Below are 122,445 nucleotides of genomic sequence, written 5' to 3'. Positions count from 1 at the left end.
TAGAAAGACAAATGAATAGGCAAATTATAACTAATGTGATAATTAACTGCTACAGCAGTAATCTGATTGTCACCCAAAAAGAGGATGAGGCAGGGAGTTCGTGAGAGAGGGGGAGGCATGATCAGGCTGGCAGAAGAGCAGAAGTGGGCTGAGCCCAGTGGGGTGCAGAGGCAGTGTGGCAGGGAGCAGCAGGAGCAGATGCTGGGGCTGTAGTTCCTATGGCAACATAGGAAGGCAAATGCAACAAGTGTGCCAAGGTGGCAGCGTTAGCAGGGGACAGCTCGGTGCATTTCCGTGTCACACTGCTCAGGGTGGGCATGGAGCTGTGCACATCCCTGGGCACCAGGGCAGCAGGGCTCTGCCCTTGCAGAAACCACCACAAGTTACTGGCAGGTTTTGAGGCCCGACCCCCTCACTGATGCTAAATGGTGTCTTTTGCTCTCTTTCTCCAATCCTAGGAATCCCAAAGTGCAGCACAGCGAGAGCTGCTGAGCATCTTGTCAGCAGTGAGGTGTCCGTGTGCCACATGGCGAGGGGGATAGCTCTGCAGGGAACGATGGGAGAGTGAGCATCCCCCCTCCTCATGCCCATGTGCCATGGGGCTGGGGGCTAAATCTCCCATGTTCTGGCTCAGCCTGGCCTGCTGACACATACCTCCAGGCACCTGCAGTGTGTAGGTGCCCTCCAGCACGGCTGCCATAGTGTGAGGCCAGTCTGCCTACAGCAGGCAGGAAAAGCACATGGCTTTCACAGGCTGGGGTCTTATTTTTTACTCATTAATTTTGGCAGAGTTTTTCCTTCTTTTCCTATATTATCTCTTGTAATTAAGCAGCAGTTTGGGTCTGCAGCTACTCCACACCATTGTGCTCATATCCTATGCTAAACAGCTGAGAATGAACACAAAGGCAATTTTTCCTATTGCTCTGACACTCGGACAGAAGGAGCAACCCTGCGGCAAAGATGCCGCTCCTTCTACCCTGCCCCAGCAGGAGATCCATCTCCATCCGGCCCGCCGGAGATCCGTGCGCCCCGCAGCAGCGCTCGGGCTTTCCGCGGGCTCGCAGCTGCATCCAACAGCAGAGGGAGCTCCGGGAGAGGAAGAGGAGCAGGCGAAGCTTGGCAGGAGCAGCCCCAGGAAGGAGGGAGGCGGGCAGGGGTGAAGAGAGGTAACCGCAGGTTGCTCTGCTGCAGCAGGTAGGGAGATTTTAACAGCATGAAGGGATGAGGGAAAAGGGACCTGAGAGCGGGAGTAGTTTGAAAGCAGCCAGCATGGAAACAAAATGACAGGAGAACCTTAGGTATTAAAAACCAAGAACGAGACAAGCAAAAGATACGTCTGGGTGCTTTTTCTAAGATTGAAGGCTTAGGGTAACTTCAGGGTATCTTGTACTAAATAGCTGTAAGGACGAGGAGGGTATCTTAGGTATCTTGTACTAAATAGCTGTAAGGACGAGGAGGGTATCTTAGTTACTTGGAGAATGTTTTCTGTGTATTCAAGTGCTAAGAGGTCTGCCTGTATTTTTTTCCAATGAGAGTGCCCCGTGTTGAACACTGTTGTCATGTCAAATTAATTTCAGAAAGTTTCAGTGACATTTTGAGAAACTCTGGTGCCATGGTTCACACCAGGATGAAAGGAAAGCAGTGAATCTGTCTTTGTGGCACCCACTGGAAGCTGATGGCCATTTCTGCTGGACTTGGGATGACAGCAATACCAGCCAGCCACATCACAGCCCCTACAAAGCCAGATCGTGGCTATGACTCTCTAGCCACAGAGATCAGAGCAAGGAAATAAACACATTGGTCTTTCCATCCCTTGTTCTCTGTGGTCCCGGGTGCAGCACAAGAGCAGGCATGATTCATTCTACAGTCTCTGGGCAACCCAAGGGAAAATCGCCTTCTAATTTCAGTTTCTGATGTCAGAACGTATAATTAACCTGACAAAGCAAAACGTTATTTTAGGTTAAGGCATGATCAGACCTTCTTTCTCCCTCTACCAATTTCTAAATGGTAATAAGTTGAAGGTGTTTGAGCCTGGGGGAGGTATGTGTTTTGTGGTGGCTATACAGTGTTGGCAGTGAATTTGCTGCTCTTATGCCACTAATACATAAAAATATTACCAATGCTTTCTCCAATTAATTTATATTCAAGTTAAATGCAGAGAAATCAAATTATTTGGACATTAGAATAACCTTCTTCCCTGTCATTGCATGTGTGTGCAACACTGCTCCTTTGTATCAGTCTTTGGAACAGTAGATGAAGCAGGTTTTAAAATTAGCATGCTGAATGCCATGGTGGCTGTGTGCATAGGAATACTTAGAATCCTGAAGGTGTGAATCCTGCACAGGAATACTTAGAATCTTGAAGGTGTATAATGTTAGAGTGGACAGTGTGACACTAGACTGACAGTGGATATCTAATTCTAGAAGCTTTAGTGACTGGAATACTTTAGTTCACTGTCATTTTATTTGAAAAAGTATTGGGAAGGGGATTTCAGGGGTGAATTGTTGTTGCTATGTTTTCCCTTGGGTAGAATTGATAGAATAGAGGAATTGATTTTGTTTGATCTATAATATGTACACATGACTAACAGAATGTGCTGCATTTAAAGTAAGAAGATTAATATAGCCCATTTCAAGCAAAATCAACTTCTTTTTGTGTTGGCAAGTCTGGCTTCTGTAGGCTCCCAGGCACAAAAAACTCCCAGCCCTTTTGCAGTTCTTGAGGTGGGAGAAGAGCTCTAGGTATCTCTGGGTCCCTGATTAAAGAGATCTCAATTTTAAAGTGTGAGTTCTATAGTCTCCTTCTGTAGAATGACTGGTGGTATCTTTGCTCCATGGTAAAATAGGAAGGCAGAGAGAAAATGCAGCATGTAAGATATAAATACTACTCCCTTATCCCTTTTTCTTTCCTGCTGTTTTTTGCCTGGTATTCCTCAAATTTGGTAGTTTTTCAGTGTTGGGGTTTTTTTGTTGGTTTTTTTTTCAGTTTTGGGTTTGGGTTTGAGTTTTTTTTGGGGAGAGGGGTTGTTTGTCTGGGTTTTTTTCTGATCTGGTTAGCTGAGTCCTTAATCTTTAGCCATTTGAATGACTGCAGATCAGTCATTTGCAGGCTCAAAGCATTTTGGTCCCTTTCTTTTTCCACCTGCTGCTCAGAAAGCTTTGCCCAGCTGAGCACCTCATTACACCCTTGTGGCTAGGCTATTTTAAAGAAACTTATTCCAAAGGAATAACAAAATCAGCAAGGTCTAACTATTGTATCTGTGTGATTGGGGAAGTAAAGGTTAAGTGCTAGCACAGGTACAGCTCAGCACTCTGAAGATAACTGGCTTGCCATTTCTTTAAAGGCCACCATTGTCCTAGATCCAGGTAGGGCACTTAGGTTTTGTGTCACTCCATTTGCACATGGAGCCACAGCCATTTTACTGAGAAAGCCAATTGAGATCTGAAGGGGAAAGAATGGCTTTCAGGCATGATTTGAAGGAAGAAATAACAGACTGAAATGTCCTGGGGAAAGCAGGGAAATTGTTCCAGAGAACAGGTCTGGACAAAGTGTGACACCTGAAAGCTTCTTTTCTTATCCTGCTAATTCTGATTATGACAGGTTTTTAATTTTTATTTCCTATTCAGTCTCCATGTTTAGCATTTAGCATTTGTGGAAAAGGTGGTGAGCAGAAGAGGCAGAGATCATAGAAGCAGTAAAGTGCAAAATTAAGAAAATAGGAAGAACTAAGTAGATTAAGTGGACTGGCACAGACTAACCCCCCCTCCCAGCCTTCCAGCTCTAAAGATCTGAAGGTACTCAACATCTCAGCAGCAATTCCTGCCTGGGCTCTGAGTGTACAGATCCGTTACCAGCCACTCCATTTGACTGACGCAGGCTCTATCTTGTGCTAGCCAAGCAATGCACAACCATATTCTTGCTTCTGCTAAAATATAGTCCTGTCCTGGTGACCTGCTGGGGAGAAGGGCAGGTTTGCCTGCAGCTCAGTTTATGGCCTTCCTGCCATGCCTCCCATCTCACATGATGCTGCGTTTTGTGACTTCATAGTCCTTTATTGATAAGTACAGAATGAAACAGATTGGCCATCTGTTTGTATATCCATTGGATGAAATTTGAGTACTCATGAAAACTAGGTCTTCTGTGTAATCAGAAGCAGCCAGCATGTGTTCCTGCCATCACTTGAAGAACTTTTCTGAGCTGTAGTGTGATAATACACACTTCTTGCAAAGCCCACCATCATGGCTGCTGCTCTTGTATTTTGTTTCAAAACACAAAGGTACTTACTAAGAATGAGGCCTCAGCCCCCAAATTTTTAGAAAGGGAACTGCACATTGGGTGGCTAAGATATTATCACAGAGGAAGTAAAAAAAACTGGTGAGCACATTGTGGAATTCTGGATGTAAGTAGAAACTGCTGTTTATCTGAAACAGTCATTCACACCTTTTTTCAGCACAAAGTAAACAGTGATTTTTTTGTCCATCAAGGAAGTTCAGAAGTTGGGAGAATCCCAGCCAGAACAGGTTGGCTCACAAGGCCTCCAAGAGTCACTGTGTTTTTAGTACAGAGGCTGTTGTGCCAGGTGTTTGAAGACAAGCATAATAGCAAAGTATCTTCAGAAAAAGTGGTAACATGGGTCTGAATAATTGGTTATAATGGAGTTATATAATGGCAAAGAAAATTGGTTAGCAGGAATTTAAAAAAAATAATTGATGGACTTACAAATGAACTTAGTGGGGATGGGATTTTACAATGCTTTTTATATTGGAAAACCATGTGTTTTTCTTTTCTTCAATCTCTTTGGGGTTGTCAGTAAAAATGTATCTAAAGGAGGATTGTCTGATTATTTGATTAGACTTTCTGAAAGCTTTGGCAATTTGTCCTAGTGGTGGGCCAGACTGGGCTGCAGCAGTCTGGTAGCACAGGATCACAGCCCTTGGGCTTGTCCTTCCCTCTCCTCTCTGGAAGAGCAGAGCCCTTGAGCCCCACACCCCACGGCTGGCTCTCCACAGCCAGCTGTGGGCACATGCAGAGCAGGCCCTTGCCAACATCTGCATAGCTTGGACAATAAACCAGCTGCCAGCACATCACCCAGTCGTGCCTGGAAAGCCAGCCTTGCTGCCAGCATGGCAGGCGCGTGGCACAGGGGTGGCACTAATGGGTGTGGGGGGTGGCAGTGGCAGATTGGGGATGACAAGTCTGACTGCATCCCCAGCCCTGCCTTCCTGCCCATGTGTCCTGGGTGAACACCACAGGCTGGGCTGTTCAGCACTTGGAAACACTCTCTTGAAAATAGGTGGCCAGTAGCCAAGAGAAGTGACTCATATGCATCCTCCTCCTTATTTAAACTGAAGTCTTCCCCTTCATGCTTTGCCCATTCCATGAAGCCAAACTGCCCTGTTTCTGGAGAGGGGAAATTCCCTGTCTGTCTCTCTCTTCTATGTAGCCATCTGCACTTCTTCCTGAGTAACTACTACCTCATCTACTTCTTAATCATAGAATCATAGAATGGTTTGGGTTGGTAGACATCTTTTAAAGGTTATCTTGTCTAATTCACAATATCAAAATTCCCCTTCATCTTAAATTTGCTTGGGAGAAAAATTTGTCAGCCCACTCGAAGCCAGGACTGAAATATTTCCCAGTATGGAATTTTCTCACTGTTTTCTGAGGAACCACTGTCACACTCTATTTTTGACACCATCTCTGATGTTCACCTTCTGCTGGTGTTCCTTTAGCACCTGGCTCCCTTGGACCGAACTTGGACACCTGCTGGACAATGCCATGCAGGTATATATGACATGCACACTATGGCTGTTCGAATGGAAGAAGGAAACAACTGGAAATCATCTCAGAATAAATGGTCAGTTTTCAACCTGGCCAAAACTGTAACTCTATTGGAGGGCTGATATTTTCTGAACATTTTTAATGATATGAGATTGAGGATAACAATAAGGCTGGAAAATATGACATTTGGCTACTCAAGGAATTTGAAAAATTGAAACTAAAATGCAGTTGTAAAACCAAACAGGATTGGTTTATCCTGTGAGGCATATGGCTGCATTGCTATTGCTTGTTAATGTAATCCCTAAACAATATTATTTTATTCAATTGTAAAAGGCCAATGTCAAAACCTTGCAAGTGGAAAAGAGCCATTTTACCCCCACAGCCTCCATTTTTGGGCATATTTTCTATCACCTAGAGTAACAACAGTTGGGGTTTTTATTTTCCCCAAACTGAGCTCTTTTAGATTCATAATTCTCCTCTTTTCTGTCCTGCCTCAGCATATCCTAGGTGGTCAAAGCCAGAAGCAGAAATCTAGAAAGAGCTGCCCAGAAGTACCCAGACTTGCGCCTGGGGAAGACCAAACCTAAAACAGTGCAAGAGGTCTCTACTAGAAAAGCTTGAAAGAGAGAGTGTAGAGAGGTTTAAATTAAAACCCATTTGTGTTACCTTTAAACACATACCAAAGCAAGTGAAAAAAAACCAAAAACAAAACAAAAATCCAAACCAAAACAAAAACCAAACAAGCAACCCAGCATATGTTCTGTAGGAGGTAAGTCCTTCACACTTGTGTTTGCCTTGTCAGAAAGGGAATCTTAATTGGATCTGGATCTGCCCAGTTCCAGGTGTCTTCTCTCTCAGGTCTCCAGAGCCATTTGTTTGTTTTGTTGGTGTGCCTCAGCTTGGCAAAGGATCTTGATTGCTAAGTGAATGTGGATTCAGCCAGCTCTGACCAGCTCTGGCATCTGAAAAAATCCTTTTTTCTTCCGCTTGAATTTCTCTGCCAGCTGCCTTCGAGTCAGGATTTCCCAGCCAGCAGCTCTTGTTATTATCTGTTTTCACTTGCCTTGATGTTTACCAGATTGGACTGCTTTTATCTCTATTAACTCAATGTGGAGCCCCAGTATTACACACCCTATGTGCCTTGGCCACTGGGTCAGGGCAGAAATAAGTAAATAGATAATAAAATCACCTTATTGAGAAAACAGTGAGGTCTAAAATGCTGGCCAAAAATAACAAGTGATGATGATCTCAGGGAAGAAAATAACTGGAAGGCCAAATGAAGGTATTAAAAATCAAAGCTTAAAATAATTGACAGCTCATTAGACTAAATCTGAGCTCTGCTAAAATTCCCTACCAGATGAAAACTCTGGTATGAAAATAGTGCCGAACAGCTGAGAGCAGGACAAGCTGGCCTGATTTTTTCTGGTCTCAGAAGTGAATTGTGGTTTCATTTGTAACCTTAGATGCATCATACAGTCATTTAGACCAGAAGGTCTGGTTAAAACTGCATCTAAAAATATAAAGGGGAAATTCTCAATCTTTAAGGGGCCATAAAGCTAATTTGAACAAGCACAAAAAGATCACTTCCATTTCTTTCAGTTGTTGAAAACATGGGGAGGAAATAAAATATGGAAAAGATGAACTCGTATTTTTTTTTAATGCATTTTTGATCAAGACCAATACGCTTTCAAAGGTAATAGATTACATCTAGTTAAAAAGACCTGCAGGTCTGATCACGTGTCGGCTTGGTGTTCAAGAAATATTTAAGGATATCAGATAAGGATACCGGCTCTTCAGTTAAGGAAGAAAAAAAAACCCAAAAAACTAGTGGTTTTCGGGGTGAGGATCAGGCTTCTTCCTCAGTGTCCTGCATTCAGCCTCTGGAGTCGCAGTGGAGGAATCCGTCCCTGCGATCCCAGCGGTGCCGCCCCCGCCCAAGCTAAAGCTGCCTTCGACTTTTTGGTTCTCTCAAGGGTTCAAGATAGACAAATAAAATAACTTTCCTCTTTCCCCATGATAATATTTTAATAATTAAACCACGCAATTTGAACTTGTCGCTGTTTTATTTGGCTCACGCACTACGTTCCATTTACCTGCGCACCGAGAACACCCCTCGGGCTTTGCCGCCCGGCGCTTGGCTCCTAACGCGCCCCGCGGACACGTCCCAGCGCCGCGGTGCAGCCCAGCGGCCCCGGCCCCGGCCCGCGGGCACCTGAGCGCGGCGGCTGCGCGGGGGGCGAGCGGGCGGGGCCGGCCCAGCCCGGCCCTCACATGCGCGGCGCCGCGGGAGCCATTGGCCGCCGCCCCGCCGGCCCCGCCGCCGGCAGCCGGTGCTGTCCGCACGCCGAGCCATGCGGGTGCGCGCTGCAGGACGCTGCTAGGAGCCGAGCCCGCCCCGCCTGTGCCCGCCCGCATGGCAGCGCCGCGGGACTGACCGCCGCCGAGAAGCTCTGCGCCCCCGCCGCACGCACGGCACGGCTCGGCTCGGCTCGGCTCGGCCGGGCGGCTCTCGGGGTCCGCAGCCCAGAGCCGTCCCTGAGGTGAGGCGAGCGCGGGGCCGGCGGGAGGCGGTCGGGCAGGCGGCGGAGGGGCCGCGGGGAGGGGACGGCATCTTCACCGCACCCCGCCGCTCCGTCCCCGCGCTTTCCGTCGCGTTTCCCTTTATCTTTTTCTGCGTGCAGACCGGCCTGGACCGGTTCGCTGGTGCTGCCGCCAGCGCCGGTGTGCCTCGGCGGCACGGCTGCCGGCGGGACCCCGCGGGCGGCTGCGCCCGTCGCGCTGTTCTCCCGCGGGATGCGCATCCACGCAGGACGTGCCCGCATGGGCGGGGGGGCAGCGGCGGGGCTGGGAGCACGGCGTGGTGCTGGGGAATGCGGCTGCAACCGCCAGCCCCTTTCGAGGCCGGTGGGGTTGGATCCGGCCCCTCTGGGGGCCGCCAGCTGTGCGGCTTTTGTGCGGGGTCAGCTGTGCTTCGTGTTGGAGCACAAGCAGATTAAAGGGGCCCAAGCCAATCAATAAAGCACATCTTCGGGGCAGAACCAGCCCTTGTCAGATAACCATCTCTGTTTTTTTCGAGGCGCGTCTCTTCCCTTCCCCCTGCTCCCCAGTACGTGGCAATACCGACTCCCGCTCCTTTAGGATCCCTGAGCCTGGCATAGCAGCTCCTGTCTTGCAACCTCCATTTCCCCCGTCACAAGTGCTGCCACTGCTCTTAAACAAACACGAATTCAGGCGCAGAAGGCTTGTGACTTTGCCCAGCATCCTTTAGGGGAGCTGGTCTGCGGTCACTGGGGGGGATCCAGGCTCTGCGTTTACAGCACGCCTGCAGCCCGTGGCACTTTCTCCTCTGGACGTTCCCAGTGTGTAAGAGCCATGAGATAGGTTACTCAGACTTGAAAATGGAGGACGGTAGTGGTGGTGGTGTTGTTTGGTGGATAAGTCTTAACAGTACTTCCTGTAATGGTGGTGCTGAAAGTGATGTTTTACTTGACTTAACTGCTGGTGCAGAGAGCACTTTGGGGTGCCTGCTACTTGTAAGCTTTGTCAGTTACAGCTTTAAAAAATCCCCAAACACTACAGGGAAGTATTTGGGTATTTTTCAGCATTGTGTCTGTCACCGTGATAGGAAAGGGTAGTATTTTCTGCATCTAAAACTGAAGGTGGGGAGTGACAATGCTTGTTTGTTTGGGAGAGAGGGCTTTAGGATGCGAGAAATTTGCATGAGCAGGGCTGAGATTTTAAACCCACAGCTCTGAGCTATCAAAAAAACACTCTCATGCCAGATGGGGTAGTGAAGTCCCTTTCTCTTGTGTTTTTGGTTTTTTGTTTGTTTGTTTTTTCTTTTATTTCTGTCTTGTTTGTTGTTTTTGGTGGCGATGTTTTGGTTTTTTCCCCTCACCTCTTCCTGTAGGCAAAGGAAACCATCTTTCTTCAAACTTAGGGTAAGGTTAGTGTCGTTTTATTTGTTCTTGATTGCCATCTTAAATTGATTTACCAAGCCTTACTTGGGGCCAGGATCCTCTTTATTCTTTGTGTCTTACAAATTCTCTATAAACCTTTTATTGTTAGTTGAAACTGATTTATGGGGTCCTGACCTAGGAATTTGCTTCTTTGGCTGTATTTTTTTTTACACAGTTTTCTCCTGTGTCTCTAGACAGGCATTGCCTTTATAGTAAACTCATTTGGTGCTTTGCCTGTATCTTGCTTTGTGTCAAAAACACTTGTCTGTTTGCTGTGTCTGTTTTCTTGCACATAATAGCAGGGAATATTAAATAGATGCTTTCATTTGTAATTGTGATTACTTCAACACAAAAGATTAAAAGTTTACAATGGCTATATGAGGTTATGTGGGGAAGGGAGCAGTGTTAAGCTGTCATTTGTTTTGTAAGATCCAGGTATGCACAATAGATATCTCTACCAGTCTTGACATCCTTGAGGGGATGGTAATCTGTCCGGTGTGTTGAGATCTGGAAAAGGAATTCTAAGTAGCAGTACCAGCAATGAAGAAAGACTGTGTGCTGCAGTCAAAGGAAGGTAATTATTAATAGGAGCCAACGTCTATAATAACAATGCAGAGAGAGTGAAAGCACTTGGATGCTTGCCCTGGAAAAATTAACTAGTGAACATTGTAGTAACACATAGCTGTACACCTGAAATGTAGTTTTTGTATTCCAGTTATTTCTTAGCCCTTTGTGCCTGTTGTCTCCTTCTCTTTTGTAGCAATACATGAGCGGTGGTACAGAGATACCACAGCTCTGTCTCCTGTTTATGGACAGTTTTCTTGACTGCATTCCTGGATAGGGAGTAAAAAAGCTAATGCTGTTAGTGCTGGGCTTGCAATTAGTCCTGCCAGTGACAGGAGAATAAGAGAATAAAGGGTGGTGGCGAAAAGGGTATGTCCGCCCCTGTGGTCAAAAGCACTTGCAGCTATGTGTGTTGTGGCTTGATGCAATTTTATAAGAAGGGACTGTACTGAAGTTTCCTGGGTTGAAGTTGGTTCTTTTAAATTCCCTAGATCTTCCCATTTCTTCTGTGTATAGAGGTCCCCTTCAAAGTCTTTTAAAGGCAGTGGCAGTAAGTGGGTTTTGGATCAGGCCCTGTACACAGTTTCTGACCTGCTGTGTGCTCTCTGATGGCACCAGCGGCTGCGTCAGGTCCTGCTTTTGTGGCGTACTCGAGGGTTGGCTTGGGCTGCTGTGCAGACAGAGTGCTGACTCAGCATCTCAGCCCAGGGTCTCCCTTTGCTTTCTCCTGCACCTGTAACAGCCAGAGGGGAGTTTTGGCACTGATACATGGGCACTGTGATCACTGAGTTACTGTCCTGAGGCTTGAAGCACTTAATCTGTGTGTGGCTGCTGAAGGCTGTTTTGCTGAGAAGTAGCTTGAGTCACAAATGGGGGAACATGAAGGAACTCAGTAAACAAGTTTCTCAACTGGGTGCCAAAAAAAACGGGAGTTCCAGGGTAAGTATTTCACAAAATAATGAACTCTGAAGGTTTTAATTTCCTTTCAAAAAGCAGCCTTCATCTTCCAATTCACAAAGTTGCTGTAGATCCCTAAGTATCATAAAACATGATTAGCAATATTTGTTATATGCAAACGTTACATATAATAATACAGTAACATTAAGTGGAAAGAAAAAAACCTGTAATTTCAGTTTCTGCTATTTAAATTCTTCCATTTCTTGCTAGCATTGAAATAGGGCTGCACAGTTCTCCTTTTGTGTTTTTTTTTTTTGTAGATTTATTTATTTATTTAGTGTCTCTTGGTGGTGGGAAGATTATATCCTAACCAACATGAAAAGAAAAAGCTCTTGCTGTGTTAAGAAAAATGGAATTATTTTTCCCCAGAAACCTTACATTTAGATAAAGACTTGTCTGTGCTTTTGCATAACTGACATTTCAAGCGTTGTTTTAACAAGCAGTGAAAAATCTGTGGACTTCACCAGGCTAAGACTTGTGTCCATGACTAATTTTCCATGTATGTATCATTTCATGAGTCCACATGCATACATGAGGCTCTTTGGGGTCACGTTAGTGCTGCTTAATCCTGGAAGTGTTTATTCTTGGCTGTGATGATGAGCTGCTGTGGGTCCACACAGGGCTGAAATATGAAGAAAGGTGTTAGTGAAATGCAGTTTTCCAGCAGCTACTGGCATTATGTTTTGTGAAAGCAATTGTAATTAGTGTTTCAAGGCTATCCTGTACCTTTAACCTTGAGAACCCTTTGAGCTACGTTCTTTAAGTTTGACTTGCTTGCATTGGGGATGGGTTTGGCTCAAGATCTTTTGGTTGGAGCAAATTGAGTACAATTTTCTTTTAACCATATAACAAAGAATAGATACCAATTGCTTGCCAAACAATTTCTCCCCTCAGAGATTAGAAACAAATTTAGGAAAGAACAAAGCCAGGATTTCTAGTGTTTGACTTTTTGAGAATTATCTTGGTTTTGGCATGTTAAGAAGAAAATGCGTCACAAGTGAAGTTGGCACCTAATACTGTCAGTAATACTAATTTCCACATCATTAATTTTAACTGACACTGCTTCAATCTTTCTCTTACCACAAATTTATTTCATTAAAAGAACTGAAGCTCTTTTAATTTATTTCTATATTCTCTTTACCTGTAGCAAGAAGAGGTTCTTGTCCCCCTTCAGGAAATGGATAGGAAGAGAAGTTAAAAGACATTCATGTAGCAGCTGCCAGAATGTTCAGGGAGATATCCTTGGAAGGAGAAAACTTGTTTTCTTGAAATCAAGCCAGCAAAATGCCACTTTTGCCCAACACTTGGAGACAAGCAGTAGTATGGGAAGTGAGTAAGGCTGCACCAAGGACTCATTTGTTAGAACTGTTTTAAAAGAAATACCTTAGTTTTTCTTCTTCTCCCTCTTCAAGTATAAATCAGGATACAGAACTATATTGTTCATGTAGCCTCAAAAGTAATTTTCCTTCTTTCCACTTGAGCTCTTTCCTCAGAAGTGATTTGTTCCGAGACTGAAGTAATTGCGACATTCAAGACTTAAGAAGCAATCGTGGTGTAAAATACAGCCGCCCTTAGGGAGGAGCAAGGATAGTTGTTGCTCAGATATTTTTTCTTTTTGGAGACCCTTTTTTCTTGAAGGTAACTCTGATTAAGAAGCAGAAAGAAATAACCAGGCTGAAAGCATGTAGCATCCAGCAGTGGGTGAGGATAGCATTTGTGTTTATTCATCATGGTCTTGCTTTGTGTATTGTGTGATCAGTAGAAGAAGAAATAGTCTGATTCTTGTGATCTGCCTTGCTCCTTGTTAGTGTTACAAAAAAAACCAACAAACCTAACCAACCAAAAAAAAAAAAAAAACCCAGATAAAAAAAACCACCACCAAAAAAACCCCTCTGTATATGGTCTTCTTATCAAAAGTTAGGCATCTCAGGTGTTCTGTCTTATGATGATCTACTTTGAAGACCAGAAAATTGCAGTGGAAGTTTTCTCAGACCTAAGGGGTGGGCACTACAGATAATTAAATGCTATTACCTTTTCCTGTCAGGTATCTCCTCAAATTGTTTGTTTGCTGTGCATATAAATTTAAAAAAAAAAAAAAAAAAAAGCATAGTTCTCAAACTGGAGTTCCAAAATCTCTCTATTCATTTGCTCAGGATTTTTCTGTCTGAGTCGTATTTCCTGATGATTTTCCCTGTGTTCTTAGACCAGGGGTGAGGTGGACTAAAGTGTCTGTTGCCATTTTAGATGTCTTACCTGTGAAACTCAGATGGAGCTGGTAAATATGGTGGGACCATCTGCTGGAAACAGTGATGCTCAAGATGAGTCCCCTCCCTGCATTCACTATGTAAAGATACACAGAGAAAGGAAAACTCCATACATGAAGGCTTTTTATAGTCCTTCTGATGAAGCAGTGAGACAGGCCTGTCCTCATGCAACCTAATGGCTACAAAGTCATAGCCAAGATATAGGTTTGTCCTTTTTTCCTCTGTTGAACTTCATTCTTTACAAATCAGCATTGAAATAAGTTTCTTTATAAAAGGTATTCCTGATTGCCCTTGGGTTCTACAGAAGCCAGGGCTGCCACACCTCATGTTTTCAAGTCTGGCCAATGGTACAGATACCAACAAGCCTGTTAAAAATGGGGATTTTTTTGTATGGAAAAAAAATTGAAGCACTTTACTTTTGCTACAGTGATTTTCCAACCTGAGATTACAGCTTTAAGGACAGAACAAGTACAGAACATGGGATGTGTATATGAATATGATGTCTGAGTATTTATCTGTTCTTTATCATTGCAGGATAGGGAGGAAAAGAAGCTTACATGCTTTCAGCTGGTGTGAGAACTTGCATAAAAAATGCTGATGCTCGCAATTACCCCAGTGCAGGCTTACTGAGTCTGTGTGTGAGGGATTGATATATTTTGATCATAAAAAGTTGATTTTTTTCATGTTATGTCAATAAAATGTATGGTTTGTTACCTGTCTCAAATGTACTGATTAAATAACCAAGCTTATACAATGCTGATTCGTTAATCGTTGAAAACAACCTTTCGGTTCAAGAGCTTTCTCTGTGAAAATTAATATTTTATACAGAAGTGTTATGTAATAGACATTTTGTTGCCTTTGCAGTCCTGCACAGAGGAGCATGGTGTTAAGCTGATGTAGTTTGGATTGTTCTGTATAAATTTGTCCACTAAACCAATGCAAATATCAGTGAATAATGAGGAAAAAAAGTTCATATTGCATATTTGTAAATGGTGGTTTGTGTAGAGATCATGGAAAGGGTGGGTAGGAGTTGCTTTGGTCTGACAGTCTCTGCATTAAAACTTGAGGGAGCAGTGTTAGAGGTAGTGCACTGGCTTGCTTTGTTTCCAGGCACCACTGTGGTTACACACGCTTTCCACATGCATTAGCAATTGCCTTCATCAAGGATGCACAGAAGAGCCAGACTTCACGCTTAATCTGACTGGTGTTTAAAAATACAAACTGAGAAGTCCACATACAGGCTTCCTCTCAATGGCTGCCATCCAGAAACTTATGTACTTACTTTCTGACTATTTAAATTAAGAAATAAAGCCTAACCTACCTAGTTTAGCAGAGGAGCTGACAAAAGGGAAATGAAACTTCTCATGCAATTCATTTTTTTTTAAGTAATGTTTGGGTGGTTTATAACCCATACTAAATTTCTTCAAGTTTTTCCCTGTTTGCCTTGATAGTAGAAAGAAAGGGAAAAGGGGCTTGATAGTTTTGCTTCTCTCCTTTCCTGTTCTTCTGACAACAAATCTATTGGCTCTGGAAACAAGGAGGTGGAGGAATGCAGATACATGAAGGCTCGTTGGTTCTGCAGAAATTGTGAGTTTAATCAGTGCTGGTGTCCCAATGAAAAGTGGGTAGGAAAGTGTCTAACAGAAGAGTAATGAAAGAAAAGTGTTCTTAGAAAAAGGAGTAGACTGAGAGAAACAAAATTGTTCTTATAATCATTCAGAAAAGTGAAAAATGCACAGGCTTGGACAAGATTATTTTTCTGGTGTTTAAAACTTGTATTTATTCTATGTTTATTTTTTGTGAAAGTTAATTTAGGATGTACTTAGATTGAAAGGTGAATTTAAGAGTGTCTTTATTAGCATTGATCAATTTAACCCAAGAAACATTTTTAAAGAAAGAAATCACTGAGGCCAGAGTTACAGGAGAACAAAGATAGTAAAGCCTGAAAATAAAAATGTGAGAAACATGTAAAAATACTAAGGAAAATAATAATAGTGAGGCAAAGAAAAGGAGATAAAAAAACTGTGGAGAAAAGTGTGAGTAAATGTAACATAAAATTATAAAGCATGAGGTTATATATAATGTTCTGCAAGTGGAAAGTGTATGAATTCTGTTTGTTTGAGGGTGCCTCATTTCAGAAACAAGGTTTTCATGCTCACAGTGAATGGCCAGGTTTTCCCTGTTTGGAGTCAGCTTGAAAGCAAATTATTTGAAAAAATTAATTGCATGAAATGTAATGGGTACCTGAAGTTTATGGGTTGAATTAGTACAAGCCTGGTTTTGACTAATGGTTTGCACGTGCCTCATTTGTATTTTAAGATTGTAGTCTGTCCATGTGCACAGTGGCCCAGAGCAGCCTGGAAACATCCAGTGTGCAGCTGGTCAGTATGGGGAGCAGAGTGCCCCTTCTCTGCTGTTTCTGCTGAGGGGATGGTGGTCTTCCACACTGTCATAGCTACTGATTTCTGTCACCTCATCCATGTTAAGACTTCCTCAGTGTCTGATTATTTACCTGTTTGCTGTTTGAACTTGTGAAATCTTAGGTCTGGTTTGCTATCTGCTAAAGAGTATAATACCAGAGCTCCCAGCAGCAGCCCCCTCTCGTGTTGCCTGTGGGGCAAACAAAGTTAGCTGCAGCACTGAAGTTTTGCCTGCTTGACCAGCAGAGTTTGATTTGTTGATGTCTTTGCTATATTCCTGCTGTCTGCAGCAGAAGAGAGGAAGTGGGGGGGAGTTTGCACACAGCCTCTGGCTCATGGATGGGGGAAGAGGAGGTGGCCACCAAGGGAAGGGAGGAATTACAGGGAGCTCCCAAATTAAACTGGGTGTTGGGTGTCATGTGAAAAGCTGCAGCAAGGCCCTAGAATGGACAATGAACTCTGCAGGGAGTGGCGGTGGGATCCAGTTGGCTCCCATGTAGCAGGAGCAATGCCTAAGGTGCTTTCCAAGGGGAATGTGGTTTCAAGACCAGCTGGAGCAAATTTGAGCTTGCACTGCTGTTGAAAGGGGAAGTCCTGCCTTCCAGCCCACCCTCTGCTTTGGGCAAGATGCCTTTCCCAGGCACACACCATGGAGAGAGCAGGAATGTTAAGTAGCAGGATGGCCACGAATCAGCTTCAGCTAATTGCAAAACTTACTCAGAGATAGCAACAAAATCTGGTATTTATCTGGTTAGGTTACATGCTACTTTTGACAGTATTTCTACAGTAGGGATCTGTGCTGGGGTTTTTCTTCTCTTTTGATGGCATGACACTTTTCCTGTGTGCTGGTTTGTTGTTTTTCTTATGCAGCAGCAAGGGAGGAAGATGGCATTTTAGCTGAAGAGATTGTCAAATGTCTGCCGTTGTCTGGGTACTTGGAGATATATGCAGAACTGAGAATTATTCAGTTGTGCTGAAATTAAGCCTCTAATGACTGGAACTGCTTACATACTTAATTAGCTGAGGTTGTTGGGTTTTTTTTCCAAGATCTCTACTTCTTCCCCAAAATACTGTGACTTCCCTCTTCCTTTCTTTACAGAATTCATAATGATTTGTTCTAAGTGCATTGTTTGGGTTTTTTTTCACTCTGTTAACAATGATTATTTCCCTGTTAAAAGCTTCAGAAATACTGTTTTCCTTAATGGGAAAGGATGTTTGATCAAGTGACTGTACAAATGGAGGCAGCCACATGTAGGCTACTGTATATAGGATGTGGCATTTGGAGGTTGCACGTGTTATGCCTGAAGTGCCAAGTGCCTGGCTGTGATTCAGATGAAATTGGCACTGGCTGATGCCACCTTCCCAGTGTAAATGTGGTGTCTTTCCCTGTGCTGTAGGGCCCTGAAAGAAAAGTATTGAAGTGAATGAGTGCCAGAGGGGACGAGGTTAAAAGAGAAATGGTGCATGTGGTCCTTATTTAATCCCCTTCAGAGCCACAGTCTCACAAACTGACTGTACCAGTGGGTGTGTATTCTTGTATCAAAGCAGATGTTTCTGTAAGAAAGATGTTGCTTTGTTTTAATAAATTGAGGTTGTCACTTCAGAAGTGGGGGAGGGAGGTGAAGGAAGTAGCATAAAGTGAGAATTTGTCAAATGGGATTTGGAACAAAATCCATGAGAATTTTTGTGGTAAGAACTGCGGGAAGGGATCCTTCACTGGTCTTGGCATTGCCCAAACATCTACTTATGCACCTCTATGATTTATATAAGAATTTCTGCTTTTCCTGCTTTTAGATTGGTTTTTGGTTTGTTGTTGTTTTTTGTTTTGTTTTCTTTTGTTTGTTTTAAACCAAGATTTTTTAAGTGTTTTGTCATTTGTTACCCTTTACATTTCCTCCAGGTATGATCTAATCTGTGTGCTCAGCATATTCTGGGAAGGGGAGGGTGGTGGTGGTGATGGACCTCAGCAGGCTTTCAGATTGTGATTCAGCTCTAGAAGACAAGCTCTCCTGTTCTTCCATGCCTTACCAAGTGTGGTGGTGGTGCTGTTCAGACTCTCCTGGCCCCTTTCCTGAAATGCTGATACATTCTCAAAAAACACAGTCCCGCTACTTTGAAGATGGGAGCTGCCTTTGCCTGCTGTTTTCTGAAATGGTTTGTTGTCTTTGGGGGCGGTGCTGAGGAGGGATTGGAGGGCATGGTGAACTCTGTTTAGGCCCTTCTTACATGGCTCTCTGACCTCGTGAAAAGAAGGGTTACAGAAGCCAAGGTGAATGGCCCCGTGGCTATGAGCATTTTCTGTTAGACCTCAAGTATGATCCAAAGGTCTGTTCTGAAGCCGACTTGCTGTAGACTTTTGGAAATTATCTACTCACAGGTTTTTTGCTCCTTGTATTTAAAAAACTGGAGTCTCTGAAAACTCCAGTTCTGCATAAAAGGATTTGCTTCTCCTGAGACCGCTTGACCACCCCAAGGCCTTTCAAGAAAAAAAGTCTATGAGGCATATTTTATTTGAGGATTTGATAGTATTTTCCCCATCTCCTTATCCTGGGTCTGTACTTCTAAGAAGAAACCTGGAACAGCAGGTTCCTGCTGACCTTTAAAATTATCTCAGCAGAAAGCCTGACAGAGGGCGGATTGTTCCTGTGTGCTTCTGAGTGCCAGGGGGTGCCACCCCTGAAAATGCCTCAGAAAAAAATGGAGGGTGATTTTGGGGGGGGTTTGTTTGAATTTTTTTCTGCAGTGGTTTGGGAGCAGCTCAAGTGGGTGAGTGCACTGCTCTTGGTGCAGACCCTTAGGGCAGAACAGCTCTGCTGCAGGCACTGCTGGGGTGGAGGCAGTGGGCTGGGGGCTGAAGCAGGGAATGCAGCTGGCTGTGGCTGTGGAGCATCCTCTGCTCTGGAGGCTGTCCTTGTACCTGCACTGTGTACCTGGGGCTTGCTGCTGTTGCAGTGAGTGCCTGCTGCACTGGTGTTGGCACCCTGGCACAGTATGCTGTGGTTGGCAGTGCTAGGAACGCCTTGGGCACACAGCAGTGCTGCTTGGGGTGCAGCAAGGACAGCGAGGCAGTGGCAGCCAGCCGGCTGCACACCAAGAGTCCTGTAGAATCCTGCCTGAGGGATTCCTTTTGGATATGGAACAGCATTGGTTTACATAGCAGCTTTCCCCATGTTTGTTGATTGGAGGCAATTACTGTAAAATACTTGATTTATAACAAGGCATACTTAATAAGCAACAAACTAAAATAAATATTCATGAATTACCTGCTGGAGTCTGGCTGTTCTTTTTGCTGAGTTGTTGCTTTCCATCTGTGTGCTCTGCACAGCCCTGAAGCCTCTGAGTCTCTGGAGGTGAAGGCAGCCATACTGACTCTTAGCTGGTGTAAGTTTTGGGCTGAAGAAGGAGGGGGACAATCCCACTTCTTTTCTATGTTGTTCATCCCAGAGGATTGAGGTGTTTTCCTGAGATATTTCCAAGCAGCTCATTTGACTCTAGGTGGTCTGCTTGCCTGGCATTTGGCTGTAATGCAGTAGTTGAAATGTCATCAAAGTGTTTGTGTGGAGCACGTGCACTGTGCAGCTTCCACGTCATTGAGGTCTGGTCTGGCTTTTGTGGTGCTGTAGAGAGGTGATGATGTAGAAATAGCAGTGCTCTTGGTTAAGTTAGGATGAGCCAACATGTTTAAGAAAATATGTGGGAAATGACAAATTGCTCATTTGGGATCTGTGCTCTTTGAGTATAGGACAACTCATTTAGAGTAGTTCCAAAGTTATTAAAACAAGGATGTGCTCACTCTTCCCCAGAGATGAAGCACTGTCAGCAAAAGGATGAGTAACTTTTGTTGTCTGTGTTGCAGAGTGGCATTCCTCTGACCCCCACTACTATGACCGCTTTATTTGGCCAGTTTGATTCACAGCAGTTTGTTTTTATATAGGAGGAGTCTGTGTCGCTTGTCAAAATGAGAGAGTGATCATCAGAGTCTGGCTTGGTATTCCTGCTGCTGGAGCCTTCAGGAGCCAGCGCTCAGCCCAGCTGAAGCCAGAGGAGGAGGGTGGAGAAGCACAGCCTGATCAGGTACTGAGCCAGTAACGGGAAAAGTTGTCTGATTCAGAATTAAGCTATGGATGATGATTAGTTATAAAAGGCTACATTCTTTAGAAGGTCTTGTTAACATGTGTGATGCAATGGAGGCCTAGGAAGTACAGCTACATGTGTGGGCCGGGCATGGATGCATGTTACATGTCTGAGTTCTGTAACAGATCTGAGGTGAGCATAAATGAGTGCAACATGTTTTGTGGGGTATTTGATTTGCACATCTAATGTGCAGTACAGCTCAGTAGTACGTGTTTCCAAATACCATTTTCAGGCTTCATGTAAGTTGTAAAGAATGGGCTAAGGTTACTCTTAACAAATGTTTGAATGTTGAAGAGCAGTTTGATGTCTTGAGGAAAGGCTTTTCCTCAGCTTTATTCTTCGTTCTAGTAGGGAGACTGCAGCACAAGCTTTTGATGAGCAGTATGTTATGTGGGAACTGTAGAGCACAGAGAGGTAGCAGACTGATGGGTTTTAAGACAAAACCAACTGTCAGCTTGCTTGCTATGTTTTCATTTGCTGAGATATCCATAACCATTCCTGGAAAGTGGCATTTATTCTTGCAGTCACATCTTTCAGATTGTCATATTTGAGAAAATTTAGGTTCATCTTGTATGGAGACAGAAGTTCAAGGTTTTGATTTATTGTATTCACTTTGGAGTTTTTGTCTTATGTAATTGTACTTTCCAGTTTATGTGGAACTCCTGCTCTGAGGATCATGTTTTGAAAAGACTTTGCATATTTTTATGTACTATTAGAGATCCTTTAAGAACAAGGCTACTACTTATGTGGGTTTGTACAATGCTTGAGACAGTAGTGGCATGCAATTTACTGTTAGAGGGAGCAGTCTTTGAAGAGGCACAGTGTTTTTTCATCTCAAGTGATGCTTTCTCTCCAGAAATACCAGCCTCTGTTGCTTAGACTGTCTGAATTTATTAGTCACGTTTTTGTATTTTTTTTTCTTTATTAACCCAGGTGGAAGCAGTGAGGGTTTGTTTAAAATCTGTTAAGAAAATTATGCCTAAAGTTCTAGAGGTAATTTCCAGCTGTGATTATATCTTTCCTGGTGTGGTTAAAAGATAGAGACTCTTTTTCTAGCATCCATTGTGAACACTTTTTTTTTTGTCTTGGGAAATAAGAATCAGCATTTATTTGATTCAACAACCAGCTTCCTGCTTCCCAAGGAAGAGATAGTGGCTCATTCGTCTGCAAACATCCCTCCTGTGGAGCGTCTTTGTTGGGGAGTTAGAGGAAAGCTAGCAGTTCCTAGTGAAATAGCTGTGTAGCAGGATGAAGAGGGATTATTGAAGCATTACTAGGAAATTCGTGGCTGTGTGGAAGACCTTCTGTACTCCACAGACAAGCTGACCTAAATTCTGAAGCCAGGCCTTACTGGTTTCTGTGTTGATGTAATGTGGCAGGCTGGATAACCTGCAGCAGATCTGGGGTTTAAAAAAATTAAAAAAAAAAGAAGAGGGAGTACAGAGAGGATTTATATTTGAGTGGAAACACAGGCAGGCAAGTCTTAAAAAGTATACTGAATCTGTCTTAATTTTTTTTTTTCTATCCCACACTTTTGTATTCTTAGTATTGAGTATTCTTTCACATTGCCAGGGTGGGTCTGTATTATAAGGATGCACATTAGGATAAGTGGAGATGTTTACTCCTGGATGGGGGATACATGGATGGTTTTTCTCATAAGAGGCTTTTACAGATGGCTTAGAGTTCTGAGATAGATGTTAAGCAAAGAAATTGTGCTTAGTATCTTATCAGTAGTGAAACAGTTAACACAACTGACACTTGAACTCCTGGGGAGAATAGGGTTAGTATCCACTTAACATAAATGGAATGGCTTATGCTTGAGTTTCTAGGTGATGTTTGTTTCTCAAGATTATACGTTACACAAAACGTGACACAAAAATCCGAACAGAAAACAAAATGCCAGATCTATCTGTCACAGTCCAGTTGGTCAGTCTGACCTGAGTGCAGTGTTTTTGTGCTGTTACTTCTTGTAGTAGTGTTGTGACTTTGCAGTTTAGTTTCTGTTGGTGCAAATGTGGTGTGAGGGCAGTTACTGCTTCCTGCCTTTTTCTGTACACATAAGCTAGACTGATGCAATGCTCTCCTTTGCTTTCACCCTTCCTGCTTGCACACTTTCATCACCTGGTCTCACCATTTCCTTCTCAGGTCTACTGGTATGAGAAGAGTTTTTTTGCTAGTACTGCTTTTACCATGTCCTGTGAAAGGAATGGTTTATGCAGGCAGAAAAAAATTGCAATCACTAGAAGGGCTTTTGCAGTAAGATTTTTGCTGGCATAGTTGGGAAGCAGGAAAAAAATATTGGCTGAAACAGTTCAATGGACAAAATATTAAAGTGTGGCTAGGGGCTTTCCTATGGAAGTGTTCTGGTCTGGTTACTGTGATGGAGTGTGTGTGTATATTTATAATACATTTCTGTCTGGAAACCTCTTTTTGTGGGAGCATAAGCTTTAAGTCTTGAATTATTTTAGAAGAATTTCTGCAGCTGCAGCATCCTGAAGTGCCAGGGGAAATAGTGATATTCTGAAACATTGCTGGCTTATTTTAGATCACATTTCACTTGATGTGCTTTTGATTTGTTTTAAGAACAACTTGTCTGTATAAGCTATTTGTTTACTATACGCACATAATAAGCAGCAATGCTGACCTTCGACTGGAAACCAGAATGACTGCTGGTCCTGCTGTCCCACTGCCAGGAGCAGGTATGGTGAGGGGATTGGAGGGCAAGGGCTGTTTTCCCTTATGTGTGTTTCAAAACCAGAAGCAGTAATTAGAAGCTTATTAATTGACAAATCAATTAAATTGATTGAAATTCCCTCCAAAATGATAAACTGGTTTTTGCTTGCAACAGTGTTTTTTCGTCAAGGCTACCTCAAGGCAGAAGCAATGTTTTCCTTAGTGCAGATATGGATGTCATTTTGAGTAATTTTTTGCAATGAAAAGAACTTTTGTGTATCTCGCTCCAATGTTACAATTTTCATGTTGGTTTAGCTTTTCTTTCTTCCTGTCCTTCCAGGAGAATTTTCAGTGTTATTGTTAGAGACAGAAACTGGGAAATAGCTGGAAAGCAGTCCCACTTCAGTGTTTTTTTCACTGTTTTTGCTCTCATATTTCTTTGCCTAGACAGGAGACTTGTCCATTACTGATAGCAAAAGCCAGTCCCCACAGCCACGGGTCAGTGAGCTGAGCTGCTTCCAGCTTGTCCTTCTGGAGCCTGAACCCAGCCTGGCCGCGGGCGGTGGCACCGACACAGCACTCGGGAGGAAGGAGATGGTGCTGGCAGGGCTTGTCACCAGCTTGCTATAGCAGAGAAAAAGCTGAGCAGGGTCAACATGCAGCACTGCTCTCTTTCAGCCTTCTCTGGAGTAATGTCTTGTTGCATGGTTTTGTGTTCACAGACCCGTTTTGTACTGGCTGTGTATCGTATTCAGTGGGCTGTAGTATTCTTGGCTGTGTGTTTTGACATTGTGATGTTTTGAAATACCTACCTGGTCTCAGTTCTCGACTGGAATCTCAGGATCCTTTTGAATAGATGGGAAGGGATTCTCAATATGTTGCTCCCTCAAGCTTCGTCTGTTGTCTTCGGTAGGTGATGCTGTTTTGAAGAAGGCAGCGCCATCACAGTTCTTGTTCTCTTGGAGGCTGAGTGAACACTGGAGCACTAAATCGGTGTAGTGAGGTGCAGCATCGAAGAGTAAGGTCTGCCTGTCCTTGTCCATAACTGACTTGGTTTCAGGAGAGGTGAAACACTTCCAGCAACTGAGAAACCACAGGAGAGATTGGACTGGGGAAAAGTCCAGCCTGACCTTTCCAACACCAGGTTTTCCTTGTGTACATGGGCCCAACATGTCTCGTAGTGCTGTGTCTGCACATGATGGTAAAGAGGACATACCATAAGATGTTGCTGACATTATTGCCTTGCACCTCAGATAGTAAAGATGGAAGGAATAGAGAGAGAGAGATTTGCAAGGGAAAAAATGAACAAACAGCTCTTTGTTGCTCAATTATTTTGGTGCTTCTGTGGTTTAGCTGTTATATTGTGTTACTCTGTCCACAGCTTTTTATGGGTCTCTTTTAAAAAAAATTGAAATTTGAATAAATAATACATTTCTCTAGTTTTATTTATTATTTCAAGTGCTAGAATATGCTTGCAATTACAACATTCCACTGCCTCTGGTGATCGGATATATAAAATTCTGGCCTTTGTTGCTGAGCAATGAGTTCCCAAACTTTCTGCTTATCTGACTGCATTTCATGAAGTAGGTTTGGTTTTCTTTAGTGTATTACTGGAAACATGGAAAAGTCTTCTATGTGTAATTAGAATTGTTTTGATCAGTAAAGCATCAGTTTCTTTTCCATTCCATTAGCTCTTACATTCTGCAGGAGCTGGGCAAAAAAAGTGATTTTTTTTTTTCTGCTCATAAACTGAATCTTCTACCTTCTGAGGAGTAAAATGTTTGTCCAGGCAGACTGCAAAACAACTTTCGTGGGTACTTCAAGTAATTATTTAAGGAATGTAATTATTGTTAACATTACTGATATTTGAAACATTGGGGGAGAAGCAATTCCATGAAAATAAATTTTTAAGAAAGGAAAATGCTGTACAGCCCCTTCCTCCCTGGCCCCACCATGTGCTGTTTTGAAATTCTGTGGTAGTTAGTTAAGGGGAGCACTACACAGGTTTGGGTTTGGTTTCTTTTTTCCAAACATTACTATGGAGGTAGCATGGTAGTTTAAGGCTTTAGAGGCAAAGCTCAAATGTCACTCTGCTATTTCCCCCCCAGAACCCCAGCAGATTGTTGCTTGTACCAGAGCTGCACTCTGGTGTCTGGTTGTCCAGTTTGCAACTGGATCTGGCAGTCCCACAAGCTTTCCCTTTTTGGCAGGTCGTGTGTGTTGGTGACTTGCTGCCTCCCATGACACCGGGCTGGGATGCTGCTAGTGCTGCTGACAGCTGGGAGCAGCAGACATTGCTGTGCCATGGGTGAGATGGGAAGGACTGGAAATACGGTTTTTCTTGAGATGTAAGAATCTGTGGGCTGTGATAGAACCAGTCACCTTTCAAGTCACCACCTTTTGGATAATGGCTATTGGCTGTTTTTTCCTAAGTTTTTCTGTGCTCTCTAGTCCTTGGGCAGTCACTGATTGGTAATAATTTGCAGTCAAGATCACAACAATACCAGTTTTTCCTTTTCAGCTCAGGGAATGGGATGGGGAGTTGCAGGTAACCTCTGCAGCATCTGGGTGAGTATTTGTGAAGCCAGGGTGGGTGATGATGGAGCTGGGAGGTATCAGAATGGTGAACATGGAACATAAAGCACAACTAATCTTGCAGGAATGTATTGGCCCACTCCTCTGGACTGTGCTGTTCTGGTATGTGTATTTAAATTGAGACAATCTGAAATAACTGGCTGTCAACTTGTTAAAATAATCAGGTTGCCAAGAGCTTTTTCCTTTTGTTAAGCTTAATTTCAGATTTATTGCGTATTTTTTCACCTTTAATGGAACTTACTCAGGGGATGCAAACGTGAGGTTTAGCACAGTAGTTCCACGCTGCAGTTCATTTAAATTTTCTGTTCGTTTCCTTTTGCACTCCTGCTGTCTCAACCAGGGTTCAATATGAAGGTAGCAATGGAGAAACTCTTCCTGTCACAGAAAGGATATGTCTAGGTTGTAGGAGATGGGAAAATGAGAATTGGAGCTCTCATCCATAAACATTAAACAAAGCTTATTTCAAAAGCCTTTTCTGCCTTTGTTAGAATAGTTGGAGGTATGCCAACCTAAAAAGCCCCAAACCTGCTTTAACTCTTACCTTGATCTTCGTGTGTAATATCCTAACAAGGGGCAGAGCTACTTCTGTTTCCCTTGTATGTTGGATAGCACTTTCATACATTGGTGGTGGAACTTGGGTGGGTTTTTGTAGTGCCATTGAGTTTCTTGTGTGGGTTGTTCAAATAGCTGTGCTAGTAGGAAGACAAACACTTGAAACTGAAAAATATGACGAGGCAAGGGCTGTCAAGTATTATGCATCAGTTTTGTACTTTGCATGCTGAGGTCTCGGCCTGCTTGATGTCTCTAGGTACTTCTGCAGTTTAAGTGTTTAGCAGTGATAAACTGCAGCGTCTGGCAGAGGGATTCAGTGTGCAAGGACACCTGAAAAAACAACCTTTAATCCTTTCCTTGAAATGAGCTGGTTTCCAGGTTTCTGTTTTTTCAGAGAGGTTGGACAGGGTGTTTCCATTCATTGTGTGCTGGCACAACATTCAGTGATCAGTGCCTTGTTCTAATAGTTGTCAACAAAATAATATTGATAGAGCTGATTTACTGGATGTTTTTTCCCCTGCATGTGTGCTGCATTCATTCTTTGAATATATTTTTTTTTTCTCAGAAGTAATCAATATACCAGGAAAGCCCCATTCACCAATAACATCTGAAAGCAACAAAAAGAACAGAAGATCAGAAAGCTCCCAAATATCGCTAAACATCAACAACAAAATGAGCTATAATGTGGTAAGGGAGAGAGCTGCTTGTAGCCAAGGGCACTTGCTAAGAGGGAGACAGATTATGAAAGCCCACCATTTATCTTTGATTTTTGAATGAGGGAAAATGTAATTGTGTTCTCTAAATAAAAGCATGGAGTAGTTATGTTACATATTGTTCCTTACAGTATTAAATGGCTTGTTAATATGAATATTGTCACAGCTTGTCACAAAAGGCCTTGGTGTTTATTCTTGGTTTTCTAGATAGTCTGATTACAGATAATGGAACTAGACAAGCTCAAGGGTCATGGCATTTTAGAAAGAGATTCTCTAAAGAATATCTCAAGGACCTTTTAGAGTTAAAGGCATCCCCAAGATAAGCTGTTACTCATCTGAGGCCATGGATACAAGTGTTTCTTGCTTATTAAATGCCCCAAATGTGAGTAGATGTGTGTATGGCTAAAAGGCTCTGTGGATCAGCACTGGCTGAAAACGTTTTCTGAAGTTTGTATGGGTTAAACAGTTTTAATGATGTTTCTTGACACCTTCTCTGCAATGTCATCTACCATGTTAACAGCATATTTAAGAGATGGGCTTGTTTTCATTCTGTACAATCGGAGTGCACATAAGGAATGTGCATCTTGTTTTCATAGCAGTCATAGACCAGTCCTCAGGAGCTGACTCACTGCTATTTTGTAAGCAGGGTTTGCCTTTCTTTTATGCGGTTCTGCATTTTTCCATTCCACAGTCCATGGTAATTTAGATCTTAAGTGTGCGGGTGTTAAAAAGCCTTCTTCCTGGAGTAGATCTTATTCCTGTGTATGTGGTGTGTACTTAGCCTAATTTGATACTAACAAAAGTAATTCTTTATTATTCCACTTTTTTCTAGTTGGGTCTTAATCACGTTATGTTGCAGGGCACTTTCCCTACACCTAACATGATCATTAACAAACAAGTATTAATGATTTGGGGAAATTGTATTTGGTCTGTTAGTTATTGTTACACTATAGCACTAGTAGGGGCTTGTTTTTAAATTTTCCTGCACAATATTTGACTTTCTTGAGTTTCAGATTAATTGTCTTGTTCTACTTGCATTTTAACTGAGCTTTGCTATTGGGATGTCATGGTAGGGTGGGACTGGAAAAAATGGGCTGCTGGAAAGATACAGAAGGAAGCAGTCTATAACTTGAGCATTCAAGTTAGAATTTCTAATGTGTAGCATACCTTGAATAACACTGGATTCCATTACTGACTTCCAAAATCACTTAAACTCACTCTCACACCTTAGTAACACTTTATTCATGGCAAGTCAGATATTTTCCTGTGACTTTTCATTACTTGCTTTTACTTGGCTCAGTTAGATTTTTTTTCCACGCTGGCATCTTTGGAGGAAATAAAGTGCCAGAAGTCTTCAGTGCTGTCAAGATTTTTATATTTTAATGAAAAGCTTTTCTGAAAATAACTGTGCGCTAGTGGGTAAATCAAACTTTGGAAAAAGTTCTGCTACCTTTGTAATTTTTTTTATAGCTTTCTTAGGTAAAAATTGGAAGATCAGATTGTTTTAATTGATGTTTTTGAGAAACTTGTGCGGCTGGAAAACTGACAGTAGTCATGTGAATTTTGTATTACTTCTGCATGAATAAAATCAACAGCAGCATTCTGGGCTGCTACTAGAAGTATTTCCAGAAAAACCATAAAGAAGAGACTAGGAGAGGTAACCCAGCAGAGACTTTTTTTTTGTGTTCCTTGTATTGATAGCTTCAAGGCTGAGCATAATACAAGGGAAAGATATAAATCATTCTTACGGGCAAATGTTGAAGTGATACTGGTTTTCCTGGTAGTAGCTAGGAGGCTACAGAGAAGGGAGAAACAATAAGAAGCTTTTTGTTTCCTGAGTGAAGTTTCACATTTGACACTGGTAAGTGCGAGCCCAATTTGAACGCATTGGGCCACTGGAACAGCAGCACCTTCCCTGGGAGCTGCTGGACTTCAGCCTGGGTGTTCCTGCAGGAAACTCCACCCTCTCAGTCTGTCTCTTACTGGTAGGTTTCCTAAGCCTTGATGTGGTCTTGTTACTGCTGGCAAAAAGTTACATGTGTGGGAGATATGCAAATCTGTTTTAATGTTCTGATATAATTTTAGCATGGGAAAAGAGCAAGCTCTGTACATAGGTATCTCCAACTGAGCTCCAGTCTTGCAGCTCAGTTTATTTAATAGAGCTGTCAAACCTTGAAAAGGGATTTGCATGGATGTGGGATATAGGATCAGGTTCATAATTTTGTAAACTTAAAAAGTAGCTTCTATCAATCCAGAGTTCTCTAAATTCCTTTACAGACAGTAGAAACTGTGTCTGAATGAGGGTAGAAGAGTTGTATAGTTCAATGACGTGATAATTGAGGATTTTTGCTGATGTGAATCCTCTTATTTACAGTGTCACTGGAAGGGTACTGGCTTTGCAATGAATAACTGAGGTGGACTTTCTTTTGCTTCTCTCAGTGTAAAATTCTTAATAGTGTTTTGTCTTGTCTTTTATTTTGTTTTTTGTTTTGTTTTTTGGGTGTTTTTTGTGGGGTTGTTTGTTTTGGGTTTTTTTTTGTAATTTTTCTTTCCAGGTATAATGAGGATTTGATGATCATGTGGGAGAGGAATGAATCTACTAAAATCCTTTCTCATATATACAGGGTTAAGTATTGCACTCAGGAGGGTAATGTTCCAGTGGAATTGCAGTCTCCCCATAACAGTTTAGACTTTGGTAAAGCAAGTGGATGAGTCATTGCAGGGATTTGATGACTGAAAAGATTGATTAATAATTAATTTAAAAGCAAGATGCCCTTTCCTGTGTCCTAGCTTTCAGCCATTCAAAAGATCATCAGATTCCCACATGTAGTTTAACATTTGAGTACTAGGGACGTGTTTGTTTTGATGTCTTTCCCTGAACTGCAAATGTTGCTTTGTCTTTGCTTTTCCTCACACATTATTTATAGAGATATAAATGTCAAATTTGATTCAAGTGTTCTGGTGAGGTTACAGCACTTTGAAGGAGCCAAATGTTCCCATTTGGTGTGCTAGGGTTATACTTGCCTCATGACCTTTTTGAGGTGCACTGGTATACCAGGTGCTTCATGGGTAATGGCATTCCCAGTTTTCAGGAATTCTCACATATGGGTTCTTTGCTTTTCTTCAGTAGATGTTTGTCAGTCAAGGATTTGTATTTCTACAGGTTTGCATTTGAGCTGGGTGTCTAATGGGAAAGCCTGGGTCCAGGGTGCTTTCTGCCTTTATGCTGGGATAGTGGTAAAAGTGAAGAATGCTGCTGACTGCAGTGTGACCCTGAAAGGATGACTCAAAATGAACCATTTGAATTCAGTTACATTAGCATAAATAATGTCTATCTGGGGGGGTGGGTTCAACAGCAGTATTAAGGAGTATTACGGTCAGAGATATGGGGTCAATCAAAACCAATCCATGAAAGGTGTGAAGGAAGCTTTAGCAACCTTTTGGAATCCTTTAAGGTAAATTGATACCCTGTTGAGTGCTCCTGTCTGGGGCAGATCTTTGATACAAGATAGGTCTTGTGACTCTGATATTAGAAGAGGTAATAACCTGTGTTTTATTTTTCTGGTTAATTAAAAGCATGCTATGTGCAATCCTGGGCAGTTTAGGTACTGAATCTTGAATATTTAGTGCGTGGTGAACATAGATCAAGGCATTTGTTTACTGACAGTTTACAAAAAGCCACTCTCCAAACTTTCATTTTTACTTATTTGTAAGAGTGAAAGGTGAATGAAAATGTGTAATAATCTTACCTTGAGCTGTTGCGGTCATTCATAATTTAAACTTGAAGTGCTTCACATTTTCAGTGTAACGATCTCCTTAATCATTAGATTCTGAACTGTGGCTTGACTGTAGTCTTCTGATCAAGCTTCTGTAAAAAGAAAAATGCTGCCAGATATTTGGTACTAAGATGTAGCTTCTGGCACAGGTGTTTGTGACATTGCATGTTGTCAGGTACGTAAAGTACAGCAGCTGGCACCTTGAACTTTGCAAAGCTTCAGTCTTTGAAGATTTGTCTAAATTTTCCAGCCTGCAGGTAATGAAATACTTTGGCCTCCTTTAACTATGAATGTTATTTTATTGTAATCAAAAGTAAAGATTTAGTTGCACTACTTTATAAATGCTGTATAATAGTTACTGCAGAGTTACTATGAGTAGGGATTTTAGCCTTTGCAAGGAGAGCATTGGAGTTATACTTCAGGAAGTTTTGTATAAAGAGGTTATATTTTGGCCTTTGTAATAAAACCACCATTTGCCTGGGCAAAGAATATGGAAGGAGAAAGCTCTCCCTCCCACTACCTCTTTAATTTGTGTTGAAAGCACTGAAGATAGGAAATGTGGAGACGAGATTTTAGCTGCAGGGAAGAATACATAATCTGATTTATAAAACTAGACCTTCTTGAATGCTTGTTTTACTCCAGCAAAACCTCCTTTGGTAAACGTCATGTGCAGGATTGAGTGGGTGTTCACCTGCTGGTTTGCAGGGAGAAGAGGACAGGAAAGCAGCTTGCTCTTGAGGGGTGCTGGGAAGAAGTGGATGATTTCACAGCTTGAAGTATATAAAACTTGCTCTGGTGTCAGAATGGGCAGTGGAATTTGACAAGAAGTGGGAGGGGAGAAGTGTGTGTGTGTGTGACTAGGGTGATACTTTGCGTTCTGGAAGGAAGAAGCAGGGTCTGGAATTCATAGTTTGACATTTTTGAATGTGAGAAAGAAGCCAAAGGAAGCTAGTGGGTGTTTGGACATGACTGATTTGCTCCAGTTTACAAAGTAGGTGTGGACAGCAGAAATCAGAAGGACAGCAAGAAATCACCAGGTTTTGTTTTTGTTTTAACTGAAGGGGCAAAAAACTACCAACGGAATGGTCATCCGAGGCACTCTGACCTGCTCTAGGGCCTGATCTTGGAGCCTGGCAGTGTAGCTGTTTTCAGTTCACAACTTGAGAGCCACTTTCCTCTGGATTCCTGCTGTTGGGAGCATCCTAAGGCAGAGAAGTCCCTAAAGAGAAGTAGTTGCAGTTACATTAGCTTTTTCTCTGGGATCATTGCAGAACCCCTGGGTGGATGAGATAGGGGTCAGAGATGGATCGGTGTTTCCTCCAGACCTTATCAGATTTGCCTGCGGAGAGAGATTGGTGAGTTGAGCAATGGTGCTGTAAGAGGATTCCATGGCAGAGCGGGTGACTCTGGCTACTGGAACTTGCCCTAAGGAGCCAGACTCACCAGGGCAGCTTGCCTGAGGGTCTTGGTGCAGAGCCTGTGCAGTGGGAGTTAACATACACAAAGCGTGCTGCTGCGCAATACTTGCGCATTAACTTTGGCAGCTTTTGTAAGGTGTCTCCTGTTAATTACCTCACTGTTGAATAGGTGAAAAGTAAGATTGGGGTTTCTTTTCTTTTTATTAAGCTGAACTAGAAATAGTCCCTATGGGTTTTGAGGCTTGGCCACAAGAACATTACTTATCATGTGGTGTCACATCAGCTGAAATCCTCAGACAGTAAGGCTGCTGGATTTCCCGACACTTGCCTTTCTCCTAGTCTGTCACAATTCTTCCACCATTCAGACTGGCGTTGCTTGTATGTTTGGGTTACAGGGGTAATAAAGCCTGTGAAACATGACAGTCTGTGAAAAATAAGTCAGTAATGTTCCTTCAGTTTTTCTGCTGGGATAATTTTTCACATGTACATTTGCATTAATAGCAGTTGGCTAGTTAATAAATACAGTGCCCTGTGAAATTAATGGGTTATTAGGGTTGGATGGGTTCCTATGGTGCCCTAAGTGCTGCAGCTTTCACTAGCTAGCTGTGCCTTTGCTTGTGTGCACAGCGGAGTTGTTTACATGTTAGGAATATGCTAGAGGCAAGGAGAAAGGAACAACTTTAATGTGATGCAGCTTAGATGCTCTGTGGGGGAGGCCTCAGAATTGTTCATAACGGGATCAAATGTCAATCAATGTTTTGAGAAGAATAAAGTTACTGTTTATGAGAAAATTAAAGAATAGTATATTACATGCTTTTCCTCCATCTGTTTTTGACCCTGTCTAGGAAAATGTCCCTCTGCTTTTTCAGAACTCTGCAAGGTTCTTTTGAACCCTGTAGGAGTATCAGTGGTGCCTAGAAGCATCTATGCAGACCTCTCCTTTTGGCTCCAGACGCTTCTCTGGGCTGCCTTCAGTAAGGAGACAAGTAATATGCCAGCCAGCTTCTTTCAGCTCTTCCATGAAAATTCCGGTGATCATGCTGCTGAGGATGCTGCTGGAACATTGTGGTTACTATTAAATTTCTTTTACAGGCACGTCTGGGGATTTACTGCTCTATAGAGTAAGAAAACATGTCCTCTGACATCAAGCCATGAACATGAGAAAATGGCTTCTCCCTCATTGCAAGGGAGGAGAGAGAGAGAGAAGTGGAGAAGAAAACAGCTGAAAACCTCCTCCTCTCCCTCCAGAGCTATTTTTTGCCAGTGACAGAGAATGGTGGGATGAGCAAAGCTGATCTATAATCTGCAGCAGGCTGTGGCTCTGATCTGAAGATGTATCCCCAGGAAAAAACAATGAGAGCCTAGCTGTGGGGGAGGGAACATCCAAAGTCGAAGCACTTTTCTGCTAATTCTGCACCTGCAGTTTCTGTTCCAAGCTGCTTTGCATTGTAGGCAGGTGATGCTTAAAATTTGTCAAGAAGGGGCTTTCACATTTTGTCTTAGATTATGTCCCATGTGTCAGCTGTTAGGGCAACAGACTGGGGTTTGGAAGAGCAGCTTGGGGAATGCAGCTTGGGGAGAAAGGGTAGGGATGGGGAGGGAAGGGCTAGAGAAGGATCATGGATAATTGTGTCAGAATAAAAAGCTTTTCAAGCCAAGGCTAGGTGCCTACTAGAAATGCTTCTCTAAAACCTGGCAAATACACAGTCAGGAATTCCATTTACCAGAATTCAAGCTTTTCTGATTGTGTGGCTTCTTGCATTCTTCTTAGAATGGTTTGGTGTTGAACCAGTATCCTGATGTGTTGTGTTGTCTGGGCCTGTCTCTCAAGGGAGATATTTTGGACAGTTACTCCCAAGTAAATTCTGTGTGTCATTCTGGAGTTAAGGGCTTGTCTTCACATGCCATTAAGAAATTATTCAAGTCAGGTGAAGGTGTGAATGTAAAGTGGATTGCTTCTTGTTCTACATCTTTGAGGCAGAATAATTGATAGTCACTGATTCTGGGGAAGAGCATCTGAAGAAGGTCTCAAGCAGTTTAATCAAATCAGTTTTTTAATTTGCATGGTTTTTGTCTTAAGAATTAATCCAAAGTGCCTTATGCAGACAAAGCCTCAAAGTGGATTATATTATATAGGAAGGCTGTTTTTAAGGATTTGGGAGGGTTTATGTGAATGCAGATGTATTACTAGTCAGGAATAGCACTTGAATTTTAAAGTCACCTTGTACTTCCATCTGAATTCATTTTTCAACCTTATGACTCTGCTAACCTTAAGCAGAAATTATGAGAGGATGTGAACTGACTTTAGTCTTTGCAATAGACCTTTGAAATGCTGCTGATGGCGTCCTTAAAGCTGTCACTAACCATGTAATGACTGAAAGTTTCAGTGGAAACTTCTAGTTCACATATTTAATCTTTTATAGTGAATGGAATGCACTTTAGTGGGTAAAGCTGCTGATTTCTTCTGCGATTTTCTAAGCTGATAGAAGGAGAGTGAAGGAAGTTAGAGGAGTACAAGTCCTCTGAGCAGATCTTGGACTTCCACCCCAAACTGAAATTCTTCCCATCCCATACAAAGTTTTTTTTCAGATACATGTATGATCCAGGGACCGTCAGCAAAATCTGGGTAGTAGAAAAAGGCTGAATGTTCTGTTATTGGAGGCATTTGGCAACCTGCATAGTTATGTTTGCCTCAAGCCTGAGAGGAAGGGACTGAGGAATCTGGCACAGGGATTGTGCACTTCAGACTGAACTGTCTGTGCAGACTGGCAGTTTTGAATATTTATTGCCTAATTCAGGGTGAATTTATTGGAGAAGTTATGGGCAGAGCTCTCAATTTTGCATTTTAATGTATTACAACAGTCTTTTTTTCTTCCTTCTTTACTTTTCTTCCTATTTTAATAAAAAGAGGAATGTCTGAACTACTGTAGGTATTTTTCCTTAGTCATTATCAGTTGTGCAAAATAAGTTGCAGTGGCTGATGTACAGCAAGAATACAGATTATTGCCTTTTCAGTTACTGAATTTAGACTTGTGAAACATAGGAAGGAATTTCTAATTTAACTAAATGAATGCAAGTATGTGTTTCAGCAGCCTTATGAGAGATTAGGTGGAAAGGTCCATTATGTATGTTGAACTGCAGAATTCCATCTGTAGGCTGCTACTGCCATGCTTCTAGAACACATAACAGATCACTGTGTGTGGATAGTTAGCATATTATTTAAATAAGGTTGTGAAAATGGAAGGTTCTGAATGTTTTTCTTACTGTTGAGGCAATTATAAAGTCAAATGTTGCAGTTTTTTGCTGAGTACTTTGTTTTATTGCCCTGTGAAAGATCTGGTCCTAGAAACTTAGACTGATTCTGTACTAAGGTTTAATTTACAGGATGGAGTACAGATGCCCTCACCTAGTGCAGATGAGGGATGTTGTATCTACACTCTGAGTGCATGTGCTTTGCACTGCCTTTCTTGGCTGAGGAGCAATACAGTTTGTGAGGCAGCGTGCCCCTGGGATCAGACTGCGGTCAGTTCATTTTACCTTGTTCATCAAACAAGCAGCAGATGGCTGGGCTATGCAGAAGCTGTTAACCCCGGTGAGGGTCAGGCTGATGGTAGTAGTCTGAATTTGTATGTTGTCCAGTCTGGTCTTACCAAGTTGGTGACTTGGTAAATACCTCATCTTTACAAGCAAGGACTAGATTTTGAGATGTTTTTTGGAGATGTCTCAAATGGCTGATCAGCAAATGTACAGGTTTGTTTCCCTTTGTACACTGTTTAATTTTGTTTTGGTTGCCTGTAGAGCACTGAACATCGTGGTGGAATCATGAAGAGATGTTCAGTGCCATGGAAATTTAGGCCACTGCAGGTCAATTCTTGTTTCAGGTCTTCAGCTGAGAAAGCTACTGTGGACTTTGGTATCAAACAGCTAGAAGCTGGTGGTTGCTGTGGGACCATTGAGTATGAACCATTTATGTAAAGGATAGACAAACAGATAACAGCCCTGAAGAAATTATACTTAATGCTTTAAAAGAACATATTTGTCATCACAGGGAACCTGATGTCATTGTAGGAAAAAAAAAAAGTGAATGGAAAACAGATCCCTGTAAGAAGATACTAAATAGTCCAAAAGTTGAAATTCTCGTTTAAAGAAGGAAGACATCTATACTAACTGGTTTCAGGACACATCTAGAAATTTCAAAGAAAATTTTAAAGAAAAAAACGGTAATTACGGGGAATATGGATATATGAGAATGCAAGTTAGAAATTAAGGAAGTAAGAGAATTAACTGAATATTTTCTACAGCTCATCTGTGTTAGCAATAATTCCAGTTACTAGACAGAGATAATAAAGTAGCTCATGGAAAAAAAGTAGAAATATATGTTAATGCTCTTTTGTATTTGGGAAGGTGTAGAATGTGATACCATCAGTGCAATTCCAACAGAGAATTAAGTCTGATTTAATAAATTAAGGTTTCTTCTAGGGATGCCCATATGTAAGTCAGCAGCACTGTGACTTGATTGTTCAAAAGACCTTGATGAAAAGTGTGTAGACATGCAGACTGTTTTTCATAACTGTTGGTATTGAGGGTCTTAAAACCAACTGTGCCAGAACAGACAAGGAAAGAGTGGGAGACTGACTTAATATTCCAGCTAGCTTGACATTAATAGTCACCAAAATACTGGAAAAATTAAAGCAACCAGGACTCTGAGGTGTAGTAAAGCTATGTCTTCAAAGGCATCTGGTGCAAAGGGTTGGAGACAGTTTAACCCATTGTGGTCCTCTGCTACTCCCTAGCTCCTTCCAAGTCCTGTCTCTTGTTCCCTTCCTCAGCAGCAGCAGAGGTAGTCAGTGAGGACTGCTATGCCCTTTGGGAACTCCTGTCCTGACACGTTACTGCTCTGTGATATTGCAAAAGTAAACGAATTAAGAACTGACTAACTGATGTTTAAAAGTTAGTCACTTGTGGTGAATCATTGTCAAATGGGAATGCTTCTAGAAATCTTGTTTTAAGGATTGAGGTGAGGCCAGATTCCATTGAACCTTTTCATCAAGTAGCTAGAGACAAGGATAGGATCTGTACTGGTAGAACTGGCAGGCCGTATCACACTAGGCAGTGTGGTAAACAAGGACAAGGCAGCTTGCACACTGGAATTTGCACAGCCTGGTGAGCTGTATCAAAGGTGCCATTATTATAATCTGAAATATCATGGGGCCTGCGGGTGTTGTACTTCAGTGTAATGACAGAATAGAAGCTTGGGGGTACAGTGAGTCAGTAACTGGACATGACTGCTGTCTTGCAGGGCAGCAAAGGGGTCTGACTTCGGGTGTAGGAGGGGCAGTGGGCAAAGGGAGGTGAATCGTGTACAATTCTGAGATTGCGGGCAGCCTGTTGGAAATGGGAGTGAGTTCACATAAGTCAGAGGAGATATTTGAAGGGTGACTCTTGTTCCACAAGGAGAGCCTGAAAGGTTTGTTCTGTTGCTGGGTTTGTTGTTTCTGAATAGATGAGTGGGGAAGCTCCTTCTGAGGGAGAGAATGCAGGAGACTAAAACACAAACAGAAACAGGCGTGACACAGAACTGATGGCTGGGAGCTGCAGCCAGGCAATTGGAAATAAGTGCATTTGTAGTGATGAGAGAATAGAAGTGCTAGAACAAATAAATAGCAGAGGAAAGTGGTGGATTCCACCCAAAATGTTCCCAGGACTGAAAGATTTTCTGAAAGTGTCCTCTGTGCTAAATACAGGAATTACCGAGAGTAGTGGTATTACTTCAGTAAGTCACAGATAGGATTATACAAACCTGCAAACAGAAAACTTCATGTGTACTGCATAGTTGAGCATCAGCTGGCCTCTCCACTAGAAAGTATATATACATATATAGATATATCTGTATGTGTATATATGTGTTTGTGTATATATACATACATACAGATATATATAGACATACATATACACATTCACATACATACATGTGTGTGTGTGTATTCTTCAGGAGAGGCATATACATGGGTGGTGCCACTTGGCCTCAGATACGTAGCTCCTCTGTTAAATATTTCAAGAGCAGCTGAAGAAACTGGAATCCGCAAGTGGTGACCAAGAGTTTCCTAACCATGCATATGGTTCTTCATGGACTCATGGACTGGGAAACATGAGTGTATTTCCACTCTGCCTATGCTAGGAAGTAATTGCTCTCTGCAGAGCAGACTAAATTGTGTGTAATACCATCTGAACTTCTCTCTCTGGAGCTGACCTTTCTTGCATATAAGCAGTTTTGAAATCTTTGTGCTGCTCTTCTCTTGCAGAGCAGCAGCTTAGATCTTTCTGTTCCTCTTCTTGAAGGTGCATCTAAAGGACTGTTGAGAAAAAGTAGAACGGAATGGAGTAAGGGTGGCAGCAGGCTCACAAGGAATGAGTTTGTTTCCTCAAAAAAATGTGTTTTTTTGGGGGGGGAGGAGGTTGGGTGTGTTTTTTGGTTTTGGTTTTTTTTTTTTTTTTTAATAGTGGAAAGCTAATTTCTGGAACTCACTACTGCATAATACCACTATGGGTAGGAATTGATAGGTATCTAGAAAGGATTAGACACCCAGGAAATGATTTCATTTGGTTTCATATAAATCTATATTCTGTTCTGGGCTTATAAAACAGTTGGCACCAGTGGGGTCTAATGTAGTGGACTGATTATTCTATAGCTGTTTACTAGGAAATTTCTTTTGCTGTATCTGTTTCTAGCTACTTTCACAACAGGAACTGGTGATTCAGAGTTCTGTTTCTAAATTTAATATGAGAAGGAGCGTAATTCAGGCTGAAGGAACACTGAGGGTGTGTGTATGAAGGGGAGGTGGTGATAAAGGGAGAGCACACCCTGTGTGCTAAAATGTGTCATTGTGCCTCTAATTGCAGGGCATGCATGCTGATCTACAAACAGAATATGCATGGATCAGAGTAGCAAACTGCTGTTTGAACACTCAGCTTTTTAGTGATGATACTTGTACAGTATTTCTCTGTTCTATTAAAGAAATTGATCAGCAGGGAAAATCAAGCATCTTTGAGGATTGATACCATCAGAAGTAGAGAGAAATAGAACAAAGAGATTTAAGTTCTGGAAAGAAGAAGGTTTTAGCTGTATTTTTGTCAGACAAAAGTCTTCAATTTCCTTTGTAATTATCTCTTGACACTTGTTTTGGAGAAAGCTTCTCTCTGCTCTTAAATGGAGAGTAACAAATACTGTAATTTTCATTACTTTTTTCTTTTCCCTTTTTTTCCTTCCCAAGGTTACGTGTAGGTGAGACAGGCACACCCACAACTTTATTTGGTGTGACAGTTGCATCTGGCAAATACAAGTGGACAGGAAGTATTGGGCAGATATGGGCATAATGACTGTGTGGGTTGTTTCACTTTTGCTTCCCTTTCATGGTTTTCAAGCCCTGGGATAGCTGCTGAGTATGATACTGCTCACTGAGTTAGCAGTGTATGCCTCAGTGAGCTCCTGAGATGTCACGTGAAGAGCAGAGAGCTCCGCTGTGTTTGTCATGTGTCCACACAGAAACACATATACGTGTTCAGAGAAAACTGGCCAGCTCTGCATGGGTCTTGCAGTTCCCATCTGTTCACTCCCCAAATCTTGGTGGAGAGCAATCTCCAGGATTATAAATAGAGGGGGGAGTCTTAGAACAGAACATGATAAAAATGGTGATGTAGTTAAAGTTTTAAAACTTGAGCAGGTTCAAAAGATGAAGCATTTTAGCATTGCTGTCTTCTGTAGATGGGAATGGTTATTTTGTTGTCACGCCATTTGAGGCCCAGAGATGAGGACTGGTGAGCAGACTTTCTTTGAAGTTCTTTGCAGGGATAAAAGGAGCACATCGGTCCTACCTCTATGGGCTGCCTTTCTAGCTTAATGTAGCACCAGTCTTGCAAAGAATCAAGTAAGGATTATGGACTGTGAACAGAGGAAAGTGTGACGTTGAAGTCATAGATGCTATGAATTGGCTCATAAGAGCTGCATCAAGAAACACAGTAAATTGTGATATTTTGTGGCTTTTGTATGGCTGCCATATTCTTCCCTGCGTGCAGTCATTCCAATACAAGTTAAATTCTTTGTTGTAGAAAAGCTAAATATTTTTGAATGCTGAGTCTAAAACACAGATGATATACTGCAGTAAAAGACTCTCGTGGGATTTTTTTATGAGATGGCTTTTATTTGCTAAATGAGTTTTCAGTAGTTCTTCAGTACATGCTATTGTATTGTTTGTGTGATGTCTTACAGTGTCACTGGTCTGATCTGGACTGTGATGACTGAATAAATTGCATCATTTGCTGACTGTGGAAAGATGGCTTGATCTGTAAGACATATTTGTGTATATGTACATTTTGTAATGTAATTGTAATCATAAATTAAAGATGTTCAGTTAACGCCAAATACGAGCTGTATTCATAACTCTTGCTGTTCTTGTCTACCCACAGGAGTTCCAAGAGTCAGAGGGGATCATAGAGGAAGCTGAAGCTGCTTTTGTACTTGAAGGGGGGCAAAGTAGTGAAATAAATTATGTAGTCCAAGACATCTTGAAAATGGAGACTTTTAAGTGGTCTCTGGGCTTCTACCAAGGAGCATGCTGCTGGCATTTAGGTTTTGTGCATTAGAGGAAATAAAACACTAGAAATCCCTTGGCTTTCATCTACAGAGAAATAACTACAATTTGCTGCTGTGTTTTGGCCATGCTGGGTTTTGGCATGGTTATGGTAATTTATACTTTTATGTCCTGTGGGTTTTCAGTGACTTAAAATTACTAGGAAGAAGTAGTTTGCCCTGAAGTGGTTGGTGAGATGGTGTTACAGTTGGCAGGGAGACTTTAGGAGTTGGAGGATCAGATGCCGTAGAGTGTTGTGCCTTTGACAGTGACAGATGTCACAGAGGAGGACTGGAGAAGACTATAGTAGGTGGCTGAGGTGGTGTGATGTGACAATGATTGTTCCTTGCTGATCCCTGCCTTGGATGATAGAGGTGTAGACCTTGTAGTTAAAAAGCTCAAGTGCAAGTCATACTGGGAGAAGTTGAATATTTTATGTTAATATGATTATTCTTTTGCTCATTGCTAAAAAACTTCCAATTTTGAGTCTGTGTTACAGTGAAGATTTATTGAGATCTCTGTTCAAATTGCAGCTATTCACAAGCAGCAACTCAGAGGCAAGAAATCATTTTATGTAACTTAATTTCAAGCGGTGCCATCATCACATTATTTTTTTTTTGTTAACTGAAGGCAATAAAGATTCTCTAATAAATGAGTCATAATAGCATTATTGCTCTTACTTGTATAACTTGGGATCTTGCAGTCTAATCCTGTTGGCCTTTACCTCCATGACTGTTTTAATTTTTGATGGGGATTTTGTTCCTGTTTTAAACCACTTCATGATTACTCATTTCGTACAGTTAGTTGTTTCTCCTCCCTTTAGGGGTAGAAGTAAAATTCTATTTACAACTTGCTTCTCATAATCTTATAAAGCAAGTATCAGTGAATATGGCCAGCTTCAGCAAGTAAGTGTGCAGAGCACTAAGAAGCACTATACCCAGTTCAACAAAAAACTTGTGGAAAACTTGGCTCCACGCCCAAAGGAAGCGTTTCAGTAACTGGAAAGAAATTGTTTTATTTGTGAATTGTACACCTGCATGGAAATACCAAAGTTTCCTGCTACTTTGTATCTTTCAATGATACATTTGTCCAATCACTTTTCATAGTAGAGTTGCATAGTAAGGAATAATTCCAACACACTGCCAATACCTGATAACTATTTTTAGGATGACTTTACTTTGTGATTACTTCTGAGGTCAAAGTGTTCCTAATACAGAGAGTAAAAGATTATTCCAATTTCTAGCCCATGGCAGAAATGTAAAGGTTCTTCCTTTTCATAACTGGTCAGTCTTGAAGCTCTTCCTTCCTCAAACATTTTGCTGTCTTATACAGTTTGAAATCTGATGCGATTTAACTGAAGTTTTGGGCCATAATCCTTTTGAAACAGGGTGACACACCGTATAATGCAGTAAGGCTTTGATATAGATTAGGGAATCAAACCTTTTATGAACTATAATTATCAAGAGCTAGCAGACTGTAAGCCACTTTTTTTTGTTTGTTTGTGTCAATTTGAAGAAACTGACCAAGATGCAGGAGCTGAAGACAAGAAGGCGCATGGAACATGCAATTCAAGTATTGTGAAAGGTAGCGAGTGGCATGTGAGGCATGGCATGATGAGACAGACAGGGTGCCCCTACAATCAGGAGCAGGATTGCTGCAGTGCTCTGTCTCATACAGAATGCTTTAGCCCAGCAGGAGCTCTGCCACTTGGAACACAGCAAGCAGCACAATAAGCTGTGAGACATATTTTAGGACTAGGCTGCAACAACCATGCTGGCTTATGCGTGGTGAGCAAGGGTCCAACTTTGGTATTGTGATCCAGGGCATCTTCAGAGTGAAGATGGATGTGGCTGTGTCCATATGCAAGAATTCAGAGCTCACAGCAGTAGCACATCACCTGCCTTTTAAAAGTCACCATTTCGGGTTTTACCTGCTAGGTCAGTTGGCACGATGTATGGATGTCCCAAGCTTTGTGAGGGGGGTAGAGAACTGTTCTTCATCTGGCTTCCTAAAGCAAATCTGTTCTTGGGAAATTGAAACCAGTGAAGGATTAAAGGAGTAATTTACTTAAATTTTCATTAATCCTAAGTTGCTTGGTAGTTTTATATCTAAGAAAAAGGGTTTTTCTTTTAGCCTTTGAGGAACTTGAAACTGAGATTAGAATTCCTGTTTAGTCTAAAAGGGGAACAAAAACTATCAATCATAGAGTTCTGGGCCTTGATAAAATTTTTCTTATTAAAAAAAAAAATGTACTTCAGGCATGATTTTTCAGGGAGAACTCTTGGTCAAAGACAGGCTGTTACAAAACTTTATCTTAAATGCATGGTTTCAGTCTGGCCATGACAAATCCTGAACTCTTGACTGATGGCTGATGGGTATGCAGTCATATGTATGTTATTGCTGTACACCCACACGCACAGGCAGTTGTCCAAGTGTGCGATAACAGGAAAATGTAAATAAAGCATCTGGCTTGTTGTCCTAATGTTCTTGAGCAGATCCTTGTGAAAATAATGCCAGTCAGACTTACAAATAGGTCTGCATGGAAGATGACTTGCATTCAGCTGTGACGTGATACAGGTCACTGTGTGGGAAATTGTGGCCATTTTGTGTTTTATTTTGTGTTGAGTCAGCAACCTGAAATGCAAACCAAGAGCTCCAATAATCCTTGCTGTCCCTGGTAGTTGCAGGATGTCTCCAGGCTACCCTGTTCTGAGAGGGATGTTTGCAGGCCACCTGATCACTGTGAGTGCCTGGAGATCTCTGAATGTCTGGGAGGAGAACACTGCAGTTGTTCATTCTCTCACCACCACCACTGCACCAAATCTGGTGTTTTCTGGTGTTTTTACAAGATAAAAACATCATTTGCTCCATCGTTCCTGCTTTGTGTGTAGGCAATGCCTAGTCCATCACACGTGCCTATAGAAATACTGCTGCATGTGATGTTAAGAATTTGCCCTAGAATAAGTTCTGCTCAGGACACCAGGGCAGCCAAGGGGGCTGGATTGCACCTCTTTCTGAAAGCCTTGCATTATGCTTGATGGAAGTCACAGTGAGAGCTAGGATGCTGAAATCATTGATGTACTTGCACAAGCTCAGACTTCCCATTTCCACTTTTTTAAATCTTGGCATGTTGGTGGAAGGGCTAGAAGGTGATTTAGAAGGTAAGGACCCTTCAGTATGGTGTGTCCTGAGCTGGCCTTGCTGGTTATTCATGCTTGCACAGAATCTCCTGGGGACCTGACTGGGGCCTGCTGAAGGATGTGAAAATTACTTACAGCAGCAACAACAAAACCTGATTGTTTTGTTTTCCTCCAGTTAGAAGGCACTTCGCTTTTATTTCTGTAGCAGCTGGGGAGCAGCTATTGTGCTACCCTTAAGTGATGTGAAACTTGCTAAAATGAGTTCAAATGGAGAACACCTGGGATAAGGGGAAGCTGCCCACAGAATAAAAAGCTGCCTCTGCACTGATTTTCTCATGTGGCCATCCAAGTAGATGTTGGCTGTAAAAGACAGACAGTGACATGGTTATATGGGTGCATATGTGTGAAGGTAACTGCCAAAAACTTCATTGCAAGTGTGTGTGTAAGCCTGGAGTAATCATGAAAAAGTCATAAGTGCTGGAGCAGGAGTGGTATTTGTCTGTAAATGGGATTGAATAAGGTGTCTCCTTTCTGTAATTTTATTTTACTTGAAGTGAAGTATACACTCAGCTTCATTATCTATTTAAAAAAAAAAAATTGACTGGAAAGGAAAGCTTCATTGTCCATTTCACTGGAAAGGTAGGTTCCAAGAGCTGTTACATTTAGTGCCATATTTTTGAGATAGTATCATCTTCAAACCAGTAGGAAGAAGTATGGCTAAGTGTATAGGAATGCTGTAATTGTAAAGGGATTTATCTGGACATAATGTTAAGCCTTCTCAAAGATTGCAGTGCATTAAAACATTAAATTTGATTATACTTTAATCAGGCTGTTATCCCACATTTTTTTATCTTTCTTCTGGAAGCCTGAGGGAGTTTGGTTTTTTGCTTTGAATGTTACAGCCACAAACATGCTTATCATTGCCTAACAAATAATCACTTTTAGATTGTGAGCCTTCAAGGGCAAGGGTTGTCTGCCCACTCCCTGCTGGAGGGCCCTTAGCGCAGAGGTTACAATTCCAGCTGGAGCACTTGGGTCAAATCATAATATAAATTTAGCAATAGTAAATATTTAAATTGGAGGTTGTATGGATCTGTTAGTGCTGGTGAACAGCATCAAGCAATATAGTGGAACCTGACCAAACCTCTTTGCAGAGCTGAAAGCTTGCTTGTTAGAGCAGGAATGCTGCAATCTCTGGGAGGACAGCAAGTCTTAGAACATTCTTTCTGTTCTTAGGGCAATGCTTTGAATGGGGTTTTGAGAAAATAAAGCATAAAAAGCAAGGAGGTGATCTGAACTCATCAGCAAAATTTCAAAAGAGCCCCTAAAAATATGTGTTGCATCGCAATTTGTTTTTATGTTAAAAAGAAGTACACACCCTGAACCAAACAATTATGGGACTAGATGGACTAAGCAAATAGCTTATCTCTCACAGAAAGCAGCTTAAGTTTAAAAGAGGAAAAAGAATTATAGTAAACTTAAATAAATCCCTTTGAGGATAAATGCTTCAGCTGCAGGCATTTTTCCTGGCATGAAACCACTGGAGGTTCAGCTATTGGAAGCTTGGCAGGAATGTGGTAACATTAATAACTCATCCTTCCTCTGCTGATCAGAGTTTTTTGTGAGAAGTCGTAGTTGTTATCCGTCTGGCTGGATGTCTGAGGTGCAGAAGATCTCTCTGCTTGATAAAGAGCAGGTAGGGTTGGCAGCAGGCTGTCAGTTGTGTGGTGCCTGCCCTGGGTCGGGGGAGACAAGATGCTGGGGGGTGTCAGGGGCTGCTTGGCTGTCACCTCGAGTAATTTCTGTGACATGGTTTTACAGCTGGACCTTGGCTTGAGTGAGGAAGTATCCCCTTCTCCCTGGGGATAAAAGAAGCTGTGTGACATTTAAGTAGGAACAAAGTTAGACTGTTGTCCCATAAAGAGTGGAGAGACTGGGTATTTGAAAATTGAGTGTGCAGCCTATTTATTGAGCTGAAAACTAGCATTTTATTTTTTTTTACTAAAGTTGCAGAGTGAGTAAAAGGAAGGGTGGACTTTGAGTGTGCTTTTTCGTATCCTTATTCTCAGCTGCATTTAATTCACCTTCCTATTGCTCCTGCCACAGAAAAGATCTTGGCAGAAACAGAGGAACTCTGATGTGTGAGTAGGAGGCTTGTGTTTACATGTAGCTTCTTGTATCACTGGGCACTTTTTTGTGTGTATGCATGTGTGTCATTTGCTTTTGTTATTTTAAATTTTTAATTTAAGTGTGACCTTTCCTAGATTGCTTGTAGGTAATGGATATAATGAAAGTGCTACTGCAGATATTTTAAAATACAGTAGCTTGTATGTGTGCAAATCTTTATTAAACTACTGTTCAACACGTAGCCCAGTGAGAGTCACTGTTTGCAGGATGAAGAGATGAACCAGCTCAGATAGGGAACAATGGAGCCTGTTCTTTAGTTAAAATAACTTTTTGTCTGTTCTTGGCTCTAGATCTGCATGAAGATCCTGTAAATGTTCCAGTTCAAGTTTTCTAACATGTCTGTTAAAAATAAAAGAAAGGAGAAAATATTCATTGATAATCATTTACTTCTACTGCTTGGTAAATCTGCTTCCATATGGATGGGAATGCAGTTTAGAAATTAACTATAACAAGACTTTAGTACCATGAGTTAAGGTGGAGAGTTCATTTTGCCCTGAAGAGGGGCTATTAAAATCTACAGCAAAATGAATTTCAGCGACACATTTCCTTCTCTTTGGTAGGCACTCCTCCTTATTCTTTAGGTACATTTAGGGTGTGTAGTTAGAACTGCTAATATATTCTCTAATAAGATTTATCTTTATGTTCTGTGGCTTAAAATCACCAAACTATCAGCTTCATGTATGCCAGATTCAATTTCTTACCACTTTGAAGTTGCCCCAGTTTCAGGTGAATTTGGAAGAAGGAGACAGAGAAACTGGCAGTGTGTGTGGCTGTGCATCAGAGGAGTATTTTTCAGAGGAATTGTATGAGTTGCTGAGTGCTGTCTTGTATCTGAGACAAAGCAATTTCATCTAACAAGCTTTGTAGCCATATGGACTTATTTATGTAAAAGCAATTTTGAATAACTTGGTTATAAACCGTTTTTCACTGTTCAATTTTTCAGGTTTCTAAACTAAAAAGGAAATAAAAGTTGGTTATATTTTATTTTTACTTTTTTTTCTTTTCCAATACTTCTAATTTATTTTAAATTTATTTTTAATTGTATTTCTGGGTTGTTTTTAGTGATAAAAAGCAGCCTCTGGGGACAAGAGTTACCAGATGTGCTTTTATTTTGGTGCAGCTTGCTTTTGCAACTTGATAAATTCCCAAAGTGCTCTGGTTAGTAGAAGTGCCAGATGTTTACTGTGTGTTCCTCTACTTCTGATAGTGGCCATGAAAACACTGCAGAAACCTCACGGCCTCAAAGAGCAGCAGATTTAGAAATGGCAAAAGGATTAAATATTTACACTTGAGTGCAAGCAGCTGTTAATTTATTGTGTGGTGTAACTTCTAATTGCATTGTACATCCATGCCAGTGCATGTTAAATCTACTTCAGTGGCTTTCAGTTGTGTCTGCACTTGTGTAAAAGTGCTTGGTGTTAAACTGGGAGTCCTGCACGCACAAATTGGGCTGTCTTTTCAAGATTACTGGTCTGGCTGTTTTGGGAATTCTGTGAAATGAGATACAAAGTGTCTGCTCACTGTTTTTTCTCTCTGGCTGGGTGAAACAGAAAATGCTGTTGCAAATTTGGTTACTCAGCCTTGGTGGTGTGATCGCTGGGGTTGTGCTGCCTCAGATAAAAGAAGGATGAATTGGCAGGGCATAAATCAGAGCGGTTGTAGCTGCCGTGTCAGGATGGGAGCGCATGTGCCAGGGTTCATCCAAGGCATGGTCATTGCCTTTGTGTGCCAGGTCCTTGCCACTCTGCTGTAGGATTTCTGTTCTGGCAACTGTGCCCATGAAATGCCTGTGCTTTCATGGACTGTTGCTTACAGATATGAAAAGCATCTTAAGTTGAGTATTTACCCTGCTGGTGTCTCAGTAGCCACCTGTATTGGTTTCTTGCATGTTGCCTTGCTAGGTAGTTTGTTTTGTAACTGTAAAATCACATGTGGTTAACTGACTTCAACCAGAACATGTCTAATCCTGAGCTCTTTACCAGATATAGAGACCCTCTGAAGAGGGATGCTCAAGGACCACTCTCTCCAGTCTTGTTTGCTTCTGCCATCTCTTCTCTCCTGCCCTTCATGATCTCGGACCCTGCTAACCTGTGAGAAGTAAGGATGGAGCAGTAGCTTGTATGTGTGCAAATCTTTATAAAACTTCTGTTCAACATGTAACCCTGTTCAGTTCAACATGTAAGCTGAACATCCAGCTTAGGGTCTCCCTGAACTTTCTGAAATATACTGGGCACCTGCTCTGCACTCTGAAGCCTGGGGATAAATGTCAACAAAACCTCAAGCTTGCACTTTTGGTCAAAGCAGCTCTTTTATAAGAGCATTCTGCATTAGGCAAAGTGAGAAGTTGTTCATTTTCTGTGCTCTGTAGGCAGAATTTGCAAGCAGCAAATACAGAGTTAATAGTGTTAATAATTTTTGGGTTTTTTGGGGGGACTTTAATTGTGTTAATAATCTTTGAGTGCTTTGGGGAACTACTCAGAAATATAAAAATGGGTTCCTGTTCTGAAAGTCATCTTTAAACAGACCTCTCTGGTCATTTACAGCAAGGCAAGAATGAGGTAGAATTTGAGAGTTTATTGTTAGGGAAATAATGGCTGCTAATACTGCTTTTTAAATATCACATTGATTACAAAACCATTTGTGTAGGAGTGGTGTATGGCACTAGACCTTCAAAGAACTGGTAAACAAGGAAGATTCAATGTAAACACTAAAATAGCAGCATCCAAAAGTAGGTTAGAGTGTTACACAACCTGAAAAAGCCCAGCTTTGAAGGGCAGCATTTTTTAAGATTTAAAAAAAAAAGAAAAAAAGTGGTTTTTTATAGATTTAATTTTTGTAAATGGTACTAATTTGACATTGATTATGTAAAGAATCTTATTTTTGTCTCCAGCTTCCTGAAGCCTAATATTTCTTTATGCAGTCTAAGAGAAATAAGATTTTGATAATTTCTTGTTTTGCAAGTTACTGTCAATGAGGTTCATGTTGTTCATAAAGGTGATGCTGCCTTAACTAGAGAATGTATTTGCAGACTGTATCAGAGATTATATATATTATGTATATAAAGATATAGATATATATAAAGAGAGATACTATATATCCACTTCAAGGGAAAGTCCAAAATTAGGGCTGTGCAGTTTGGCCAGTGGGATGGGGGAACTGGGGAGATGGGTTAGATATGGGGAGTTTTCTTTAGTTGCTTTTGTTTCTCAAATAATGAGTGTACAAGTCATGTTAATTATCTCTTCTTGATCATTTAAGTGTGTTATCAGACAAGAGCATCATATGTTTCCATATGTATTTATCTAACAAGATTTAATTGAAAGCTATTGTGGAACTCTTGTTCCTTAGCTAAAACGTTTTTTCTATAGGAGATATCCTTTCAGCTTTGTGTTCACTGCTTTTCCTTATCCAGTCATCATCCATTACAGCCATACAAAATAAGCCAAGCTAGATCTTGCAGATTGCTTTCAAATGGGTAGATTTGGTTGCTGTCAGATGTTGAGGGAAGAAACAGTAAGTGGGAATTCTTGTCATTCTAATCGGGTGGAAAGAAATAATGGAAATCCTTTTCTGTGCAGCTTTTTATGTTAAATCTGTTTTTGATTTTCCAGAGATAAAAGCACTGCTCAGGAAGTATGTGATAACATAAGCCCCATCCTGGTGTTAATGTTCTGCAGTGCCTTCCATTGCTGAAGTAGCACCAGAATGTTTCCTATAGTAGAGAAGTACTATAAAAACACCCATGTTATATTTTCCTGTGGAATGTGTCCTGGACTTTTCAGGCAGTAGAGACGGTCAGTGCATAAATGTGCACTTAGATGAATTTTGGGGGTTTGTTTGCAGGATTGTTGAGAGGAGGAGATGTAGTTGCAGTTGTACCTACAGCTGGTTTTGTAGCTTGAGTGGGCTCAGGTAGAGTAAAGCACATTAATCTCTTGTGAAATAAAGCAGCAGAGAGCTAAGTCCTCTTAGCTGACATACTAGAAGCTGCAAACCAGGCTAGGGATAATTGTAATATTCCCACCTACTTCAGCAGGGCGATTGCCCTCCACTACTCCATTGCAAAGTGTACTGGTGGTTAAACCTTCAGTTTGTTTTAAACTTCTCATCTCAGAAACTGAATAACCAATGGAGGTATGGATATGTCTGTATGCTCAGAATACCTAAACTGATTTGTAGACTTCCCTGTACGTCTTTGTGCATTATTTCATAAGGGTTCTGGGACTCCTTATACTTGGTTCTGTGGAGAAGAGGAGGGGGGAAAAAAAGGATAATGCCGTCTTTTTGACTGTTGCAGATTGTCCATGGAACAATTAATATTGGCAGGGTCCTGGCTAGTAGGAATCTCATAATCCATTCTTATCACATTAAGGTCTAATAGTCTCCTTTAATAGGATATTGTAGAAGTAGAAATGGTTGGTGGAAAGAGACAACAAAATATACAGTGAAAATAAATTTAAACTTACGGTCACTTGCTCAAAAACAAGCTAGCAAAGCCTTTTAGTTATGGGAAAACTTTTCTTCTCCCTAATTTCCTGTGGGAAGGGAGAAAACAATTTTGTATATGGTAGCACTTTTTCTTTTCAGCTAGAAATGTTGAGTTTTTTTAGGAAGTTCTTTACCAGATGCAGTAACAAGGCAAATTCAAGAATCTTTTTGTTTCCTGAAACAAAGTGAACTTGTTTGGGGTCTTGGGAACCTGAGAGTAAATGAGTGTATCATGTGCTACAATTCTCGTTTTATTTGTTTGTTCTGACTTTGAATTTGCTTTAACTTTAAATATGCTTTTAAGACAGGAGGGCCAGTGAGTTACAGGACAGATAGTTTTTATCTGTAAGTACAGGAAGAAGTAGGATGTAAATAAACATTAGTGACATACCAGTCTGCTGCTTCCTTTTCTGCTAACTTCTGTATTTAAGCTAGAACAGTTTCTTAGGAAATATCCCAAATATGTCCATTTTGTATTTTAGCATTGATAGTCTGAAATGTGTCAGAAATTCATCAGACTAATCACATTCTGACCTCTTTCTATTACAGCTTTCCTTCAGGACAAATGAAATTATTATAATTGTTAAGAATGATTTATTAAATCAGTTGCTACCCTTGCTGTTTTAATGTGGGCCTATAGCAATTATATTGTCATTGTTAATATTTTTCTCTTTATATTCCAGTTTCACTGTAACTTGTATAACTGCAAATTAAACAAAGTAGGTTTAATTTTAGAGCTCCAAATCACACTACTGCACTACTTTCAGAACTTCAGGTTTTTCCATCTAAACTCCTAGAAGGCTGAAGATTTAGACTATTTAGGCTAAATATTTTCTGTTTGTTTCAGGAGAAAGAATACACCCAGTAGATATCTAGGACTGATAGATGGAGCTTAAAGAAGTTGACACTATCCTAGAATGTCATCCATGTTACAGAACTGGAGACAGAGGGTTTGGGAGGAAAAAAGGTTATTTGTTAAAATTAAAGCCTTAATGTAGCTGTGCAGCCCTAAGGATCATATTGCTGTAGGCTTGAATTAAAATATGTTCTTATTAAATCTAAACAAAAATGGGTTATTTAAAAAAGGAGTCAATCCTGACATTCCATATTGGGAATGAGAAACTTTTGCTTCAAGAACCTCACTTTTCTAGTGTGGATCTTGGCTATGTCAAAACCCCATGTTCTGCTGAGCCTCAAGGTCCGTTTGGTGCCTTGTAAGCCCTGAAAACAGCTGAAAGAAGTGCATGTTTTCACCATGAGAAACCAGTTATTTTAATATTTCAGCTGCACAGGACTTTCTTCTTCAGTTTGACCTATCTGCTCACAGATGTCTTGTGCATTGGCATTGTGAGTAGAGCATGCCACCACTGGTTTTGAGGAGAGACCACCTGTGGCAGGGTGTTGCAGGATCTGCCTACCAGACACAGACTGGCATTTGCATCTTTCTTTTTTTTTATTTTTCCCTTACTTCTGTGTTATCACTGTAACTTACAATGAAACTCAAAGCCAAATTTGTCACTCTTAAAAGGAGTTGAAAATTAGCAGTGAAAATAGTATCCAACTCCACTAAGGAATGTTCCAGACAGTAGGTTTTAAAACATGCGAATAGTTTAAATTCAAGTGGAATAAAGAAAATCCAACCCATTACAATACTGTACAGACCCGTTGTTCCGAGTGCCTCTTAATTGTTTGATTTCTAAGTGTGTGCAAAAATATAATAAAAGTTCTGTGGTTATTAGTTTAGTAAAATCAAACACCAGTACGTATTAGGATGGATTTAAGAGAGAAAATAACAAATTGGCAGAATGTGTCTTACACTGTGTGTAGGTTTACAGTTTTTTGTTTAAGACTCAGAACATTAAACATTTTGGACATGTAAGGAGGCAAATCCGTTTTCAGCTCTTGGAATTGATTTTTGCTAACTAGAAAAAGGTCTGTCTTTTATGAGACAGTGTTAGTAATGCCACAGAGGAGTTTTTTGTGTTTTATAACTTCTAATCTCTGCCAGAACAGGAGCTCTTCTCTGAGTATTGGTAACTTGAAAGAGAAGATGTGTTCAGAACACTGAATGTGTACTTCTTGGTGTAAAGCTCCTGTTACACCATGCTGTCTACAGCCTCACAAAGAGGATTACTCAGGCTCTGTTTTGTCTTCTAACCTTTTTGGGAATGATTTTGTGTGTGCAAGACAGAGTTCTGGTAGAGGTGATTTTTAACTTTAGCTTTTATTGCTGTTCTTTCTAAGTCTTCAGCTGGAACCACTTTGTGCTCCATCATTTCTTTTCTCTTATTTCAGTTGTTTAGAGCAGTCATGTCTGCAGCGCCTGGGTTTCCATGCCTTATCCACGTGTTCTCATGGCTGAAGCAAAAAAATCACCTTCTTTCTGTGAAAGGAATTCTGGAGGCCATGCCCCAAACCGCAGTGAAGTAACTTCCCACATAATTAGCTAGTGCAAAGTTGAGAGAAAGGCTGGCCCCAGAGGAACAAGCAGTAGCAGCTATACCCGTGTTTGTTCCAGCAGTGATCTGTTCCTCCTTCCCACCCTGCTCTCCCTGCACTGTGCATGGCTGCGGGAGCCGGGGCACGGCTGCGCCCAGGACTTGTCCTCGCTCTGCCTTTGGCTTTGTGTTCTCCTGCTGAACTCACCTGCTGGGTGAGAAGTCTCTGTGGCAGCCAGGGTGGGTGGGACCACGGTGAAAACAGCTTAGAGATGGAGAGTATGCCTTCCAGAGAGCTTCCTAGAAAGAAAAAAAAAAATCCATTTCAGGGGGAAAAAATCACTTTTACTGTTGCTTTGTGGTTCTCCTGTTCTGGGCAGGTGACAGGCAGTGGGGCCTTAGGAGGGTCCTTTTATATCAATCTGTTCACAGTAGCACAAATGGCTAATGCTGTTCATTTGCACACTGTTGTTGTTTAAATGTCAAAGGTAGCAATTCTAGAGCAAGCTGTCATGCTGTCACTTGGTGTAGGTAAAGCACTGGGAGACATTAAGGACGGGAGTTCGTAGCTAACTTCCCAGGAAGGCACTGCAGGCTTTGATAGCTGGGGTGTGTTACTGCTCGGTGTCCTTCAACACCTTGTTCAGCAGCTGCAGCCCTGGGGAGGTGTGTGCGGGCAGGCTCAGGAACCTCTCAAGAAGGAGGTCCTTTTGGAGCTGGAAGGACTGTAAGACCTCAAAAACTTCTAATGAGGGAGAAGCATTTGACACTCATTTGCCGACTGGAAAATAAAGAAAGTGAGAACTGGAAGCTCTTTTGGCTGATTCCCTGAGAAACTCAGCCCTAACTTTTAAGTTTTGGCAGCGGTGCCAAGAGCAGCAAGATGAGTGCTTGTGCACAGCTGTGACAGTGCTGCAGTGAGATAAAGTCCTTTCCTCTCTGGCTGCCTGCGCCAGATCCCAGGCTTGGTATGCAAGACTGGGTAAAAGCTTCTGGGAGGAGTGTGGGAGGGCAGGGGCTGGGTATCTCCCTGTGTTGGAGGAGACACTTTGATGGTGAGCTCTGTGGTAGTGGAGACAAGTGCTGGCCTTTCCCACAGACCGAGGTGTGGGAGCTGCTTGCACTGGTGTGGGAAAGGAGGAGTGCTAGTGCGTGACTTTGACCATAGAGGCAATTGCTGGTATTTGAATTCTGTGTGTAGAAATATCTTTTACCTAGAAATAGTTAAATTATGCTGTACATATGTTGCCTGTGACACTGGCCTTTAGGGTGTGTAAGGTACAAGTCTGTATGAACTGTTATACTGCAAGTTAAAAATAATATATCTATTGCATCTTGTTACTGCCTGCTTGGATCTCCTTGGGCTCTGCTGAGCTATTCTTCTCCCAAGCAAAGGATGATAGATTCTCTGGGTACATACTGTCACCTTCCCAGCTGCATGTGTGCACACAAGCTAGATATTTTTCTCAAGAAATGGCAAATTTGGGTCACATATTCAGCACTCAAAATTATTATTTTGCCACGTCATGTTTGCACAGGAAGCTTTTTTTTTTTTTAAAGCTGAAAAGTTGATTCCTCCATATTTTGTCAAAACAAAAAGCAGGTTACTTAAAGCTGCAGAGAGGTTTGGATTCTCACGTGGTCAGTTTGCTGCTTTGTCTCACGTGCATGTGTTTAAGATAAAGTGAAAGCCTTTTAGTTAGCTCCTGTCCTACCTATACTAACCAGCTTCCTGTGATCACTAGGAAGTGATGATAATCTGAAAAAAATTTTTCCCCATTATATTAAGAAAGAGTTTTAAAGTTTGTTCTTGGTTAGCTGGGTTAAGTCAGTTGGGGAAAAAAATGCATACAGTACCAATATTTGGTCCAGTCATAGAATACATAGTTTGGATTGGAAGGTTCCTAAAAAATCTAGTTCCAACACTCCTGCCATGGGCAGAGATGCCACTCACTAGATCAGGTTGCTCAGGGCCCCATCCAACTGCTTTTTACTTTAAAACATCCAAGTATATAAAAAAGATTGTGCCAAATGTTCACATAGTAGCTGCAAGGCTTTCACTTTTGCAGTGATACTTAAAAGGGAAAGGAACCAATCAATCTGGTAAGACACATGGATGCTCAGTAGGAAGGAGTGGAAGACACTGTGTTGTGCAGTTGAAAAGAAATGAGAGACCTTGTTGACAGCATAACGAGACCTAAAATGTGCTGTCCTAGTCATAAGCAGAGTGCAAAGCACTTAGAAAAATGCTGTTTTATTTAAATGCAAGGTTCTATAAAATATTGTTATGACTGGATTTTATGTGCTCAGAATCAAACAATCATTTTTACAAAATTGGGTTTTGTGCTGTGTAGTCTATTGTTGATCTTCCTTTTATTAATATATATCAGCTACAGTACTATACCTTTCAGACATTTCACAGAGCAGGCTTTGGTGCTGTGAAGTGGCAAAGATATGTAAACATGATCTAACATGAAGTGAGAAGCCTTCTGTTTTGCTAAAATACTGCATTGTTTTGGTCATATCCTTTGGAAAAACTGTTAAGTGGAATGATGGACAATATGTGACAGGCAACAAAACGTAAGAAAATGCGAAACCTTCTGAGGATGTGTGTGTCATGCTGGGATTGTTTTTAAATGGTAAAATTAATGTCCTCAGTCACCAGTACTGATTTTGTCTTTGTTCTCTTGTAGGAATGTTTACCCTTGCAGAAGTTGCATCGCTCAGTGACATCCAGCCAACTTACCGTATCTTGAAACCATGGTGGGATGTATTTATGGATTATCTCGCTGTTGTTATGTTAATGGTTGCCATTTTTGCTGGAACCATGCAGCTGACAAAAGACCAGGTGGTCTGCTTGCCAGTTTTGCAGTCTACTGTAAATTCAAAAGTGCAGCCTGATACAGCAGGGAAGGCTGACTTTACCACTGTTGAAACAACCACTGGTCAAGAAGAAGCATCAATGAGAACTGTTGCCTTTGGAAGTACCCCTACTGTAGCACCTGACATTCTTCTGAGCAGAGCTACCTCTTCTCAGTATCAACCCACTGAATCAGACCAGGAGCTGAAGAAGGAGCAGAAAGATTCCTCAGGCCGTAAAACAAACTTGGATTTTCAGCAGTACGTATTTATTAACCAGATGTGCTATCATTTGGCTCTTCCTTGGTACTCAAAGTATTTTCCCTATCTTGTTCTCATCCATACCATCATTTTAATAGTCAGTAGTAATTTTTGGTTCAAGTATCCCAAGACTTGCTCAAAAATTGAGCATTTTGTGTCTATATTGGGGAAGTGCTTTGAGTCTCCTTGGACTACAAAAGCATTGTCTGAAACGGCATGTGAGGACTCTGAGAACAAGCAGAGGTTAACTGGGGCCCAGTCCCTGCCCAAGTATGTTTCCACTAGCAGTGATGAAGGAAGCCCAAGTGCTAGCACTCCCATGATAACCAAATCTGGCTTCAAATTTTCAGCTGACAAGCCGATGATAGAGATTCCCAGTGTCACGATTTTAGATAAGAAAGATGGAGAACAAGCCAAGGCGCTGTTTGAGAAAGTCCGTAAGTTCCGGGCTCACGTGGAAGACAGTGATCTGATTTATAAGCTCTATGTTGGCCAGACTGTCATCAAGACTGTCAAGTTCATATTTATTCTCTGCTATACCGCAAACTTTGTCAACACTATCAGTTTTGAACACATCTGCAACCCGAAAGTGGAACACCTGATTGGGTACACACAGTTTGAATGTACACACAATATGGCTTATATGTTGAAGAAGCTGCTTATCAGCTATATTTCCCTCATTTGTGTCTATGGTTTCATCTGCCTCTACACGCTTTTCTGGCTGTTCCGAATACCTTTAAAAGAATACTCTTTTGAAAAGGTCAGAGAAGAGAGTAGCTTCAGCGATATCCCTGATGTCAAAAATGATTTTGCATTTCTCTTGCACATGGTAGACCAGTATGACCAGCTGTATTCTAAGCGATTTGGTGTCTTTTTGTCAGAGGTAAGCGAGAACAAACTGCGCGGGATTAGTTTAAACCATGAATGGACTTACGAAAAGCTTCGGCAGCACGTCTCCCGCAATGCCCAGGACAAGCAGGAGCTGCATCTCTTCATGCTGTCGGGAGTCCCCGATGCAGTGTTTGATCTGACAGATCTGGATGTGTTGAAACTGGAGCTGATTCCTGAGGCAAAAATTACAGCCAAAATATCCCAGATGACAAATCTTCAGGAGCTTCATCTGTACCACTGCCCTGCGAAGGTCGAGCAGACTGCCTTCAGCTTCCTCCGGGACCACTTGAGATGCCTTCATGTGAAATTCACAGATGTTGCAGAAATTCCTGCGTGGGTGTATTTGCTCAAAACCCTCCGTGAATTGTATTTGATAGGCAACTTGAACTCTGAAAATAATAAAATGATAGGGCTTGAATCTCTTAGAGAGTTGAGACACCTTAAAATTCTCCATGTGAAGAGCAATTTGACCAAAATTCCCCCCAATATCACAGATGTAGCACCACATCTGACAAAACTAGTCATTCATAATGATGGCACTAAGCTTGTGGTACTCAATAGCCTTAAGAAAATGACAAATGTTGCGGAGTTGGAACTGCAGAACTGTGAACTGGAGAGAATTCCCCATGCCATCTTCAGTCTCTCTAACTTACAGGAACTAGATTTAAAGTCAAATAGCATACGCACAATTGAAGAAATCATCAGTTTCCAGCATTTAAAAAGATTGACTTGTTTAAAGCTGTGGCACAATAAAATAGTCAGCATTCCTTCATCAATTACCCACATAAAGAATTTGGAGTCTCTTTATCTCTCCAATAACAAACTTGAAACCTTACCTGCCGCGGTGTTCAGTTTACAGAAACTTAGGTGTTTGGATGTAAGCTACAACTCAATTGCGGTGATTCCAGTGGAAATAGGTTTGCTTCAAAATCTTCAGCATTTTCACATCACAGGAAACAAAGTCGATGTTTTGCCAAAACAGTTGTTTAAATGTGTTAAATTGAGGACTTTGAGTCTGGGACAAAACTGTATTACCTCAATCCCAGATAAAGTAAGTCAGCTGTTGCAGCTGACTTACCTGGAACTGAAGGGAAACTGCTTGGACCGTCTGCCAGCTACGCTGGGGCAGTGTCAGCTTCTCAGGAAAAGTGGGCTCATAGTGGAAGATCACCTCTTTGACACTTTACCCTCAGAAGTTAAAGAGGTGTTGAATCAAGACACAGGCATTCCCTTTGCTAATGGGATTTAGACTGAGGTGAAATGCTCTGGTAGCTGACTTCCAAATGGCAAATGCTAAAGAGTATGGCAATTGTGAGATCATGTGTTTTAGAAAGCAGAATTCCTTGGAAGGCAGAATTCCTAGCAGGATTAGAAGAAGTGCAACTGAGTGTTCAATGTTTGCAGTGTTTCAAAAGTTCATTTCCAAAATTTTTGAGAGGATAAAGAACCTTAATAATCTCAATTATTTTTTCCTTAAATAGTTTGTAACTTGGATGCTGCCGCTTTTGAATGTTTACAAATTTGCTTGCCTGCTTAAAGTAAATGATTAAATTGATGACCTTTTCTTACTATGCAAGTTATTCCTTAAGGTCTGGTTTTACTTTAGTGCATTAAGGGGAGGCAAACCAAGGCTAGATGTTGTATGTGGTATGGGCCTAACAGCACTTGAAACACACGTTGAATTGTGTTGTTAGTGTTTAGCTATCCTTGGCAAATGAAACCAGTTTGGCTGTGATTTGAACTGCACCAGAACCACCATTTTCCTGCATTAGGGTATGTGGTTTCCTAGAATCATTTAGGTTGGCAAAGACCTTTAAGATCATCAAGTCTAACCATTAACCTAACACTGCCAGGTCCACCATGTCCCTAATCACCATTTCTGTGCTTTTGTTGAATGCCTGTGGGGATGGCGATTCCACCACTTCCCTGGGCAACCTATTCCAATGTTTGACCACCCTTTCAGTGAAAAATTTTTCCAAATGATCTAAACCTTTCCTAGAACAACTTGTGTCTTCTCGTGCTATTACTTGTTACCTGGGAGAAAAGACTGACCCCCACCTCACTACACCATCCTTTCAGGTAGTTGTAGGGAGTGCTGAGGGTCCCTCCTGAGCCTCATTTTCTCCAGGCTCAACACCCCCAGCCAGACCTAACAGAATTTGTGTTCCAGACCCTTCACCAGCTCCACTGCCCTTCTCTGGACACTCTGCAGTACTTCAGTGTTTTGCATCAGGCCAAGTGTGTTTGCCTTCATTCTTCTCAAGGCCTCTTGTTTTTGGGTGAGATTCATTCTGTGGTCTGGTGTGCTAGTCCTTCACATGGGCAAAGGCTGGTCACCTTCCTGCAGCTGGTCTCCCCTCAGCCTCCATAATGCTCCTCTGTCCCATGCAGCAGTGGGTGGCAAAAGGGAGAATATTGCCACGTGGCTTTCAAGTTGCAGTTTTGATGTTTGACCTCGTTTGGAAGCCATTAAACACCAAGTGACTTTAGTGCTCATGTTTTGCTCTTCTGAGTTTTTATCTGGAAAACTCAAGGCATTTTAAGAGTTGGTGATTGTTCTGTTTCACAGTCCTTGCTTAGGATGTGGGGCGTAATCTCCATTTACTAGACTAATGACAGACATAAGATCTTTCACTCAACTGTCATTAAGCTTTATCACCTATTGTGCTGTCTTCCACACGTGGACTTTACCATACCCCAGCCCAATTGATCTGATGTCTTTGAACGCTTACTCACTGGGAGAAATCCTAACTGTGTGCCAGATAAGTCATCCAATAAAGAAAAAAGCAGACAGCAGTGAGTTTGGGATTTTTTTGGTTGGGTTTTTTTTTGTTTTGTTCTGCGTTTTGGTTTTTTTTGGTTGGCCTTTTTGGTGGTGGTTTTTTTAACTGAGTTTGCATTGCCAGAACCGTTAGAGAAATATAATCCATTAAAATCTGCAAAATCATCAGTTGTAAATCTCAGTCATTTACATTCCATGTGTGCAGAAAAGAAGTACTATGCTGGGAGATGATTGCATGATTACTCATGGTTTAAACACAATTCCCTATTGTAGTGTGGTCAGGACTGAACTAGTCTGTAGTTCAAGGGACTGTTCTTCTCACACAGAAGTCCTCATGCACAGTGATTTCTACTGTAACTTCACCAGAGCTGCCCTGACTTACACCACTATTAATGAGCAGATAGTTTAGGCCTAGAGGCATTGAGCAGGCAGGAACATTTTAAATACTGCTCTTAGAAGTCTTGCACATTTTATTGTTAATAATTTACTGTTAGTCATGCTGGGAGGACTGTTCTCAGCTGTAGGTAGCAGTCTCTGAATACATACCTGCACCATATGTTTATGTATCTCAGAAGACCAGTTTATGAATAGTGGTTTTCCTATTTCTCATGGGGATACAGTCTGTTTTCCACTTGCCAGCAGGTAGTAAACTTGGGATGTTGATAGTTTTGCAACACCAAGTCACAGGTTAGGCAGAGTATATGGAGTTACTGATCTGTTCTCCACTGGGAAACTTAGTGCTAATCCTCAGATTCTTTTTTTTTAAGTAGAAGTTAAGGCTGCAGCGGACTTTTCTTTTTTTAAGAAACTCTTTCATTTGTTTATTTTTTGCACATAGATCACTTTAAAATTGCTGGACTATTGACTCTTTAGAAAAACTGTGGACTATACTATTGGTGTATGCTTTGTACTTGCTGTTGAGTGTCATTTCAGTTTCCAAGAAATTGTGTGTAGGAGGGAGGAAGAGTTGGAGGATGACAAAATTATTAAAATATTTAGAAAAATAGTTCTATTTTTTATCTTTTTTCCCCTTTTTTAATAGCAGAGTCGCACAGAATGTGGCTGTGTATTGATCTAGTTTTTAAAAGGTGTTTTTGGTGTTTCTGATTCTCCTGCTGGCCCTACTGATGTTCAAAAAATAAATCCATGTCCACTTAATGAGTATGGTATACATAATGTAGACCACTGTTTTGAGTAGTTAGTAGCCAACTGTACCTTTTTAGACAATTTCCTCCAAAATAAGTGTATGTTAAAATTAATTTCAGGCTTCTAATGCTTGCTTAGCATAAACTCCGTTCTTGTTTTTAGATCTTTCTAAGAGTGGGGAGGAATTTCCCAGCATCCCCATGTCACCTCCCCCCCAGTCCTTCCTCCTCTTTGTGACTGTTTATAATGTTCCTGTTTCCTGCGTGTCAACTGACACCGTTTTGCTTTAAAGTCTTGGAAGTTCATCTCTTTTCCATGTAAGGCATGTGAAATATATTTTGCATTTCTATTTGATTTAATAAATAAGATGTTTATATCTTCCTCTCATCTTTTTTTTTTAATGGGTGAAAAGTGTGTTTGCATAGTAAAAGCTCTGATTTCAAGTACCTCATGCTGAACTTGTTCTGTGGTGCCTGTACTCTAAGAGGGAAGATCTTTGAGTTGCTGCTCCCAGTAAACCCTGTAGGTATGTTTCTATCTAGAACACAGTACTTCAGAAAAAGTTTTCTTTTTATTTTTTTTTCATGTACACAATCTAAATGACCTACCACTGTTTTAATTTGGTTAATTGAATTCTGCAGAACACATGTATGGCCCTGGAAGAAAGACCTGTGTTTGTTCAAATGAGAGGAAGCAGGAAATTGCCCATTCTGTTTGCTTCTGCCACTGTAACTTGTTTTGGTAAAGATCCTTCAGTTTTCCAATAAATTGACCTTTTGGAAACAGCTTCCAATGATGCAAACTGAACTATGGCATTTCTGAGCAGCTATCAAGGCACTTGGTTAAAGGGACGATGCTGGCACTTGTGAAAGGCTCTCGGCTGCTACATAAATGGCTTTGCAGTCCTGAGCTGCCCTCTCTGGTAGCGAAGCAGGATGCCCAGGCACTGTACATCATGTCTGAGTATGGGGGTTGTTCTGCTTTGTGGACTGCATTTTTAATAAAAATATTACAGAAATAGCTGTATATTGTGTTTCCATAGATGTGCAGAGAAATTAGTGGTGTATGGTTACATGAAGGCAGTAGATTAGATTGTGATTCCTTTACTTAAAGCCAAATTAAAGCAGGTACTTCTACAGCTGTGGTGTTGACTATCATTCTCATTTTGTGCAGGAGCAGATTCTGGCTTTCAGGCTTCTCAGTTCTCAAGACAGGGAGTTGAGTAGGAAACCTGACAGTCCCACGTGTAACTTCTGCAGCTTGTAAACATGAAAAATGGGGCTTCTGTTGAGTCTTTGCGACCCTGTGAGGATGCTAACCGTGAGAACAAAAGTCTTGGATTTGCTCAGAGATCTTAGTATTGATAGCAGAACCATGGGGCACGGTGGGCAGAGGGGAGCAGAGCCATGGGGCACGGTGGGCAGAGGGGAGCAGAGCCATGGGGCACGGTGGGCAGAGGGGAGCAGAGCCATGGGGCACGGTGGGCAGAGGGGAGCAGAGCCATGGGGCACGGTGGGCAGAGGGGAGCAGAGCCATGGGGCACGGTGGGCAGAGGGGAGCAGAGCCATGGGGCACGGTGGGCAGAGGGGAGCAGAGCCATGGGGCACGGTGGGCAGAGGGGAGCAGAGCCATGGGGCACGGTGGGCAGAGGGGAGCAGAGCCATGGGGCATGGTGGGCAGAGGGGAGCTTATCTGGGCACCCAGTGTGATGGGATTGTTTTCTATGCAACAACCAGCCTCAAAGTCACTATGGACCATGGCACTGCTTTTCAGTCCAAAGCAAGGAGGGAGGCTAAGCCTGTGACTTGAGACCTACTTGAAGGTTTGGTACGGCCTTCTCCTCACCTGGAGTAAAGGATATTGAAAACACTTATATTTCCAGTCTATAAACTCTGGTTTCTTTAAAGGAGGTAAAATGCCTGAATGATCGTGAAAAATGCAAATAATGCAGAAATTATGTCATGTAGAAAGATTCAAGAGGCAGAGGCAGTCTCATAATTAGCTGCATGGCAGAGCCCTGTCAGTGTGTTTCTAATGCAAATCATCATCAGTCTGGGCAGGACTAGAAGATACCTCAGGATGTCTTTAAGCCTGCCACTCTGCCTCATGCAGAAATAAGGTTCCCTAATTCATTCCTACCAGATGTTTGTCAATATTAGAATGGATTAGACAGCAATGGAAATTTCAGCCTCTCTAGGCAAGATGTTTACTTAATCATCTGTGTTGAAGAAACACAGCAAGACAACTGCTAATGCTCTGTTTAAGGCAAAGCAAATGGTTAGAAATACATTGACCTATTTGCTTGCAGAAGTACAGACAAACAGACTGCTGTGTGGATGTGTTGCATCCCGAGCAGCTTGGGAGGACTGAAGTTTAGGATTCCTTTGAACAAAGCCCTGAGGGACAGCTTGCATCAGTTCAGTTACAGGTACAGCACCGACAGTTGTGTTCTCCAGTGACAGCAGGACCAGCCACGGTGCAGTGTGTCCATGACTGCTCTGTCTTGTCTTAGGCTGGAGACTGATATCCTTGCCCTTGCAAAGCCTGGTGGTTTGTTTCTTCAGAAAGACATTTTATGAAGGCAATTAAACATTACTTGAGCAAGTTTGTTGTAGGAACACGCAAGTTGATCCTTAAGATTACCAAAATTGAAATACTTGAGACAAATTCTGTAGTGATTTTGACCCTGGCATTAATCCCTTGCCTCTCTCTGTGAATTGATAAAATTACTGCACAAACTAATGATTGGTTTACAGCGTTACCCAAATGGTTGGCATTTCAGCACTACAGAAGAGTTCCCAATTCAGGCTGTGTGCTTAGACAGCGTGTTCAGCACTTAAACCAAAGGCATCAAACAGTGAGGTTGCAAAACTCTGTGGGTTTATGCTGTGACCAATTTCCCAGGACAGCAAATCATTCCCCATGCTGCTCAAGGGAGGGTACGTTGTGTCACTGAGTATAGTTGTTTCTGTAGCAAAGATGAGGCTTTAGAATTAAGCTCAGAAACAGATTTTCCAAGCTGATTACAAACACGCACTCATTCCACGATAAAAGTCATGAGAGATGTCATTTCTGGCTGAGATGCTGAAAATAGTTACTGTAACTGAGCCCGGCATGGGTGCAGAAGTGTCAGCTCTGTAATGCTGCACATCAACACAATACAACTCAAGTGAGGATCTTTAAAACCACACACCCTGGAGTTTGGCCAGGCTGCATCTTTCTCCCTTCCCTGAAGAGAACAGCCCCTAAGCCCTTTTGCAATTACTATTGCTGGGACCTTTGTTCTTTCTTGCCTCCAACAGCACATTGCCCCTTGATGCTGGAGGTAACACAGGGTTATTGGTTAAATGATGACTGTTTGGGAAGAAAGCCATCTTCTAAATTAACACCACAGTTGCTTGCAGGAAGTCCTCCAGCACAGAGCAGGTCTGTTCCCATAAAATGAACATGCTGTGCCCATAAACAATAAAATTTCAAGTTAGGACTGGGTTATGTAGGCCATTAGAATAAATGCACTAACATGTTGCTGTTCTGCTAACCAGATCTGGGTAATTTTGTTGCTTCACATGGTTTATAAAAATGGATTTTAAAAGCATTTTCCCTAACACCACGCTGCAGCAACTCGAGCCAGCATTGCTGGGGCAATGGGGCTGTGGCAGGCAGGCTTACCCCAGAGGGTGCTGCTGGAGGTGCTCTGGCAAAGCTGAGGTGGGAGAAAGTCTGGATGTTGTGGCTGTTGCCAGCATCCCATGGAAGGTCCGCTCTTCTGGGCAAGCCAGATTTATCTCACTCCTCCTGAGGCATCTGTGGGAGATGCCATACAGAAAGAGCGTGCCTTTAATCACAAAATAAAGGGAATACTGTTGAATGAAACATGATGTTTCTGCAAGGTAGGGATTGTGATAACAGGAGGAAATGCGGAATGAGTGGGAAGAAAAGGGAATAAATGGTCTGCGAGGAGGTAGAGCCTCCAGCTCTAGCTTGAGATTTCAGAAGTTTTAGAAAGATAGCGTAAAATCTGGAATGCAAGTTACAGGTTCTCCTGCCTAGAGCCAAGTTCTAATTCTCAGGGCATTGTGCCTTTTGTTTCTTGACATCTGTCCCCTCTGTGTCTCAGAGCAGGGCCTTAGGATGCCTGTGCAGCTGGCTGCTTACATGCTCTCCTTCCCGTCCTGCTCTGCAAGTACCCATGATAAGCTCATCTTGGCACTTATCCCAGCAGGGCCCAACCAGGAGCTGCACCCCTGCCCTGCTGCGTGCTCGGCAGCGCCCTGCAGGGAAACCCTGGCTCTGTCAAGGGCCAGAGTCTAATCTGGGAGCTGCAGCTTCCCCCCGTGAAGGGATTGTCCCTCCTCTGGCTGGCAGGCGATACCCGGGTGGGGTAGAGCTCTGCCAGCACAGCAGGGCTTGAAGCTCACCCCCGGCTCCAGGGCTGCTGCCTGGAAGTGCTGTGGCAGGCGGGGTCCTGTCTGCTCCCAGCTCACACAGCTGTGGGGAGCCACGTTCTTCCTGCAGACCTCCAAGGAAAGGGTTGCCATAACATCCTTAAATTGCAATTTCCATAGGCATCACCATGGCTTCTGCAGTTTTGTGTCTCAAGAGCCTCCTACATCTTTGTTGGAAATTGGGTTGTGTGTTTCTAACCCTGTTGAAAGAGGATACAGAGAACACCTGATGATTGTCACAGCCTCTTCTGCAGTGAGTGCTTGTCCTCCACCCTTCCTTTTTTTCTCTGCCCTGGGTGAAACCTCTTCCTTCAGCTTTTCTCTCATTTGGGTGTGGTTCGTAACTCCTGTTTCTCTCCATTCAATCCTTTCAGTTTACCAAGTTTGATAAAAGTAGTGGTGTCTGTAATGGGATGTGGGAGGAGGGCTGAGGCCTCCCAGTGTAGAGCCCTGGCCCTGATGATGGACACACAGCCAGGAGGAGACTCCCCAGTGTCGTGCGATGTCTGGTTTGCCCAGCCCTTCATCTGGCCACACGACTTCCTGGTGCCCTCCACAGAAAAGGAATTCAGAGGCCATTTTGCAAAGTGCCTTTGGTCTGGTGGCTGGTCAGGGAGTGGCAGGATGTTGCACAGGGTCTGCTGCCCTTGTTTGCTGTTTGGTTTCTCTGATGTCCAGGGAATACATCTGAAGGCGGTGGTTGGTCTCCGAGCCCTCCAGACTATTACCTATCATGAGAATTCTATTGTGGAGTTCTTCCCACACCTTAGCTGCAAGAATGTCCTTGGATGTAAAATGCTGGCAAGTGGAGACTCTGAGTATGTACACGTCTAGGACTGTAATGCACAGTGGAGCTGGAAACCAGGTGCCTTTCAGAGCCTCAGGTTTTAAGCTGAAATGTGAAATGTGCTTAACAAAGACAAGTGGTTTGTAAATTGCTCACTGTCAGTATTGGTTTGTGTATTTGTGACCTAAGAAAAAGCCAGCATGATCTGACCCAGGAGAATGAGATAGGTTCCTAACTGTCTTTGTACTAAAATCCAGTTAAGTAAATTGGCTTTAAAACTGAGTGTGTGTGTGGTGGCGCTGTCCCGGCGAGTCAGCACTCGTGTGGATGAATAATAATACTTGGGAATGTTCCTCAAACCTTCAGAGCTATTTATGGCTGAGTGCATGTTCCTCTCACCGGAGACTTCAGCTTTCACCCAGAGCAGAGTTTTCCCCAGGTGCTGCTGATCTGAAACCCCAGTGATTCAGTGTCATGTCTACAAGACAGAGGTCAGCTCCAGGAGTCCACATAGGCATTGCACAAAGGAGCTTTAGGTGTCCTCTCTCACGGACCTCCTCTTCTATCAGTTTAGGACCAGTAAAGCTGACAGGCTGCAGTTTTGAACTAGAACTCTGCAGAAGTGGTCTTAATTAAAACATTTTTCTGAAGTAATTAAAAGACTGTAAAATAATCATGTAGACAGCAGCTACAGCATGGTTTGAAACCTGCCTTTCTCCTCCCTGCCAGGAAGTCAAGTGAATCTTGGCCACATCTGTCCCAGAACAGCAGGTATGCTCCCAGACAGGGTGTCCCCAAAGGAGTTGCCCCACAGAAGAATTACACCCACTGTGAAAGGTAATTTCACAGGAAGGCAGGCATGGTTACTGCCCTGTGTACAGGTCCTTGTGCCTGTGGAGCTTTGTTTGTATTTGTTCCTGCACTGATCCTCCTTAGCAACATCTTTAATTCTGAATACATTTGTTTAATTAAATGCTTTTAACATTCTTTACAGGGCTTCTAATTGCTGAGCGCCCCAGAGGAGCTTGCAGCAGACAGCATGGGTTGTGAAACGCTGAACAGCCTTGTTGGGGCTCTGAGGGTCCAAAAATGAGCATTTTAGCTTTACATTCTGCTGCTCTCTCTGGCTCACCAGACTAAGGAGGGGCTACTAATGGAGGAGACCTCAGATGTAGCATCACTGTGGTTTTGTTAGGCAGCAATCAGTGCTCCTGACAGCCTGAAGGGCTCCTGCTATTATTAGCAAAATGGTGGTGGTGTGATTAGCTCTGTGCAAGACTTCAGTTCAAAGAAGCTTAAAGGATGAGCAGACAGATGCAAACTGGACTAGGCACTGGATATTATAAAACTACGTCAGTCCTGTGTGATGTGGAAAAAAGTGTGTAACTACTGATTCTCCACTTGTTATCCTGCTGGCCACAGCATTTCCAGTGCTTAACAGCTAATGGACCTCAGTGTGAGCTGCTGCTTCTCAGGGTATGAGAGCAGGTGGAGTGCCTGGGATGGATTTACCGTGCTGTGATGTGTAGTGCGGCTGGGCCATTTACAAGGAGTTGGGTTAAAAATGCCCTGAACCCCAAGATCATTGGTCCCACTGCCTGCAGGGCTGTCTCTTCCTGTCAGTAACTGTGAATGCCACATTTTGGGGAAGTAAAACAACTCTAAACACGCATTTTAGTACAAAAGAATTTTGCTGTGGTGCTGTTTAGGAGGTTTACTGCTGTGAAATGCCTTGCTACAGGATATTGGGGATGATACGAGTTTTCTTAGTCTCAAGAGGATGCAAAGGAAGTTCACGGGAGAGAACTCCAGGAAAGATTACCTGAGGTAATGGAAATAGATGGAAACTACCTCTGATGTGGCATGGCCCTGGCTTTTGCCCTGATTTCCCTATGATCTGCAGCACCTCCTTTGCAGGGAGGTTCTTCCACAAAATGCCCTGGTGGAGAGCATCTTCCCATCAGGAGGCACCACAACTACAATGTGCTCACACTGCAGAGCACACAGGATGGCTGATAGCCTCAGGCATGGCTTCAATTCGTCCATCATGACACCTTTATTACAGGCTGCTTGGGATAACTTTCTGTGATAGGAAAGCTAAATTCTCTGTCCTTCTCTGTCTCGTTTTTGTCCATCCTTCAGAGCACATACTTATTTTGCTTTTTCCAAACCACCCAGAGCTGTCATCTGGGCACACAGGCACCACCTGCTCAAAGGGGAGAAGCTTTACTCCTTGGTGTAAGCCACAGCCTTTGATTGATACTTCTTTGATTGTGTCAAACAGACCCAAACAATGATCTGTGCTCCCTGTTTGGAGGCTCCTCCCTGGCAGGACCCTTCTCCTCCCTGCTGCTTGCAGGACGCTCCCTCATTTGCTGGTTCCTGAGGGATCTGAGCTTGTACAGCCTTCCAGGACTGGCTCCAGCATGGGCTCCTGTGCAGGAGACAAGGGTGGGACTTCAGTCACTGCTGGCAGAGGATTTGAGTCCTAATTCTGCTCACAGAGGGAGAGAAGGGACTGCCAGATATCCCCATCCTCCCTGATTTGTACTAAAGACAGGCATGTCCCTCTTGTCTGACACATGGGGAGGAAGGGATGGATGACTGGCTTTTGCTGATTTTGTCTCTCCAGAGCACTGTCCACAAAAGGGCCCAGATGGGGCTCCTCCACCTCACCTGCATGCTGGGGGTTGCTGAGGGGTGTGCTAATTTTGGGGCAGAATGAGCCAATTGTTTTGGAGCTCTTTTGAACTTACAAATGCAAAGTTTTTTTCAGAATGAGCAGACAGAGACTCTTACTGTCTCCTGGAGCAGTCACAACATTTGGAGATGCAGCTCTTGTTTCCTTCTATGAGGTTTTGCACAAAGGCAGTGGCTAAGTGGCTGTCAAAGACCAGGGGGATGGAAATTTCCTGTTTCTAATGTTGCAGGGTTGAAGTGAGGCACAGCTTGTGAGATTAATGCAATGATTATGAGGAGTTTGGAACTGGTCCTAACACATCACAGAAAGAAATGTAATCCTGCAGTTCAATGTGCTGACTGTTCACAGGGCTGTTCTGCCTCTTCACCACTCACCTCCTGAAGCTATGTCACACAAAACATGCGGTTAAATGAGCTCCAGTGAAACAATCCTCTAAAAAAACTGGGTTGCTTCTCAGAGCGTCATCACTAACAGGGGTAGGGGTGAACTGTTCCAGCTCTAACCCCTCTTAAAGGACGTTTTATCAAAATGTTTGTTCTGAGTTCCTTTGGCTTCACATTCAAAGTTAATTGAAACTTTTTTTTTTCAGTTGCCTCTTTTGAAAACTGCAGACTTGAGCCATTGTGCATGGTAGCTCTGATTTCAACCTGCTAAAAGTTTGACAACAATGTGTGCAGTTTTTATTTTCTCTTCCCTGGGGGTTTTGTTTTGGTTTCTTCTTTTTTGCTGCCAATTTGGAACAGTAAAAATTCTGGCTAAATTCTTCCTCCCTAAGAAAATCTAGTGCAAAACTTCTCATCTGAAGGAACCGTTCTACTGTATTGCCCTATTAGTATGTGGGGAACATCTTCTTCCTGAAAGGGTTTTATTGTACCTTTATGCTAACTTTATCAGAAAAAACCCACTCTCTAAAATTCAGGGCTGTTTTGGAGATGCTGCCATCCTTCACTAACAAATTTGCTGTTTTATTGAAACCACAGAATTGTGGGGAACATTTCTGTGCCAGGCCTTCTCAGTGGGCTGTTGTGCTCAGCTAAATACTCAGTGCTGCAAGGGTTGTACAACCCAGTCCTTCAGCTTCTGTAATTATCTTTTTACAAGCTCTAGGATCAGGACTCATACCTGCAATGTTTTTACTTTGGTGCAGTTCTCTTAAGTAGTAAAGCGTTGTGTATGGTGTGTTTATTGGGCAAGCACCATGCCTTCAAACTCCTGCAAGTGAAACTGCCTTTGTTTTATTGATTTTTACTGCTCCAAGCTTACCAAGAGAAAATACAAACAGCGTATAGAATGTGGATCTTCAGATACCATTTGGGGATAAATATTTACAAAGACACAAGTAACAGGTAAAGAAACATGACTTGCTACAGGTAAAGAAACATGCTTGTGGCTGAAAAGAAAAGTCCAGTCTTTATGTTGTCACCCTATTTTTGCTGATCTGGCTCAGCCAGGGAAAGAGCAGTGAGCACCTGGCTGCTCAGCCCTGCCCTGGCACCCAGATCCAGAACTTCAGAGGGAGCTGAGAAGGCAGGTCACTCCCTCGCTCTGCTCTGTGTGTTTTGCTGAAGAGGAGAGCCAGATGGTGACATTCATTCCAGTGGAACAGAGCAGTGGACACTAGCCTGCTGGGAAAAGATCCAAGACCATCAATTTGTTTTCATTTCCCATGAATGGCGAGCGTATCGATTTAATCCAAGAGCTAGAATTGACAATGCCACGTCCAAGGTTGCTGATATATAGCTTTGCTTTTCTTGTGACTCAGAGCATCTGGGAAATAGCTTTAAATGAATAGCTTGTATGTCTTCTTTCAGGAGGCTACTGGTGAAAGTTCATGGAGAGACAGTTGCTCTGGAACAGCCCACATTGGGCTGGAGGAATCCTGGGCAGACTGGGAACTACCTTGGTTGCAGTCAGCTTACAAATTTCTTTAATTTGCTGAAGTAATCAGACCTGACAAGGCTATAGGACTTCATGAACAACTTTAATTTTATTTTTTGCTATTCTTACCAAGATCCTCAGGCAAAGAAGACACAGAGTTTTAATTGAAAACCCCACATCCTATAGTTGATCTCCTAAGTGTCTCACTTTTAACAGCAGGTTGGTTTGGTTTTTGTGTTTTAAAGAAATACATGGAGATGTCTGACCTTTTCACTTGAGCTGAACTTGCATGATAAGGCAGGGTAGGATCACAGCACAGCTGCAGTGCTGCTGCCTTCTGCTGGTTTGACCAGCAGTGGCATGGATGTCAGCAAAGAGTCTTGAGACTTTCTACTTCAAATGTCTGCAAAAAACTCTTCTACTGTTGCTGGCACACCCCTGACAGTGCACACAGGAACCCCACCTTCACTGGCTAGTAGGTGGCTCTGATTTCCCATGCTTCTGGTGCCAAGGAATTTTGCAATTTTTTTGTGTAACTTGGATGGAAAGTGATATTTCGGTGTTTTTTCTGTTATTGCTGCTTTTGCTCTGCTTCCCCTGGTATATATCTTGGAGACTTTATACATCTTAATGAAATTATGCAAAGGGAGGTGGTGCTCAGAGGAAAGAAGAAAGTGGAAAAAATTATATAAGCTTCCAGAAATAACACAGAAACCATTTTTTTCTGTAATGCTGAAAGCCTGTTCTAGATGAGTAATTTAAAAGTGTTTTTTAGTAATACACTGAAAAGATAATGTAACTGTATGGGTGTCTGCTAGGGGTGCCCTCTGGAACAGGATTCCACCTCCAGAAGCACTGCCACCAGAGAATTTTGCTGGTACAGCCAGGGGTTTTCCAAAGGACAGACACTGGGATGGCCCCTTTCAAATGCCATCTGATGAATCACACTTTTCTGAGGTGGTTGTGGAGCAGTCTTTGGTTCTGCATACAAATTCCACTGAACAAGCGCAATGCAGGAAAAAATCCTTGAATGTAATAGAAGGATAAAGCTACAGCCAGTCAAGCCTGCATCGGCTCCTGGGGCAGCCAACTCCCACCTGGACTCTGACCCACATGGAGCCTGAACTGGCCTTTGCTTGTGGGCGTGAGCTGAGCAACCAGCGTGCTTGGGGCCAATGTGTATATACATTTCCAACAGGCTGGCATTTTGTGTGCAGGAATGCTGCAGGAAGCAAGGCAAGCCCATTGCTTCGTGAAGCACTGATCCTGGTGTTCTGGGTCTTTGAGCCTAACTTTATGTTAGATGTATATGTTTGCATTTGATTATTGCCTCTCATATATAAACAGATATCCCTCACGCTCTAGCTCTCTATTAGTTTGCCTGTAGTTGCTGGAGTCATAACTGTGAAGGGAGAAAGAAAAAGGAATAGAGATGTATCTCAGCCACAGGTTAGATCTGGTTCAGAGCCCATAACGAAACCAGTTCACCAGTGCCCATATCTGGAGACAGCTGAGCTGGGTGGGAATCATTGACAGGAGTGGGGAGTGTATGTATTTTATTTTTTTGTTTTGTTTTGTTTTGTTTGAATCCTGATTTGACCTTTCTGTCACAGAATGCTTAACATACACCACTTATAAGGTTATAACACAAATCTTCACAGTTCCCTCCCAAAGCTACTAAAATACTTCTGGGATTTGTGCAAGGGAATCTCAGCAGTGAAGGGGGTGAATCCATTAACCTAGCAGTACATGTTCCTTGGCAGCAAAAACAGGTGAGAAAAGCTGCCTTTAAATCCCCATCACCACAATACTCACTCCTGCCCAGTCTCATAAATTCCCTTCAGGAGTGCTGATGCAGCTATTTGTGTGACTGTACATAAACTGGATGAAAGAATGAGATTTTTAAAAACCCTCAAAAAGGGGGAAGTTGTGCACCTGTGCAGAAAAACCATGTTGTGCACCCATATTAAGATCTATAGTTGTGGTTAGATGAGGTTATCTGCACTTAAAGTGTTTCTGGATTGGGACCACAGATGATGAATCTCACTGGAACCACATGCCCAACAAATATATGACCCTGGAGCACAGAGCTGAGTGAAATCCATGTTTCACAAGGATTTTTGAGAGACAGCCAGCACTGTTTTCAAAGTCCTCTCAAATATTGTGGAGGAAATGTTGACAGATACTGCAATACTCATACTGATGAATATGCTTAGGCTCTGTAGAGCATCTCTACATTCATGCCAGAGCAACAAGTGCAGTGCAAGAGGAGGAAGGAAAAGCTGCTAATGAGGAGATGCTTTCTATTATTTTCTGGATGGGCTGCTTTGCCCTCAGCAGAAGAAGCTGTCTCCTGGCAGGCAGAGCTACACTGCAGAGTGGAGCAGGAAGAGTTACCAGGGCACAAGTCATTTTCAGACCATAAGGAGAAGTTTCTTTCCCAGGGAAGAGCTGGGGGCATGTGAGACCTCCATCAGTGCCAAGGCACTCATATCCATGACACCCTGAGAGCTGCTGCCCTGGCTGCTGACGTGTGGAGGGTGGCACAGCAGCCACCTTTTGCAGTGAATAAACCTATCCTGTCTCCAGACCAAGGCTCCAAAGTGAGTTTACCAGCACAATTATTGAGCTAACAGAGTGTGTAATCATCAGACATTTCACAGAAACCACAATATTTGTATGTGAGGCTCCTCACTGTAGATTAATTCAAAGCAAAACAAATGGGAAGCACAGAGAATCATTATTTTCAGCGTTAGATTTTCATGTTGCACTACATACAAAAATCTGATTCAGAAACGTGCAGCATATGTAAGTTTTATGAGCCTTGAACAATAAAGGGTTTGCTAAAACTTCTATCATCCTTGAAGTGCATGGGAAGTAAGCATGAATGCAGTGTGAGGAAGAAGCTGTTTTCTTCTCTTACACTTTTTAAAAGGGTTTGCATATGTACCTTGTTTTCATAAAACTATGCAGCAGTTCCATATAAAATTCCAGTAACCTGGAAATAAACTTTAAAACATGAAAGTTTGACTGTGTTCCATGATGTACATATTGTATCATAAACCCAGCAAAAATACAGGGCAATTCCCCCTTCCTGCACTATAGGAAAAAATCCTTCTAGGTTCTTTAGTAATACTCACCAGCACAACACAATTTAAGAGAAAAAATGCTGAGCACTCTCATGGCATGAAGTATTGGGCCATGTGGAAATTGTTCCTGGCATGAACTACTTTGGAAACACAGAAAAAAAATATGTGAAATGTTATGTCAAATCATATGCTGACATTCTGGTGATTCTATCACAAGTCTTGTAACTGTGTTTTCTGTACACCTCTGCAGTCTGACTCAAGAGAGCATGAAAACTTGAGCTTTAAGTAACAATAAAAACTATAAATTAAAAATGAGGGAAAAAAAGCTCAGTGACACTGAAAATAATAAAACTCAACAGCAAAAGCTAAGAAAGTGGCCTGCAAGTGTAAATATAAATCACATTCAACTTTTTTTTTTTTTTTTTTTTCTCTCCCCCTCTTTTTTAATGTATTTTTAAAGTCTCTGTGACTTCGTGGCAGTTTTGAGGCAGGAAGCATAGGCACGTTGGCAGTCTTGTACCTCTGTGAACTGTTCCTGCAGGAAAACCACATCCAAGCCTACTGCAGCATGAGAGAAAAGGAACTGGGTTTGTGCTCTTTCTGATACAGAATTAACTGTACAGAAGGGCTGAAAAATACTGGCAATGAATATGTATGTTTGTGTTAGTTTATTGTCTTGTTTGGCTTTTTCTCTTTTTAAGGAAAGAGAAAGTTAGGAAGGGGTATGGCACAGGCATCTCTAGCATGGGAGCAAATGGGCACATAATAAGCAACTGAAAGAAAGAAATGCTCCAGGACATAAGTGGGCTGACTGAGAGGGAAAGAGCAATGACAGCTGCTGTTCTGTCCCTGCTTAGGGCACCTACGCAGCTCTGACTTGCTCAGTGTGGAGGCTATAGGGCAAACAGCCCAAACAGAGTCCCACATACCTCTTGCAGCACTTTTCTGCATGATTAGATAATAACTAGAGCTGGACTCCAAGGAGTGTAAAGTAAAAGTAAGTTGTAGATATAAAAGGCAATAAGCATAATTGCTTATTTTTTTGTATTTGCATTCAAGAAAAGTAAAGCACTACACTAATAATTTGACAATTACTAGAACATTGTTCTGCAAAGATCCTTTCTCCTCTAAGACTGTGTCATAAGAAGCTGATACCCTTTCTCTATTCCCAACTAACCAGCTGTTGGCAGGCGTGCCAAAGAACCAAACCAAAACCTGAGATGGGTTTTGTTACCCCAACTTCAGTGTTCTACTGTGGCTCAGGAGTTCCAGCAATGACTGACTCTGGCAAATACCCACTGCTGCTGGTGGGATACTAATGAGGCTGCAGCAGGACCATCAGTGTGCAAGCTCCAGCAGGTCTGTGTTACAGCACATTTAAAGGTTTCTAGTCTTTCCTCTAAAGGAGCTACATAAAGAAGTTTGTTAAGTTTGGTTGATTTTTAATTCTAAGTGGTTTTTTCGCCTGGAGGGAAGTATAACATGATTAGTTTCTGCATTAGGATGTTTCCACTCCCTCCTGATGAATTTTAGGGCAGCTTTTTTGCTTGTGTCCTCAATATATACATTCAGAGAGCATATTTGAGCTTTGGAAATCCATATTATGGCTTTGATTTATGCTGTGATGACAGACATAAGAGCCCTGAAATCAGCGTGGCTCTGGATGGTTACCATGGTTCTTCTGTGAAGCTGGAAGGATCTGCTTCTATGTTAGTATGTAAGAAGAAAAAGAAGAAACAAAGGGGATTAGATTTCATGTTCTAGAAAGAATAAATGTAATTTTCATGTTCCTGCCCTACTCCCCATCATCCTAAAATGCTAAGAAGGCTAATTCCTGAAAATGTCAAGTGTCAGTAGACATCCATGTTAAAGATTTTTTTTAATATATATATATATACATACACACATACACATACATACATACACACATGCATACATACATACATACATACATATATATATATATTTATACACATACACAGATATATATAGCCCTCCTGTGAACAGTGCTTTAATGGCACTGGAGAGGGATGCTATTGGAGAGGTGTACTCGTGTGGGAACAGGGTTAATAGACAACTTTCATCAAAGACCAGAAGAACCCTCTCCCTTATTTTCAGTGAGAAATCAACTCCACTGCAATTAAACTGTGTTAGTGTTAGGCCTTCACAATTGTTGGTACCTGGTTGCTAACCAGTCTTAGCAGCAATTGATAGTTACTTGACAGAATTTCTTCAGGTTTTAGACAATGCTTTAAAAGAAAGGGCAGAGGAAAACACAGCACTTGGGAAGAGGAGGAGAGGGTCTGGGTAATCACAGTACTGAACTGCAGACCTGTATTTCACAGTAACTGTGCTGCTGTTTGTTCTTGGAAAAAATCACTTATTGTTCTCTTATCCTTTACTGCTCTGAAGAATCGACAAGAAAAAAAACCCTGAGAAAACAAATCCAAGAAAGTAGTAGAACATGAATACAAGAGCAGAATGTGATTGCACAGGGAGATTCTACACTGAACTGAAACATTCATGTTTTGATCATTGAGAACAAATGAAGTACAATGCTGGTCTGTTCCCCTTCCCTTCTTATGTCTCCATTTTGTTTTACTTTGCTTAGCTTAGATTTTTTTTTCCTTTTTGGAGTCCTGCAGGGAGGAAAGAAGGAGCCTTTGTTTTAAAAAGTCTGAAACCAACAGTGGTCCATTGATCATAATTAAGTCTAAAATAATACGCTTTCGCTGACCTGTTTGTATTGAATCCAAAAAATTGTATGTTATACTTCCTGTAGTCTTGATGTGCCCCCAGATCCAGTTTCTTCTCATTGAGCTTCTGGTTCTGGGGCAGTAAGCCCAAATAAACCTCAGCGTTTTCAGGGCTGTACTTTCTCTTCTGTATGAAACCAAATTTTTCATAATCAGGTCTTCTCTTTGTCACATAGCCTCATTTCTTTGACAGATGCCTGCCTCCATAACAACCACGTATGTTGTCAATAACTTCTTCAGACTATGAAAGAACACACAGGTCAGCAGTAGTTTCCACAGGAACATTGGGGAGGCTCCATACAAATTTTAAGTAATCTTGTCATGGTGTGCATGGGCCCAATTCAGAGCCTCCTGAAGTCCATAAGAAACTGCTGATTTCAACAATCACTCATCTCTTCAGGGGCTGCTTCTGACTTTTTGAATTCAGATTTTTAACATGACAAACTATAGAGGCTTAACACCATGACTCTTGGTAGTCTAGTATACTCTAATGAGTAAATTTTGCTGATGATTAGTCACACAATAGATCTGCTTTAGGAGAACAGTGGAGAGATTCACAAAAATATGTATTTTGGCTTAAATTGCCTATGAATGAGGAGTGTTAAGTGCCGTTGACCTTCTTCTGCCCATTCTCGGTCTTTAGAGACCCCCAACATGCATGCAGGCAGCATGCATAGCCTGATCCTGCTTCTAAGTATACGTGGCATAAGGAAAAATCCTTCAAGGGTCTCCTAGCACTTGTCTCCCAGACTGCTCATGGGACTCACCAATCCACCTGGCTTGGAGTTCATTATCATCTACCATGCATGGACACAGAACAGAGGACATGATCAATCACATGAAAAATAGATAAAAACAGAATTTGAAAAGAAGATCAGACAGACAATGGCAATTAGCCATGGGGCTCAGTCACACAAGCATACTGACCAGCAGCCTGCTTCCCTGCAAATAGTCCTCTTTATTCCCCGTTATCAATGCACCTCAATCTTTTTAGTTTTCCCTGGTCTACCATTGGTTACCCCTTCCTTGTCTGTGGCCTTTTGCCTAAACATCTCATAATAATACTTATGATTTTAATAGTCTCCTGTTCTGAGTTTCCCTCTCAGACACTTCACTATAAATCCTGCTCTCCTTGAAACATTAGTCCTCTTCGGCTGTGATAGGGAAGAAGTGTGCTAATGTCTTTACAAACAATTCGATGAGTGTTTACACCTTTGAAATAGGTCTTAATGTCTCTATTAACTTCAAGCAGCAGGATTGCTACAGAGCCCGGAGGGCTTGGCTTCTGAAACAGACAAGTGGGTCTGCACAAGCTTGACTTCGTGAAGTTCGCTGTAAAATGACAGGTTCAAAGGGGGATGTGTGGTAGGCGGTTTGGGAAGGCTGTACCTTCCTGGTACCTCAGCAATGGGGAAAGGAAGAGGGCAACATGCGGCCGGGACTTTAGGCTCCAAGAGAGAAAACCTGCGGCCATGTGCGGCAGTGGACTCTCTCCCTTTATTCGAATAAAGTAGGACTCCTCTGTCTCCATTAAGGACACTGGCTTTTCGTAGCGTGACTTTCCATACAGTTGCATAGCCAACCAGAGACTTTCAGTTGTTGAGTCTCTCAATAGGTTTTGTGCCAGGGAAACAGCTAAAGCATTCACCTTTGATAGATTTACGGGAAATTGATTCAGATGAATCAGGTTTCCTGAATTTTTGTGTTTATTTTGAATAACGATTAGCTGCACTGATCACAAATCTATCTATTCTGCGTGATTTCTTCCCTTCAGAGTTCGAGGGCAGCGGGATGCTGGTCCATGTGCCTGCTCACAAGCACGAATCCGCAGACCACGCTGGACCATTACTGCACAAAAGCCTGCAGAAAAGAGGTTGCTGTGTTGCAAACACGAGATGTACAGCCCTGGACATTCAGGAAAACGTCTACTGCATGAATCTCCCGTTCAGTGCAAGAAACTTTGTCTGGTCTGCACGTGTAGAGGGATGGGAGCACAGACAGGTCTGTGTGGGGGGTATTTGCACCTTGGAGCCATCGCAGAGCCGGAGGCAGGGCTGCCCCTGGCGGGGGCTGCCCACGGTGTCAGCCGTGCCCCCGGCGCCGGGCACATGAGCTCGCCTCTGCTGCCCCCCGCAGCCCGGCCGGCGGAACTGTGCCCGCCCCGGCGCAGGCTCGAGATGAACCAACCTCATCTGGGGCTCTTCACCCCGCTCACTCACATCATGCTTGCCGGCAATGGAGCTTTTATTACTTTGCGGATGGCGAGAAAGTGTTACACCAATCCGAGACTGAAGGAAGCCCCGATTCCCCGGCAAAATCAAACCCCATGAGAGAGTGGCTCTGCCCACTTACACAGCTTGAAAGATCACCCACAGCCTGTCCTCATTTTACCAGGTTTTCTGTACCAGATCTGCTCATCTCATTTTTTATTTTTTTTTCCCTTTTCTTTTTTACCCCTCTCTTTTTGTTTCTTTCAGGCTTGTATAAAACATTAAGCGACTCTAGGGAGTGGCATACTCCTTGTGATCTTCGCATAGGTCATTGAGGATTTTTTGTATGATTATATGCCTGGGCGAAGTCTGTTTCTTGAAATCTTTTGGCTGCATAGAGGAGCACAGTGTTACCTTACAAATAACCTCAAATGAAATCTGTGTTTAACATCAGCCATTTTGAGTGCTTCAGTATAGCCTGTTAAGAGATACAAAATACTTTGTCTGGGGACCGCAGAATCACTGAATCATAGAATGTTAAGGGGTTGGAAAGGATCTTGAAGATCATCTAGTCCTAACCCTACTCTCCCTCCCCCACCCCAGGGGCTGGAACACGTCCCACTAGACCAGGTTGCCCATGGTCTTATCCACCCTGGCCTTGAACACTGCCAGGGGTGGTGTCAGCTAAACTGAGCATCCACAGCTTCTCTGGGTAACCTGCTCCAGTGTCTCATAACCCATGCAGTAAAGAATTTCTTCCTCAGCTAAACTGGTGTTGTTAGGTCCATCCCAAAGGGGAACATCACAGAGGGCATTTCTTAAACAAACCGTTTATTTCGTAAAGCCACTTGGTTTGCGTAACACAGCAGCAGCCCACACTGGGAACTGGCAGGGTCCATGGACAGGGCATCTCATGCCCAGGGCTGTGCAGCTGCAGGGACGCCACCGAGGCCTCAGTCCCGCCAGGCACTGCCTGACTTGAGGGCAGCCTGTTCTGAGCTACTTCACCAGGGCCCGCTGGGCCTGTGTGGGAGGGCGGGTGATGGTGTGGATCTTTCGCCACTCCTCGTCCCGCAGCGATGTCAAGTATGACGGGGCCCGACGCCAGCACACAAAATGGCGGCTGCCAGGCCTCAAAATGGCCGCCGCGCAGCCTCCCTCGTGACCCGGCCTAGCCAGGCCCTGTGCGCGGCGCTTTGCGCGGCGGGCCCGGGCCCGCGCTCCCTGCGGGCCGGCCCGGTCACGTGACGCGCCGCCCGAGCCAATCGCCGCGCGCCGTGGCAGTGCGTGCAGCGCGCGCGTCCCGCCTCGCCTCGTTGTGGTGGAAGGCGCCATTGGGAGCCGCCGGAGCCGCCGCCACCTTCCCGCCAGCAGCGCCCGCCGCCGCCGCCATGGACTACGGGGAAGGTGAGGGCGCGCCCCCGCTGCAGGGGCAGGGCCCGGCCGCCGCCACCACCGCTGCCGCCGTGGGGCCCCGGCCGTCTATCAAAATGGCAGCGGCCGCTTTGTTACGCGCAGGACGAAGCCCCCCTCACCCACGTCCTCGTCCTCCTCCCCCGCCGCCACTGCCGGGCTGGGGGAGCTGCGGCGGCCGCCGGCGGCGGGAGGGCTGCGCGGGAGGAGGGCCCTCCCCGGGGGCGGTGCGGGCGGGCGGGGGGCGCGGGCGCGGGCGGCGCTCTGCGGGGCGAGGCGCCCTGGGGGCGCGGGGCGAGCGGGGGGCGAGGGGGCGGCGGCGGGCGGGGGGCGCGGGCAGAGCCGGGGGGAGCTCGGGGCGAGCTCTTTGAGGGGGTCGTGTCAGGAGCCTGGAGATCCGACAGGAGAGAGAGCCGCCTCTTGTTGCGGCTCCCTGTCTCTCCCCTCCAGCTCTTGCTAAGCACTAAGTCATTCTCACTGACCCATCCTCTCCAGCTGAAGACAGAGATTGGAGATTCCCAGATACCCCCATGCATTGTGGTGTGAACATGCCCAGTGGGTCAGTCTCAGGTATGAGCTATAAATACGTCTAACCTGTAAAAAGAGTTGGGGCTGAACAATCAGTGTTAACAAAAACAAAAAAAAAAAAAAGGAAACGGGTTTTTAAAAGTGTGTAACATGGTTTGAGTGCTCATGTTGTTCTGGAGGAGTTGTAATTGTCTGGGAGTGAGACTTGATTTTCATCTTGGGCATGTCAACATGAACTCCTGCACGTTCCAAATGAAAAATTGTGAGATAAAGGAGTGGGGATGGGGGGTGGGGTAAATATACAGACTTTTCTTAAGATTATGCTTTTTTTACATAAGCCAGTATATTCTTACAGAGTACTGTATTTGATTCTTACTACTTCTGTTGAAAAGAAAGGCTATTTTCCTTTCTTGTAGAAACCAGGACCTGTAACTGTTTGGTTTTGTTTACTTTTCCCCCCCACCCCTAAAGTTTACTTTAACTAACAGTTTGGGAAGAAGTATAGAAAAAAAAAAGTAAAGTCAACACCAGAAGCTACCTCTTGTTTTTGCACTGTTAAAAATACCATGTAGGTTAAAAAAAAAAGTATACTTTGGTAAGATAATTAAAGTTACGAGTTTAGAAAAGACTCAAGAAATGTTTTGACATCTCTTGCCAGCATGCAAGCAAGTGTTAAAAGGATCTTAATATAAAAACTTTACTGATACTGTAACCAAGCGTCATTTACAGATCCTGTCAGATATGTCCTTGCTTTTGAATCTCTTGACACTCTTGCTGGCTGTTACCTGGAAATAACACATTGAATTACAGATGCATCTTTGATTGCAATATAATAATTTTTGTGACACATTTCTTGAGTCTTAATAGCTTTTTTTTTTCCAGTTATATTATTTTGCATTTATCTTTCCACATAGTATAATTAATAAATAAGTAGTAAATAAATAAATTAAAGATACTGTCCTGTGTTTTCATCTTCTGTATTGATTCCTAATTAAATGTCCATTTGATTTTTAGAATGAAAGGTTATTCTTATCTTATTGGAATACTCACTGTGACTGTTAACCAGAACCTCCTTTTCTGAGATGTGATGACCCAAATATTAAAGTGAATCCAGGCTCATTGTAGGGGAAGTAACTAATCAAATGTGTATTGTACAATTAGAGTGTTCTTTTAATGTACCTCTGTAATAATAGTTTTCATTGTGTTAATTAAGCTATTATTAGTAGTTATTAAAGAAAGTTTAGTTTTGATGTATGCAGCTTGAAACTTTTGCCATGGCTGTTTATGTGTTGTGTGTACATGAGCAAGGCATGCATAAAAACTGTTTTACCCAGGTTCTGTACAGGGCTGTGTAGGGGGGTTTAGAAGACAGGCAACAGAGAGTAGATTTTGGGAATTCTCATCTTTTCCTAGTTTTCATTTGAGCTCTTGGCAAGGTTCTTCCTGTTGGAAACTTTTAGCCAGTGGGAAGCGCTTTCAGTTGTATGTCTGATGACTCATTGTACCATTGTCCCTTCCCGACTGCTCAGTTTGAGCCCAGAGTTGACATGCCCTTCAGAATAAATTGTTAGTATTATTAGCAGGAATATTATTAAATATTCATGTTAATAATTACTGCAACTATTGTCCTTTTAATCTGGAAGGGGAAATGGCCTAATGATGAGGTTGTGATCCTAACAACCTAGGCATGGTGCTATGAAAATGTAATGTGCCTGGAAAATACTGCTTCCTGTTGCACATTGGACCCTTAAGCTTCTGGTAGTCAAAATTTAGCTTCTTTAATTTATTGTTTCTTTTGCAAGATCTTTCTCATTTCTTGTTTTCTTTGCCTTTTCATCTGCTTCACATGGAGCACGCTGTTTTAAATGGTTTCTTGTCTTTATGCTGTGAATATAATTTAAATGTTCTCTGCTCTAAAGGTTTTTCTTTTACATGGAGTTCTGTGTACCAAGAGATTGTGAGTCTTATCTCCTGTTTGTTTACTTTGTAATTCTTTTCCTTTGGAAAATTAATTTTTTCTTTACTGGCTTTTGAGATTTATTTTGCAGCTATTTTAAACTAATCCACCAAATAAGGTGTGGGGTTTTTTTTTTGTTTGTTTTGGTTTGCTTTTGTTGTTTTTGTTGTTTTGGGGTTTTTTGTTGTTTATTTTGTTTTTTTTTTATTTAATCTGAAGAAATAATATACATTAACATTTTGATTTGTAAATTAAACTTTTGTTTTACTATCCCATTCTTTTTTATTTTAGAGGTAATGTATTTTTTGCACCTTTGATGTACCTCTTCTTCCCTCTTTTCAATACAAGTAGACAAACACGATCTAGAAATAAAAACCCAGATAGTTCTTTGTAAGTTCTTCTATTTCCCTACTTAAGTTCAGTGGCTCATTCATCCACAGGGTATTTATGTAAGAAGCTGCAGATGCCAAAACCTGATTTATTCTGTTAATAAATGCTTTGTTTCAGATGCTTTGATAATGCCTTCATCTCAGGGATTCAGTCTCTCATTTTTAAGCTTTAAGAGAAAATAGGGACCAGTTTTTTAATTTCTTTTTAATTCTGTAGTTTTCATAGATACATAGATATTATATTTCTTCAAAGGTTTCTTTGATGAGCAGTTACTGTTTAAACTTAAATGAATACTCTGCTGTATTTTTGATTTGAGACACTGGAATACAATTCCTCGTGTTTTTTCTCTTAGCATGTGAAACAATTTCACATTTAGTCTGCACAGACAGGCAACTTCTCTGTATTTCTGCTGGTGGTGACAGTGATTATTAACCAGTTACTACACTGAAGTCCTTTTTATTTTCACTTATCTGAAAGTATATTTACTGTTGTCTTATATGTTTCCCCCTTTTTAGGATAAAGCCTGTCTGGAGAACATACTTTCAGAGTAAAGTTTAATATCTGAAGAAATACTGTACCTGTTAATTTGAATGCAGTTTCTTTGTCAAGCTCTGGGCCTGGAGTATAAAATGTAGAAATCTTTGGTAAAGTTTGCAGCTGATGACTGAAAGAGGAGGACAGTGGTTGAAATGATAGGTTAACTGCTCAGCTGTGTGGAACAGTTAATGAAATAGTTGGAAGGAGATCATAAGGTTACCTTCAGTAGATCAGGTCAAAAGTTCTAACTTACCAATATCTTGTCACTCTGGAGGCATGGAACAAGTAGTACAAGTACTCATTTAGTGTATTTGTATGCCTTTACTGGTTTGCAGCTTGAAGACTTCGCCAGCCACAGTCTGTGTTTGACATGCTTTGAATTCCTTGTCACTTGATTTATCCAATCTCTGTCTAAAATCCCTGTTAATTTTAGTAACTTATTACTTGTAACTCAAGATTTGTGTCTGTTTTGTGAAAAGTGATGTGGATCCTTCTTTAGCTTGTTATTTGTAAATTCCATTTGCTCCCTCCAGTTTATTGCAGTAAATCATTCAAGTGATCATCCCTCTTCATGTCCTTGTACCTTTTGTATCCCGTGTTAATCATTTTCTAATGTGAGTATATTATAATGTAGGTAAATACAGAGCAGTGAGTCTGGGAAAGGGATGAGTAAGTTGTTCACTGTTAGGGAAGGGATGATGGTGATGTCCTGAAGGCAGGGATTTGAGGATTTAGGGACTGGCATAGCTCTATAGCAAGACTGCTGATGTTATATAACATGAACTGAGTGAGGAGTGTAGAGCGAGTGTGGATGTCAGAAGTTGTCCTGTGATTGTAAATCATATTTTTGTGTTTGTTTTCATGCTAAAAGTTTTAGACTAAAAATATATTTTAAATTGATGCTTCTTAAACCATTTTATGGAAGAGTTTTTTGCACATGAAAGTTTTCGTGTTTTTCCAATACTGAACTGCTGGCATATGCATAACTCTGGTCCTTACTTTCTGTGCTGTAAAAGAATTGCATTGTAGTGTCAGGGATCTTGACAGTATGTTGTGTTCTTCCTTGTTGGGTAACTTGATTCAGTTCTCAACTCCTAACCTCGCTGATTTCATGCTGTCTTAGGGCCTGTACATAATAGGGAGCAGGTGAAACTAATGTAAATTATTGGGTGCTTTCAGGTCAGGTATGTCAGTTTTCAGAATGCCGGTGTCTTTTGATTGGTTATTCTGTATTGAAAAACCTAACAACCTAGATCTGAGATTAGATGATGCCATGGTCAATCTTAATTTCTGTGAAACTGAGTTTATTTTTTTGACTGTCTTCCTTTTTTCTTGGTCTGCATCTTTATGTATACAATCTTGAGGGTAATGTACTGGATTAAGTGGCAGATCATTCAGAAACACCAGAGAGGTACATTAGATGCTTTTATTAGAAGCCTCGTCCTTTTCTTTTTGCAGTAACTCTTTGCAATTTAAGTTGATGATGGGTGGTGCTGTGTTATCAGTATTTTGAGAAGGTTTTGTTCTTGCTTTGGTTTTTGAATCTTTGTTGTATGTTCAGAATGTGAAAAGGTACGGTGTGACTTCTCTGTTGAAAGTTTTCTTTCTTTACCCGGAAGTAGCATCTTTAATTTTTCTGGAAATACCTATGATGATTAGAATAAAAATCAGCAGTAGGTCTTCATGTGTTGGAGTCTCTGTTTGGGCATGCTGAGAATATCTGTAAAAGTGATACAGTCAACTTAGTATCATTTGTAGAATTCTCATTGCTGACAGATACAAGAAAGTAACTTACAGTGACTTGGTGCTAACAAGAACTAGGTACAAATGGGATATAATTTATGTACGTATTTTCAGCACTACAGTTGTTTTCATGAAATGGTATGCACAGAGAGTTACTGTATTTCTTTAAATAGGACACCTTCTTATGACTTCAAAGAGAGCTAATTGTCCTGGAAAAGTCAGTGGTTTACATGTGGAGATACTGAAATGTATAAAGTACTCTCTCTTGTCAGAGTAAACAGCTACTTGGTTTTATTTTTATCCTTCCTGTCTTCATTGTGTATTCCTTCTCTGTGTTATTTTTTCTGTGAATCTTGACTTGCCAGGTTTTCTTGGTATTACCCAAAACTTGGTGTTGGTTGGGAAGCAGTTTTGGTCTCCAAAAATGCCAGTGAAGTGCAAACTGTGTATGTTACAGGAAGACAGTGGATCATACTTGTTATGCAGATCTGCAGCATTATTTTTGTGCTTTGAATTTGGGTGATTATTTACCCAGAATTTTTGCATAGACCTTCCAGTGCTGAGGAGGAAGTTGGTTCTTTTGCCAGACTTCATTACAAGGTACTGAGATGTCATGAAGTGACATCAGTTCGGCTGTGAAATACCGGCATCTTAGTGGGCTGCAGCTCAGTGCTGATTTGGGTGGATTTTTGTTTGTGCTAGATGGCAGAAAGTTCTTTTGTTTGACTGTGGCCTATATACAGAGCCTGTACTGCTGCATGACAGCTTGTAACCTTGACCCACGGTCTCTCAATGTGAGTGGTTTCTTGGGGCATTGGATAGAGAGAGCAGATGCCTGTGAGCTCTTTGTATTATTAAAGGGTTGGAAGTGGTCTTAATTCTCTACAACTGCAGACATATTCTACATCAGGTATCTTGATTTAATTCTCTTTATTTAATTTGATTCCAACTGATGGAACAATAATACTAAGTTGCCTACTATTGGAAAAATTAGGAACTTTATTACAGGCAAGAGGTTGTCAGATGATGACAAAGACACGTGGCTTCTCTAAGCACAGTGTCAAAATTGGTTTGCAACTGTCAATTTTCTATTTTGTTTGTAAGCACTGTGGCATAGAGTAAGCCTTTTACTTAAGAATCTAAACTAGATTGCTTAATAAGAATTCTCACTTGCTTTCTTTATAAACATTTTTCTGCTCTTTTTTTAGACATGGACCGGGATTATGGGCATGGAGGCTATGGTGGCCCACGATCCATGGACTCTTACCTTAACCAATCCTATGGGATGGAGAGTCATGGAGGTGGAGGCGGAGGAGGTGGTGGTGGTGGTAACAGGTAAAATAATCCTTCAGTTGTCCCAAGAATTGATCAAATCCAATTTAAGTTTAAATCATTCTTCTAACTTAAGTGTTCCTGAGGCATGTTGTTATGATTTTGTATGAACACTTTGGTTCTGAGTCTTCATGTTTGATAAATACCGGCAAATATTAAACTGTAAGTGCTAGATTCTTGTAATAATCAGCATTTTTGTGGAAAACTTAGACAGCGAAACAGTGCGTCTGAATGAAAACAGCAAAAGTTTTGTTTTTCAGTATTGTTTAGCAATTTGTAGCTGATTGGCCTGATACACCATTTCTGTCATAGCAGACTAGACCTAATTGGTTTACTGTCTTAGACTGAATCTATCAACATTCCGTTTTCAAGGAACATTTAGGGTATGTGTTCTTTGGTTTGAATGTGCAGTGCTCAAGTGATCTTGGTATCGAATCTGAAAGTCATGTCCAGATTATTTCATTGGAAGGTACTGATTATAATTGAAACTGTGTGCATGTTCTGGGCTACTTTGTAAGATGGATTGGTTTAAAACTAAAAATTCTGATGCAGTGGTCTTAAAGTTGTGTATTTAATGCTAGGATGCTATTTGCTCTTTCAGATAAAAACAATAGGGAGCAGCTGATTTGATTTAGATCTTAATATTGTATTCAAAGAAGCATGCTTTTCAGAGTAGTGATTCTATCTTGAAGGAGATAAAATGTGAAGAAAACTTAGATAATCTGATGGTTTTCTTGTGTGCGCCCTTGAATTTTTGTCTGGCTGTTGCCAGATTACTGTGTGGTTCCTGTCTGTAGTCACTGTGGTGCCACTGGGGAAGGACAATACTAAACAGGGAGGCTGGAGAAGCGTTGTGTCTTGCTGCTCGGTTCTATTAAGCATTTTAGTTAAGTACAACTTGTTTAATAATGAACAATTAATATTGATTGCAAAGTCTAAGCAGAGTTTCAGGAATGAGCTGTACCTACCATATAGTAATCTGCATATGATGGAGGTTGAATGTCTACTTGAACACCAAAATGTCTCTTGCTATGTAACCTAATATTATGCATGGACTTTTTCTAGTGTCATTTTCTGTGTATCTTTGAGTCTTCTGAGATGAATAGATTTTAAAACGAAGGCATTCAGTTTACTGTAGATACAGTTAGTAAGTTGAGTCTCCTGGTAGGTTGTATTGTATCAGTTAAGGGATTGTCTTTCCCAGCTGCTCAATCACCCTGTTATAGCCCTGCAGGGACACTAATGTGTTTCCCTTCCGAGTAGTTACAAATATTAATTTCTAGCCTGACACTGCCCATGTTCCAGGCAAAGCAAACTCTTGATAAATAGCTGAAGATTTTAGCTCCTTGTTGCTTTACTCTGAAATTCCAAGGACTCCTTTTGTGTCCGCTGTGCATGCTTTGGGGAGACTTTGAAAATCTTGATTTGCTAGACCTAATGGTCTGCAAGTGAAAGCTGGATACACTGAAGACCATGAACTATTTTGATTGTGAGACTGAATTTTACAGGGAATAAAAATTTCCGGAAAGAACAAATTTGAAAGGAAGAGCATGTGTATTTTTCCTTTAAAATGAGAACTGTAGGGTTCTTGGAACTCACAACTATACCACTAAAAGAAACCAAAAGATTATTTTTTTTCCTCAGTTCAGAACTAAGCCGCCTCTTAACTGCTGTTTAACTGTTAGACTGTGAGGGTATGATTTTAAAGAAAGGCGAGTTTGACTAGGCTTTGAATGTCTGCAGGTGATAATTTTTGTGAGACTAGGGCTGGGCTCCAATAATGTTTTAGTAAATAAATGTTGCTGAAAATTTAAGTAAACAAAGTTCAGGTATACTGAACTTTAGAATTGTTTGTAGCAAAAATGGCTCAGATAGCTTTCTGTCTGGTCATAGTGTGAATTGCCCAGCCCTAATCAAGATTAAACAATAACACAACTGTACAGATCAGTATAGTAATAAATTGATTTAGTTGATAAATGTCAACTGATAACTTGTCTTTTGAAATGTATAACATTAGTAAGCTTACTTTTTTTTCTCCTCACTGTGCAACTTTTCCAGGTTTGGACCTTATGAGTCTTACGACTCCGGGTCTTCTCTGGGTGGGCGAGATCTGTACAGATCTGGCTATGGTTATAATGAACCCGAACAAAGCCGCTTCGGAGGTAGTTATGGTGGTCGATTTGACAACTCCTACCGGAATAGCCTTGACTCTTTCGGAGGTAGAAACCAGGGCGGGTCTAGCTGGGAAGCACCTTACTCCCGTTCAAAATTGAGGCCTGGGTTTATGGAGGACAGAGGAAGAGAGAGTTACTCTTCCTACAGCAGTTTTTCTTCACCCCATATGAAGCCTGCACCTGTAGGCTCTCGGGGGAGAGGAACGCCTGCTTATCCTGAAAGTGGATTTGGAAGCAGAAACTATGATGCTTTTGGAGGACCATCAACAGGCAGAGGCCGAGGCCGAGGAGTAAGTACAGAATCTTTTCAGATTCTTTTCACTAGACACTCTTTTAAACCCTTTCAAGACCACTGCTTTAAAATGAATGCACTGTTCAGTACAGTGTGGGGTTTTGTCCAAGCAAACTATCATGGTTGACAATGTTGTTTATCCTTTTGAAGCTGTCTTCAAGTAGAACCCAGTCCCTCTTTCTGCTGAAAGTAATGAGTAATAGATTAGTTGATAAGGTTTGTTAAATCTCTCCTTTTGTTTGAAAGGTGAAGATAAAAGTAGTAGGTTTGGTCTAAAAGGGATTAAAAGGACTTTCATTTTTCCTTGTAAACACTAGCATCTCTGCTGCTGGTGGGGAAATTTTTAAATATTGTAAAAGTTGAATTCGAAGTCTTTTGAAGTTTTGAGTAGTTTAAAGGTGCAATGTATAAGCAAAAAATAAAACCCAGGTTGTGAATACCAGAGCAGATTTTGGTTCGTGTAAAGGGAAAAGTTCAGCTAATTCTTTATGTTGAGTACATGTTTTATCAAACATCAAGTCTTCTTTTAAACTTAATTCTTACTCTGACTTGTTTACTGGAAGGGTGATGGGGAGGAAATGACAAAAGTGAGTTGTTAGCAGTTACAGTGATTCTTTCTCAGAATTAAAGCGTGGTTAAAGGGGCATCATCAACTTGAAATCAGGTCCTTTCACTGAATTGAAATTAATTTCCACACAGTGTGCCTAGTCCTCTTGTATTTGTTTTGAAGACTTAAGTTCTAAGTGTTTCTCAGTGGATTCCTTTCCAGTATAAGATGTAAAAAGTATGATTAACTGTATGCAAAATAGTAAATTGCAGTTTGAGGAAGTAATGCTTGATGTTAAGTGAGCTAAGAGAAAAAAAATACAGCAGAGAGAATAAAAAAAAACCCCAAACCAGACAGAAATACTAACTTTAAGTTGATGGTGTCCCTTTGTCTTGGTTTTATAATCCCAGTTTTGATTTTTTTTTTTTAAGCACGAAATATTCAGTGAACACCTTCCTGCCTGTGCCTCTAGGTGTAACTTACCTTTTAAAATTCCTGAACGTGCTGTATTTCTTTGGGAAGTGATTCTTTAATTTTAAACTGTACAGCTTGTAGCTTGAAGTGTAGAGGAAGATTATTTTTTACTGGTCTTTTATATGCTTAACTTGTGTGGTGATTTTGTTCCAGAAAGTCTACTTTGCAGCATTCTTGAGTTTTGAAGTTGCCATATTCAACTTTTAGCTCAGATTTGCACATGGCTGTTAGCTAGCATGTAGCATGGTATGAGAAAAAGATTCTAATCTTCATTTCTCTGCTTGTGAAGCTGAAAATGTTACATTCTTAAGCCTTTATGCCATCCTTTCAGAACTCATTTAGATCTGAAAGCTTCGTGCATAGTTACAACTGAGTTGTTTTTTAATTTGCTTTTGAAATTTACTCTTTTGGTCTTTTATGTAATAAAGGAGAATGTAAAGGCTAGACTACTTACCATAAGTAAAATGCATTGCACCTTTAATAGGTAGATTGTCTGTTTAAAAAAAACCAAACTTGAAATTATCGAGTGTGTACTTCATGTGAAATTTGTGTCTGATGTACATGCTAGGCAGTCTGTAGCTATCTCAACTAAATAAATTAACATGGAGGTCTTGCGCATGGACTTCTGAGTATGGAAAGTGCCTGTTTTGGTACATTCAGTCATTTAAAATCTGCTTTAAAAAAGTATACTTTTTATAAGTGTTGAAGTTATTTTTATGTTCTTTTGACAGTGTAATATTAATTCTCTTCTCATGGAAAGACATATTTCTGCTTATCCAAGTCACTCATCCAGTCTGTGGGCTCTCTTCTGCCCTTTATTAATCAAGGAATTAAGTTAATATTAAGAAGTTTGTTAGCACTTTTGAAAATATTCCAGCTACCTAAATTCCCCTCTTCAGATTACTTACCTATTCTGTGTCTTCAGAGAGGTAACTTCCATATACAAGTGTCCACAAATGACTGTACATAATTTCAGAAATAGAGGAAAGGTTTAGTCTTTCAGTGCAATTTCATTCCTATCACTGCATTGTTTTTGTATCACTTTCTCCAGGCCCAACTTAAAAAAAATCTGTTTTTATTGAATTCAGTGGAAAGATAGATAAAAGATGGAATGGGCTTCCTTTGATTAATCAGTATTCCACACTGGACAACCTTCTTTACTCAGTTTTCAGATCACTCCTATATCATTTTTCATGAGATGCAAAACAAGGAAGCTTTTTTCTTTTTTTTTTTTTGATGTTGAAAAATGAGTTCTTAAGCTCTTTTTTTTTTTCCAGAGAGAAATGGAATTCATTATCTAGAGAATCTGAAGAGAGGAGCCAAGATGTTAGGCTGAGATATGATAGATATGTTCATTGCCTGGACAATGGTTCTGAATAAGCAGAAACACAGTTTCAACATATAAGTATTCGTTCTACTGGACAAACACCCACAAAGCCATTGCACAAATGAACGTCAGACCAGGAGCTTAAGTTTCCTCCTGCATTTTGCTCTGGAAGACAGATTTTAGTTAAGGTCACAGTCATATTGTACCAAGTAGTTGTTTAATTGACATTGCTTTCATATACTAATACGTTCCTCTTAATTTTGCAAATTTTCAGCATATGGGAGACTTTGGTGGAATGCAGAGACCTGGAATTGTCGTTGACTATCATAACAAACCCAGTCCTGCAGCAGTTGCTGCAAGGGGAATAAAAAGAAAAATGATACCACAGCCATATAACAAACCTGGTGGGACATTCATCAAGAAACCCAAAATGACAAAGCCTATTCTGAAGCTGAGCCAGAAAAAATCACCTAGTAAGTAGCAAGTGTCAAAATTCTTAGGTTAAAATTACTGATTTTTTTTATTTATTAGAAATTACATAGTTTTAATATTCAGAAAGAGGGTTGTATGTGCTGTTTTGTAATTCTTCATTTTCTACCTTTCAAGTAGTCCACAGTGGATTTTAGGAATTTACATGTCTAACTTTCCTACTGCAAAGGTAATTTGGTAAATGATACTGAATATTTTATGTGTTTGGATATGTATCATTGAAGACTTATCTCATTGAGACTTCATGATGCTACTTCCTGGAGGCAAATTTTTACCATTAAAAATAATGTCAGAGCTCAGGTTGTCTGAAGAGACAATGCCTAACAAATACTAAAATATGCTCTTGCATGAGCCTGAGCCCTGCTGTCCAAATTCTTCTGTAAAGAAGTCCAAATTCTATAAAAAGTAGTGCATCAGCTGCAATGCAGTTAAAATAAAGATGTAAGGCGTGGGTGAAGAGGAGAAGGGAGAGGAGGGAAACCGCAAAAATGGCAAAAACTGTTACAGGATAATTTATGAGAGGCAGAAAGAGATTGCTCCCACTTGTAAATGAAATGCTGTAATGACAAGAAGAACTGTAAATGAGATAAACTATAAATGCAAACTGTAAATTGTATTGGTGATGCTTGGTTTCTTTAACTTCCAGAAAGATATTCTACAACTCTTATATAAAATTTTTATATTGCAGTCAAGTTGGAGGAAAAAGTCACTAGTGAAGTTTGAATAAATTACTAGCTTTAAGGGAATGTAAACTAGATTATTATATATTGTGAACAGTGTGTACAGAAGTCAGATTTTAGTTTTTATGTTTGTGATTTCCCATTAATTTCAATCTACAGTGTTTTATGTAGTTTGGTTTCAGATCACCTGTGAAAATTGTTTAAAGTTGCTGTAGCTCATAGCTTGCAAGGCAAATGCACAGACTTGGCAGAGACTTTGAGACATAAATTCTGGTTTTGAGTTTGTTATTCTGGTTACATTACTGTGTATTACATAACGGTTCTCTCAACTCTGACTTAGAGTACTGTACAAATTCCAGGAACTGGCTGTATAGAGCATAACCCTCTGCCTTTTGTATAGGGAACTTTGTCGGTGGTCTTGCCAGCTTTGTTGTGATGAAAAGGGTTTCTAAAATGCACATCCAAGTTCTTCCAGTACTTTTGTACATTCTCCTTTCTAAGCTATGTTCAGACAGAGCACTTCTCATTTATTATCTCATCCCCCTCACTGATTTCCACAATCCAAAGACCAACACATAATATTGGTTACTTTAGGAAGTGAAATAGAGAGTGCCTACAAGAGTGCAGCCTGTCCTGTGGCTCTGAGATTAAGGGGAAGAAAATGTTGAGTAGTTTAACACAGTTTCTGAAACTCGAACTGAAAGACCTAAGCAGTATCTTGTAGTTGAAAACTGAGAAGTGGGTGACAACTAACAGAAACTTTGATGCAGTTCGTATTGTATGAATTAAAATATATCTCAGAATTATATTGTCCTTTCAACCTTGAAATTCTTGTCTTGGAATTAGACAGTGGTTAATTGCTTCTAAAAGTGTTTAGTTTATATTTCTAAGGGTAACTGACTTTACATTTAAGTGTTACTAAACTATGATAAATTGTAAATGTAGACAATCTTCCCTGCATAACAAGTTTGATTTTTTTTTTCCTAAATATTTTACTGTCTTAAAATGAATTGTCAGTGACAGCACTTTTGCATTGTTTCTCATTTTATGTTAATAGACATGAAGACATCTTACCAGGAGTCTACTGTAGAGGTAAAGATTCCCAGAACTGGAAATTGTTTTAATTCTTTGAGAAGTTTGCATAGTATACCTTAAGACAAATAATTCTTAAGCTGGAGTTATCAAATTGAACATTAAACTAGATAAGTTTTTCTGAACATGATTTTGGGTTTTTTCTCACTTTATCTAAAACTGTCTTATTTTGGTGGCAGTTGATTTTGAGTGAAAGTAGCTTGTGCAGATAGCCTGGAAAGTGAATTTTAAGGTGTATTTGTAGACCCTACCTGTTCTTGTAATGCACAAGGGAGCTCTCTTATGAACACTTCTCATGTTGCCACAGGTAGACAGCTTGAGCTCATGCAGCTATGACCTTGGGTGGGTACAAAGGAGATCACTAAACAGAAGTGAGGAGGAATGGCTAAGACATTAAGACACATCAAGGAGAGAGGGTAAATAAAAAAAGGGTTAGTGTTAAAAGGTGTTCTCTGATAGGGTAGGAAGATCAGTCCCTTCCTTCAGATCAGTTACAGCACTATGTAAGAATGTTACTGGTAAGCTAAGCATGTGTGTGTATATATATCCTGGTTTAATGTTGCAAGACTGGAATGTCATTTCCCTTCTTATTGAAAGAGAGTATTAACACCTTCTCAACTAAGTCTGGATTGGAGGTCAAAATATTTATATAGAAAACAATTTTGATTGTGAAAATAATTTACTAAGTCTTCAAGGCATTATGAAGAAATGCAGAGCTAGAAGTGTTTGTACACCGAGTTCAACAAGATACTAAATTCACTTTCATTGTCATATTTAAAAAATAGCAAGTAACAGATCATTGGAAATAATGTATATTATGCTGCCTTTCTGGATTTAGAATGGCTTTTTTAATTTATGGATTTGACTTTATTAGGAAATTGAAGTTGATACAAGCGGCGCAGTTGTTATATATGAAGACTTTACAAGAGATGCTTATGATCTTGGATATCAGACTTTTGGAGGTAAGTCAATTTGCTTTGTCAGGTAAGGTATTACAGGTATTCTATTTGTGAGACTTCGAGAGAATACATTTTATAAGCCTGTATTTATGACCTCTAATAATTACTTGGTAGCATGGCTGCCTTTTTTTTTGTTTAAAGTCTTAAAAATTCAGGCTGTGGATATATGGTTGTTTGTAACATCCATCCATTACTTGGTTGGTTTTTTCATGCTTACTGTGTCTCTGCTCACTGATCATTTCAATATGTTGTTTGCCTTCTGTTTTCTTTTATTTTTGTAAAAAAAAATTGTGGTCTTCTATACTTGCTACCATTCCATTGCTTGAATGTTGTTCATCCCACTGGTTCCTCACCCATATCCTATTATTTATCCCACTAGCTGATCAACCTCACCATTAAACTCTAGGTGAGTCACTTTATTAAAAGTGGATTCAGTTGTCTTGGAGAGCTGCTGTCAGGAATGGGGGGTCTGTTTCATGTACAGTCTTAATGAGACAGGTTTATTATTAGTTTACAGAAAGTCAGTTCAAGCGTGTAGTAACTGTAGTGATTCCAGATACACAGAAAAAGAAATCCAGTGATAAGGCTGAAATTAGTCCCCCTTTCCTTGCATGCTGCCCTATTGCATATGGCATGGTCTCATTTGATGGCAAGGAACACTGGAAATTTGCAACCAAATGAGTGTTTCTTTCCTTGAAGTAATAGCAAATATTTTGAGTTTATTTTTAAGTTGTGTGGGTTTTTTCTTGTTTTAAAGGTTTGCATAAGTGCACTGAAGGAAATAGGGAGTTTTTAGTTTGTATATATTCAGGTCTCCATTCCCCAGCTTCTAACAGGACAGGCTCTTCAATTTGTGAGCTTGAGGGTCAAAGTAGAAGCCATTTCACGTCACAGAATATCATACCAGATGATTTTTACAGCAGTAAAACAAGTGATCCTTTGCGTATTTCCAGGGTTGGTGGTAGTGCACTAAATGAAATTTAAATCCTGAGATCAGTATGGGAATTGCCTCTGGGTAGGTAGGTGTTTTTTTGTTACGTTTTTAAAAAATAGTTTCATGGACAGGATTTTTTTTTCCTTTCTGGATCACAGTAAACTCTTTTCTACAAAATTAGAAACCTTGGGATAATCAGGAGCTGTTAGTCATGAAGATGGTTTTCAGTATTCAGTGACACTTCTTGATCCCCAGAGTGTTTTGCAGTCTTGTGTTTGTGCATGATGCTGTTGTATGTTCCTTTCTGTTGGTGTTTGGATGTAGATTTCCTGGAGCCTGACCTCTCTTCTGAGGTTGAACTGTAAAAGAAAATAAAGCAATCCTCTTTTTTTCTGGTCTAAAACTACCCGCTGAATAATATCCTAATTGTTTCCCTTTGTCCATAGACTACTAAAGCAGACAGAGGAAAGACAAACATAAGTGCACTTACGCAAAAAGTCAGTGTCCTTGGAAGTCTTAAGTGTTGTAGAACTAAATTCTGTTCATTTAGTCATTCACACTTTTACTTACATGCCAGATAGTAGTTTAATCAAGTTCTTCTCTGAAGGTTTGGTTGGGTTTTTTGTTGTGTGGTGAATCTGTCTGTCCTTGTCTCTTCCCTGCTGCCATTAACTGGTTTATTTCTTTGGCTGAAAGTCTTTGGGGTATTTTTCTGTGAAACCAAGTGAAGTCTAGTGGGGAAAAATAATAAAGGTGTTGAATTTCAGCTAGGATACCATACCTTGAAGCAACATTGTCTTGTCTCCTTTGCTTTCTGTTTTGGGAGCTGCCTTCTCAGTAGAAGAGACAGCCTTTAGATAGTTTCCTTTTATATAAGGGGACTGTAGCAGTGGTGCTCTAAAAACATAGGTGGGTTTTAAACAGTGTGTTTTTCCCCATGCATTTCCAGTTCCCTTTTTCTGGTCACTTACTTGAACAGTCCTTTAATAACTAGGTGCAACAGGGAAGGAATGCTTTAACACTGAATTTCTTCTGTGTCTGTAAACTAGAGTGTAAACCCTTAGCTACTAAGTTGAAAACAGGTATTTAAATTGGTTGTTTTTAGACGAGGAAAAGAAAGCAAAACTTTAAGAACATTTAAGAAAGCCATCGAACCACATTGATACGTCGAACATATTGATACTACATTTTGAAGTGTTTGTGGAGGAGGCAGGGAAGACAGGTACTTTTGCTGGTGTTTGTTGTTTTGGATTTGGTTTTTAATCCTTCAATTGTATGTTAAGATGGCAAAGGAGAAGTTAAAAGTGAGGAAGAAGAAAAGCGGCGGATTGAGGCCAGAAGAGAGAAGCAAAGGCGTAGAAGGGAAAAAAACAGTGAAAAATATGGCGATGGATACAGGTTTGTGCTGTAACTTCTGTGTTGTGTACAGTGTTTTTCTTGCCCTTAATGCCTCTCTAAGAACACGTTTTTTCCCTTTGGACTGATTATAGGAAAATAAAATGCAGGAAAGAAAGGAGGGAAAAAACCCACCTACTTCCACACCCCTCTCTGCTCCTCAGCAAAAGCCCAAAGCTAACACAAATAAAAAAAAAACCTCAGGCTAAAACCTGGCACCCAAATTTAGTGGCTTAGAAGACTGGGTGTTACATTGGACCACTGTTGTATCAGAAAATCCACAATTTACTAACCCCTTCTCCCCCACAAGTGCATCAGTGCACACTTGAGAAGCAGATTAGAATGGTACTGCATTTGAAGTATATGCTCCTGTTGATTTAAAGAGCTGTCAGAAATTTATTTTATTCCAGTTTTGTGTGTGTGTGTATGTATATATATATATATTTATATCTGTGGTCAACTGTTTTGTAGCAAAAATAAGTACATGGGTTTGTAACTTTCTTAGTGTTGCCCAGTGGCTGCACTGTACAAAACTGTTCAATGTCAATGCAGTATTTGATCCTGGCTAGTGATTTTTCTTCATTATACTGAGGAGAGTCTATTTCCTTATAAAAATTGTATAGCTTTTGTGTGGAAAATGAGCTTTAAATTAATTCTTCTGATTACTTGCTATTAGGAGTTCATGGCCTGGCTGAGCTATGATTCTGAGCCTACAAGGTGTACTACAAAAGGCGACAGGAAGGAGAGAGCTGCAATAGATGAACTCACAGAATAATGTAGCTTTTAAATGCTTGGCTTCTGATTTCAGCAGTTTTTGTCTCCTGAACAGATAACTTGTTACTCTGACAGTGGCCTGATATGTATTTAATTCTTGTAACACTTATCCTTTATAATGGAAAAACTTTAGGGTTTTTTTTTTTCATTCCTTTTTCACTTAGGCTTCTTCAAAGAATGCTTTTCCTGTTCCCTTTCTGATTAGGTTTGTCAAGTGTCATAGTTTTGAGGAGTTTTAATAGTAATATTTAACGTATTTCTCTTGACAGAATGGCATTTACTTGCTCATTTTGCAAGTTTCGAACATTTGAAGAAAAAGAAATTGAGTCACATCTGGAGAGTGCAGCTCACCAGGAAACATTGGATCATATTCAGAAGCAAACCAAATTTGACAAAGTAGTGATGGAATTTCTTCATGTAAGACAGCTGTTTTTAATCTGTATAATACTTTTACATGAGAATATAGTTAAAATTTACCATTTCTTTTCAAAATATGCTTAACTTACTGTTAATCCTTTTGTAGATAACTCTTGGTGCAGCGCATACTACTAAAAGTTGAAGCAAATTCAGTCTCTAAAATGAAAGTAGTGCCTTGAGAAGTAATAGAAATTTTTTACAGCATGTTATATATAAATATGTATTAATATCTATTAATATATGATATAAATTATCTGATAGCAAGATATTATTACAACAGATAATACATAATTACAATTATACTGTAGTATAATAATTAATGTAATTACATTTATATAACACTGTATTGATACATATTATATATTATATTTATATATGTTGTTATATGAATATATTAATATAGTATATTATATATTATAATTATATATTCAATGTATAAGGTATATTGAATTTTAAAAATCTGGGTTAATATTGGAATGTAAACATTGTACATCATAGGTATTTACAATTTTTTCCCTCTATAGGAGTGTATGGTGAATAAATTCAAGAAGACAGCAATGCGTAAGCAGCAGACAAGTAACCAAACTGAAAATTCCCAAGCTACTGAAAAAGATATAATGGAAGGTGAATAATGTGGAGCTCTCCTGGTCTTTTTCTCCTTTCATTCTTCTTTGAATTTGATAAAATGGATAAAATCTGTTAGTTTTTACATCTTTTCTGTATCTGGTTGAGATTCCTTGCTTTGTTTCTGATACAGTGTGGAATGTAAGCACAGCAGGAGATAGCAAACCTTGTTTGTTTGCTATCCATGTAGCCTTGTCAGAAGGTGAGAACATCATGCTGGTACTTGATAAACAATTCTGTGGGCTTTGCTGGAGTCTCATTCAGTGTAAGGCATGAGGAGTGACAACAGGTGAATGCACCTGATGGAGAGATGGAGAGTGTAATAAAGCAGTGAGGTGATAGTGGCTAAATACAATGACAAGGAGTTGGAAAAGTGTAAATAGGAGAGTTGCTGTGGTTTAGAGGGACAGTGACAAAAGGAGGAGGTTTGAGTGTTTTTTTGTTACTTGCATCTCAGCCTGGAATTTTTTTCCCCTTGGCTGCCCTATAGGCAACTTTTTGGAGCATTTCATGTGTCCCTGCCTTGCTGTGCCTTTTTCTCCCATTCTATGCTTGAAGGATTTCAGAATATGGGCTGCAGCCAGTGGAGACATCTTTGAGTAACTTTATTTTAGGCAATAACTCTATTTCAGTATTACCTTAATTTGAACTTAAATACTAAAAGCTACTTAAAAATTGATATAGGCAAGATTTTAACATTCCCGCATATTCTTTTGTGCTTCCCTTAAGTACTGGAGGGCCTGTTTTCCTTTGTGATGAGAATGTTCTGTTACCAGGCTAATATTTAAAATATCAAGAGGAGTCGGATTCATGTGCTTCTCCCTGATGGTGAAGGAGGGCAGGGAAGTAAATTAGTTTTTATAAGGGTTAAAGTAAGTGCAATTACTTTGGTCAAGCGTTGTTTGCTGTATCAAATCATATAATATAATACATAATATATAATATTATATATAATATATGATATAAAAAGATAAAATATCAAAATTAAGGCTATAGGTTATTGTTGATTGAAAATAAATGCCATTCTTGTACTTTGCCTGGATCTCATGTGTAGTTTATGAAGAGGTGAAGTTGGAGTATTGAAGTGAAAAACTTCTTCTTCCAATATTGCCCTCAGGTAGCCTAATTTTGATGCCTGAATTTAGGTGAATATTCCTCAGTGGGTCAGTTAGACATGTTTAACAACTGAGAGCTATTAATTTTTGGGTAAAAAACTAACAAGCTGCTTTTCCAGTTGCCTGAAGTAATGCATTTTATGATAATGGTTTGTTGCATCTTCTTTGGCAGGGGTTACAGCTGATGACCACATGATGAAAGTTGAGACTGTTCACTGCAGTGCTTGCAGTGTCTATGTTCCTGCATTGCACAGTTCTGTTCAGCAACACTTAAAATCTCCTGATCACACAAAAGGAAAACAAGTAAGATATGACATATTATTAAAAAAAAGGGCAAGCATAATCTAATAGTAGGTGAAAAGTGTTAGACCTCTTGGTGCAAGTAATTTTATAGCTCTTGTTGAAGTGTCTTGTTCTCTAGAAAGCTGTCATGTCCTTACTGCACTTTGTAAGTTTAACACCTCAGGAAGTAGCCAGCACTTAAGCACCCCAGCTAATGAAATATTGGTGTGCTTAATAGCTGCCAGTAGAAAATCATGAGAAAGTTACTAGAAATTACTTCTTCACTTGATGAGAATTTGCTTTACAGAGTCTAAGTATTGGAAACATTTTGTTGTTCAGATTGAAAAACAAAACACATGTGTTTCTAGCAAGATAAACATACTGTGTCTTTCTTGGTGATTGTCTTTTTAATTTGAAGACAACAGAGAGCAGTTTAGAATTAGCAGTCATGTTGTATTTGCCCCTGTTAAAATTTATAAACTTTAAAACTTTATGGCTGGTAGAAGGGTTGAAAGAGTAGCATGAGCAGGACAGTAAGCAAGATAGCCAAAGTTATGTTTTGTTTATATGTGAGCTTCTTTGATTGTGGAATGTTGTAGAATGTTTTGAATTGGAAGGGACCCTGAAAACGAGCAGGATCATCTTCAATAATATGTTAGGGTGTGATTGAGAAGCCTGAATGTTGTCTGTAGATTAGAACAGATACCTGGTTGCAGTCCATTATATAAGCAAGATACATCTTCTGATCAAGCTAAAGCGGCAAGCTATAAACACTACTACACCTAATTGGTTAGGTTTATGTGGTTTGGACTTAAGTACTAAGAACAAGCAGTTCATCCTGTAATATGTTCATTCTTTTATTTAAAGAAACTGATTGTGAATTCAAATTCATGTGACTTGTAATAGGAACATGAGAAGTATTCACTGTTAAATTTGTTTCCTAGGCCTACAGAGAACAAATAAAAAGGGAGAGTGTTCTTACTGCCACCAGCATCTTGAATAATCCTATAGTCAAGGCACGATATGAGCTGTATGTGAAGGTAAGATGCAAATGGAAAAAAAATAATTGTTTGCCATTTTCTCCATGTTGACAGAGTTTAACCTCAATGCTCTGTCTTTTAGATAGCTCACAGATTGAATATACTTTGAATGTATTTTGCCAGTCAAAAATCATTGTCTCAAATGAATTTGCAGCAAAAATTACCACCTTCAGATTCACCAGCTTTTGGGTGTCATTTAAAGCTTGTATCTAGGCAGTTTTTAATTGGATACTCTAAAAAACTCAAAACAAACTTCAGGCAAATATCAGCAGTGTCCTTAACTGCGTATGCAATGTTAACTGCAGAGCACAAAACAAAGTTACTCCATCTGTACATTTAGAAGCAAAAGCTTCTTGTGTGGGTTTGAAATATAGTGTGCATATTACTCAGCTACTTTTTATTCTATAGAATTTTTAGGGTTCATGACAAAAACTTAGAGTAGTTGATGAGATTAGAGAATTTAAAAGGCAATGGCAGCCTGTGTTGTAGATATGTGGCCTGAGAAACGGGTGAATTCATTTTAGCAAAATGGAGGTGTTTTTTCTGCTGGGCCACTTACTTTGCGAAATGACTCTGTAATACTGTTGTTAGCTATGTCTGGATTACTTTTAATTGGTTTATCATTGTGCCTGTGCCATAACAGTAAGATCCTTTCAGACAAAGCAGTATTGTCTTTTGGAAATAGGGCAAGGTACGAGCCAGTGCCCAAGTTAATTGTGATTTAAAATGTCAAATTAGTCGTGTCCTGAGAAGTTAAGTATGGATGGGTGTGTGAATCAGTTTCAGACAACTGTTGTATACCTGTTAAGGAAAGGTTGCGAATGGCCAGCTACCAGAGCCTGCAATACCTGCCAGAATTTCCGGCCACCTCTTCCCAGTTCCTTATGCCTGGTATGCCTTGTCCAGTAGAGCCCCCTAGCGGGAGATGGGTAAAAAGGAGAATGGAAATTTGCCTTTCATCCCTTCAAAAACTGAGGAAAAATTTTGACAATTGCAAGATTGTCTTCACAAGGAGACTGCTGACGTTTTCAGAATGACTGAAATGTCTGGTATATTCTGTGGGAGACTGAACTTAATACACTTTCACCAGGATCTGCTCAGTGAGATCTGTCTGGTTCCTGCAAATCCCTTTCATCCTTATTCAAATGTATAATGAACTGCAGACTGAAGTAATTCAGTTTTCTTATACAGCCTGTGCTGGAGCAGAGCACTCATGCATTTGGGACCTGCAGTGTTCCAGATAGGGGGAAATCTTCGTTATAACGTGGTCTCAGTTCTGCTTTCTTTGGGTTAAATCTAAATCTGAATTTAAAATTTCTCTTGATTTTTAGAAGAATACTGAAACCATGATTTTGTTTCATGGCATTTGCTGAATATTTTTATCAGACTAATTTTTCAGTAGCTATGTGGAAGATTCTACCTGAGAAATGTAACTGATGTGGGCAAAAATGACAAGGGGCCAAGCATAAAATTTTTTTTTTTTTTTGTATCTTCTTTTAAAAAATACTCTTAAAATCCTAGTCCTGGTGCAGTTGGTGGTTGGTATCATATGTTCAGATCAGACTTGTTTTATCAGACGTAGGAACATGAAATGAGCTTTAGCCAAGAAACTCTTAATAGTTCATGTCGATATTATTCATTGATTATTCACAGTTCTTATGAAGAGGGAAAGGGAAAGACTGATGTATGTTGTGCTGAACAATTGTATGAAATGGAGAAAATATGAACCCAAAATGCCATTGTGTTTAAAGTACTGAGAAAACTGATAATTTTTCTAGGTCAACAATGGAATGAATTTCAGGGTACTCAATGTAATAAATTTTAGAATTCTTCATTTTTTAAGGAGTGCGCCTTTTTTCATAGAATTATTCAGAGTGAATGAAGACTGTAAATAAGGAAAAGCAGAGCAAAACTCTTCTGTTCCAATTTGGTTTTAACTGGGGAGAAAAAGGAAGCATCTGTAGTTCTTAATGAAAACATGTTGAAACTTTAGCATGTAATTTTAATTTCTCGAGTGTTGAAGTGAAATCTGTGTTTAGCATACTTTGCTTTATTTCAGTGCCATTTCCACTTTCATTGAAGGAGTTTATTTGGATCCCAGTTTCCCATGTGCATAAAGATGTGGTGTTGCTAGTTTTAAGTCCAACTCATTCTGATTTTCTTTCAAAAAACCCACAACTATTAAAAAGCAGTATAAAATAATGTAGCATTTCTTAGTGGCTGCCCCTTTCATTGACTGAAATTATGAGTATGATTTTATATTTGAAGTCAATATCAAAGTGATTGTTTTCAATCTTGTACTTCAGGGTGAAAATCCTTTTGAAATTAATGATCAGGCTCAGGAGCAGCAAACTGAGGAAGAAGACAAAGCTGAGGAGCCAGCTGAGGGTGAAGAAGAGGAGGAAGAAGAGGAGGAAGAAACTGAAGAACAAACTGACTTCACTTTAGACCACACTGAAGATAACTAAGTGCAAGAAAATAAAAATACATTAGTGGGGGCAAACCAGCCTTTTATTTCTGCTCTGAAGTGGCTCAGACTTTTTAATAGTCTCAAATGGATCTGAAGATTCCCCACCATATGCATGCATTCCATTCCATGGAGAACTTGTTTATATAATTCCTCTGTGTTTCTGATTTTGTTTAAAATGAAATTAAGACTATTTTAGTTGAGCTTTTTATAGAAAACTGACTGTTAAAGCTGATCAAAACATTGTGTTGTATATTTTTTTAAGCATCCTATTTTTTTGGTGTGTGTACTGAAAGTTGGATCTGGTCTAATCAGTTGAAAAGGAAGGTGGATCTTTGGGGTAAATATTTTAAAAGCTTTATGCTGTAAGCTTATAAATATTTACCTCAGTACAGGATGAATAACTTCAAAAATTGTGCTGTTGAGTGTGGCTGTTTGGGGGGACTGCATTGCACTCTGTATAATAGAGTATGTGTTTATAATATGCCTTGTAGCTTTTTGTGATAAGATGTACCAGTTTGTAGCAATAAAATACTTTAAAAATATTACTGTTTAAAGTGTCTTTAGTTTAAGTGTTTCAAAAATTTCCCCATGCTGACTACTAAACTGGTTTCAAATTAAATCTTGATTGATACTGTCATTGAAATTGTAGTTGCATCTTAAGCGACTCATTTATTTCTGAGTTTTGGTGTATTGGGTCTCTATCCACCAGGACAGGTAAGTACCTGAGCCCTCATAGTGTGCCTGGGTGAAGTGTCCTTTCTGCGTGTTCACGTGGGGTGTACCCTGGTCTATTTTAGAAATTGCAAGTAGTACACCTGTGGTTTTTCTGTAGTTCCTACTGCTGTAGCTTTTGACTAACGAGAACTGAAAATGTCTGTTTTGACTGTTTCTAAGTGCAGTGAGGTAACTCGCAGCTTTTTTTGCTAAATAAGGTAACTTGAGACAAGTAACTACAATCTGGTGGTTATAGGGCCTTTTTTTTTTTTTTTTTCAAAATCTCATAATAAATGTGATGTTGCACATTTCTTTTGGAGAGTCCTTGTGGTAATATGTAGTCATCGCTGTGTAGAGATGGTAAATACTTAAAATACTTATATAAATACCTATAACCTTACCTGCAAACTAATTTGCTTTTTCAGTGATGTGTTTTTGAACGGAGGAAGGTGTGCAAGTTTTGTGGAGGAATGCTTTATTCAGATATTAGGCCACCTGAAATCCTAATAGCAGTCAACTCTGAAGAATGCTGTGTATTGCAGTCATTTAGCTGTTGCCTTTGTGTAGTTTGGAGAGTAGAAAATATGACAACATGGTGAGGAAAGAGAGAGGAAACTGAGTTTGGTGTCGACCTCTTGTTTATGGCTTTACAGTTTTATTTTTTATTTAAAAAATCGGCATAATGTAAACCAGACTGATGTACCTGTAAGTATCAGCTTGGAACCAGAAGTTAGCATGGGTTGGTTGGAAGATATGTTAAGCCTGCAGCTGTTCTACATCTCTAAATTCTCGTATTCTCCATGTTGAGGCTAGGATCAAGATTGATATTTGCATTGCTTTTAGGGTGTAATCTCCCCTTCTGCCTTACAAACTGGTCATTCAACTATTTGTGTTCTACTCGTAGGTTTCTTGCCTTACAAGAGAAAGATGCGTCTTATCTCTTCCCAAACACTTTAACAGGAACTGTATCAGTGTTCTAGGAACTGGGTGAGAGTTTTAGCATGAGAATTTGAGTAGTTAAGAGAATTGAGATGCTGCCCAGATTTCTGCAAGTGGTGAGTTTGTATATGGCTACTTTATTGGAGAGAATTAAGTTGCTTGTACTCAGCTAAGATAAGCCCTTCCACTTAGGATCTCAATGCTTTATTTCCATTGCTGCACTGATTTCATCCATGGTGACTTCAGAATCTTTGAATTCAAAGCAGTCACGATTTGACTTGATACCTAAAATACATAATTTGCTACTTATACTAACATTTCTCAACTGTAAAGTGTGTTAAGTGATACCTTAAACTTAGATGACAGATTTGAGGAAGTGGGGGGACAACTGCTAATTGTAATAGACAAAATTATCCCATAGGCTTAGGAGGAACTTCAGATGGAATCCTTGGGTCCCTTTTATAGCTGATGTTTCATTAAATCAATTTTCCTAGATCAGTGACGTGTGGAAATAACTTCAGAGGGACTGAGGTTGGCACATTCCAGGTGACACCATTGGTAAGACACACACACGGAGACTCAGTCCAAACAGAGTGGAGATTGCATTTATTTGTTTCAGAATCTCAGAAATTAAGACCATGGCTTTAGGCAGTTGTGGAGAATGATGCCTCCTGATTTACACATCCCTGTTCAGAGACCTTTGTATTTCTTTTACATTCACCAGCAATGTGCTCTCAACTGCTGACTGTTCATAAGTTTTGATTGCAGTAGGGTATGCCTTTCCCTATTTTTAAAAACCTTGAAATGTTGACTATTGTGATTGATACAGTTTATAAAAAGACAAAAAAATGGGGAGCGTTTTTGTATCCCCCATCCTGAAAAACCACTTCAGATGAAAGATCAGTGAAAGACTGGACTTGAAATGTAGTTGATGTTTCATAATCATACAAATGATAACTGGTGACTAACGGTGTTTCCTTGGAGAGTCAGTTGCTTAAGGAAAAGCAGTTGGAGTTAAGGCAGATAGGTCCTGTTCTAAAATTAATATTGAGGATTTTCAATAATTGAAAAAAATTTTGGAGATGGTAAAGCACCATAAGGTGAAAAGTATTTCAGAGTGTTTAAAAGTATCTTGTGGGAATCAAGGCTGTCCTACATGATAGGCAAGATCTCGAATCCTCTTTCAGTGCATGAGCTGTAGAGTCTTGAGTGGAATCAACAGAGGATGTTTGGTGCCTCTTACCTGAGTAGTTGATATGGAATGTTTCAGGTGATGATTTACATTGCACAAGAGTAGCAAGGTTTTGACTTGCACAATGATACTAATGCTAATTTTTTTTTTCTGCTGGAAACATCCTGGTATGTTTTTAATCTTTCATAGAACTGAATTGTGTTCTTGATTTATAGTGCTGAAGAATAAATACTTCTCTCACATTCTAAATACCTCAGGAGCTAGAACTTCAATCTTTTTGCTCTCAGAAATGTTGATAAATACTATATGGAGTTTTGTTTGTGGTTTTGTTTTGTTTAGGGTTGAACTTGCAAGGTAGCCAGTAGAGTAGTAAGAAATATGGGCACTAATCCTTGCAATTTACACACAGGGAATAATTGCCATATATGCAAGCTCTTATGTGTGTTACAGCCCAAATGCACTAGTGTTTTAAATACAATTATTTTTTGCTACAGTGTCAATGCAGGATGATTGCAATCATACTTGTGTAATACTTGGCTTGTTTTCATGCTGTGTGAAGGACTGAAATTTTGAAACAAGCCTGTAGATCTCTTGCTTTGGCTTTTCCTGTTTTTCTGGTTTTCTTACAGTTAGGAATGTGAAAGATAATGGAGACTTACCATCTTCATTCCTATTTACCTTGGACATCTTCCTTGTGGACTTTAGGACATGTGTTCCAAACAGTTGCTGTGTTTGTAGAGTGAAATCAGTTTTCAGCTTGCTGAATAGTGGCTTTACATTTTCTTGCTGTTGTCTGTGAGACTTCTACAAAAAAAAAATTCTTTTCTTTAAATGTATTTTTCAGGTTCTAGAATGTCTTCTCTTTCTAAGTAGCCCTGAAATAGAGGATCCAGAGCCTTTCTTCAGTTGGTTATCCTTCTACTAAATGAAGTCCTCACCCACTCAGAGTTAAGATTGTAGGGAGAAACTTTATTGTAAGGAATGCCCCTAGCAAGCAGGGAGTTGGATCTCTCCTAGCCTTGGTAAATCCCACATCCTCTTGAGTCAAAAGCCTGCAGTGAAGCCCCTTAAATCGTGCGAGAGGATTAGAATGTTACGCCAAGTTTGTTTGCAGTGAAGTTTGTTCTAAGAGTAAATATGAGTAACTTGTATCTGTGTAATTTTTTAAAGTTAATTTCTAAAATTGTGTCAAGTTTTTAGGCTTACAATAGTGCACTTCTCTTTAAAGTTAAGTCTTGCACCTCAACTCAAACAGATTTGTCTGGTTTAAAGTACAGTTAGCTGATGAATAATAAGCCTTTCTGTATAAATAATAAGGTGTATAGACTGAAGTCCAACATCTAATACAAAAGAGCTTCTAATCTTACTCTCCAAATCTAAGCTCTCCTCATCCCATTCTTTGGTACTTCAAAGCTTATGCCAACGGGGAAAGGAGTAAATACCCAGAGGGTAAATTTGAGCATCAAAATCTGCTGAGACAAAAACAAAAGGGAAGACTTCTTAAGACTGCACAACCCCTTACTATCCTGTGATTCTGATTTAAAACAAAGTCCTTTCTGTATGCAGAAGTGTGGTTGAGGGTTTTTTATGGTTTTGGTTTTGTTTTTTTGTGTTTTTTTCATGATTTGAAGATTACCAAGTGTTAAAGGAGAACAAGGAATAAGTAACGTGCTTCCCTTTCCAGTCCCCTGCAGGTGAAACATTTGGGTATTTGCAGCAAATGTGCCTGTTATTTTTATGGACACTTACCATCTTCATTCCTGTTTACCCTGGACATCTTCCTTGTGGAATCTAGAACACGTGTTCCAAACTGTTGCCGTGTTTGCAGAGTTCTTTATATACTCAAAGCTGTGAATGCAATGTTGGGAGTTTTGGTGGGTATCAAAAAAGCGAAGGATGGATAACATGGTGGCAGGAGCAGTGCATGTACTGTGAATAAGAACAACCTACTGTGTATATACGTGAATATTTGTCAAAGAGTTTGAAGAGCAGAACAGAATGGATTTAGGAGAAGAGTCACAAGTGTTAACGTGCCCCATGTAAAAAAGAACATCTTGTTTATTGTACAGTCCTTTTCAATCTTCTCACTTCAGATAGGTCATAAGATAAATATCCCTCATCGCCAGCTAGTAACATGGTTGTCCACATCCTTTTGTTTTATTTTCTTGTCAGTAAGGTTGCTGCATCATTAACCATCACTCCTTAAAGTTCCTTCAAATATACCTGTAAATCTTTTCACTCCAAAACACATTGGAGCCTGTTTGAATGTCTTAGAACATAGCTAAGATAAGCTAATTAGGTACTACACGTGTGGGAGTAGACAATTAACAATTGCCTTACCATCAGAATTGGGGTGAAGCAGTGCTGAATGCCTTAAAATACTACTCCTTAGAGTTTCTTATCTGGGCCTGCTCTCCATAGGTATTATGAGATACTAGAGTCATTGGGATGGAGTAATGTCTATGGCCTGTCCCTCTTCTTGCCCTGCAGACATCTGCCGAGTGTCTGGATTTTGTATTTCTCCCTGACTTCCTGTCAAACAATGTGAGCATTTTGAGTCAGGCCAGGTTGTGCAGTGTTGTAGCATTTCCTAAGAGAAAGACTTTGCGGGATCTCAAGGGTATCCCAGTTCTGAATCTGACTGACTTAACACCCTCTTGGTAAAACACAAGTGCTCTGTGAAATTGGAATATACAAAGGACGGTGCCTTCCTGCTTTTGTATCCAGTCCCTCAACACTGCATTATAAATGCCTTTCAAGGGGGGGGGGTTTATTTCTGCAGCTGAAATTTGCACCTTTTGAAATATAAAAATTTCTATGTATTTATATATAAATGCTTCTATAAATATATTAGCAACAAAAGGAGGGATAAGGAGACTCCATCATACTATTGGATGCAGGAGGAAACAATGACAAATGATGAGGAAAAGGCTGAGGTACTTAATGCCTTCTTTACCTCAGTCTAATAGTAAGATCAGTTATTGTCTGGGTAGGCAGCCTCCCGAGCTGGAAGACAGGGATAGGCAGCAGGATGAAGCCCCCTAATCCAAGGGTCAATGGTGGGTAAAGGATCAGCAAGATCTACCAAAGGCTCTTGAGGGAAGTGGCAGAAGTGCTTATCACTACTTCCCAACTGCTGACCAGCAGCCCTGGCTAACAGGGAGGTCTGAGATGGCTGGAAGTTTGGTGTCACATTTGCCAACTACAAGGCAAAAGGAGGATCTGAGGAACTACAGGCCTGGCAGCCTGTCCTCAGTGCCAGGGAACGTTATGGAGTCGCTCTTGAGTGCAATCATGCACCACGTGCAGGACAACCAAGGGATCTGCACCAGCCAACAGGGGTTTAGGAAATGCAGGTCCTGCTTGGCCAACCTGGTGTCCTGTGGCAAAGTGACCTGCTTAGTGAATGAGGGAAAGACTTCAGAACCTGTCTAAACTTCAGTAAGGCCTTTGACACTGTCTCCCACACCATTTTTTTTGAGAAAAATCTGGCTGTTTGTGACTTGATTCACTCCTTGCTGGGTGAAAACTGGCTGGATGGCTGGGCCCAGAAGGTGGTGGTGAATGGAGTTAAATCCAGTTGGAATCTGGTCACAAGTGGTGTTCCCCAGTACTGGAGGCCAGGGTGTATTGGGACCAGTTCTATTTAATATCGTTATTGATGATCTGGATGAGGGGATTGAGTACACCCTCATTTTGCAGACTTTCTGCCAAACTAAGCAGGGGTGTTTCTCCTGGAGGATAGGCAGGCTCTGCAGAGGAATCTCAACAGGCTCTGTGCTGAGGCCAATGGTATGAGGTTCAGCAGCACAAAGTGCCAGATCCTGCCCTCGGGTCACAATGACCTCATGCAGTACTATAGGCCTGGGGAAGGTGGGTGGAAGATGCCCACAGGAAAAGGAGCTGGGGGTGCTGGGTGCCAGTGGCTGGACATGAGCCAGTGTGTGTCCAGGTGGCCAAGAAGGCCAGTGGCATCCTGGCCTGTGTTAGCAATGTTGTGGCCAGCAGGAGCAGGGCAATGGTTAGCCCTGGTGAAGCTGCACATGGAATACTGTGTCCAGTCCTGGGCCCCTCACTACAAAGAGGACATTGAGGTGCTGCAGCATGTCCAGAGAAGGGCAACAGGTCTGGTGAAGGGTCTGGAGCACAAGTCGTACCAGGTGCAGAGGGAGCTGGGGATGTTTGGGGTAAAGGAGGCTCGAGGGGAACCCTATCACTATCAACAGCTACCTGAATGGAGGTTGTAATGAGAGGTGGGGTCAGTCTCTTCTCCCATGTCACAAGCAGTAGGACAACCAAGAGAAGATAGCCTCAAAATGCATCAGGGAAAGTTTAAATTGGATATTAGGGAAAATTTTGTCAAAAGGGCTTATCAACCTTTGGAACAGGCTGCCCAGGGAGGTGGCTAAGTCACCATCACTGGAGGTGTTTAGAAGACGTGTAGATGAGGCACTTAGGGTCACGGTTTAGTGGTGCACTTGGCAGTGTTAGGCTAAGGGCTGAACTCGATGATCTGAACAGTCTTTTCCAACCTAAATGATTTTATGGTTCTGTGACTGTCAGTAGTGTGATGGCAAATATGTCATAAGTGGTTTTTGTGTGCAGCAATTATAATTTAAAGAATATCCCTCATTCCATCTATTGCTTGGCAGACGGTAAAACCTTGTGCAGTGCACAGCAGTCCTAGTGCTGGAGTTCTCAGCCCACTGTGTACCAAGGGGTTAATTTGTTTCCATCACTGGGGATTTGAATTCCTTGTCTGTGCTGAGGTCACTGTCACTGTTAAATGACAGATGTCTTTCTGAAAATCCCTTGCATCTTTCCATGTGTTGTAAAGTTCAGTGACTGCAATAACAGGGTGTTGTTCTTTAATAACTGTTAAATTTATTCTTTAGAGAATTTACAAAGATGTCCTATTGCTCTGGGAAAGCTCCCTTGATGCCGAACTCTGCATTTTCTTTTTGCATAATGCCTACAGATTTAGAGCCACTGTACTCCCAGTTGTATAGCTTCTGTATCCCTTGTTCAGTGCTGCTGAAATACTCGTAAATCTCCTTTCTTCTAGTGGCTTTGTGCAGCAGCTGGGGTATGACAATAAGGTCCCTGATCTATAATTCCAGACAGCCCCGGAGGGTGAACAGATCGACCAATCCTCATCCCCAACGTAAGCCCAGGGAACTCACTGTCCCTGGGAGGTAGTTGTCTAATGCTTTCTATTTGTATTCTGCATGAAACTCTTCTTGATGCTGGACTGTTGTTCACTTAGAGAATTACCCAGTGCACAGTATATAAACTCCCACTAGAGATTGAATGCATGTAAATAAAGCATGCCTTAAGTCTAGCATAATGTAACTTTAAGTGAGAAGAAATAGACTCTATCTAAGCACCTTGTAAAGCTGCATTCACTGCTAAGATCTGCACAATGCAGTCACAATCTGCATTTCTATGTCACATGGATAAGAGGTAAGGAGGACAGCTGTATAGGTTTTCTAATTCCAAGGATTTCCTGGCTTTTTATTGATTTGATGAGAATACAACACTGGCTTTTTAAAATAACATCTGTTTTTAAATACTCTTGTGGAATAGCAACATTTATGTTGTAACAAAGAGACATAGTTTGAAAAATGTGATTGATTGACCTTTATGCTACACACAGCTCATGAAAATGTTACTTTATACTCTGTTTTCACACCACCTAAAAGCCTGGCAGGCATTTCAGAGTACAGACAGAAGATGATCCCTGCCCTATAGCTGTTGCTATCTCCTTGTAATCTCTAGCTATATTCACTTCAGCTGTACGATTTTTGCAACTTTCATGTCTGTGTAGCAGCATTGACATGTATTTTAACTATAAATTATTTAGAACATATCTGCTTGAAAGCTAGTACTCATTTACTGCTAAACCTCCATCATCTGCTTAAACATTGAGATTAATGAAGTGTAAAAGGCTATTTTTAAGTGTGAGGTGTTATGCACATGCTATGAGTCTTTGATTGCACTTGGTTTACCCAAGCAGCTTTAATGCTGACAAAATTGTCAAACTAATTTTATTTTCTGCAACAGCTTTAAAGGAGATTAAACTGCTTCAGTTTAGTGATTTGCTATTTGCCAGGAAAATATATTCAGTATATGGAAAGTAGTCACATTTTGATAGAAGTAGTGTGCCCCCTGCATCAAGGCCAATGGCAGCCACACAGGCAGGGCAGCACCCAGCCTGCTTTAGTAAGGTTGGGTGTTGGATACCTCTTCAGCACTACTCTTACAAAAATGATGGTTCTGCTGATGCCACAGAAGTACAATTCCATAAATGCTCTGTGAAAGCTAATCTCTAAAGAAATGATGGAATCTTCTGTTATGTTCTGGGTTTCATCAGTAATTTCACATTAGTTTCTTGTGCATATTTTTAAGAACTGGTAGTGTTCTCTGTAATTCTTACAGAAAGGTGATGAGCCACTGGTCTGCTAGAAGGTGTAAGAATAGCTTGCTTACAGAGGACAAACCATGCAAGTCATATTTGACTTGTATTTCAGTCCCATTGTAAGATAGCTTTACGTTTATGGTCTTTAGCCTGTCCTTTCTCAGATGGGAATTCAGGAAGGCTGAGAAAAAAAAATCCTATTTAAAGCATTATTTCAAAGGATTCAGTTTCCCAAGTTAAATATCAAAGCGTATAAATTCATCCCTAATAAACTTGGATTTGGACTGAGGTAAAGATTATTAAACTGCAGTAGCCTTTTTGCATTAGGGTGGTTTTTGTTTTCAGATGATCTAAACAAAGGATATCTCAAGCTCTGAAAGTAAATGTAAAATAATCACTGTCTCTGTAGTTGTAGTTAATTGCAGCAAAATTTATTTGGGACAAAGTCTTGTGACTGTAAGAACGTTTAAAACATAAAACACTGTTCTGAGCACTCAAAGTTCCATGCCAGAGCACAGTGGTTTCCTAATTACTTTTGTGTAAGAGCTAAGCCATGTGCTTGTTGGGGAGAAAGACATTATTGGTTACAATATTTGTGTAACATGTGATCTAATTAACATTGTCTTGGTTAGCTAAAATGAACTTCACATCAACATTAATTTTGTTTTATCCTTGCTGCTTTCAGGAGCTTTGTTTTATCTGGAGATTCATGACAATAGGATTTTTTTGACATTATATATGGCCAAAATAGGGAAAGACCTTTATTGAAGAGAACTAGCTTGCTTCCATTTCACAGAGTTTTCAAACAATCACCTTATCATTTTGTTTCTTGCCAAAAATGCTCACAGACTTTGTTAAACTTCTTTAACAGAGTTTGAAGCATTTTTCTTTGATTGAGTGGTTTTCGAGAAATTACAAGCATTTCAGAATGTTTAAAGCATGAAAGATAACAGCACGGGACATTTTAAATGCAGCAGGATTTTTTGGTGAAAGTTTTATTCTTACAAAAAGACATTATTTCAAGCAAAAAGCCCTCAACTTCCTGCCTTACAGAAGTTGTGGGTCTTGGAATGTGAATTTTGCTTGATGTTTTTCTAGATGCTGTAGCCTTCTTTTCATCCATATAATACATACTTATTTAATTTCTATGGAAGTAAGCTGATAGAACATGTCAAAATCAGAGGCAGATAAATCCCATATATTTGTTAGGATATAATCTATGTTTGCTCTTTTGCTCTCTTCTAAGTGTCCTTTGCACGATCCAGAATCTTTCATGTCTCAAGCCTGTGGAGGGTGCCATAATGTGCCAGGGAACCCTGTTGTGCTAATTGCTCTTTCTACATATTAGCTGTGTCAAATCTTATTTCTTAGGTTGATTTCTTAGGTCATTGTTGTAAATCAAGACTGATTTACTTTCTCTTCTGACTCTGTACATTCCTTCTTCTTGTATCACATTTCCTTTTCCAGTCATGGTCTCTAATTTGTCATCAAAGTGGTAAGGATATTTTATACAGACTGATTTCTTCTTCTTTATTCCACAGTTGTTCTATCACTATTTTTGCCAGCCTGAATCAATGATAAATATTGCTGGAAGTGTAAGTATGGACAGACAGGCAAGTATTAATCTTTGAAAGAATGTAAAAAAGGAGTTGTCCATTTTCTGATATTTTTGTTTACTATACATTTATAGTAGAAACTATATTTAAATCCAGATGCAATTTGTAGCACTGAACACAAGCTCAGATAGATCTAACTTCAGTGCACCTTTTGTATTTCAAAACTAAAGTGTCTGAGATTTTAAGTAACTGAAATAAGGCACACAAAATGCAGGACAAGAATGCAATATTTTCTTTAATTTAATTTCAGACCCCTACTCACTTCCTGTAAGAGGTTTTTAATTGTTTAATTCCTGAGAATCGTATTTTCTTTCCAGAGAAAGTTTGGCCATAATTTTTTTCGCCCAGCAAGTTATTGAGGAATACTTTTTTCTAACTTAAGAAAAATAATCCCTATTATAAATGGTTGTTTTTTATTTTTCCTAAGTTTAAATTGAGGCTTATTTTTTTAAAAATCCTTTTGGACTTTTTTGGCAGACTGTCATAAGCTCATAAAGGTAAGGCTTTTTTAACATTCCAGTAACAGTGTACAAATGCAGAATATTTGTTTTGCTAATGATATTCCCTAGCAATAATATATTTCTAGTTTTGTTGCACTTGCATGATGGAGTACAGTTGTGATGATGCTGCTTTAAAACCCTTAACTGTCCTCATAAAACTTCTTGCATTTGTTGCTTTCCTCTGAGTGGGCCAGAAAACATAAATCTTCACAGGAGAATAGGCTTCAGGTTGCTGCAGTTCTATCAGTGGAGATAAACTATGTTCTTAAAGTTGTATGGGTTAGGTCTTTACATTGACCTCTCAATTTGAAGAGCTATTATAGGTTGGGAAAGGATTGCTTTGAAGAAGTTTTGTTGTGCACCTTCTAGCTCTTTATTTGTTTGACTGCTGTTTGGGAGCACTGGTGGTTAACAAAACAAGACCGAAAAAAAAAAACCCAAACAAAACACAAAAAATGTTCTTTAATATGGTAGTATCACAGTGAAGCATTGCTTTAGATGTAACTGAATAAGAGTCAAGCAAGAATTCTCTGCTTGTGTTTAGCTCTTCCAGAGACTTCTGATGTTTTGTGGGAATTCATTTTGTAATGATTAATCTTCTCATTTGGATAAGGAAATTATAAAAGCGAATAAAGCAGCTGAAAATATTTTGAGATTCTCAGTGAGAAAGTCTACCACAGAATCACATATTTTGTTGCTACCATGACTAAATAACCCCAGGACTTCTGTGTTTTCTTCTTGAAGAAGACTCTTTCATTTAATTCCTTTTTCATGAGTAAAATTTAATTCCTTTTTCATGTGCTGGCTCAGTGTTTCAGTCCTTGAATTTCCAAAGTGGCTCTCCATGGTTTCCATTCAAACGCTTGTTATTTCTTGCATTTGAAGCTCATCAGGTTTTCAGGTCCTGTTGAAAGAAATGGGTGGTTTTTGTTTGTTTTTTTTTTCTGGGAAGTTCACAAAAAAGGAGTCGTTGTTCTTTAAAACAAGCTCAGGATTAAAAAGAAACCCCAACAAAGTCGGAATTGCTGAATCTGTCTGGCTATCTGTCTTTAGACTTTATAATGGAGCCCACTGGTGTAGTTTCTGTGCAGCAGTGTGGTTAATAAAATGAGATCCCAAGTGAACTTGGAGGCTTGTTATCCTCTGCGGTGGTAGACAGCAGAGCCTGGTGTAATCCTGAGATGATCAGTGTTGATTTGTTAGCTTTGTCAGGGAGTGGAACCTAGACCAAGACTGAGAAAAGGCCTTTTTGCCCCTTCTCACTCACTGGATAGTGTGTGCTCTTCTTACATCTTTACAAGCTTTGCAGAGCAGGAGCTCTCTCAGAAGTTTTGCCATTAATCCTAACAAAAAGTAACTTTTACTCACCATCCCAATTTTTGGATTTTAGTAAGAATCAGATCTGAAGGGTTGCTTATATGACTGGAATAAAACATGTTGGAACAATCATTAGTGGGGTCTCACTCTGTTTGAAGAAGAGCTTTTCTCTGGAGTAAATCAAGACCATGTCTAAAAAAAGGTGTGCTCACTTTGTTTTGCTTCTTACTGGATTTCAAAGAGTAGAACTAACAAGGAGGTTGTAGGCTGTGTGTTTATACTCAGTAGATGCAAATGCTTCATTACATTTTAAGGTTAATGAGTTACTCTGGATGTTTGATCTGGTGTGCTGTAGTGTGCATGGTACATATACAAGTAGCATGAGTCATCTGTCTTAGTTTAGGACTTCATAAAAATACAGTGCACAATCATTATATTCCATGTACACCTACTTTTGGCTGATGCCTTCAGTTAACAAAAGGTGAGGAGATGGGGTAGAAGGTGTCGCCTTAATTTTGTATCAGCAATAGTTGGTTTATTCCTATTTGGTTTGAACAATCCTGATATTAAGAACATGGTCTCAGTCTCCTGATTTCACAGAACCAACTGGGGACATTGGAAGTATTCACTGGAAGCCCTTAGTACTCTTCAGTGAGAGAGGAGGATGGAGAAAAAATGGCATTCAAAGAGGAGGTTTTTTTTACCTTTGATGTTTTAATTAAGGGGGTAGTAAGAGAGAGCAATGAACAAACTGCAGGTTTAAAAAGGAGGGGTAAAACTGTTGCCATCTGAATTAACAGTGTCTGAGCATAGTAATCATTGATCACATTTAGCACAAATAAAACTTCAATTTCTCATGGAAAGAAGAGAGTAATGAAGAGATTTTCTTCTTCTGTTTCAGTGATTTCAGTCATAGATGTTCAGCACTTTTTAGTGCAACAGAAAGAAAATCTGCAGAGCAGACTGATTCCTGCTTTCTTGTCCAGGTCTTGCCTTTTGTAACATCAAAACAAACCCAGAAGTTTTGATGAATATAGCTAGCAAAAAGAAAGGGGCTGTGAGAGAAAGCAGAGGTAGAAACATTGCTGTTGTCTTTCGTGCACTGAAATGGAGTGTCTTTGCCCTGTGGGAAACCATGCTGGTAGCCTTGGTAATGATGACTAAATGAGTAATTTTGGGACAGTGTCTTACAGTTGAATATAATTAAAAGCATTTAGTGATCATTCCTCCAACGGCACTTCTCATGTTTAATCATGAACTGGTTGGTTGGTGGGTTTTTATCATGTTTCCTGAATAGTTTTAGAGAATTCATACAGCATTTACAGCATGACAGGCCAGTCAGTCTCATCTCTGTGCCTGGCAGAATCATGCAGCAGATCCTCCTAAAACTTCTGCAAAGGCCTGTGGAAAATCAGGTGATTGGTAACAGCGCACATGGCTCTGCTAAGGGAAAATCATACCTGACAAATCTTGAGCCTTCTACATGGAGAGTTAGTGCTGGTGGATGAAGAAAGTACAACTGATGTCATCTACCTGGATTTGTGCAAAGCATTTGACACTACCCTAACATGAGATCCTCGTCTCTAACTGGGCAGGCACAGATTTGAGGGATGAACTACCTGGTGGACAGGGAATTGGCTGAACAGCCACACTCAAAGAGTTGTGGTCAACAGCTCTATGTCCAAGTGGAATCCAGTAAGCAGTAACTGGTGGTGACCTCAGGGCTCAGCATTGGGACTGGCTCTGTTTCCCAGCTTTGTTGGTGATATGGACAGCAGGATCAAGAGCACCCTCGTCAGTGACAATGACACTGAGCTGTGTGGTGTGGTGACATGCTGGAGGCAAGGGATGCCACCCAGAGGAACAGTGACAGGCTGGAGAGCTGGGTCCGTGTGAACCTGGTGAAGTTCAGCAAGGCCAAGAGCAAGGTCCTGCTCCTGGCTCGGGGCAATGCCAAGCGCTAACACAGCCGGGCAGAGAATGGATTGAGAGCAGCCCTGAGGATGACTTGGGGGTTTTGGTTGACAAGGTGCTCAGCATGAGGCAGCAATGTGCACTCACAGCTCAGAAAGCCAACCCCATCCTAGACTGCAGCTGAAGCAGCGTGGCCAGCAGGTGGATGGGGGTGATTCTCCTTTGAATTCTCCTTCTGCTCTCATGAGACAATAAAGAGAGTGTCCAGCTCTGAGGCCCCAGCATAAGAAAGATGTGGACCTGTTGGAATGACTCCAGTTGAGGGAAACAAAAAAGATCAGAGGGCTAGAGCACTTCTGTGAAAACAGGCTGAGAGAATTGGAGTTCATCAGACTGGAAAATAGATGGGGAGAGCTTAGAGCCCCTTCCAGTACCTGAAGGGGCTCCAAGAGAGCTGGAGAGGGACTTTTCACAAAGAAAACAGTGATAGAACAAGGGGGAATGGCTTTAAACTGAAAAAGGGTAGGTTTAGATTGGATTAGAAAGAAATTCTTTGTTGTGTGGGTGAGGCACTGGAACAGCTGTCCAGGGAAGCCTGGCTAGGTCTTTGAGCAGCCTGTTCTACTGGAAGGTGTCTCTGCCCATGGCTGGGGGGTTGGAGCTATATGATCTTAGCCTCCCTCGCTGGAGATACTAAAGAACCATCTGAATGCAATCCTGTGCAGTGTGCTCTAGGAAGTCTGCTTGAGAGGGGAGGTTGGACCAGATGACACCATTGGTCCTTCTAACCTTACCCACTTGGTGATTTTGAGTCTGTCATCTTCAAGGTCCTTTCCAACCCAAAACATGCTATGGTTCTACTTCCTCTGTACTTCCTTAAACTCAGTCAATGGGGACAATAATTGTGATTTTCATTTTCTGCTTGGTCAAAACAGATTGTGTAAATATAGCTGAATTCTGACCTCTCTTTAGAGTTCTGTGAAGTCTGGGATTTTGGACCCACTTCTGATTTTTCTGTCTTCTCACACAATCTGGGAATTGAAAGGTAGAGGGCAGCAAAGTTCTATTTTTTTAAGTACAGTTCAAACTGGTTTTTATCAAGATAAATGATGATACTGTCAGTTTGATGCATTGGTTACTCTTCTGATTCAAAATAAGTACAAAAATTGCAATTGAAAATATTTACTAAAATACATATAAATGTAAAAGTGCCTTGCTGTGGTATGCCTTAACTGGTTTTGAAATAGCTACAATAAAGGAAGAAAAAAATAATTTGCAAGACCAATTAAGGGCTGGCTTTTTGACATCATAGTGAGAAACTTGTGCTGGTTTGTGCCAAAATCTATAATTAAAGCCTGCATGCTGAATTTTATAACTGGAAACCAAATGACATCACCCACAGATATTTCCCACTTCATTTAAGAAAAAAAAAAAAAGAAAGGGAATCTTGCATGCAGCTCTGGATTGATTTTTGGATAAATGCCCTATCTTTGCCTCATTTATCTCACAATGTGAAATTATTCATATTACTCAGTGGTGACACTCAATTCTCCTGTGAGTCCTTAAGTGTAGTTATGAAACGATGGCATTGAGCATGAAATCAGTTACTCCTCCAGCATCAGTGTGTGAGCTGTAAACATTTCACAAGAGGAACAGAAAAAGCATTAAAGTAAAACTACAAGTGTAAGTGGAAGCTACTTCTCATGAATTCACCCAAAAGGGACTACCCCATGCATTACTTCAGCCATTAATAATGAATGCTGATCATTAATACAGAAAGTATAATTTACTTTTTAAGTGCATTGGAACATACATATAATATTTTAGAGCAATTATGATGTTGTGCTCTTTGTCTAGTACTGCTGCCTGGTACTAGTTCCTGCCTGTTTCTGTGTAGTGAGTATTCACTGAGGTTGAGCTCAAAGCCCTGGATTGATAACAAGATCAGGGTGAGAAGCTGGCAACATGCTTTACTGTTTGAAATACATCTGTGGAAAGAAAACACAAGCAAGCAAAACCCCAAACCTCTATTCAAATATTGTGACTCATTTTCAGAGTTAATTTTCATGTCACATAGATTCTCTGAAGACAGGGAGCTGCACAGCTGTGTAAGGACTTAGAGTGGCTCACCAGGTACAAAGTGTTCAGATTTTGTGGAGTCTGATTGAAGCTGTCTGGTTAGGGGTAGTTCCTCAGTCTTGTCCTCTTTGCTTTCTGGATGCATACTTGAAACCTATGCATTCAGCCATGTGCAAGTTAGCAATTAATGTGACTTCTTTGAGCATAATGGATTAATTAATGTAGGGAAGAAATTTGCAAAATGGAAAAATTAAGTCTGAGTTTGAAAGGTGTAAACAAAAAGATTGTGTTTGTACTTTAATTGCGTGTTTCAGAGATGGAAAGTATTTTGCATATTTAAATTGTGAGACAATATAATGCCACTCAAATCGCTTTTATTATTTTTGTGGGGTTTCTGTCAAAGTAGTACAATTGTTTTAAACATATTGCATTAATTTCATCTCATGTGCTGGGACTTTCACTGCTGCCAACAGGTGCCCTCTTTGAATGCCAAGAGCACAATTTGGCATTCGCATTCTTAGTCTTACTGTTCTTGAGAGTTTGCATCATGTTTTGTTTTCCCTCTCTGTTCATTCATCAGTTCCTGGGGAACTAGTACTGCTCTTAAGGTACCTTTTTGAAGGACATCGTATTAGATTTTCCTTGCCCTTCCTTTGTATATAATTCCTCCTGAATCTCTCCCAGACAAAATCTTGAAGCACCTGTTCTGGCTGAATCTGTGACCCCAAATAATTGCAGGTATTTTTAAATACTTCCTGCTCTATCTAAACCAGAATTTCAGGCATATTACTTTGAGCCCCATCATATCTAGATAAATGAGCCTGAAGTTGTGTCCTGGCAATGGTTTTATTTTAGTTTTTAAAGTCTTGTAATTTATTTATGGTAACAATTTCATATATATGCCAAAAATATATTATGAAAAATGTATACACATTTGTAAACACTGTATTGAAGTAAGAGCTGTTTAAGTATTGGATTAGGAATAGTGTATATTTAAGTATTAAAACATTTATTTCATATTAATTCTTCATATATTTGAAAAATACTTGTATCTGCAAAAGAGATTGCAAGAAATCTAGTAATTTTGCACACAGTAGAGTCACTAAAAACCAGAAATCCAAAAATCAGAAAAATAACGTTAGCTAATGTGTTGCATTGTAGTGTGAAGTTACATGAACCTTTATGCTGTAAGAGCATTAAGCAGCTCTAAGCAAATTGGCTGTTTTAATTTCTGCATGGATAACGTTTAGAAAGTATGATTAATGAATTTTTAATGTATGTGTTGGTTTTGTGATTTTTTGTTGCTGTTTTGTTTTGTGCGTTTTTTATAGCAGAAAATTGCAAGGAGGGTAAAGCCACACTTAAGGCATTGCTACTCTGAATCCAAGGTAGGTCCAAGACACACATTTTTGTGATCAAATCCTATCATCTAAAAAGAAGCTACACTGAAAGACTGAAACACCCTTTACTACGTAGCATCACAAAAGCATAGCTACTATAATGTGCAAAATATTGCATTTTTCATTGGCAAGGCTATGTCTGTAGCGCTGCTGGTAAAAAACAGATTGACATTTGGTCATTATTTCTTATCAAGGGTGTTTTACTTGTAATGCTATTTGACAGCTATATTCTAGGTCTGACAGCATTGAACCAGCTTAATTCCCACTGAACTGCTCTAAATACGTGGTATTGCAATCAGTTTAACAACCCCTGGAGGCAATAAAATCTCTCCTTTGAACATACACAAGGGGAAGAAATCTAAGATTTATAAAGGGCAGCAAGTATTCAAGATAGGGGCAAAGTTTATGTGTGAGCCTATAATTGATGTTTCCTTTGTTGGAAAAGAAAGCTTGAGGATGCTTTAAGAATTAATCTTTAACAAGATCTAATCTGCACTAACAAGATCTGCTCAAGATAAGTGAGAGAAAGATATGATACCAAGAGTTTTGTCATATTCAGCCAACAATGAAAATTCAAAGGTACTCTGTAGTTTAGGAACATTTTTGAGCAGATCAAGAAACTTTGCAATTAGATGTGAAATCTGCTAGAGCTCCCTGCCGCAGGTGGAGGAGGGCAGAACTCATAACCTAGGCTGCTTTTTCTCTGCTGTATATTCAGGTGAGCATTCCTAAGGCTATAACAGCTTCCCATTATCCACTGAACACACAGAGTAGGTGGGAAGGTGCTTCAAGTTTGCTCCTTTTGTTCTTGCAACATGATATTTGGCAGCTGAGGTAGTGACAAAATAAGGGTAGATGCCGATGAACTTATCAAACGGTA

The 122,445-nt window shown here is 40.8% G+C and overlaps 2 protein-coding genes across 6 annotated transcripts; both read left to right on the top strand.

Moving 5' to 3' along the window:
* Positions 1 to 7,843: 7,843 nt before the first annotated feature.
* On the top strand, positions 7,844 to 61,010 carry LRRC8D (leucine rich repeat containing 8 VRAC subunit D). 4 transcript variants are annotated; one of them, XM_058842294.1, is made up of 4 exons: positions 7,844 to 8,321; positions 19,880 to 20,019; positions 23,666 to 23,775; positions 55,380 to 61,010. In XM_058842294.1, the coding sequence occupies exon 4, from the start codon at positions 55,382 to 55,384 to the stop codon at positions 57,944 to 57,946; it is 2,565 nt and encodes an 854-aa protein (XP_058698277.1). In that variant the 5' UTR covers positions 7,844 to 8,321; positions 19,880 to 20,019; positions 23,666 to 23,775; positions 55,380 to 55,381; the 3' UTR covers positions 57,947 to 61,010. The 4 variants fall into 4 exon arrangements, with proteins under 4 accessions (XP_058698277.1, XP_058698276.1, XP_058698278.1 ...); XM_058842293.1 differs by lacking the exon at positions 23,666 to 23,775; XM_058842295.1 differs by lacking the exons at positions 19,880 to 20,019; positions 23,666 to 23,775.
* Positions 61,011 to 79,745: 18,735 nt separating this feature from the next.
* On the top strand, positions 79,746 to 104,018 carry ZNF326 (zinc finger protein 326). Of its 2 annotated transcripts, XM_058842297.1 has the most exons (13): positions 79,746 to 79,898; positions 80,400 to 80,474; positions 86,268 to 86,394; positions 88,450 to 88,855; positions 91,480 to 91,678; positions 93,432 to 93,466; positions 94,341 to 94,428; positions 96,643 to 96,757; positions 97,798 to 97,945; positions 98,470 to 98,569; positions 99,857 to 99,987; positions 100,911 to 101,006; positions 103,313 to 104,018. In XM_058842297.1, the coding sequence occupies exons 1-13, from the start codon at positions 79,883 to 79,885 to the stop codon at positions 103,472 to 103,474; spliced, it is 1,698 nt and encodes a 565-aa protein (XP_058698280.1). In that variant the 5' UTR covers positions 79,746 to 79,882; the 3' UTR covers positions 103,475 to 104,018. The 2 variants fall into 2 exon arrangements, with proteins under 2 accessions (XP_058698280.1, XP_058698281.1); XM_058842298.1 differs by lacking the exon at positions 80,400 to 80,474 and having other exon boundaries at positions 79,757 to 79,898.
* The last annotated feature ends 18,427 nt before the right edge of the window (positions 104,019 to 122,445 follow it).

The sequence above is a fragment of the Poecile atricapillus genome, chromosome 7 (assembly GCF_030490865.1).
Source record: "Poecile atricapillus isolate bPoeAtr1 chromosome 7, bPoeAtr1.hap1, whole genome shotgun sequence".
NCBI classification, from domain to species: domain Eukaryota; kingdom Metazoa; phylum Chordata; class Aves; order Passeriformes; family Paridae; genus Poecile; species Poecile atricapillus.
The sequence above is the reverse complement of the archived record's forward strand: the minus strand, read 5'-3'. Positions and strand labels throughout refer to the sequence as shown.

Excerpts from the sequence above, each read along its gene's own strand:
- LRRC8D (XM_058842295.1), top strand. The coding sequence starts at position 55,382 with ATGTTTACCCTTGCAGAAGTTGCATCGCTCAGTGACATCCAGCCAACT.
- ZNF326 (XM_058842297.1), top strand. Across the intron at positions 80,475-86,267 it reads GCCCAGTGGGTCAGTCTCAG|ACATGGACCGGGATTATGGG; the intron begins GTATGAGCTATA and ends CTCTTTTTTTAG. Across the intron at positions 94,429-96,642 it reads TGGATATCAGACTTTTGGAG|ATGGCAAAGGAGAAGTTAAA; the intron begins GTAAGTCAATTT and ends TTGTATGTTAAG.